Raw genomic sequence first — 143,158 nt, forward strand, 5'->3', positions numbered from 1 at the left:
TTAACCTACGAGGGCTTTAGTTCCTTATCTTCAAACGGGAAGAGCCCGCCCCACCTAATGGATTAGGAAGGCATCTGTTCACAGACAAAAACTGCTTGACATGAACTCAACATATAAAATTTGGTCAAGGAGCAGTTTCAATTGAACTTTTCATAATTTATATTTCCCTACATCAAAAACATGTTCAACCAATAAAAAGAAAGGACACATTCAAAATCGGGTAAAACCGTGCTCTCCTTTTAATTCATGTTTCCTTCTTGGTCACTACTTTGGTAACAAGTAGGTCCCCAACTCTCAAAAATATTGCATCTGAACAGGCCGAGCCAGAGCCAGTGTGAACACAGGCCCCAACCAGGGCTTCTGGAATAACAAGAACAGCAAAACCAGCTTCTTCTTTTTAGAAAGCGTCTGTGAGTCGGAGGGTCCAAAGCTCCACTCTCTAGAAAGAAAACCTGGGGCTCAATATAAAAACGGAAACCAAAATGTATCAGAAATGAAGCATAGTACCTCATATACTCAAGGTCAAGATGGTTTCTGAGAAATAAGTATCTGATTATCTGGCCTCTTGTATTAGGAATGGCCCCATTCCAGCATTTTTAAAGGAAGATGTTTTTATTTCTATTTCATTTCCCAAACGGGTATAAAATCTACTAAAAGGGAGATAATGAATCAGAATAAATCAGTTCACTCACAAGAGACACTCCTAAATAATGATTTTTAGTTGCTGAGAGTATTCAGCACATTATTTCAAAGTGGCAAACTTAAGAGGTAATCTCAGAGGAGAATTCGAAAGCAGTAGCCACAGTCTCTGGTAGAGTTATGTGAGATACACAGACATATAACCCCATGTTTTTCAGTGTATATGTCAAGGGGCCAAAACCCCTGATCATCAAAATAAGTTATTTTGTACATTACAGTGCACAGAACCATAGAGGGAAAGACTTTCCTGGAGAGTGACCGAAAGGCATTTGCAAAAGGTTCATGTCACTCTGAGGGGAAGGCCAGGAGCCAGTGCTGCAGCACGGCCTTCATTAGCTTGACCCCTTCTCTTCTTTGGTTGCAGTGGCCTCAGCGGGAGCTGCCTTTTCTAAACGTTCTGCTGGCTTCTTCTCTTCCTCCACCTCTTCCTCCTCATCTTGGGGATAGAGGTCTGGGTACTTCTGCATGCATTCCTGCATGGCCCGGAACTGGTCTACACAGTCTGATCCCTTGAGATCCTCCGTGCTATAGTGGAAGCAGGAAAAGGCTGACTTGAATTGTTCCCCACAGGGGCCACTAGCCATTCCCCCAAGGCACGGGCAGTTCCAGTTAATGTCTCCATTGGGCAGGATCAATCCTGGAACAGGAAGGTGGGTAAGGAAAATGTGAGAGATGCTCTTGAAGGTTTCAGAACAAGCAAAACCAAGTCCTGTCCTCCCAGGCCACTTGAGAGCTGAACAGTATGAACTGTTGCCTGGCAGGCACTCGCCTGTGGACCTGCCTCTTATATCGGCTTCAAATGCCTGGAGCAAATCCAGCAATCCTGGCTCAGCTGGAGAAAAGCCACCATCGGCTACTTTCTCCACGTGCAACACTAACCTATATCCTAAGCCACGTCCCATACTGTGGCTGTGCTCTAAGAACTACCTACTGGAATCCATTTAGTCCAAAGTAGAAGCCATCACTTGGATGGTTAATGAGAACCTTTGGAAAGCCCAAACACTTTAACAAGCTGAGGCCAAAGCTGACCTCCTCCTTCCAATCTCTGCTCCCTACCGGGTGCTGCTCCTCAAGCCCCTCTGGCTCTGTGGCTGCTCTCAGAAGTCACACACAGTGTGAGGACTGGTAAAAACCAGAAGTTTGATCCTTCTGTGCTGACTGGGAAGATGTCCCAAGACATGTTTTACAAGGAAAAGGCTAGTGGCATACCAAAGTGGTGTGGTTCCATTCTTATAAAAATGAGAAGCTTAGAGGGAGACTAACTACATTAACCAAATTGTTGCATTATATATGTGTTGGGGAGAGTTTGAGGTTTCAGACGGATTTTCACTTAACTTTTTAACTTTACATTTTTTCTTATCTTTGAACTTCGTCCACATCTAAATAGTACTTCCTAGTTTTCCAAAATGCTTTCAAGATGATGGCTTAACTTCAGCTTTGTGACAGTCATGGACAGAAATATGATTCGTATAGAAGTCTCTTACATAAGCTGACTACAGAGACTGAGAGCACTCTTTAAGAAAGACTTGCTCAGCTGGTGTGGCTCAGTGGTTGAGCATCGACCTATGAACCAGGAGGTCACGGTTCGATTCCTGGTCAGGGCACATGCCGGATTGTGCACTCAATCCCCAGTAGGAGGTGTGTGGGAGGCAGCTGATCGACGATTCTCTCTCATCATTGATATATCTATCTGTCTCCCCTTCTCTGAAATCAATAAAGATATATTAAAAAATAAATAAAATAAAAGACTCTTAAGTACCCAGTGAAATCACACAGGATTTTTCACTCCAGGGAAATACCCAGGTCTGGCGCTCTGAGCTAGTGTCCGAAGTCCTAGGCCCAGGCTGAACCCTGTCTCTTAATTCTCCCTTAGAAACGTCAGTGATCAACAAATCTGCTGCTGCGGCTCCTCACTAGTAAACAGGCTAACAGTAGGGATGGCAATGAGACTGGCAGGCAGTTCACCACTGGCACCAATGACAGCTGCGATGCACATTTTTGTGCACTAAGTTATATGTGGTAAATCACATGATCCTTTTGGCAACCTCTGCAGTGGGTGTTTCTAATTCTAGTTTACACATGAGGTTTCTGGGGTTCAGTGGGGTCTAAGTCAGGACTACAGCGAGGGCCCTTAGGGTCCCAGAGCCCATGCATGCTCTTTGCTCCACATCTCACCACTGCTCCCAATTTCGCAGGCCTTGTCAGCGCTGGAAGCATATACAAATGCTGCCCCCTGGATGCTCAACAATGCTAACACACCTGCACAGTTTGCAAAAGAAATATATCATAATGCTAACATTAAAAGTAATAGTTCAGCCCCGCTGGTGTGGCTCAATGGTTGAGCGTCAACCTATGAACCAGAAGGTCAGGGCACTTGCCCAGGTTGTAGGCTCGATCCCGTGTGAGTGTGTAGGAGGCAGCCGACCGATGATTTTCTCTCATCATTGGTGTTTTTATCTCTCTCCCTCTCTGAAATCAATAAAAATATATTAAAAAAAAAAAAAAAGTAATAGTTCAGGCCCTGGCTGGTTAGCTCATTTGGTTAGAGTGTCATCCCGATATGCCATGGCTGTGGGTTTGATCCCTTGTCAGGGCACATACAGGAAACAACCAATGAATGCATAGATAAGTGGTACAACAAATAGATGTTTCTCTCTGTCTCCTTTCCTCTCTTTCTCTCTAGTTAATTTAAAAAAGGACTATTACTATTCTTTAAAAAAAGAAGTAATAATGAGGTCTGAGGAGTCCTTGTATCACTGTTTATCAGAGGAAGGTGAGCTAGAACGCATTAGTTCTTCACAGAGGGCACTATGAAGCCAATTTGCACTTCAGGGAAACACTGTAAAACACATCATTGGTAGCTTCAGCATGTTAAATTAAGCGCAGATGCAGCATGTTTTAAAACTAGTAATTTTGCAACTGAGAGCTCAGAACCTGGGTCCCAGAGTTCTCTGTTTTATATACCTCCTCACACAATCATTCACAAGAAGGGGTTGCAAAGGCAAATACCTATAGGGTCCAAGCAGGTATACTGTACATGACAAGCAGGTAGGAGAAAAAAACAAGTGTATTGGTAAAGAAATATATCATAATGCTAACATTAAAAGTAATAGTTCAGGAAGTAGGGGAATGCACAATCTAAAGACAGACACATTCAGTTTTTATAAAAACACTATGAGGCAGACAAAACCAAACCTGATTTATCCTGCAGGCCCCACAGAGTCTCAATCAATTAAAGAAACGTACTTAACTAATATGGACCTAAAGACAGGCAAAGGACTAGAATTTATGTGTGATTTACTTTTTTTATAAGAGTACTAGTGACCCAGTGCACGAAATTCGTGCACATTAAAAGGGAATTAATTAGAAGAAATATTTTAATATTGCTATTTGGTCCCTTTCTCTATAATACAAGTGTCAGAGATGCAAGAAAATTAGTAAATTGTATATGAAAATCTTCCTCCTGTCAGAGTCTGGGGCGCACCACGGGAACCAGAGTCGACCCTGCCCACCCACATGCACCTCGAAATCATGTGAGACCCAGACCCGGCCGGCCCCACCCCCATTGGGCTAGATCCAGACCCGGCCAGCTCCACCCCCATTAAGCCCCGCCGGGTGGGCGGTGCGGCCTGAGGTCCCCCTGCCTGGGCTGGGGCAGGGGGCATGCCTCGAGGTCCCCCGTCAAGCCCCGCCGGGGGGGGGGGGAGCGCTCCCTCAGGTCCCCCGTCAAACCCTACTGGACGGGGGGGGGGGGGGGGGCACAGCCTGAGGTCCCCTGTCAAGCCCCACCAGGCCAGGGGTGCAGCCTCAGGTCCCTGCTGATTGCTTGTTAAGGCTCGTTATGGAACTCAGCCTCCGCTGTGGGCGCAGCCATCTTGTGTTACGGGATCCCCGCCTCTGCTGTGGGCACAGCCATCTTGTGTTACGGAATCCCTGCCTCTGCTGTGGGTGCAGCCATTTTGTTATGGCATGATGGTCAATTTGCATATCCCCTCTTATTAGATAGGATGATTTAAGATTACTCCTATAGCTGTAATTCTCAGAAATCTAACACTTTGTGCTAGATAATGCCTACTGAGCTTTCCTCTAATCCCTAGGAGCAGCCAGGGTAGTAAACAGTGTCCTGCCTAAGAACATACACTTTATTCTTAGCATCTGAAAAATTCCAACCAGGAGCCCATACTCTACAGGCAGCTCCTTCAAGCTCTTTCAACCATATGTATCACCAATCAACACTAAAGGCTTGTGTGTTATCACCAGGGATGTCAGAAAAGGCTTTAGATTGGTGGAGTGAGTACTGTTTATGAAACTTGGACTATGTATGAATACTGCACAGCTGCCTTACACAGGCTGGGTAAGTGCTAGTGAGTCCAACGGTCCAAAGTCTTTGGAGTGATGCCCAAGTGACCATTAACCGAGTTGTGTGTAACTGGTTAGCTGAATCCTGCTGCTAGAACACTGCCCCTCTATCTCAAGTGAGCTTTTTTGGCAAGGTGCTTGTTGGGGAAGCTACAAGGAGAAAGTACCTCACAGAACAAGGTGTGTGGCTATTACTAGTAGATACCTGCTTGCTAATAGTCTGCAGATGTGGCAGAATTCAGCGTGGTAACTTGTTTAACAGGGGGATCCCTGTCACCTTAACCTACCTGCAACTGCTAAAGTCCACTGACACCCTTCCCCCAAACATAGTCACTGGGCAGCAGCTTAAGCCAATGCAAAAACTAAGAAAAAGAGGCAGAAGACTTCAGTAAGGAGAAAACCTTAGGTTTTAGCCTAATGGCCAGGTAAGTGCATCAGAACAAGGGCCCAAAACAGCCCCTTACAATACTGAGGGAGACGGACCCACTGTCCTGAGAGAAGGTCCATGGCTGAGATGCATACCTGCCTTGGCTAGGGCAAAAGGGGAGAACATTTTTGAACAATGAACTTCTCCCTCAGTACATGTCCGTGGGTCCCTGGGAGGCCCCACGTCACTCACCATGCTCCTCGTATGGATCATTGGGATCGTCAGCCACCAGCTCTGCATTGCTTGGAGTTTCATGGTCTTCTTTGGTCACAAATATAATTCGATCCTTCCCTAGTGTTTGGAGGGCAGAGGAAGAAACTTTCACTCAAGAGCAGTGAGATCAGCCCTACATCCAAAACAGGCAAGCACACCAAGTTTGAAGAATGTCCCAAGTGAAACCCCAAAGTCAGGTGACCATCGAACTGCCCTCCCTGGGCCGAGTCACTGACTCTGCACGATGCCGGTTTAGCAGCTGCTTTTACTGAGTACCGGAGGCTGGAACGAAAACTCCACCAAGGTCTTGGGTGAGGATGATAGCAAACCCTGCCCACCATAGGTATCCTCCACGTGGGAGATGAGATGCTCCAATCCTACCAAATGCAGCTGCTTTTGATCCCCAAATTGGCTGACATTCCAGTGATGCAACAAATCTTTCTTCTTCCCGTCAGGAAAGGAGCAGTCCTTCCATGGTGCTGACTGTCCATGTTACTTCCCATCAACCTGTGAGCCCCTCTTCTACTTCAACTTTGTCCACATCTAAATAGCATTTCCCCCTCCTCCCAGACCTTGCAGGGATCTTCGAGCAGTTGGCTCAGATAATACTTGTGGCATGATGACAGCTTACTAGCCCAGGGATGCTGGGAATGCCTGCTGCTGGGCACCCCCCACCTGATACACAAGCTGCTCTCACTGTGCTGGGGTGTGGGGTATGGGGTGTGAATGGGTGGAGTATGAGGGACAGAAAAAAAGCCAAAGAAAAAGAAGAGGGTTCAAGATGATGATATAGAAAGAGTCTGAACTTTCCTTCCCCCATGGACATATCGAATCTACAGGTTCATGTGGAACAATTTCCTTTTAAAAAAACCTAGGCTGGAAAACAAAAACAAAAACAAACCTAGGCTGGCCTAGCCAGTTTGGCTCAGTAGATAGAGCGTCGGCCTGCGGACTGAAGGCTTGATTCCGGTCAAGGGCACATGCCGGGTTGTGGGCTTGATCCCCAGTAGGGGGCGTGCAGGAGGCAGCCAATCAATGATTCTCTCTCATCACTGATGTTTCTATCTCTCTTTCCCTCTCCCTTCCTCTCTGAAATCAATAAAAAAAAAAATGTATTTTCAATAAAAATATACTAAAAACACACACACACCAAAAAACGTAGGCTGGCTGGTGACAACTGCACATTGGGCAAAGAGAAGAAAAGTACATCTAAGTGAGCAGGAGAGGCAGAGGCCTGGACACAAATCCTGCCCCCATCACAGTGACCCACAACAGGGAGAGAACTCAAAACCCAGAGTTTCTCCTTGAGGAGCGAAGGGATGGAACCCCACACTGAGCATCCCAGCTTTTAAGACACACACTTGAGAGATGAGCCCTCCAACATCTAACTTTGAAAACCAACAGGGCTCACTCATGTCCCAAGATCCATAAGATTATAGTGATCTGAGAAACTCTCTTAAAAAAAAAAAAACTTAGGCCGAAACCGGTTTGGCTCAGTGGCTAGAGCGTCGGCCTGCGGACTCAAGGGTCCCAGGTTCGATTCCGGTCAAGGGCATGTACCTTGGTTGCGGGCACATCCCCAGTAGGGGGTGTGCAGGGGGCAGCTGATCGATGTTTCTCTCTCATTGATGTTTCTAACTCTCTATCCCTCTCTCTTCCTCTCTGTAAAAAATCAATAAAATATATTAAAAAAAAAAAAACTTAGAAAAAAAAACATTTTAAATTGATTTCAGAGGAAGGGAGAGGGAGAGACAGAGAGAAAAAACATCAATGATGACAGAGCATCATTGATCAGCTGGCTCCTGCACGCCCCCTACTAGGGATTGAACCTGCAACCTGGGCATGTGCCCTGACCCAGAATCGAACCGTGACCTCCTGATTCATGGGTCAATGCTCAACCACTGAGCCACATCTGCCAGGCTGAGAAACTATTTTTAAAGGGCCCACCCCAAGGCCCAGCTAAGAGGCAACTGATCACACCCAGACTTACAGTGAAGGAGGTTCACCTGCTTATATTAAACTGTTGGGTTGAGGCATCTAATTTGACACACACATGTGACAATCTGCAGCTTGTTTTTTTTAAGAACAATAACCCAATCCAAACATAACAGGACTGATACGCTCCAAAAACCAAAAACTAGCATCAGGAAGACACCTTAGTCAGGGCCAGAACCCCTAACCCCATGAACCTGGCTGTCAGAGGGCCCTGAGCCTCCAGGAAAGCAAACTGGTAGGAGCCAAATGCATTAAAAACAAAACAAAACAACACACACACAAAAAGACATGTGCCCTGACTGGAATCGAACTGGCAGCCTCTTGTTTCCTGAGTGGATGCTCAATCACTGAGCAACACCGGCCGGGCCAAATGCATTTTATATGAGGTTCTCCTCATGGGAAGTACAGAAAAGGGAATCAGCATTGAATGAACCAGGATGGGTGTATTCCATGGCTCACTTCAACTAACCTTTCAGTGAACCTATAAAGTTTTATGGCCCTGATTTTACAGCATAAAAAGCAAAGCCCAGAGTGGTGACTCAAAATCAACCAGCAAGGCAGGGACCTCACCTACGGGACTCCCTCCTCTACGCCTTGTAGCTGCTGGCACTTGACCTCACTTCCTAAAACCTGTGGCCACCAGCTAACTACACAGCAGCATCTCTCCGATATTCCCAGTGAGTGGGGAGCACCTTCTCCTTAGAGCCACACACGCTGCATGGTCATCAGTTGGCCCTGCAGTCCCTGGAGGGCTGGCCCCTCTGGGTCTTGCATGTCGGCTAGCTCCTGCCATCTTGTCATTACCCTCACAGGAGACGGCAGGAGCCCCATTTTAAAAAAACACAATATACTTTTATTGATTTCAGAGAGGAAGGGAGAGGGGGAAGCATTGACCGGCTGCCTCCTGCACGCCCCCTACTGGGGATCAAGCCCACAACCTGGGCATGTGCCCTTGACCAGAATCGTACCCTGGACCCTTCAGTCTATAGGCTGACGCTCTATCCACTGGGCCATACAGGCTAGGGCAGGAGCCCCATTTTAAGGTGAGAAGTGATTTGCTCACACAGGACTGGAATTTGAATCCAGTTCTGCGACTCCAAAGTCCACACGATGGAGATCCTTTCCACACACCTACACTGTCCCCAAACACACAAACATAAGAATAGTAATGACAGCCTGACACTGAGTACTCAGCATCACTTGGACTCTATCCTGAGAGATCTGTGTGCTTTGGGCAGGAATAAATGTTCTGCACAATAAATACTGACCCAATTCCTGACCAAGAAGCTTAGAATTAAGTCAATGAATGTTTGTTGAGTGCATAAATAAGTTTTTTCCTAAGCTACTGGTGCCCACCTGCTGAAGGGAAAGACAAATTCTATAGCCCTAACTACCCCCCGTGACACAGGAGATCTGAGATAATGGGACCCTCATTGAGGGATGGGAGATGCCTGGCATTTAAGACTTCTCCAGGCACCAACCAAATGTGCCCTTGGACAAGCCTTAGTCAGGGCCTGGAGTGAATTAGCTACTGTGGGAGCAGAGGCCAGGCCTGCAGAAATGTGGCTGAGAGCTGCTGGCATTTTCTCTTACTATTTCATACTTTTATTTGGGGGCGGGGGCATGCTTGGGCTGCCACATTTAAGAAAGAGGCTTTGGGTGACAGCAAGAAGCAGAGCGACACTTCCAGTGAAAAGGACAGTTGAGGGGACAGAGGGAAGGCACCTGAGCGCTTCCCATCCTTTCCACACGGGGTAACAGCACCAACAGGTGACCCCCGGCGTGCACAGGGGCTGGACCTCAGCCTACCTGAAGTTTCCATGCCCAGAGCTGGTCTCTGCCTCCACACCTCACATTTTATCCCAGAGAAGACAGCTTTTCCCCCGTGGCCCGGGAAAGGATCCGGGCCAAGCAGCCGGGGCACATTAACTAACGACCCTGGTGGTCCTGTGGTTTTCACAACACTGGAAAGCAACCTGCAAAAATGCTGAATGCTCAGCAGAATAAGCCGACAGCAAATTTCTCAGCTCAGCTCTGACAGTTTCGTTTACCAAGACCTCAGCTAGACCCAGACCAATAATGAGGTCCAGAGGCCAGGCCTCACCCAACGAAAATTAAATCAAGCTCTCTGGCATGTTCACATGGCTCCCTGGCTTCACAGGGAGCTGTGATACACAGCCAGTGTGGGAGTCCCAGGCCTAGCAGTCCCACCGAGAATGTTCCAGGTCCCTCCCACAGGGATGAGTCCTCACAAGCATCTTCTTGGACATCCCTCTTAGAGAGGCTATGTGGATGGACGGATGTGATACTGTGATTTATAGTAAGAAATATACATATTCCCAGGCCTTTCGCTTCCTGGAATGTTTAAAAGTGAATGCCAGGACAATGCTTACTTACTCCTAACAGTCCTAACTGTGAAAGAGGCAAGCCTAAGCATGCCAACTGAGAACCAGTCCCAAGAATGCCAACCAGTGGGGTAATCAGGCACCTCCTTGGGGGACTCAGAAAAACAGGCCCCTCACTAGCTCAGCCTACCTACCATGGTAAACAAAGAAAGTGAAACAAGTTTCTGCTCTCAACGGAAGTCCCGCTCAAATGACCAGGATCAAATGGCCAGGAAAAGAGGCAATCAGAGGCGAGAGGTGTCAATAGTTTTAGACATGGACAAGCTGAGAGTGCTCTCTGGCGCAATGAATGGAGACGCTAGACCCAGGGCTCACAAGGAGAGGCAGCCAACTAGAAGAAAATCAATCCCCACTCCAGGACCCTGGGAGGGGTGGGAATCCAAGGCCCCAGGGGTCTCTCTGAAAGCAGGACTTCAGAGTGGGGCTGAGAACAAAAGGACTGGTCGAGCAGTTGGATACCAAGACACCCTAACTCTGGAGTTTTACTCTGTACAGCCACCCTCGACTCCTGTCTTCTCTCACACTGCCATCATCAAATGAGGTTGGTTCTGGCTTTAAGTACCAATATGTCTAGAAAGATCTGCATCCCTCACATGACCTCATTTTCCACTACTTGCTCCCACGTTCCAGCACCTTCTTGCATTTACTTGAATATGCAGAGCACACACATCCCTCTGGACCTTTGCACAGGCTGTTCTCTCCTCCACTAGCACCTCCCTCGCATGTCTTCATACCACCTGCTAGGATGCCACCTTCCCTGACAATTCTGCATCTCCGTTATCCTGCTTTATTTTTCTCAAAAGCACTTTTCCTCCCCTAACATGTTATATATTTATTTACCACCCATCTCCCTCAGTGAAATGTCAGCTCCTTAGAACAAGGGTTTGTCTTTTCCATTCATTGCAGTACCCCCCCCCCGAGCCTGGAACAGCGCCCAGAACATAGTGGGTAATCAATATTTGTTGAAAGAGTTAAGTGGAGAAACTGAACTCTGGATTAGGACATGCAGCAGAGGGACAGGAAGACAGAATGATCACCACCATTAAGCACCTAGACAACACTATTGGGTGGGTGGTCTCATCTTTCCCCGGAAGGGGAGCATGGATACGCATTGGACCATTACATCAGAATCTCTGAGCATATCCAATCCAGGAGTGTCCACCAGGCCATGGAGGCAGATTTTGTCACCTGTACTCACTACTAACGTGAAGTAGATGGCATGCCACAGGGGTTCAGTAAATGCTTGCTGACTGAACAGGAGAGGGCAGGCTTAGTGTTAGAAAAGGAGGAAACTGAAGAAAGGAACAGGCAAGTGTGGGTAGCCGGAGGCCAGGGAGCAAGGCTGAGCCATGCTGTGAATGCCTTGAATGCCAGCTAAGGCCTTTAACCAGAGGCTGGGAGGTGAAGTAAAATTGCACAGGCAAGTGATTCAATAAGAAAAGAGTGCAGGTATGTGCATGAGTTTATTCGATAAACATTTGAGCAACCCTTTATAGACCAGGCCATGTGCTAGATCTTGGGAATATGGCGAATATAGCCCATCTAAATTCTCTTAGCTTTTAAGGCCTTACAGGGCAAGGAGTTTGTGATCATTTTTCTAAGTCCCAGGAGAAGCATAAAAAAAAATTGGTGGGTAGAAAAAACCCAAAAAGTTGGGGATTTAGGGACAATGGGTATGGATAAGATAAAAACTAGGTAAGAGTGCTTTTAATTCTCAACTCTAAACTAAGAGAGATCTTTGAACTCAGGAAAGATAAGGATCACTGCTTTGGTGGAAGAAGGAGCCTACCTCTCCTTCCCAGGTAACCTGTGGTTCATAGACATCCTCCAGGGCAGGGAGGGGTTTTAATCTGCACAGCCTCATCACACCCAAAGGCTCAAAATTACTTGAAATGAGAGATTCAGGGAAAGAAAATTAAGAACAAGAAACCCACTGTTTAACGGAGTGGCAAGGGCAGAGGACTTTTATCCACAGCACAATGAAGCACTAGTCTACTTAAATCGTACTCATTAGCAACATCAATGATTACCATGGCTTTATGGCCCAGGAAAGGAGGAGGAATCTAGAAGCAAGGTGGGGCGAGGAAAAAGGCTTAACATTTTAGACTGTTTCCCTAACTTGATTTATGACCTTGGGTAGGTCATCTTCTCTGGGCTCCAGATTCCCCGAATCAAACTGAGGGAGCCTGACTATTTATTCATTCACCAAAGAATTTCTGGGTGAGTTCCAACTCTTTCTGTAGCTTCTCAGGTGTCCACCATCCCCATTACCTGGGATCGAGAAGGTTCTTCATGAATATCTGCTGAATGAATGAAGACCAACTTCTTTTAACCCCTCATTTTACAAGTTTGGAAACAGGCTTGGAGGCTTCTGAACTCTTAACTGTGTGTGTGTGTGTGTGTGTGTATGTGTGGATGGGGTGTGGGGGGTGTCCTCCCAGAAGAGGGCTCCCTGGAATCCACTGGGCACCAGATTGGTTGGTGCAGTTCTGGAACCAGACTGCTAGGGCTTAAACCCCAGCTCCACGACTTACCCATCACGTGGCTTTAGCCAAGTCACTCTCGGTCTTAACTGAGCCTGACTTACAAAGGTCGCTGCGAGATCAATGATAAACCCTATAAAGCTCCTTGAAGAATGCCTGATAAGTAGTTGGGACTCAAAAAAAAAAAAACCAAACAAACCCATATTCTTGTTGTCCTGCCGTATAGTTCAGTGGATTGAGTGTCGGCCTGCGGACGGAAGGGTCCCGGGTTTGATTCCGCTCAAGGGCACACGCCGGGTTGCGGGCTTGGTCCTTGGTAGGGGCGTGCAGGAGGCAGAGGATCAATAATTCTCTCTCATCATTGATGTTTCTATCTCTCGCTCTCTCTCCCCTTCTCCCTTCCTCTTTGAAATTAACAAAAATATATTTTAAAAATGTTCTTGTTGCCGGTACTTCTACCACTCAATCACACCTAACCCGAATGCCTTTCCAGGACAGTTACAAGGCGCGTGCAAATGGGAACACGTGGTGTGTGGTAAGAGCGATAGTAAGAGTGACAATAAATCCCCAATCGCGAGCCAGAGGAAACGTGCTCAGCACTCCCCTTACCCGCTCGGGTCTAGTTTATAAACTCTCCCGCGAGCCGGCACCTCTGAGGTCCGGGTTCGAGCCTCCGTGTGACCTTGGAACAGCCTCGTTCCTCCCAGTCTCGATTTTCTCATCTGCAAAACGGGGGTGGCAACCCCGCCGCCCAGCCAGCTCCAAAGGTCCCGAGGAGGATACCCCGGACAGCCTCGGGTTGCCCGCACCGGCAATGAGGTCGCCGGGTGCCCAGGCGTGCGGAGGCAGCAGACCCCGGCAGGCCCTCGTTAGGCCGGTCTCCTCGGCAGCTCACCCTCCCTACCTTCCTGCCGGCAGTAGGCCATGGCTGCAGCCCAGCGCTCAGACCTCGCGGTGGTAGCGGCGGCAGCGGGAGCGGCGGCTTCACGCCGTGACCTCTTCTCTGGTAGGGCGGGAGGGTCCGAGGCCCACGTGAACCCGCCCCCTCCAGGCCTGCCCGCCGCGCGCCTGCCTCCGCGCCTTTCCAGCCCCAGCCTGGGGACTCCTCAGCAGGAACTACAATATCCAGCAGGCCGCGCGCCGCCGGGCACTCTCCCGGCAGTAGGAACTACACTTCCCAGAAAGCCTTGCGATGCGCAGGCGTATCAGTGACATACAATGCATTTTTGCAACTTTGTGGAGAAAGTACCTGACCCCGGACTACGTTTCCCAAAAGACCTTGCGGCGCGCATGAGCAGAGAGGCTGGAGAGGACGGGGCGGTAACATTGTAGTACATCCCCTCCGGTTCTGGGCTTCACGCGCGTTTTCGCAACTCAGGCAGACAAGAGGCCCTCCGCACTCTGGCCGTAAACCCCTTTCCTACCTGAGCAGAGCGAGCCGGGGCGGCGAGCCGGGCCCCACCATGGCCGCGAATGTGAGTGTCCCCTCGTCTGTCGGGCCACACCCAAGCTTCCCCGTCACGGGGCCTCTTTCCTCCCGTGGGTCCATTTTGCTTGTCCGACTGACCCTCGTCTGTGCGCCCCGCTGGCTCCCTCTGCATGCTGTTTCTATGCCTTCCGGCAGCTAATCCGTCTATTCGTTTCTCTTAGCCTGTCCAGACTCCAGACTCCTTTTGTCCGTATTCTTTGGGCGCTCTTTTGTGGGGAGGGAGACTCAGGAGGTGTTGCCCCGGACATTGGGATCGACTTGTGCGCGGCACCTCCCAGCGGCCCCTCCTTCATCCCAGTTACCGCCGGGGCCCTTGGTCCCAGATTTGCGGAGCTGGACGTGACCTCAGAGAGGGGGCCAGTCCGCGGGAAGGGTGGGGAAGCCGATGCCGCCCAGGCGGAGCTGTCCAGCAGGGACAGACGGGGCTTTCTGCGCTGGCAGTGAGCTCCCGCCCTAGAGGGGTATGTGAACCGAGGCTGTGATGCGGCAGAGGGGCACAGGTCTTGCTGGGAGCCGAGGAGTTAGGATGACCGTAGGAGGGCGCATTTCCCTACTGTCTGGCCCCTCATCCTCCTAGGGTGGGTTTGGTTAGAGAGGTCCTGAATGAAGGTGATTCCTTTTCAAAGGCCGCTGGCCTCTTCTCCCCGCAGCCAGCTTTTCTCAAGAACCAGTCTACTTAAGTCCAACATTCATTCAACAAATCGAGTGGCCCTTTCCACCAGGGTGCTGCATATGGGAGAAGCTAGTGACTCACCACTCCCTTCCTCCGTGAGAGTGCATCTGGAGCCAGCTGGGGAACCCAGCCAGTCCCAGACACTCCCTCCCCCCTCCCGCCCTCCCGCTGTGGTGGAGTGTCCTACCCACTCTCTCCTGGCCTGTCACACCCTCTTTCCAGGCCCCTGCTCTGTCTCCAAGGATCCTCTCTACCTCCCACACCCTCTGAGAGGCAGAGTTTGTGTCACTCACAGCCCTAGCCACTCTGCCCCAGATTAGAGTTGTCTTTGAGGCCTAGAGGCCTTGAATGCTGCACCTAGAGAAGCCTCAGAGGTGGTCCATGAGACCCAGGGTCTGCCAGTGGAGAGGGCAGTCAGGAGACTCACTTGCCCCCAAAGGTGGACTCCTCTCTGCCCCATACCCCCATCACCATATTTTACAGATGGGGACTTTCCCCAGCAGGGGAAGGCACTTGCCCAGGTCTCACAGCCAGCTTGGCAGGTTACATCAGGGGAAGGTGCTGAAAATGGCAGGCTTTGGAGTCAGGCAGACCTGAGGGCAAATCCACTTTCCTCCTCTCTGTAGTGGTGTGGCCATGATCTCTAGGGGATGCGTTACTGGGACGTTTAAGGGAGGCTATGCTTTCAACAGTGCCTGGTGTGAAGTAGGAACTTAATAAATAAAAAAATTCTTCACAGCGTAGGATGGTCCATCCTGGTGGGCAGAGACCATCTTGGGTATGTTGGGACCTGACCCTTGCCAAGGAATGTCGATGAATTTGGGTAACCTCTAGAAGCAACAAAGACTTGGCAACAGAGGATACCCAAATTCATCGACATTCCTTGGCAAGGGTCAGGTCCCAACATATCCAAGATGGTCTCTGCCCACCAGGATGGACCATCCTACGCTGTGAAGAATTTTTTTGTAGCCTGGTGTGTATTTAGGGGAGGAGCCACCAAGCCCTGGTGGGGTGGAGCAGGGAGATGACAAGATTTTTTAATCAGTGTAACCACTGTCCTGTCACAGGTACTGTTTACCATCTCCATTTTATAAACTAGTAAACAGGATCAGAGAGGTAGAGCAACTTATCCAGGGTTTCACAGCGAGTGATTTTCAGGGCCTGTGTGTTGACCTCTGTTCCCACCTCTCATTACTTTTGAGCCCAGAGTGCTGGGACCGGAAGGGTATGTGTCACTGAGGATACACAGAGGTATTCAGCACACATTATGCAGCCAACATCAAGATGGCTTTGAAGGGAAGGAAGAAGGCTCGGGAGGGTGCCCTTAGGTGTAGGGGTGGGTAGGGAGGATGAGCAGAGGATGTCTCCATCATCCTGTTCGTAGGGAATTTGATTCAGAATGTGGACTGGGGGTGTCATATCTCTACCCACCTTACCAACAAATAGTAGTTAACTCTGGGAGGTGGAGAGAGGGGAGTATTGGCCAGAAAGGGGCCCAAAGAAACTTTCTAGGGTGATAGACACGTTCTGTATCTTGTCCAGGATGTTAGTCAAATGGGGTATGTATTTGTCAAAACCCATCAAACTGTACACTTATTTACCATGTATATTAAAATGAAAACTGAGTATAAATAATGAAATTTAATTTATTTTAAAAACTAAATTTTATTCTTTTTTTTTTTTCAGTATTCTAATACGAGTAATAGAAGAGAACATGTCAAGATTACGACTGACGCCCAGCCAGGCTTCCTGGAGCGGCTGAGCGAGACCTCGGGTGGGATGTTTGTGGGGCTCGTGACCTTCCTACTCTCCTTCTACTTAATTTTTACCAATGAGGTAAATTGTTCAGGGTCTGTGCAGAGTGAGGGTCCCCATAGCGTCAGGGGGCAAAGGCTGTGATCCAGAAGCTGGATTTAGTAATAAGGACTTAATTTTACACTAGAGAGAGGGGGATGTTGAACTCACCAGAATTCTTTGTGATTTGACACACACATCCCACCCCAACCGAAGTAAGCGAGAAGGGAGTGGATAGGTTAACACACCTGATATACTGGGAGCAGCACCAGCTTTAGGCATGGTTTCATCCAGGCTTTTATGCTGGGTCACTAGGAATCTCCATTTCTTCATCTGCTGCCTGTGTTTCTCTGTTGTGGATTTTTTTTTGGCAGGCTCTTCCTTTGTGGTGGCAAAGGAATTCCAGGGTAATATCCAGTCAGCTTAGCAGCCCCAGAGAACAAAGGAACCATCTCCTTCTAAATGATTTTAGCAACAGTTGCAGGGAGATCTCTGAATCCTGGCTTGGGTCTCAGTGTTCACTCTGAACCAGTCCCTGTGGCCAATGAACAAATGTTCTGATTGGCTAGGCCTGGGTCACGTCATTTGGACTTACACCCAAGTAAATCACATGGACTAAGGAGCGAAGGGAAGGAGAAAGCAGAGGAAAATGGGGAAAAGGGTACAAGGCAGACAAAACGGCAGCTAGCTCTAGTATGGAGGCCGTGGGGTGGTGGGAAGGGGTCTGCCTGGGAAAGCAGGAACCTGGGTTTCAGTCCCAACACCGCCACTTGGTAGACCTCAGTTTTCCAACTGCAAAATGGGAAGGTCAGTCTCAGTGCTCTCTGAGGCCCATGCTGCCCTGAGATGCTGTGTCAGGCTACGCCTGAGCTGTTGAAATGCTCACTCCCCTTTGCTCACAGGGCCGCGCGTTGAAGACAGCAACTGCCCTGGCTGAGGGGCTCTCACTTGTGGTGTCCCCTGACAGCATCCACAGTGTGGCTCCGGAGAACGAGGGGAGGCTGGTGCACATCATTGGGGCCCTGCGGACATCCAAGGTGCGTTTCACGATGGTTGCTGACCCCCTGGAGGCGTGCGGCACATCACTAGATACTGTTCGGTTGAGGATTTTGAAAGCATGGACACACATGGGTGTGATTACTGACCCCACACTCAGCAGCTGTGTGGACCCATCACTTCTGAGTCTCAACATCTTCATCTGTAAATTGGGGAGAAAAATTGTAACAAATTGGGGGGCCAGTTTTGAAGATTTGGTAGAATTAAGTAGCTAACGTCCTGGCACAGTGCCTGGCATGTGGCATGAGCTTTACAAATAGGTGCTTTAATGATTATGATTAGCATGTGTGTCTAGTGAAGGCTACGAAGGTACTCTGGTTATTGGACCTTTCCAGGCTGTGAGGCACATGTCCCAGGCACTGGGTGTTTAGAACTTGGGGAAGGCAGCTTCACTCCATTCTCCTACATGAAGCAGCCATAGCGTTCTCTGTCCTGTCCCGTCCTGGTCCTCTATCTGTTTCCTTTCTAGTCCAGCTTCCCCTGAGCCAGGCATTCTGGGCCGGTGTGTGTTTTGTTCTTTATGTATTCATTTTCGGTTTGTTTGCTTGTTTTTGAAGCTCTTGTCTGATCCAAACTATGGGGTCCACATTCCGGCTGTGAAGCTGCGGCGGCACGTGGAGATGTACCAGTGGGTAGAAACCGAGGAGTCCAGGTGAGGTACCAGTGAGTGAAAATCAGCTTTTTGACACTTCTGAAATTTAAAGTATGAAATCTATCAGAGAAATGTCAAATTATCCCAAAGTTAATGGTGAATGATCTTCTGTTTGGAGGTGGCAGAAATCCAGTGCAGAGTGGCCTGAGCTTAAGGCATTACTGGTTTCAGGCCACAAACAATTTTTTCCCATGTGTTAATTCCATCTTCTCTTCCATGGGGGAACAGAAGTGGCCTCCTGGCTTACATCCTATAAGTTTTAAAAAAATATTATTATTTTTAATCCTCACCTGAGGATATGTTTTTATTGATTTTTAGAGAGAGGAAGTTGGGGGGGGGGGAGGGTTGAGAGAGAGAAACATCACTTGGTTGCCTCCTATACCCACCCTGACCAGGGATGGAACCCGCAACCTAAGTGTGTTTCCTGACCGGGAATCGAACCCACAACTATTTTAGTGCACAGGACACCACTCTAACCAACTGAACCACCCAGCTGGCAACATTCCATCAGGTTTTTAAAAAATATATATTTTTATTGATTTCAGAGAGGAAGGGAGAGGGGGAGAGAGAGATAGAAACATCATTGATGAGAGACAAATCATTGATTGACTGTCTCCTGTACGCCCCCCTCTGGGGATTGAGCCCACAAACTGGGCATGTGCCCTTGGCCAGAATCGAACCCGGGATCCTTCAGTCCACAGACCGATGCTCTATCCACTGAGCCAAACCGGCTAGGCCAACATCCTATCAGTTTTAACAGACATCTTAGGGGAGATTCTCATTGGCCATGGTGGGGGTCAGCCCCAACTGAGCCAAATGGACCATGAGTTGAGGGGCGGAGAGGTGGCTGGGTGAGCCGGAGCAGCTCAAGCTCAGCCTGGTGCAGGGCACCTGCAGAGGGTCTTAATGGGGCTGTTCTGGAGCAGAGGGTACAGCCAGATCTCTGAGTCCAGAGAGAGGAACTGTGACCCTTGGTGTGAGCCAGGCAGAGGCAGATTTCAGCTCCAGTTAAAAAAGCACTTTTCTCGGGTCAGGCCTCAAGGGCTGGAGCTGGCTGTCTGCCAGGGAGAGAGCAGCCTGTCTGGGCTGGTGCAGACAAGGCCTGCTCCATTTGGGCAGTTTGACTGGGTAGCCCCAAGTTGCTTCAGCTGGAGATGCTTAGAGATGGGAATGTCTCAGGAGTGACGGGCTGACTCTGGAACTGCTGTGCTTTCCCCGCAGAGATTATACTGAGGACGGGCAGGTGAAAACGGAGAGGAAGTACTCCTACAGTGAGTATAGGCCCCCGTTCTCCAGGGCCACATCCCAGGCCTGTGGGCAGATGCTGGGCACATCCCTGCAGTGGGGAAGGGCACGGAACCAGGTGTCGGGATCCCTGGGTGCTGGTGCTCAGAGCCCTGCTCTCCCATCCGTCCAGCGAGGCTCCAGGAGCTGCCCCTTCAGCCCCAGAAAGGGTCACAGGCTTGGATAAGTGGACCTCGGACATGTGACCACGGCTACCATGGTTGCTGAGTTGTTCCCTCTTCCCACAACAGACCCTGAATGGAGGTCGGAAATCGTCAACAGCAGGAACTTCGACCGAGAGATTGGCCACAAAAACCCTAGGTGAGGTCTGGGCCCCCAGGCCTGAGTGCAGCCTTGGCTGCCACTGGCATGTCTGCAGCCTCAGCTTCCTCATCTGAGTAATGGGACCGAGTTACTTCTGCCTCATGAGTTGATTAAAGTATTGGACATGTGGGCCACACTCTGGTCTGGGATGACCACCCACTCCCTGGCACAAGTCTGGGTGCTAGGTGGGACAGCTCCTGGGCACCAGGAACAGAGGCGAGACCCAACTTCCCTGACCCCAAACAAGCTACCCTCAAACAAGTCATGAATTCAAGGCCTGGACTGAGTGCCTGAAGGGATTTGCATGTGTAGTACCAGGGAAGCCTTTGTTAACCATTAACCATGGGGGAGGAGGACAGGAAGGGCTTTCAGGAGCAGGGGCATTTGATCTGGGCCTTTGTAGGATTTTGGCAGGGGGAGGTTAGCTCAGGGACGTGGGGGTGGAGCAGGCCTGATGTGAATGTGCACAGTGGGCTTAGATACTACCTGGGGCTGGGGTCAATGAGGGTGTGAAGTCCATGGAAGGTCCATCTGATGGCTGGGGGTGGGACAGGCTGGTAGGGGTCTAGCGGTCAGGGAAGGGGGACTTGAGATCATCCAGGGGGTGGAGTTGCTGGTAAAGACAAGATGTCTGCAGTGCTTGGCTGGTCTGGACTTGCAGGAGCCCCTTGGGTAGGGACCCTCCCCAGCACAACCCAAAGGGACTCAGATACTCCCACCTGGTGTCCTGCTTCACTGATAGCTCCCTCTGTCCCACAGTGCGATGGCCGTGGAGTCGTTCACGGCAACAGCCCCCTTCGTCCAGATTGGCAGGTTTTTCCTCTCGGCAGGTAAGTCTGTGGCCCCTTCGGGTGAGCCATCGCCAGACCAGAGGTTCGGTGCTTCCATTTGGCCACTGGTGCTCCAGCACTCAGCCCTTTGGTGGGTAAAGTGGCTCTGCTCCCTGGACATGGGATCAACCAGAACCTTTCCAAGGATCATGTTTTGGGCTGGGGTCAGAGAGCAGGCAAATCTCTAGGAGGCAGGGACTCGTGTAGAACATCCCCACCTCGGGCAGGTTCCTCTGACACTGGATTATTCCAGAGAATGACTGCCAGGCACTGCTGTGGTGCTGGTGCCTGTTCTGACCAGACGAAGCCGAGAGCCCTTCCTCAAGGGGCCCTGAGCCAGTAGTAGAGCCAAAGTTCTCCCTGAGGCTCCACCGCTGAGCCCCACATGGCATCTAGTCCTGTGCCAAGGAGTGCGTGGTTCATCCTCCTCCCCACCAAGTTATTCCAAAGAGTGGATTTCAAGGGACAAGGCAGTATCACGGGCCACAGTAACTCCCGGGGCTCTGTCCCCGAGCTTGACCCGGGAAGGTGGGAGAGGAGACACTGAGGACCCAAATAACCAAGGTGAGGGAGGAGAGGCTGGGATCGAGGGCTTGGCCTGCTGCCATCTGCTCTGTTGCTCAGCCAGTGCCCACCAGCCCTGGCCTCCAGTGGTCTCCATGCAGCTTGGGAGCCAGGCTTGGGCATGGGCAACCAGACCCAAGGTGGAATGGGTGCCGAGCCAAGACCATTCCCAGAGCTGTGGTCACTGTGACTGGACGGAGAGGGACAGGAAAGGCTTCCTGGAGGAGCGGGAGACGGCAGTGGGGCTGGCAAGGGGCAGCTGTGGAAGAGCGGGGGCTGGAGAAGGGCACTGCGTGGGGGTCGTGCGCTGAAGGCCCTGAGGAGAATGAGCCAGGAGCGGACAGCTGGGCGGGCATCGGTCTCCTCATGCGGTGGGAAGGATGTCAGGCTGAGGGGTTTGCAGATCAGGGGTGTTTCAAATTGCACACCATCGTCTCTATTTAACACCCTGTTTTCTCTCAGGCCTCATTGACAAAGTTGACAACTTCAAGCCACTGAGCCTGTCCAAGCTGGAGGACCCACACGTGGACATCATTCGCCGGGGAGACTATTTCTACCACAGTGAAAACCCCAAGTACCCAGAGGTGCACAGAGGGACTTGGATAGTTCAGATAGTACAGATCAGGGCCCCTGAAGTACCATCTCCCAGGAATACACAGCAGTCAAGTTCTCGCTTAAGACTGATTCTGTTTGGTGGAATCCACAGCTGCTCTTGGCCAAATGAATTAGAGGGGAGGGAGTTTTAGGTGATGGAACCACCTGGGAAAAGCTATAGAGGTGGGAAAAGAGGGTGTGTGTAGGGGCTCGACAGTGCCATGGACCCCGGCCCAGGCTGACTGCTCCTGGCCTCACTCACCCCACTTTCTTCCACCCCCAGGTCGGAGACGTGCGAGTTTCCTTCTCCTATGCCGGGCTGAGCAGCGACGACCCTCACCTGGGCCCAGCTCATGTGGTAATGTAACTTCTCCAGGGCAGACTAAGGCAGGGCTTCCCAGTCTCCCTGGGCATGGACACAGTGGACAGCGTTGGGAATGTGGCTTTGGACCCTCCCTCTAGGAACTGTGCTCGTATTCACAGTTAGGCATGCCTTTGAGCACTTCCAGAGGTCTGTGTCCCCTGAAGCCATCCATGGATATCTGTAGACCCCAGGTTAAGAACTGGGATGGCATCCGTCTCCTCACTCACTTCCCTGGTAGGCACACAGTGTAGACGGGTGCTGGAGCGGGTGGGCTGGTCACTGTCTCAGCTCTAACACTAAATTCTCTGACCAGGTCACTGTGATTGCCCGGCAGCGGGGTGACCAGCTAGTCCCATTTTCCACCAAGTCTGGGGACACCTTGCTTCTCCTGCACCATGGGGACTTCTCAGCCGAGGTGAGTTGCTGCTGTCTACCTCTGTGATGGAGGGACTGGTGTTTCCCTCCCTGCCACTTTTAATAAGGTTATTAAATAAGCACCTACTTCTAGAGGTCATAGCCAGTAGTACACTGGGCAAAACAGACTCCTTCCCTGGCATGCAGTCTTGTGGGGGAGAGTGACTCATCAGTAAAACAAGTAAGGGCACCTTGCGCCGAGTATCATGAAGGGGAGGCAGATGCTTGGAGATAAACGGGCATAATGGGAAATCTGCTTTGACAGTGTCTAGAAAGGCCTCTCTGAGTAACATTTCTGCTGAGTGCCAAGTGAAGAGAGGGGGTCAGTGCTGAAAGTAGTCTAGGCAGGTCAGAGTTCACCTTGTTGGGAACATCAAGAGTGTCCGTGTGGCCAGCACCCAGAGAGGGGTTAGGGGAAGAAGACTACTGAGCAGGCAGGGCCCCTTGTGAGGGGGTGGATTAGGTGGGCAGTGAAGGGATTTGAGCTGCAGAGTCTCAGGACCAGGTGAGGGCAGGCACCCCCCTTCCCCTCTGTAGAAGGAAGAGGGAGGGTCATGCTTCTCAAGTCCCAAGGAGAAGGGGTACAAAGATGTACCAATTAGTTCAGTTAGCCACTCTTCTCTAAGCAGGAAATCCTTCTCTTTAACAGAAAGATACAGCTTTTCCATTGTTTAACACAGTGTATCACTGTACACATTCTGTGCTTGCTCTGAATAGGATTGCTGGGTTTTGCATCCAGAAGGTCTTGAAAAGGGTAGTGGGCAGGTGTTGGCTTAGGCCCTCAGCTGTCATCCCTCTCACTTTAGCACCCAGCCCTGGGTTGTTGCATGGGCCCAGCCTTCTCTAGCCAGCACTAGGGTGTGGTTGGGCTGCAGCTCAGGAGCCCAGTTACCAACCTCAGGGTGGAGCTGCCACCTCCCAGCCTGACATGGTATGAGTCACCCTTTCCTCCAGCAACTCTCAGGGCCCCCTGGGTAGTTTCTAATATTAGGAAGCCCTGTCCAGGCCTTTCCCTCTCTCCCAGAGTGCCAGCCCTGTCCCCAGGCTTCCATCCTCCTGCAGGCAAAGGCGGGTGTGAGCTGCCCCCAGAGGAGTGGTGGGCTCATGGCTTAGATAACTCCCCAGGAGGGAAGACGGTGACAGTGGAGATGGGCAGGAGCTTCCTGATCACCCTGGGCCTCCAGCACAGGGTCTGGGGTCTGTTAAGCAGGGAAAGAAGGCCCTGAGCCAAGGAGGCATCCTGAGCCCTTAGAAAGAAACCCTGGGAGTCCGGCTGTCCAGCTTTCAGTCCTGGGGACAGGAGAGTGCAGTGTGGACAAGCATGGGCACTGGAGATGGCCCCATCTCAAGCCCTGCTCTGCCTTCCGCTGGCCACGAGACCTTGAGCCAGTTGATTATCCTCTCAGCCTGTTGGCCCTTCTGTAAAATGGAAATTAAAAGAAAAGATTATTGCAATTATTCCTCCCTTATTTGGTTGTTGTGAAGATGATCCATTTTATTAAGGACCAGGGACACAGGGACAAAACAGACATGCCCTCAAGCTCATAGCTTAGTTAACTGCTTGTGTGAGATCCTGGGCATGTCACTTGTCCTCTCAGATCCTCAGTTTCCTCTTCTACAAAATGGAGATAAGTGTGCCTACCTCATCAAGTTATTTTGAGGATTAAGTAATACTTTTATACTTGTAAAGCACTTAGGACAGTGACTGATAAATAGTTAGCAGTAAGTGTTAGCTATCAGTTAGCTATCATAATATTATTATAGATAATGACTAGGTAGGCTCTCTGAAGAAATGGCATTTCAGCCAAGACTAGAAGAATGTGTAGGAGCTGGCCAGGCACAACTGGGCAAACATGCTCTCAGCAGAGCAACCGCATGTGCAAAGGCCGCAAGGCAGGAGGAGGTTTGACCTGTGCCCCAGTGGGGCTGAGGCGCAGCTGGCTGCATGGAGAAGGTGGTGGTGGTGGTGGCAGAAGCAGGGAGGCCCGTGGGGAGGAGGCTACTGAAGGGGCCCTGGTGAGAGGGGTTGACGGTGGTGAGAGAGGATTTGAGGAAATGTGGACCCTGTGTTGACAGGACTTGCTGATGGCCAGGATGAGAGATGGTGAGGGCAGGAACAAGCCAAGTTTTGGCTTATGCAGGTGGGTGGGTGGTACCATTTGCTGAGATGGAGACGACAAAGAACAGGTTGGGGTGGAAACTCCAGTGTCAGTGTCAGATGTGCCAAGACATGCAGTGGATGTCACATAGGCTGTGGGAGCCATGGGGGTGAGGCCCAGAAAGATACACTCCTGGGAGAGAGTGTGGACTGAAGCAGCCAGGGAATTTCAGCATTTAGAGCAGGCGTCCTCAAACTACGGCCCGCGGGCCACATGCGGGTGTTTTTGCCGTTTTGTTTTTTTACTTCAAAATAAGGTATGTGCAGTGCGCATAGGAATTTGTTCCTAGTTTTTTTTAAACTATAGTCCGGCCCTCCAACGGTCTGAGGGACAGTGAACTGGCCCCCTGTTTAAAAAGTTTGAGGACCCCTGATTTAGAGGATGGTAAGAGGGAAGGAATGGCCGGCAGACTGAGGAGGGAAACCAGAGAGGTCCCAGATGCCATGAGCAGTGTCTGAGATTAAGTCGATACCATACATGAAGCATTTCCCATAGCGCCTGCAGGCACACTCAAACGTTCCCACTGTCCTGGTTGTGGATAAACGGCCCCAGAAAGGTACCGCTGTAGTATGAGGGAGGGTCAAGTTTATTCCAGATGAGTTGGTGGGCTGAGGACTCTTGAAGGAGGTGTCCTGTGACCTGAGGGCCCATACCTTCCATACAGATGTGTGTGCACACCTTGCTCTGCTGTGCTAGGTTGGGGAGGCACTTAGACCTGGGAGGGAGATGCGCCCTTGCCTTCCTCTGGTCTGTTCAGAAATGGCCAATATCTCCTGCTTTGTTATGGCCCCCTCAGCCACCTGCCTGCTTTGTCCTACAGGAGGTGTTTCTTAGAGAACAGAAGAGCAACTCCATGAAGACATGGGGCCTGCGGGCAGCTGGCTGGATGGCCATGTTTATGGGCCTTAACCTCATGACACGGATCCTCTATACCCTGGGTAGGTGGGGGAGACTGGGGTGGGAATCTTGCACGCCCTCCTGTAGCCCCCTATGCTTCCTCCATGCTTCTCACACCATCTGTCAGCTTTTCTGGCCTGATGGTATGCAACTTGGGGCAGGAAGTGGGCATTTGGCCGTCTCTGAGTACATACTCCATAGCTTTGGGATGAAGGGCCAGCCTTTGCAGTGAGCTGGACTTCAAGTCAGAGCTCTGGACCTTGGGCCTCTTTCCCGTGTTAGCTGCAGTTATATCTCACACCTCATTTGTAGTTTTATGAAATATTTTGCAAACAGGAAACACTAAAATATTGTTATACTTTTGGGCTAGGTTTGGGATAGCCAGCAATTCTGGGGCACAAGGGAGTTTGCTGGGCAGCTCCCATAGCCTGAGGTTGGCACCAGTGAGCCCAGTAGTTGCCCAAGTGACGCAGCCTGGTTCAGGACTGAGTGCCCGGCTGATTGAGTAAGGGCGGGTCTAGACTGTTGCAATCAGAGGAATGGGAGGATGGGACTTCAGAGGACTTTCCATCTGAGCCTTTACCCCAGTGAGTCCCTGTCCAGTCAGATGATTCAGCCTTCTCTGAGCCCCAGCAGAAACCTTTCCCCCACTTACCCATTCCATTTTGGGAGAGATCTGGCTGCATATACCCCAGACTATCAGAGCAGAGAGGGCCACCTGCCTCATTTTGCGGATGGGAAAACTGAGGTGCAGGGAGGGGAAGGACACTTCTCCAAGGTTTTCTTTGGATAGATGATTTGTGCTCAGAAAGGCACTCAGCCCTGAACCAGGCTGGGTCACTTGGGCAACTACTGAGCTCCATTCAGGAGAGATCTGCATTTGAACAGAACCCTCCACCTTTTCCTCTGCACTAAGCCCATCGTGGGTGGGTGACCTGGACAGGCCTTTTTTTCTCTCAGAGACTGTTGCCCCATCATCAAGATGAGAAGGTTGGAGTCTCTTTCAGAGGGCCCTTTGAATCTACCTGCCTGTGCTCCTCTGATTCTCTCCATATCTGAAATGCTGACATTCCAGATTCAGAACAGACTTCAGAGGATGGAGAGATCCAAAGTGCAGGGCGAGTGATTCAGGAGCCTGCAACACAAAAGCATTCATTCAGTAAGAATTACTGAGCGCCTGGAGTGTGCAAGACATTGCTCTGAGCCCAGGAGACCACACAATGAATAGGACAGACAAGGTCCCTGTCCTTTCAAGGCTCAGAGCCATGGCTTAGAGCTAAGGCTCTGGGCTCAGACAGTCTCGAGTTTTAAGTCCTGGCTCTGGCGCTTTCTAGCTGTAAGACTTACAGCAAGTTAAACTCTCCGGGCCTCGTGACCTTGTGGGTAAAATGAGGTGACGAATAGCACTGACCTTGCATTGGCTGGGTGGCTCAGTTGGTTGGAATTTTGTCCTGCACACCCAAAGGTTGGGGGTTCGATTCCCAGTCAGGGCATATAACCTAGGTTATGGGGTTGATCCCTGGTTGGGGCACATATGGGAGGCACCTGATCCATGTTTCTCTCTCATGTTGATGTTTCTCTCAAATCAATAAAAAACATATCCTTGGATGAGGATTAAAAATAACACAAAAATAATACCAGCCTTACAGGGGTTAGGCCTATGGGTTAGATGAGATGGTACAGGTAGTGCCTGACACATGGTCAACAGTATAAAACGTGAACTCTACTTCTTATGAGGGCCAAATAGGGGTGCTACCTGAGAGTAGACAACGATGAGCCGTGAGGTGGCCTGCAGGATCCTGTAGTCAAGGCAGGGCACCAGGGCTTCCTCTGCAAACCAGTGGCACCAGAGCACTGGGGCCTCCTGGGAACTCAGTGGAGATTCCCCCGTGGGATGCTGGACAGGCCAGGAACAGGGTAGTTCCAGATGGATTTAGCCGGATCCTAGACTTCATACTGGGCCTGTGAGATCCTTGAGGCAGGGGCCAGCTGAGGCTAATTTGTTTCCCTCAGTCCATGCAGAGCTGGCATGTAGATAATTGGTAACAACCTGCTGCCTGAATGAACAAACACCTCCAGGAGTGGCTGAGGGGCCCAAATAGGCACCACAGAAAAGTCTGCCGTCTCCTTTGTGTGAGTGTACAGCAAATGGTGTTTGCCACTGTTACAGTCGAATGTCTTTTTGTTGTTGTTAATCTCACCCAGATATTTTTTCCATTGATTTTTAGAGAGTGGAGGGGGGCGGGGGGGGAGAGAGAGAAACATTGATGTGAAAGAGATACATTGACTGTTTGCCTCCCGCATGTGACCACTGGGGCCGAGAATTGAACCTGCAACCCAGGTACATCCCTTGACCAGGAATCAAACTTGTGACCCTTTGGTGTGTGTGTGTGTGTGTGTGTGGGTGTGTGTGTGTGTGTAGGGGGCGGCAGATACTGTAACCACTGAGCACACCACCCAGGGCCTTATGTCTTTATATTGGCTTTAGATTGATTTCAACATGCAGTTTGAAGTTCACAAAGCACTTGTACATGCCTTCTCCCTGGAGCACTGTGCAGCGGGTGGCTCAGTCTGTGCCCAGCCATGCAGCTCAGGAGGGAGGGCTCCTCTTTTGGATCTTTCAGCCCTCACTAGGAGGTTACTTGCCTTCCACCAATGACCCTCTCCTCCCCTTACTCACCTGGCATTAAGGGCTCATCCTTGTCTAGAGACAGGAACCATTTGCTGACTTTTGAGACGTAGAACATGGCGTCCTCGGAAGCCTCACTGCCTTTCTTTTCCCCACAGTGGACTGGTTTCCTGTCTTCCGAGACCTGGTCGACATTGGCCTGAAGGCCTTTGCCTTCTGTGTGGCCACCTCACTGACCCTGCTGACCGTGGCTGCTGGCTGGCTCTTCTACCGGCCCCTGTGGGCCCTCTTCATCGCCTGCCTGGCCCTGGTGCCCATCATCATTGCTCGGACACGGGTGCCAGCCAAAAAGCTGGAGTGAAACGGGCCCTGGCACCCATTTGAGTTTCAGGATCCAGGTCTCCCCCTGCCCCCTCCTCTGACCCTGCTCCATACCAGAGCACGAGTCCACACTGGTTTTAGATTCTGCACCTGCTCCACTCTTCAAGGGGCCAGACTCGGCAGCATGCACTTCCATCGGGTTTGGTGTTCATCTGTTAACGGCTCTCCACCCCTTTCTTGTCAGTGAGCAGCTTTGATGGGCAGAAGGCAGCTCCTATTGGGCAGCATGACAAGCGTTCTCCCGCTTGTTTCCTCCTTCTCTTGGGACTGTGTGGCAGGTTCGCATGCTTCATCTAGCCGGTGTCTTCAGATATCAAGGTGCCACTCAGAGACCTGCTGCCTTACCCCCTACTGCCTCTGCTCCTTGGAGATGAGTGCCAGGTTCTGCCACACCACTAGCCGCTCCCTTGATACTAAAGGGCCACCTTTATCAGCTGTCTCATCGGTGCTGTATTGCCAAGACAGACGAAGCCCATACATACCCTGCAAGCAGGGTCACTATAAACCCAGTTTGTGGCTAGAACTTGATTTGATACTTCAAAAAAGCAAATCCACTGGCTATGTCCTGAGGGAAATTGGACATTGGTTGGGCTTTACACTTTTTATGGTTTGGCAGAATCTTCTTAGTGTATAGTATCCCAAAGGCTCTGAGTTTTTATTGCTTCACTTCATGTGTACTCTCCTACCCCGAGGGAGTTGTTAAAAATGAGATTTGAAAAGCAAAACAGAAAACCACCTGAATGACTAACATTTCAGACTGTTACAGAGAAAGACACCCTTTAACCTGTTAGTTGAGGTTAATTCAGAGCACAGAAAGGTGTTAAATGGGGCTGTGACTTACCTGGTTAAAAAAAAAAAGTTACCGTTGTCAGTATTCTGGGTCACTGGGAAGCTTTAAGATGCTTTTGAAATAAGTGTTACAAAATGATTGTCTCCCCTCTGGGAGGAGTTGGGGAATATCTACAAGGCAAAGCGTTTCCTTTTATCCTATGGCATCAGACACTACCTGTGTACTTGAAGAGTTCTGAGTTTTTAGTCAACTATTAAAGGAAAAGGTTGGAAGCTTTATATCCTGCGCTCCTTCACATGACCCCATCAAAATCAAGCTTGGAGGCCTCAGGCTTGCTGTAGATGTGAGTGCTCTTGCCGGCCTCATTCCTTTCTTCATGGAGGACTTCTGATACAGCGGCTGGCCTCCATGGCTGCTTCTGCTGTTCCTTTTATCTGTTAAGTGTCTGCCACTTTGCTCCTCCAAAATAAAATCTACCCACACTTAATCAACATATTTCCCAACTTCTCTTTCACACCCTTTGAAAGATAAAGAATGTAACCTTGATGTCCTAAAAAATTCTGTGTGTAGCTTTTACTTGATCTTTTACTACTTGGAAATTGTTCTACCTTGCTGGGGTGGTTGCTTTAGGAAATAACTATCTGGTAGTTGAAAAGGGGTCAGAACTTCTGAAAATAGTGATCTAATAATCTCTCCTATAGTCCTGGTATATCTGTTACAGATTCTTCATGGTAAAGACAGCTGGCCCCACAGATGATTTATCTGGGTTTAAGGACTGAAATAGTTCACTGCAGTTTCACTCAATCTCTAAATTGGGTGGAGAATGTCTGGCCCACAGGCCATATAAGGCCTGAGAAATCATTTGATCTGGCTCTGCCAAGGCATTAGGGGTGAGTTAATTAAATGTTTGACCAAATATAGCGGGATAATGTTTAAGTTGATAATTTTGTGTGGCCTGCAAATGATGTTATAAATATTCAAATGGCCCTTGGCAGAAAAAGTTTCCCCACCCCTGCTCTAAATCCTCAAAGGATGCTTTTGGAAAATACAGTACAGTAAACCCTCGATTTAACCGACTTAAAGTATTTAATGGACAAAATTTCCAGTCTGTATGTCATGTGAAAATTAACACCCTCTCAATTAAAAAATGCTTTTAACCAAGAGTTGCTTACAAATAACAGGATATTTTTTTGTTATTCACTGTTATTTTTAATAAATTTTAGTGAATAGGCCATATGCTAGAAAAAACACAAGTAATTTTGATGACAAATAAATATCACATATCTACAACTATAATCTACATATTTAAATCCAAGAATCACTGCTTGTAAACAATGTTTGGTGAATGATGTACACGTGATCACACCGCATGGAACAGTAATTAATTTTGTTGTCACATGGTGTCACTTTCTGCAGCAGTTTTAATGCTGAAGTTCCGACATACACTAAACCACATCCCATCTGTGTGCATCTGTTTACTCGTGGAGACTGGTGAATGTACACATTTACTAGATCTATTCAGTATAAATTTAAAATTACAGTAATACATGTAGAAAACCTCTGAAATTAAATTTTTCATATATACTTAATAAACTTGTCTACGTAAGAGAAAACAGGTAAACTAATTTGTCAACTTTTTAATATATGCATTCGGGAAACCTATTTTATATAATGGGCTTTCAGCTTTAATGGACACACTCTTGCCCAAATTAGTCCTTTATATCGAGGTTTTACTGTATATACAAAATTTTTGGGATTTGGTCTGTGTAATTTTTCCTAGCATAAGATTTTAAAATTACTGCCAATTTCAAGTGTTCTTTAGGAGCAAAATAATGTTAAGTAATATTTGATGCCTTGGGAAAAATCATGAAATTTTTATTCTTTGTATTTTTTATAGGAAAATCAAAATAAATTTCTAAGTATCTTTTATAGGACATTGCCATTGTTCCTTTTGTTGTTTCTGTATTCTTTCTGAAACTTCTATCTTAAAGAATTCAGCCGTAAAATTCAGTACAAACCATATGATTTTTAGACTCAGTTCTAAGTTGTTTTTAGTGGTTAATATATATATATTTAAAGGGCAGCTCAATATTTCTAGCACTTAGAAGTCTTAAATATCAAAGCCTACTTTGTTTTGGATGCATTTAAAGTGAAGGATTCACACTTCACCCATCTTCAGAATTGTGCTAGAAGACAGGATGGAGTCACAGTCCAAAAGGCATCATTGGCTTTGGGTTGGCACAGACCTGAATTCCAGTCTCAAGTCTGCCACTGATTGGCTATGTGATGTTGGGAAAATCAATACTTTGAGCCTCAGTTCCCTCATCTGTAAAAATGGGAACAATGCTATTGTACCCCCACAAGTTTGCTGTGAGGACTGACAGAAAGCACATGAAATGCCAAACACATGACATTAACTTTTCATTCTTTTTGCCTTGTCCTCCGAGCCACACAGCTCCAGGCAGCCTGTTGCTAGGAGCTTTAGTGCCTTGTGAGGGTTTCCTCGTATCTATCTGGTCACTGACCCATGGCCTACGTTCCCCTGCACTGCTAATTATCCACTCTTAAGTTAGCAATTTGAATAGTTCTTTTTACATATTACAAGATTTGAAGCAGGTGAGTGATAACTTTCCAAAACGTATTCTTGTATTTCAAAACTGAAAGTTGTATTTGACTTCCATAGTGCCTCCTAGGAGCTGACCTCTGCCTGAAAAACAGGTTGGTTTGGGGAGACAGGATGATGCTCGACTGAATTCCCAGAAAGCAAGTCGCTTACCTCTAGGAGAGGAAGGGCTCTGGTGCAGGAATAGTGAGGTTCTGCAGTTTCCATGGCAACCCATTTGTTTCTCAGCAAGAGTCTCCCTGCCAGGCTTTTTTTGCATATGAGTCATACCTCAAGTGTTTTGTTTGTTTCCCTTGGATAAAACTGATTCAAATTTTTATTGGCTCCTGTCAAAGATTAAATAATACCTCCTTGCTTAAACATAGAAAAAAAAAAAATCCATGTATGTAAGCCCCCAGCCTACAAGAAAACAGAACTTATCTTTAATGTAGTAGTCTTGACATGTGTACAAATCACAGCATGTTTTCTGAGCTGATGCAAAATCTGAAAGAAAATGTAGAGCTGAGTCTTTTTAGATAAATGCTTTATTTTTTTTCTCAAAATGTTATTCTAAATACCTACAGTGCCATAGAGCTTTATACAATTTATCCAGTAATGATTCTAGTCTTCTGCCATCATGAAATGTAACTTCGAAAAGTGGATCCCAACAATACCAGAATCCGAGTTGACCTGTGCTCCCCATGCTATAAAGAGGCAGCATTAGACAGTATTAGTAAACCTGATTGAGGGAAAATGAGTGGCCTGCAGAGAGAGGGTCTGAAGTCTGTAAGAGAGGTGAGAGCACCAGTGTCTGACAGATGAAGAATCTGGAAGAAAGGACTGGTGCATTCCTAATGTACCATTATCCGAAAATTTCCCAGGGGTCTCTATAAAAAAAACTGACTCATGTTTCAAAAGATGGGAAGAAGCAGGTCTAAGTGCACAAGGGTCTCCAGGGAAGGGTTCCATAGCTCAAAACATGGGGTGTGGGAGCAAGAAACTTTGAAGGCCCTATGTTGAGTGAATCTGACAAGGACTGGGGCCACACTAGACCTGCACCACCACCTCAATTTGACCCTGCTGTCCCCGGATCCTTGTCTGCAACCCACGCTGCTTGTTTGCCTTCTCCGTGGAGATACCATGGCCTCAAGGCCTGGGGAGGTGTCGGGCTCAAGGGCCAGATCCTGTCATGAGAAGGCTCCTCACATCATAACCTCTCAAATGGGAACAGGTGGGAAGCCTCCGCCTTTTTTTCCCTTTTGGTTTTCTTAGGGCAATTTGGCTTCTGCTCTTCTTTAGCTTCTCGGTTCTGGGGCCAGGAAGCAGCCAGGATCTTGGCCGCTTCTGCTTGCGAGCTGGTTCCTTCCTCTTCATCAGAAGAGAGCCCACCTCCTGCTGGGTGGGGAGTTTCTGCTCCACTCTGGAGAGGGGGCAGTGCAGGGAAACATAGGCCACGGGTCAGTGACCAGATAGATACGAGCAAACACCCTCACGAGGCAGTAAAGCTATCAACAGGCTGCCTGGAGCCGTGTGGCTTGGAGGACAAGGGTACTGCATGGGGCTGGGGGAGAACTAAGGCCTGTCTTCCTGTGTCTTCCTCAGACTGGGGACTCATCCAAGCAGGTACTGGTAACTTACAAGCTGAGGGAACACCAAGATGTCTAGGCAGGAAACTACCCTCAGGGAGTGTACAATCAAATCTAGGAGATCGTTACTGACTGGTGCTTTGCACGTATTACTTCACTTCTGAACAAAAGTGCCCAGTGCTCTGAGGGGGTACTCCTTGAGCCTGGGCCGGCTGGGGCGGGGAGCTGGATGCAGAGGGTGAGAGCACAGTGCTGGAAAGGAACCAGTCAGGCATGAAGCCCGGTGAAGAGGTCATTGATGGGATTTGAGGGAGAAGCATGACAAGAGTATTTTTTAAAGGCAAATAAGCAGCATGTGGGGTAGGAGATGTGTGGTCACAGCTGCTCCCAGAGCATTTTTCTGCTGTCTCTGACCCAGTACTGATCACACCATGTGACTGTGTCGGGCCTGCACGTCAAATCCGCACCTGTGTCCACAGACTGGCCTCCACATGGCAGGTGCTGCGAGAGTATTCCTGTCCTGAGGGAGGATCGCAGGCACTGAGAGCACACCGGGCTGAATGGTGGGTCACACACAGAAGTACAGACCTCGTCTCTTTTTGAATGGGCTCAGCACCAGAGCACGCACCTCCTCACTTGTGCAGATAGGAGCAGAAAAGGGGATATTCGGGCAGGGCTGGGGGCCAGAAGAGGCAGCTAAGGCCAACTCCAAGGACACCTTTCCCAACAAGGTAAGGGGACAGGTCTGTGGCATCAAAACATAAAGCTGATTGATCTATGACTTAACGTCTAGGCAGAATGCGGGCCAGTGATTTCTGAGTACCCCTTTCCACCCCAGGACTGTCTTCTTTACGAAGGCCCCACACTGACCTTGGCCCCATAGCGAAGCTTCAACCTCTCCCTGATGAGCAGTCCCTTAGCCAGCAGCTTCCAGTTCTCGAGTGCCCGCTTCTCCCTTTTCTGCAGCAAAAAAACGACACAGGTAAGCATAAAATGTTGAGTACTGCTATTTTCAGGAAAAATAAGATGGAACCTGTGAAAACACACACACTTCAGGTTAAAAAAAAGTTTCTTAACTATATCAAGTCTCAGTTTTAAGATTGGAATGATTTATAAAAGGCATGACAGGAATAAAAAAAGCCCTTTTTAAAATTATTTTCGACTCCAAAATTTTTAGGGGAGGTTCTCCAGACCTGGACCATAGACAATTCCTTTTAACAGAGGCAGGTGTCAGCAGCAGGGAAGTTGTCCCTGGAGCTGGGATCTAGGCAGATAGCGGATTCTGAGGTGTAGGAAGGATGGTTTTTTTCCAGTGCTGGCTCCCTAGGGGGCCTTCCATGGAGCTGGAGCCAGAAAGAGCTTCAGAGTGCACAGGCTCTCCTTTATAGCTGCTGTGAGTGAGGCACTGCCCGTCCAGTGTGCTTGCTTTCCCCTGCCATTGTGCTTTCCCACCCCAAGCCCCACCCAGGCCAGCCCTTGCCAGAATGCTCACCTCCTTCTCCTTCTTTTCAATGAGTGCCTGCTCGTTTTCCCAGGCAGCCAGGAGCACGTCTTTGTATTCCTCGCAGACTATGTACCCGTCAGTTCTGTGGGGATGCAACAGGGGTGGACTTTCCCGAGCCTGATTCCTGCTCTTGCCTTTCCTCCTCCCATTGTGGAGGACAGCAGGCCGCTCCTAAGCTCTGAAGGGTTTCCTGACTCAGCTCGTCCACAGTCCTGGCCATAGCTGCTAACAGATGCCACTCACGCAGAAGGAAAGCCTGTGGACCTGGCACTGCTTCCGGGCCCTGCCTAAGAGCTGGGATAAGAGCCCCTGCCCACCCCCACTACATGCAGGACAGAGGTCACCAACCAGGAAGGACGCTGACCCCATTAGGTCACCTGTGACCACCCCCAGAAAAAAGTGTTGTAATCTAACATTGTTAGGGGCTGGTTTCACTGGTTTTGCTGCCTCTCAGAAGCCAGAGTAAGAGTCAAAGCGTAAAAGTAAAAGGTAAAGTGTTAAGGCTGAATTTGCAAATTCAGAGTAAACCCTGGAAAATCAGCCACTGGACCTCTCCCTCCCCCAGTCCCACACCAATTTCCCACCCACTTCACCATGACCTCCCGCCCTCCTTCCAGTTTCTATGGAAGGCCCCTCACGCACATGGGATGGGAGTATCCTTTATGGAAATCAAAGCCGGTGACGGCCGGGACACAGTCGATGCCTAGCTTACGAGCCACGCGGTTCAGGTTGGGCAGATTCAGTTGAACACAGCCAACAGGCATCATGCGGGGCAGGAAGAGGTACACGTTCCCAAATTCATTCCGGGGGACCTGCAGAGGTTGGCATGCCAGGTCTGGCCAGCTGCAGAATGAAGCGGCCTGGTCCTGACCCACTGAGCGCTGCGCTTACCTTGCCGTCCACAGCCACGGGTGGCTGGTATTCCTCTGTCTGCCACTTGCCAAACAGGCCCAGGTCATTTTGGTCCTGCAGCTGGGGCTCAGCAAGGCGGGCTCTCCGGGCCCGGTTAGAATAGCCTTTCACCATCTACACCAGAGGGAACAGCCAGTTTACAACAAAGGCTACTACTTCCTGAGTGCTTACTGTATAGCAGGCCCTGTGTTCAGTGCTTTGCACCTGTTACAAAACAAACCAACAAATCTGGGATGGGTGTGCTTTTTATCCCCTTGAGTACTATTAGCACAAGTACCACCAGCTAACTTCTACAGAGTGCTCACTGTATCAGGCACTGTTCTCAGTGCTCTGTGTGCATTTAATATTTTCAGACTGTGATTGATTGGGGATAACAAACAGCAGACAGCAAAACCACAGATAAGGGGAGGATTACTATACTTTGTTCAATACTTTCATCACTGAAATGGAAACTGGAACTCAGAAATGATGTCACTTAAGATCCCATGGCCGGGTGAGTGACAGGGCCAGGATTTAACCCTAGAAACCTAACTGTGCCATGTACCCTGGAAGGCACGGATAGTTTGGGACCCTGAGCACACTACATTACAGATGTCTAATGGTCAATACCAAAATTTTCACTGGGAAGTGAAGGGGAGAACTGGCGAGGAGGAAAAGGTTGTGTAACTTCGATGAGGAGGAGTGGCACAGGCGTGGGCTAAGGATGGGCTATTGGGCCTGGGCTGCTTTTAGTGCAGGGGTTGGCAAACCTTTTCTGTAAAGGGTCCCATACAGCCTTTGTTGCAAATTCTTTATTTCTCCCTTTTTACAATCCATAACAAAATGTAAATGCCATTCTGAGACAGGACCTAGGTTGGATGTGATCTGCGAGCTGTGGACTGCTTACTGCTGTTCTAGTGACCATTGCTGCCAGGGAAACTGGGCACACCACCTCTGTCACCCTGTGGGAACGACAGTCCCTTTCTCAGGAAGCCATTCATCCAATGCTGTTAATTAAGTAAAGATCCAATGAGCATCTATTACAGACACGCGGCGACACCAGTCGTTAGGGCAGAGAAAGGGCAGTCTTTGTTCTTAAGGAGCACAGGCTCCTGTGGGGAGACAGGAAGACGACAATTCAGTGTAAAGAATATAAGGCAGGATGGCGCCCACAGGCAGGACCCCCTGCCCAGCCCTGAGGAGGGAGAGCGTAAGACAAGCTGTTCAGAACAGGCCCCACCTCACTGAGTCTGAAAGGGCAAAAGAGGGACTGGTTAAGTGAAAAGGACTGAGAAAAGGTGTTTGGAACCACGAGTATTTGGGACTGCCCAAGTAGTCTGGCATGCAGGAGGAAATGTGGCCGGAGAAGAGGCGAGTCTCAGAGTAGCACAGGTTTTGTGCTTCATGAAAGACATGCTCTGAGTAGGGTGAGGGTGGGCTACCCAGGAGGTGTCACATGCAACTCTGTTTCAGAAAGATCCCATGACGGCAAAATTGACAGTGAACTGAAGAGCTGAAGGTGGCTGTGATCCAAGCAAGAGAAGATAGGGAGCTGGACAGTAGGTTTCAGAACAAAAGGAGGACTTGAGATTTGGGATTATGCTAGAACTGTGCTATTGTAATAGCCATGAACATTTGAAATGTAGTAGTCACAGTTGAGATGTATTGAAAGTAAAATATTACATTTCAAAGCCTTACTAAGAAAAATAATGTAAAATATCTCGTTAACATTCCAAAACATTACATTTTGAAATGACAAGATTTCAAATATATTTGAAAATATTTAAGTACTAGAAGCCCAGTGCACAAAATTCTTGCATGGGGGTGGGAGTGTGGGTGGGAGGGTCCCTCAGCTCGGCCTGCACCCTCTCGCAATCCAGAACTGCTGGCTCCTAACCACTGGCCTGCCTGCCTGATAGCCCCTAACCCCTCTGCCTGATCACCCCTAACCACAAGCCTGCCTGCCTGATCACTCCTAACCACTTACCTGCCTGCCTGATCACCCCTAACTGCTCCCTTGCTGGCCTGATCACCCCTAACCGCCTCTGGCTTGGCACCCCCCACCTCCCCCAAGACCCAGGCTTCCCTCCTCCAGCCGACTGCAGGCACCCGGGACCCAGGCTTCCCTCCCTCTGGCTGGCCGCAGGCACCTGGGACCCAGGCTGGCTTTGCCCTGGCTGACTGGAGGCGCCCAGGACTGGGGGCGGCTTCGCCTGGGCCTGGCTTTGTCAGGGAGGATGTCCAGAAGACGTCCGGTCTAATTAGCATATTACGCTTTTATTAGTATTGATGTTAAAATATTAAAATATTTAAGTATAGCTACTAAAAATTTTAAATTTGTGGCTCCCCTTATATTGCAATCAGACAGTGCCACTTTAGAATGAAGAGACTGGTTATTTGATATGGAAACCCTAGCGGTCCACGCAGGCAGCATAATGCACTCAAGCCTGCTTTTGGCAGTGACCCGCTCCCAAGGCCTGCAGCTCCTTCCCACCAAATTGAGGTGTCTCCACTCCCTGCCAAGCTCCCTAGTCTCACAACCCAAAGGGCTCCTTTTGGATTCTGACAAAAAAGAACAAATGTGTCTCTGTGACCGGCTATGTGTCCTGTGACAAGCCTTTGTGGTACTGTACTGAATCCCTATTTCTCGCAGGCAGCTGGCCTGAGAGCAGGAGCACAGAGGGAGAGAAATGATACTGGAGTAGAGGCAGGGCCTGGGATTGTTGTCTGGGCACCCATTTTCCTAACTGTAAGGCCTTGGACAAGTAATTTCTCCCATTTCCATTTTCTCATACGTAAAATGGGCATCATAATGCTAACTCCCATGGCTGTTGAGACTCAGTAGAGAGCATATATATACAAAATACATGGTAAGTTGCCAAGCGGAAGGACACTGATGACTGGCGAATGTGTCTACATAAAGCAGGGCTTTGGCCTCTTAGAGCAGCTCAGTAACAGTTCCAATCTACACGGCCTTTGAGCACACACACACCAGGAGTCTGAGGGCTGCCTTTTGGTGTCGATTTCTTGCACGCTCTGGACAATCCATCTCTTACAAATTCCTCATTAAAGTTAGACATCATTTAAATACTTTTCTCTTCTCAAGCTAGGAAAGCAGACCTGGGTTCCTATCCTGGGCATGCACTCAGCAGCCCTCAGTCTTCACTCCTCTGCACTCAGCTGTTCCACTCAGTCTTGGTCCTGAGCCTCCTGATGCCCTCGTCTGGAGGGTGCCCACCCAGATCCGGTTACCTTGTAGGGCACTTCTCCAAGCCTCACCACTCTTCCTTGTTTCAGCCATGTGTCCCTGGAGTGCAGGGTTTGCACGCAATCCCTGCCGGAGCCAACAGAGGGAGACAAAGGAGAAACTCAGTTCACACCCTGATGGAGCACAGTATGGAGAGGAAGCCTGAGGACCTGGGTGCTCATAGGACCTCCCAGGAGGAAGAGCACAGCCTGTGTGCTCTTCTCAGGCTCTGCTCCTGAGGAAGCCAGGGGACCTGCCTCAGGCAAACAGTAAACTTGGACTTCCCATCTTAGTGGGTGTGTGAGTTCACTTACAAACCCTAAACAGAAACACACTTCTGTCTTAGGCTTCATGTGGTACCCTCACCTCTCCTCCCATAATGAGAGTCCCTTTGCAGCCTATAGAGGGAGACCTGAAGGCACATTTCCTCACCACTGAGCACATGCCTGCCCAGGATCTGGTCTGCTGCCAATACCAGAGGGACAAGTGTCCAGGGAAGGGGTAGTGAACCCAAAAGACTACATGGAAATTATAATTGCGTTAATAAATTACCATGGAATTAAGACTCATGCACATGGAACGGTCAAATAATTCCTGGCGGCCTGTGGTTATGGGGAGAGATCATCTGGCTTCACTCTCCTTCCAGAGCTAAGAGCTATCCCCCAGCCTTGCAATTCTACTTTCCAATACAGACCCTGAACTGAGGGTCCAGGGTGACTCCCTGCAGGACTGGCATGCAGGAAGTGGTCCCCAGTCAGAGGACTCAAACCATCTACTCATGAAGTTTCCCTGTATCTCCTTTTCTCTCTCTCTTCACATTTCTTAACAACATCTATTTTTTGGTCTTGTATTTTAATAATTTAAAAAATATTTTTGTGTTCTTTCTACTGCTATTTCTTAAAAGCTCTGCTTCTACTTTTATTTTTTCTTCACCTTTTATTTATATTAAATATTTTTCTGTTTTAATTTTGTATATATTTTACATTCATTTCCTACTCTTTCTCCCTTCACTTCTTCAGTATTTCTACTATGGTAAAACATACATAACATAAAAATTTACTATTTTGCCATTTTTAAGTGTATGGTTCAGTAGCATTAAGTACATTCACACTGTTGTCAACCATCACCACTATCCATCTTCAGAACTCTTCATCTTCCAAAACAGAAGCTTTGTACATATTAAAATATCCAAACACTTTAACTTTCATTACCAAATTTTTTATTTCCTTTTGTATATTTTTAATTTATATTTGAGGGGTGTGTTTATATTGCCCTATATAAACCTTACTTGTCCTATTTTTATTTTCCCCCTATAACTTTTTCCTTCCTGTTTATCTTTTATTCCATGTTGTTTTAATTTCCAATCTTTAATCTCTTCTACCCATCCCCACACACAATAGCACATGCACACACTGTAAAACTCATCCTGATAAATGATATTATCAGCCCTTGCCCCAGGAGGCTGATAATCGCGGGCCATCAGGAAGCCCACCAGACGTACCTGGAGTAGACAGCTTCTCCACGACAATACCCAATGATGGCGGCTGTCTCAGGATAGATGGCCTCGTATTTCAGGAGATGCCTCTTCAGGGCGTACAGAGGGTGGTTCTTATATGTGCCAATGACAGTGGGCAAAGGCTGGTCCAGGTGCTTTGCCTGAAACTGCAAAGGCCAGAGAGAGAATGTTGAGCATGTGGTTTAGAAGAGGAAGTGAGGTTTGATATGGGTAATCCTCAGACCAACTTGTTCACAGACTATGAAGCAGAGGTTTCATGAGCACCAATGATTGTAAAATTGCCTTTGTAGCTCTGTTGTTAAGGTTTCAGATAAATCAAAAGCTATGAAGAATCAAATAATTCTGTGGCTTATAGCAACTTTGTAAAGTCATCTAACTATTCCTCAGCGAGCCCTAGCAGATGAGTGTCCACTCTACTAAGGAGTTCCAAGGAACAAAAACAGTTCTCTTCAGGAAAGAGGTCTTATCTCCAAGTGGCATCACTATTCTGCAGCGTGGGTTTCCTTAACTGCTCACAGGAAATCAAAATGAGTTGTTCACATCTTGTGACTTTTTTTAGTCTATTATAATACATGTTCTTTTGGCACTTCTATAAGGAATCTAATTTTTCTTTGTTTTTAATATATTTTTATTGATTCAGAGAGGAAGGAAGAGGGGGATAGAGAGAGAAAAACATCAATGATGAGAGAGAATCATTGATCGGCTACCTCCTGCAAGACCCCCACACTGGGGATTGAGCCCGCAACTCAGGCATGTGCCCTTGACCAGAATCGAACCTGGGACCCTTCAGTCCGCAGGCTGACGCTCTATCCACTGAGCCAAACCAGCTAGGGCAGGAATTTGATTTTTCAGTGGACAATTCCACTGCTGTAATTCTGATTCACCAAGGTTTCGTAGGCAGTTCCTTAGCAGTTCTTGAAAACCCCCAAATATATTAGTGAGGATGGGCAATATGGAGTAGCCAGGAGCAGGATAACCTCCACATGGTTAGCTTCCAGTACAGACTTTATTAGGTTAGTCACAATGCCATCTGCACAATTCCCATCTACTCCGACATTTTTCAGTAAAAAGAACCAGAACACCCCCAGAGGAAACTCTCAATGCAGGATGCTGTACGATACAGAGAATGCTAAATAAGCCCATGGTTTGCCCATCTGAGGAACTGGGAACAATTTGCCAGCAAATCTGGGCATGTTCCCATGTGGAAATGCTGAGCTCCACTCAATGCCACCACTGCTGTGCATAGCAGCTCAGGCCTCCTCCTAAAACCAAGCGACACACCAGGTCCTTTCAGTCTAGAAGTCAGCTTCCCAGTGTGCCTTCTCAACAGACTGAAGGTATTCCTCATCCGAGTCCCTTCCTTCCCAGGAGATGAGTGTTCTAGATCCATGGGGGGTTGTGTATGTGTTTTGTGAATGGGTACAGCCTGAAAAGGAGGGTGGTAATCATATTAATGAGTTTTTTCTTCTTTCCCTCAGCATGAGTTGCATAAATTATTTTAAAGCTCCAAATTTATAACTGGGCAATAACTACAAGTATACAGGCTTCAAAGCCAGATAGACCTGGGTTCAAATGCCAAGTCAGTCAGTCAATCGCTTCAATCCTAAATTCTTAACTGATAAAAAAAAAAAAAAAAAAGGCAGTAATAGCTCCAGCTTTATAGAGTTGTGATAACTAATGAGATAAACACTAAAAATACCCAACACAGGGCTGGGCATACAAAAGTGCTCAAATATGGGAATAATTTTAATAACTTGACTGAGTCTTTGAGCCCGTGGCAGCCGAGGCCTTACCTCCAAGTCTTCTTTCTTTTCCCTTTCCACCAATGGGCTCTGGTAGGGTCTCAGGGTTTCAGCCCACCACTTGGCATCAACCCGGCACTTGCGGGTCGCTGTCATCCAGGCTGGGTCATACCTCTGGGTGACATCCCGGACCCAACCATCATTGTCAAAGCCCACAACGTAGGCCATGGGCTTGGTGGCGTATCTGTAACATGTCACAGCCTGGCCCACCACACCATGCACACAGTCCACACACACCCATTTTTCCTCCCGCTCACAGAACACCTCTAGCCACTGGTCCACACCAGCTGTTTTCCCTTTTTCTGTCCCCTCACCATCACTGGACATTTTCTTGCCTCTCTTATTCTTACTGCTTGAAGAGCTTGTGGATGCTGCTGGAGAGTCAGGATGCTTAGGGTGGCTCCCATGTCGGGTCCTGGAGTCACTTTTGGACCCTGCCTTTGTCCTCTGAGGGGCCGGGGCCCTCCTCTGCCTCGAAGGACCAGGCTCAGAATCCTCATCGGATGGATGATGGGCTTCCCCACTGGAGAGCTCGAAGTCAGAGCCACTGTTGGTCTCATCACTCCCACTCTCCTCTTTGTAAGACACCCTGGAGGCCACCCGTTGCTCCCGGCCAAGCAATTGTCTCTGGGTTTTCTCCTGCTCTTCCGCCTTGCCCTCTTCTCCCCCACTGGAGGAGGGCTCTCTCCGTTTCTTCCCCACGGCAGCTGCCTTACTCCTCTTCCCTTTGGCACTTGCACTGTTGGTGCCTTTAGAAGAAGTGCCCTCTTTTCTGGTTCCTCTGCTGGTCTTTGGTTTGGTTTGATTTTCTGAGACTTGGCTGGAAGTTTCTGAGGAGCCTTCAGGACCCTCTGTGGATCTCTCTTTAGGCTTCTTTCCCTTAAACAAAAGAGAAATTTTCTTTTTTTGCTAATGATAAGACAGAGACCCTGTAATCTGACCATTAAAAACAGACTAATGACCAATTTTGATAATTTCTCCCTTCTCCCTGGCCAACTACCCTTTTCTCTGGAAGCCCCGAGAACCTCACCTTGGCTACTGACAACTTCAGAGGAACTGGCTGTAGAGACAATACCAGTCGGGTTGGGAGCTGCAGGGCCCGGAGCATCAGTAAAAATATCTGTAATGAACAAGGATAACACATTTATCCTCAGAAAGGATTAAGGGTTTAATTAATTAAATGTGGTGGTGGTGGTGCTCATTTATAATAGGGAAAAGTTAGAAATAACCAAGCTGTCTAACACTAGGAGTCTGGAACCCTCGACACTATTAAAAACGATGTAGCAGAGATCTATCTTTGTAGAAAAACAGAAAAATGTTCACTATATAGTAAAGAAAACGAGATGTTTGTGTTTAAATATATAATGCTAATTTCTCTAAGAATAAATTATACACAAATATAAACATATATGCATATTTGGAAAAGGACCTACCCCTGTATATATTGGGTTATGGCTGTTTATATGTGGTGGGTTTTTATTCAGCTTATCTTTTATATGAAATACCCAGAATATATAAATTATTAGACAGAATGCACATTGGTGGTTGCCAGGTGTATGAGGAGGTGGGAGGAGGGAGAAGAAGGAGTAACTGTTTAAAGGGAACAGGATTTCCTTTTGGGGTAACAAAAATGTTTTGGAAACCAAGGTGGTTGTCAAACAAAACTCTAAATACACTAAACATCACTAAATTGTTCATCTTTAAAAAAAACCCACTATATTTTTTTGCTTTAAAAACACCGTCACAAACAAAACCAGTATACTAGTATCTGTCCACAAATACACAGGAACAAAGCTTGGGAGGACAACACTAAAATATTAATGTTTTCCTCAGGATGGAGGTAATACAGCATCATTACTGGCCATGCCAGGCATCTTAGACTTTATCAAGCCAAGTCAGAAGAGAGGTCAAGATGACAGGCACTTAGTCTGTAAGATTCAAAAGGTCTGGTCGATTTCCCTAAACAAACAGGGAATTTGAGGCTCAGGCACAAGTGTTACGTATTCACAGGCATCTTCCAGGGATTAAACCAAATACCTACCTCTGTTTTTGTTTTACTCAGACAGAGCCTCACCTGAGGGCATTTTCCAGCATGCTGCAAAGCCTGTCCACACATAAGACCTCTTCACCAGGACTCCTTTTGGTAGATACAACGCTCCTCACTGCATGGCTGCCGGCCAATGCCATCACCCAAATTGGAAGGTATGGAAACTCTTTCTTAAGGATTTCAGCAACCAATTTGAAACATTTCCTTGGAACTTCTGAACACAACTTCTAAATAGTTAAAGGAAACAATTCTAGGGCACCTGACCAAAAATTCACACACGAGGACACCAAGTAATAGAAAGAGTGTAGGCTTCAACTCACACGCTGGTCCCAACCCTGATTCCAATGCTTGTCAACTGAGTGACCCTAAGAAAGTTACTTAGCCTCTTTGAGCTGCAGCACTAGTTTTACTTTATATCTCGCACATGACTGCCATCGTCATTTGCTACAGTAATAAAAATAGTGCTGCCAGGAAGCATCACTCACATGGACCAATTCTTCATCATCTCGTGCAGAGTAAATCGCAAATCTCCTTTCCAACGTAGTTTGCAGGCCGTCTTGTTCGCTGATTGAAAGGTCAGAGTTAACTGTAAATGTTCCAATGAACCTGGAGAGAAGCCGGGCATTCCCTTGTGTGAGAAGTCAGAGCAAAGAGGAACTCTGTTCTTTATAGACAAGAAAATCAGAAGGGGCAGTCTGCGAAGGAAATTGGGAGCCCTGCCTGCTTTTGTTCTACTTTTCCCACCCAGTTTGGGTAACTCCTACTCATCACTAAAGACTCAATCCAGACTTTACCTCGCTCTGGAGCCTTCCCAGGCCCCCCAGCTGAGATAAGTGCCCTGGCTCTGTGTGCCCGCAGTGCCCAGCACACTGCTTCCGGAGCAATGGTCACACTAATTACATGGGGGTATATTTATCACCCAGACTCACCTGGGAGCTCTTCCAGGACAGAGATCATGACTGACAATTCTCTGTCTTCAATGCTGTGCCCACTGCCTGGCTTACAGGATCACCTCAGGGGATATCTGTGTTAAGTGACTGGCCCCAACCTCTGAGACACACACAAATCCTACACTAAGGCTGTGCAGCACAGGCCAGAGGGCCATACCATTTCACCAGGTTTGTCAGGTAGCAGATGTCCACGTCTTGCGGAGGCACTTTGGTAAAGCGAATTGGGATGATGGAGAGGCTAATAGCCTGAAGATCGAGCTGGTTGCAGATGCGATTTCGATAGAAGCCATTTGCTAACAGACACAGAAGGTGAACCTGGAGAGAAAGAGAAAAAGGAAGACATGAAAGAAAAGCTGAACATTAGAGGGATTTTTGCTGCTGAATTAAAAGACATTTTGTAGGTAGGATGTATTTGTTGATATTTCTGTTTTGAAAATATGCTTTTATTGATTTCAGAGACGAGGGAGGGGGGAAAAACATCCCATTTCCCAAGATTTTGCTTTATTTAATAATAAAAAAAAGCTTTTATTGGGAGAAAACGAGTTTTGTTTTTTAGCAATGGCGTCATTGTGGATAAGAACAACAGGGGCATGGGAATAAAATTCCTTTGGGGGAGGCTCAAGCTGCCAGAATCCCTTGTCCCTCCCCACTTTGGGCACTTGGGGGGTCGGGAAGGGAAGGGCAGGGCATGATTGATAAAGCTGAAGAGTAACAAAAGGCACTGGTGGGTTACACTGGGGCCGGGGGAGGGAGGAGGTGGGCCAGGGGCTCTTTGGCATTCAGGCCTGGCCTCTAGTCCTTTCCCTTCCCTTTCTTGGCTTTGGCCTTGGCTTTGGTCTTGGGGGTACAGGGCTTGGTTATGCGGATGGTCTCCTGGCACTGGGCATTGTACTGCACCTTCTTCAGGGGGCCTTGGCGGGCTTTGGTGCCCGAGCTCCCATCACACGACCCCCAGCTCTCAAACTTGTACTTGCAGTCGGCTCCAAACTCCTTCTTCCAGTTGCATGGCACCCTGCACCAGATGCGCTGAGTCTGGGCCCTGCAGTCCTTGCTGCTAGGGGTGCAGGGCCCTCGGGTCCACTCAGCGCATTCGCTCCCCGGGCCACCCTTCTTCACTTTGTCTTTCTTTTTGGCCACCACGGAGATGAGCGCCAGCAGGGTGAGGAAGGCGAGGAGGAGGAAGCCTCGGTGCTGCATCTCGCTTGCTGCCCGTGATGCTTCGCTCCCTCCAGCGCTGACCTGTCCCGCTCCCTAAGATTTTGCTTTTCAACCCCTCTTCTTCTAACTACTCAAAAGAATCTCAAATCTCAAAGCTCCAAAATACAAACTTTTTTCTTCTTCTAAGAGGCCTTGTCTTTTATTATTTATTTTTTAAATATACTTTTATTGATTTCAGAGAGGGAGAGGGAGACAGACAGAAACATCAATGATGAGAGAGAATCATTGATTGGCTGCCTCCTGCATGCCTTCTACTGGGGATTGAGCCAGCAACCCAGGCATGTGCCCTTGACCAGAATCGAACCCAGGACCCTTCAGTCCCTAGGCCGACACTCCATCCACTGAGCCAAACCAGCTAGGGCAGAGGCCTTGTCTTTTAGATATATACTGAAGGAACTATGGAGGAGATGCTACAATGTTTGGAGTTTGCTCAGGAGGAAAAATGGATGGAGGGAAAGAATAGCAAGACTGCTCACGGGCTTGTAACTGTCAAAGCTGGTGGATAGCATGGGCTCACTGTACTGTTGTCTGCATTTCCATGTGTGCTTGAACCCAACCTCCTCCGCTTTAGACCCCACACCTGTCCCATATCTGACCTCCAACCCCACCCTTCCTCAACCTACTGAAGTGATCATGTGACTGTCTTGCCCTTCTCTCACAGCTTTGTATCATTTTCACTTCAAAATCGGTCTTCCTTCCTTCCCACTTACAGCCTCCCTATTTCAATTAATGGCACTGCCCTCTTCCCTCACATCAGCTTCAAATCTCCAACACCACGAGGCAAAAGAAACAGAGCTATCTTATTTATTTCCCAAGGCCGCTGTGAGGTGGGCCTCACTCCAGTTCCTGTATATTCAATAATGTGGGCAAACTGGTTGTCCTACCATTCCCTCCATAACTCAGAGAGAGCAATCTTTCCAGACTGTCCACTCTCATCTCAACATACTGTCTTTTCTCTTAGACCCAGCTCTAGTCCTTTCTCCTAAATAGCCTTCCTCAGCTACTCAAACCCACACTGATCTTTCTTTCAAGTCTTGAGTTTCTTTGTTTTGAGGTCTTTCATCAGAAATCCTTTAATTGTAGAAAATAAGCTTTATACAAGTCTCTCTCCTACAATGCCAAGAACCTTGCTAGGTCCAGAACATGTGTTCAATAACTACCAGCTGAATTAAAAAACCAGCAATTTTAGCTGAGATCAGAATTAATGTTATTAACTGTGGAAAGAAGAGACTGAGAGTCTATTTTTTAGCCCCTGCTCCATGCCAGGCATTGTACTCTGTACTTCACATGTGATATACGTTTAATCCTCACAACCACCCTCCGAGGAAGACACTGTTATTAACCCCTACTTCAAAGATGAGGAAACTAAGCCTCAGAGAGAGTAAGAAACTTGCCAAGGTCACATAGTGAGTGCGAGAGCTTGGAACAAGACATAGGTTTCCCTGACTGCGAACCCCAGCTCTTTCCGCCACCCCACTCTGCCTCAACAGAGAGGAGCACAGTCCCCTCCCTTCACTTCCTGCCCTTACCTTGTGTGTGTCCTCATGGACTTCTTTACTGAAACGCTTCATCAGTCTCCGGAGAGCGGTCTCAAACTCCATTTGTATTTTTTCACTGTAATGCATATTGAAAAATCCAAGAATGAACTGGGAAATTGAAACCTGACTTCATTCCCCCAAAATTTCTTTTACTTTTTAACTGCATGTGATTTACTCTCTTTGTTTTCCTGCACAAGACTGTGCTACTCAAGTAAATTTTTAAAAAGCTACCTATTTCCTGCTTCTTCTCACCTTTCTCACTTACAAATCGTAGCTTAGGACAGTCTCTACCCAGACTGACCTCTCAACCTACACCATATCATGCCACATGAACATGAGTCAAAGTTCTCCTCCTCCAGGAAGTCTTCTCTGACTGCCTGACCTTCCAACTACTGATTCCAGCCTTAGCAACCACCACTGCCTTTATATTCAATTAATGTACACTCATTTGTATTTTACTGTTCTGATGTAAAATCTCTTTCATGTCTGTGTCCCATGCATTTTTAAGGTGCTTCTTAAGCCCTGACCGGTTTGGCTCAGTGGTTAAGTGTTAGTCCAGGGACCAAAGGATACTGGGTTCGATTCCCTGGCAGGGGCATGTACCTCGATTGCAAGTCTGCTCCCCACCCTTGGTGGGGGTGGGTGTGAGAGGCAGCCAATCAATGTGTCTCTCTCAGTGTTTCTCTTTCTCTCTTTCTCCTTCCTTCCTTCCTTCCTTCCTTCCTTCCTTCCTTCCTTCCTTCCTTCCTTCCTTCCTTCCACTCTTTGTCTGAAAACGAATGGAAAAAATATCCTCAGGTGAGAATTAAAAACACACACACAAAACAATGCTTCTTGAATTACTTTTATTATCTTCTTTAGGCATGGCAAATAATGTGCTCATCATACAGAGGAACTCATGAACCAGTAAACTACCAGGTGCTGTGCTCCGTATTTCCAAGCCACCAGAAACTACAGAGGTACTGGGTATATTGGGATGAAATGGGGGCTCCCTACCAGGTGGGGCACTGCTTTAAGACCTGCAGAGTTATGTGGTGGGTGAAAGCATAACTTGCAAGTCAGCCTGACAGGATTTAGATCTTGGCTCATCCACTTACTGGCTGAGTGACTCCTGAAATGATATTTAACCTCTCTGAGCCTCTGACTCCTCATTCACATACTGTTCTAGACATTAAGTAAGATAATGGACAACCTTGGCATATAGAAGTTGGTCAATATATAGGAGTATTCTCTCCCCATTTCCTGCCCCAGCCAGGACACAAAAGTTTCTCACTCAAGTCTTAAAGTTGAGCCCAGAGTTCTCTCACCCAAGGCTCCTGACCACTTTGATACTCAGCCCTGGTCTCCTATGTATTTCTCAGAAGTTTTCATTAGTTGCCAATGGCATGTGATAGGAATGTAGAAGCAAATGCCTAATCTTACCTTCTTTCTCTTGCTTTCGCCTGCTCCGGTGTTTCAATCTCTATCTCCACTGGCTTCATAGGCAGAACAGATTGAGAGAAGGTTGCATTTTCTGCCGCATCACCTGGCACGAGCTCACTAAGTTCTATCAACAGTAATTTTTAAAAACCAATTAACAGCAATTATAATAATAGCCACTCTACTGAACAAAATCAAGGTTCTGCTGGGAAGGAGGAAGTGAGGAATGGATGTGAGGTGGAGAACTCACAGAGATAACTACTCCTTCCATGCTTTGAATACCTAAAAAGCCAACAACAACAAACAAAACAAAACAATAAAACGCCAGCACTGCGCTGTTTTACATTTATTTGTCTCATTTAACCCACACAGAAACCCACAGAAGTAGTCCTGGTAGAAGAAGAAAAGGAAACTAAGGCTAAAAGACATTGACTTGAATTAGATACACACCCTTGCTATCAAGGAGCTGATGCTCATGTGTGTTTTAGTAGATACTTATTCTTTTTTTTTTTTTTTTAAAAAGCCAAATTAGAACAATTTTCTATCTTTTTATTACTACATAATACACAGCGCAATTTGCTTTGTATGTAGTGATGATTTCAGTGTTTTTCAGTCTTAGTTGTAAACTTGTAATGATAAGAAATGCATCTTTTTCATCTCTTTATCCCCTACACGGCTAGTGAACACTAGCTGAAATAAACTGAATTTGTTGAACTGGATCTAACTGTGAATTTCGTTGGCAAAGGGCTCTTTTAAGGGAACTTTAGGCCTAGAAGCAATAACACCTGCTCAGCAATGAAAACATCTAATACCAAGATTTTGGTTTCTATTTACCAGTCCCCACTAAAATGAACCAGGGCTTCTTGGAGAAAAAAGAAGTTGATTCCAGGTCAGGAAAGTATAAAGTGAGCTTGGAACAATTTGTACCAGAAAGCATAAATGTTCTAAGAAACTAATGGGGTCATGCCAAAAAGACATGGGAGGGTAGCTAGCTTAAAGGGGCTTCCACCAGCCAAATTTGGGACAATCTGAAGCTCAAGTATAATGATGATAACTGGTAATATATGTAATTAAAAACAAAATCTCTATGTTCATAGTGATATTCAGAGTAAATTACTAAATAATTACAATTCCTGAAAGGGAGGTAAGATTAGGCACTTGCTAAATAAATACAATTCCTTTACAGATCAGTCAGCTAATAAATGTACATAAAATGATAGAATCAGATTATTACCATTGTATAATCCTCAATATAATAATTTTTGATCCAGTCAAGATCATTAATACATGCTAAAACCATTAAGTAAAAAATTACTGGGGAACAAGATATTCACGCAGAATCAGAGTACAGCCCCAGAAAGTTAATTACAAAGGGAAAATGCACCTTTACATTGGCACAATCGGGCAGTACCAACTTACACGATCAACCCTGGCATCACTAGAAGGACAACCTGACAGTAGGTGTCTCCTAATACACTAAAAAGCATCACCTATGAAGTATTCTTAGGAAAAAAATAGTTTAATCTAAATTCAATCAAGTCTTTAAACTTAATTTACAATTTATAAGAAATACCTAGGAGCCCTAGCTGGTTTGGTTCAATGGATAGAGCATAGGCCCATGGACTGAAGGGTCCCGGGTTCAAGTCCGTCAAGGGCACATATCTCAGTTACAGGCCCCATGCCCGGCCCTGGTCCAGGTGCAACCAATCGATGTGTCTTTTACTTTGATGTTTCTCTCTCTGTGTCTCTCCCTCTCCCTTCTACTCTCTCTAAAAAAATCAATGATGAGGATTAACAAAAAAAAAAAAAAAGAAAAAAGGAAAGAAGTACATGGGATACTGAAACAACTGTAACAACATCATGAGATGTTTGATTACTTATCAGACAGAACCAGAACCTGAAACATTCTATAAAACAAGAGGCCAGGGCACTAAAAAAAAAGCTGTGCTATGAAAAACAAAACAATAAAAAATGGTGGGTGGGGGGTACTGTTATAGAATAAAAGAGACTAAATAGACAACCAATAGAAGGCTTACACCTTGCATAGATCCTGGATTAGAAAAAAAGGGGGGGAAAACAGCTATAAAGGGTATTTTTTTTAATAAATAAAACAATCCACTAGAGGATATTCTTCCCATTGATCTTGAGAGAATGGAAGGAGGCAGGGAGAGTGAAACTCCACTGACAGCAAAGGAAGAGAATACAGGGTGTCCCCCAAAATGTATATATGCTCTAACAGCTGATAATTATTACATTTTGAAAATGAAATATATTGTAATAAACACTGCCTTCATAATTATTCAAAGTGTGTATACATTTTTTGGGACACCCTGTATATAACCTGCTCTAGTAATCTGGTATTGAATTTTTCATATCAAAAGCAAGTTCCTATTGCAACCTTATCTTTAGTCTTATTAGGTTCAAAAGAAAACAACAGGATTGCAAATAAGTGACATGACTCTAAACAGAATCAAACAGAAAAACAGGATCAGACTGTTCAGAAAACAAAGAAAGATGCTTTACCTTCTACTTCTTCCCAATCATCTTCACTTTCCTCCTCATCATCGTCTCCTTCATGGCTGTCTTTGTCCACAGCAGACTCTCTCTTTGGATGGTGTGCCTTCTTGCAGGCACTTGTAAAGTCTCTGTGTAAAGGCCACAGGAAGGAAGATGAAGAAGGCGCAAACATCCCAGTATTACATTTAAACTAAACGGAATTTTAAGGACACCTTCTATTTTTTGAAAATTGGTTGCAATTATTTAAAGTTCATTTGTGAGCTCTGAGCCTCATTTTCTCCATCAGCATGAGTCTCAAGTTCTCATCAAGATGTGCTCTGATCATTAGTCTAATACTAGATTGTGCTGTCAAACAGAAAGAATACTATAAACCTACAGCCTAGAGCTGTGTGAAGGAAAACAGCAAAGTCAGAAAATGGCATAGAAAAAACTAGAAGAAACCACAATAATAATGTGAGTGCTAGAAGTAAAAGCTGTGACATCTGTGTACATACAGTTGGGCACCAGAAAGAAAAGGGAATTCACATTTGTTGATCCTACCATGGCCCAACTCGTAAGATTCACAACTCCTGCCCGCCCCTCCCGCCCCCCTTTAAGAAATATGATGTGCCCTGGCTAGTATGGCTCAATGTTTAGAGCGTCGGCCTGCACACCAAAGGGTCGGGGGTTTGATTTCCGGTCAAGGGCACATACCTGGGTTGCAGGTTCAAACCCAGCCCTAGTCGGGGTGCGTGAGGGAGGCAACCAATTGATGTGTCTCTCTCACATCGATGTTTCTCTTTCTCCCCCTCCCTCCCTTTCACTCTCTCTAAAAATCAATGGAAAAATATATCCTTGGGTGAGGATTAACAACAAAAACAAAACAAAAAAAGAAATAGGATGTAAGGAGATTAAAATTGAAGTCTAACTGCAAGATAAGTGGGAATGTGACTATACACAGGTATGTCATAAATACCAACATAAACCTGGATACCTAGCTAAGTTAAATAGATAGCTACATAGGTAAGTAGCTTGCTACCTATCAATTCAAGACTAAATGGTTGCTAATGTATAATATAGAACTTCCTCAACTTATGATGGGGTTATTTCCCAATAAACCCACCCTAAGTTGAAAAGATCTTAATTCTGTAGATGGCTTCTGATCTGTATCTTCACGGTGGAAGAAAGCATTTTAGGTAGAAGGAGAATATGAGCACAACTCAGAGACAGCAAAGTATGAGCATGTGCCATGTGCAGTCCAGCTGGGCAGGAGTCGAGTGTGCTTGAGGAGAGTAGTACGAGAGAAAGCTGGAATGGCAGGTAAATACTTTTTATGTGCAGTATCTTTGTATAGTACAAAGAACACAGGATCAGGAGTCAAAAGACCTAAGTCTTATCCTGGTTTTTGCCATTATCTAGCTGTGTAACCATGAATAAATCACTTTCTGCAAGCTATCATTGTTCTCACCTGAAAAGTTTGGGAGGTAAGTATATAATCGCTAAGGTTCTTTCTAGCTCTTACTAGTAGTTTGAGCTCTATCTAGAAGAGTTTAAAGATCCCGGCTTTTCCATGGATCCTAGTGACAAGCAAAAAGAACAGGTTTTATTAATCACATTTCTCTGACAGGGGCAATCAAGACCTCTCACCTGAAATCTTCCCCATCACTGAAGACTTCATCCTTTTTAACCTTGAGGTTTTCAGATTTAACAGTCACCTTGGCCACCTTCTTTTTTGCTGGACCATCTGGTGAGCCCCCAGGGTCATGGCAACCCCTCTTCCTCTTTCCTTGTGAGACTTTTGAGAGCAGACTCTTCTTTGGGGGTTTCTCATCTTCAAAGACATCTAGATGCCCACATGCAACAGGTAAGGGACAATAGAAAGGTGGATGCAGAGTGGTTTCAGGGTCATGAAAACTCTTCTGTAACCTCCTTCCAAACCACATCTCCATCACCAGCCCATCCTGCCACATTTAGTCAACAACCAGCTTTCAGCCTCTGCCCACCTTCAGTCCAGTCTACACTCTGTGCTCACAGTAAAAACCACTTCCTTTATTAGCATTTTATTCAACTCTTCCTAAGACTACAGAGAGGCCATCATATCTAACTTTCAAATCTCAAATTTCTGCTTATATCCAGTAAGAAAAATCCATTGATCCACTGATTAACCCCTTGCTTATTTACCACCTGCCAAGACCATTTTTAGGGATAATCCACTTCTACTATGTGAAATATTTTGAGTTCATAAACATAATCAAGTTTTGCCACAACCTTATTTCTATTAATAGGTATTTCCGCCATCTTTCAAAATCAAACTCTGCTCAAAACACATACTTAATGAAATCTTTCCAATCTAACCCAAATGGCACTTGGTAAACTAACCATCTCAGCAAGCTTAGGGTTAGAATAAGATAGTAATAATTATCTTTACTTTCTTAAGATAATTATATTTTTGGTAAAGGGAAATATAAAAATGCATAAGCTGTTGGTTTTAGTTAAATTAGGGTATCTAAAACTATGGTTTATTAATATATCAATATATTAATTTTTAATAATAAATAATTTATGAATAACTTGGCAGAAGAGGATTTTCTTAATTTTGCAAATCTATTCATGAAAATAATCTTGTCTCTAAAATAAATCATTTTTCTGCCTTTGCATGACTCTGCTTGAATTAATTTTGGGAAACAAAAATACTCTAGCCTGTACTGAGGTTCCAAAGGAGCTGCAATATTAACCTAAAATATCAAATGAATTCATTCCTTTCATTTATGGTTTGTCCTGATGACTCTCTTGGGGTATTTATATCCCTCAGGAATATACTTTGGCATGGGAAGAAGACTCCCTTTTGATCTAAATAAAGTCATAACTTACTTTTAATAAATTTCATATTATAGGGGCATTTAAAAAGTATATATTTTTATTGATTTCAGAGAGGAAGGAAGAGGGAGAGAGAGATAGAAACATCCATGATGAGAGAGAATCATAGATTGGCTGCCTCCTGCAAGTCCCCCACTGGGAATCGAGCCCACAACCTGGGCACGTGCCCTTGACCAGAATTGAACCTGGGACCTTTCAGTTCGCCGGCTGACGCTATATCCACTGAGTCAAACCAGCTAGGGCTAGGGGCATTTGTTTTAATGCTTGATAAAATCAATCGTTTAGTTCGGTTTCTTTCAAATGTTTTATAGAAGGAATTTATGTATTCCCTTGGTTTAAACATTTCAATGGAAACAAAATATTTCAAAATTAGTTATTTAGAATATAGAAACAGATTTCTTATTCCAAGACCAGAGGCTGATTAAAGGTTTATAACTTGACAGTTTTGAGTAGGGTGCCCTTAAAATCAGGATTTCCATTATCTCACAAGGGTCTTTAGCCCTCTATCAATAAGCAAAGATGCAAAATAGTTCATTTTTACTGCTCTAAAAATGCAGTGGGAGGATACTTCAGAGGTACCATTTCTTTCTCACCAAATTTATTTGGTTGGTTAAAAGGCACAGCTGTATACTTTTGTGCTTTGAAGAGAGAAGTAGGAGAGTTAAAAAAGGTGAAAAGGAAACAAAAAATTGAATTTTAAAAATGTTCATGGTATTATTATAAAAAACTTTAAAAATCCAAATGTCCAACCATGAGATGATCATTAATTCCAGTATAACACAATAAAATATAATTCAGTTATCTTTTAAGACAAAGGAAAATGATCTAGGATAAAATGTTAAGCATGAAAAGTTGTTTTTACAGTATGGCTTCTACTGTACAAAACAACACAGACTAAAAGGAAATATACCATTATTTAGTGGTGGTTATTTCTTTCTTTTTTATTTATTTTTTATTTAATTAAGGTATTATATGTGTACATATCTTACCATTGCCTCCCCACCCCACTCCCATATATGCCCTCACCCCCCAGAGTTTTGCGTCCATTGGTTATGTTTATATGCATGCATACAAGTCCTTTGGTTGATCTCTTATCTTAGTGGTGGTTATTTCTGCATGGTAGAAATATAGGTGATTTTTTCTTTATTCTTTGCTGTGTTTTTTTGGTCCTAGAGAATCTAGAGGCTATTTTCCAGGACTTTCCATGATCTAGGGCTATCTAATATGGATAACCAGCCTCCTTGAGTTCAATATCGAATGAATTCAAAAAAGTTGTTTAGAAAGAAATCTTGATTGCTCATGTACACCACACAGTTGGTACAAAGTGGTTATTTCAGCAGGGCAGGAATTACCACTGTGGTTTGCTTGGCCATCTATTGAGATTTAACAAGAACACCTGCTTAATCCACCAGCGGCATCTCAGAGCACTTAGAATAAAATACAAACTCCCTAGCTTGGTCTCTAAACGAAGGGCTCTGCCCACCTCTCTCACCTCAATTCCCCTCACTCACTGTTCCAGCTAACTGGCCAAGCTCATTCCCCCTGAGTCTTTAAACGTTCCCTCTGCCTGGATCTTTCCTCCCAGAACTTCCTATGAATGGCTCCTTCAGGACATTCAGTAACTGGCTCAAAATGTCCCCTCCTGCCCTAACCGGTTTGGCTCAGCGGATAGAGCGTCGGCTTGCGGACTCAAGGGTCCCAGGTTCGATCCCAGTCAAGGGCATGTACCTTGGTTGCGGGCACATACCCAGTGGGGGGTGTGCAGGAGGCAGATGATCGATGTTTCTCTCTCATCGATGTTTCTAGCTCTCTATCCCTCTCCCTTCCTCTCTGTAAAAAATCAATACAATATATTTAATAATAGCCGAAACCGGTTTGGCTCAGTGGATAGAGCATCGGCCTGTGGACTGAAGGGTCCCGGGTTCGATTCCGGTCAAGGGCATGTACCTTGGTTGCGGACACATCCCCAGTGGGGGTTGTGCAAAAGGCAGCTGATCGATGTTTCTAACTCTCTGTCCCTCTCTCTTCCTCTCTGTAAAAAATATCAATAAAAAATATTAAAAAAATATATTTAATAATAATAATAAAAAAATAATGTCCCCTCCTCACAGAAACCTCCCCTGACCAGTGATTCTGACTTAGCTGCTCTTCCCCAGCCTCATGTCAGTTTTATGACAGTAAGCTGTTTTACTTTCTTCATAGATCTTATCACCATGTGAACTTATTTAATATATATTTTTAAATTTATTTTTCGAGAGGGAGAAACATCGAAGTGAGAGCATCAATCAGCTGCCTCCTGCACACCCCCTACCTGGGATTGAGGGATTGAGCCCCCAACCCAGGCATGTGCCCTAACAGGAAATTGAACCAGCAACCTATGGTGCACGGGAAGATGCCCAACCAACTGAGCCACACTGGCCAGGGCTTATTTTTAACTTTTTATTGTCTGTCCTATCTACCCCTACCCAGAGATTATAAGCATCATGAGAGCAAGAACTTTGCCTGTCTTGTTCATTACTGTAATTTCATTGCATGCACCGAGGTGCTGTTAAAACCCACACTATAGTACTATTAGAAACACCAGTCACCACATTAGCGTCACCTGCAGCCCAAACCACACTTGCTCCTCTACCCAACCACAGAAAAGATTCTAGCTCTTCAGATCCTGAAAGCTGCTTTGGAAACTTACTGCTAGCTCCTCTGGCTAACAGAGTCTGAGTTAAGCTCGAGTGCATCCTAACCTACATTTAGACTGAACTGACATGAGCTAGCCCAACTGACCACCTAACATGGACCATGCCAGGAACTTCATATGCTATCTCACTGAAAAATCACAACCACCCTGCCAGGCAGTATTATGTTTCACAGACCAGGTTCAAAAAGGCGAAGTTATTTGTCCAAAATAATTTACCCAAGTGCATATAACAACTGAGTGTTGGAGCTATACCAAGCTGGTGCCAGGGGAAGTGTTAGCTGGAAGAAACGCTTGCCACATATTCAGAATACATTCCCTCTGGCTAGAATACCAACCTCCGCTCAAGCCTTTTGCTAAAATATTACCCATCCTTAAAAGCACAGATCAGACAACTCCTTCAGAGCATTTTCCAATATCTTCGCTCAGACTTGATTATTCCTTCGGAAGCCACAGATCCCTACATCTACTCCCATGATATCACACTTTGCCTTGGATATTTTTTGTAAATGTCAACACTACTATACTCTAAGCTCCTCCAAGAAATCTTGATCTCCCATGTCACTTAGCTCGTGTACACCACGCAGTTGGTACTCAGAAAATATTCAAATGTTATTTGAATAAGTAGTAAATGAATGAAATGGAACTCACAGCAAATCACCTTTTAAGTTTAGAAACTGTTAGCATTTGTCTACTTCCCAATAGATGGAGAACTTGACAATATATAAAGAATCACAGAATTGTTGAATCTTGTGTCATAGGAGCCCCTGCTGGTTACCTAGTCTACTCTATTACCCAGTTTTTTCAGGAGTCTTTCTACAGAAGGGGTGGGGAATATCCAGCCTTCGAAGCCATTTGGTCTGGCCCTGCCAAGGCATTAGGGGTGAGTTAATTAAATGTCTGACCAAATATAGCAAGCTAATTTTTAAGTTGATAATTCTGTATGGCCCTCGAATGATGTTATAAACATCCAATGGCCCTTGGCAGAAAAAAGGTTCTCTACCCCTGCTCTACAGCATGCATTTTGCGATTATTAAAAATATTTATTGAATGCCCTGGCCGGGTAGCTGAGTTGGTTGGAGCATCATCCTGATAAGCCATGGTTGCAGGTTCGATTCCCCAGTCAGGGCATATACAAGAATAAACCAATGAATGCATAAATAAGTGGGACAACTAATCAATGCTTTTCAAATCGATGTTTCTCTCTCTCTCTCTCCCCCTTCCTCTCTCTAAAATCAATTAAAAAATTAAAAATATATATTTATTGAGCACTTAGTATATGCAGGGAGAGGCAAAAGAGGATACCTCAAAAAATAAAATGCTTTCATGAAGCTGAAATGTTAGGAAGATGGGCAATCAAAAAGGAAGCAAATAAATTAACAAGATCATTACAGATTGTGACCGAGGCTGTGAGGGCCTCTGTGACAGGGAGTACCTGGTAAAGGCCGCTTTAGGGCATTCAAGAGCATCTGAGTTGAGACCGGAAGGAGTAGAAGAATCAGTCATGGCAAGAGCCATGGAACAACATTCTAGGCAGAAGGAACCTCAAAGACAAAGGGTCAGGGTAAGAAATAACATGGCATGTTTGAAACACAAAGGAGGCCCGTAAGGAGAGTATCTGTCCAAGAAAAGAGGGGCAGGAGACAACAGGTAGGTTAACAACAGCCAAATCATGTAAGGTCTTGTAAGCCACGATGAGGAATTTTGAATTTTACGCCAAGAGCAATGGAAAGACACAGGGAGTTTGAAGTACATCATGTTATGATCTGATTTTTTTTTTTTTTTTTTAAAGATCACTTGGGCTCCTGGGTGAACTATTGCAGGGGGAGGGGAAGGGAAGTAGGGAGACCAGTAAAGCGGCAACTGCAGTCGTTCAACTGAGAAGTGATGGCTTGGGCAGGGTCTGTGGCCGTGAGAATAAAGAGAAGTGGAGAGGACCGAGATAAAGCTCTGAGATTGAACTGACAGGACTTGCTGACGGATGGGATGTTTGCGCTTAAGGAAAAGGAGATGTTTGCTGTAACTAGTGGGTGAAGGTATCATTTGTTGCGGTGGGAAAAAGTGGAGAAGAGACAAGCTGAAAGAAGAAAACCAAGAGTTCTGCTTTGCCCACGACAAACATTTGATACCATCGTGAAGTCAGGTTGGATCCGAATCTTGTACTCTGGGGTGAGATTCAGCTCACGCTATTATTCTGGGAGTCAGCACACTACAGCGCTCTATGACCTGGGCCGCCGTCTTCTGGGGACACAAAGTAACTGCAATGCCTTTTCCCTATTTAGCCCTTTGCCTCTACCAGGAGGATGGACTTTATCCTGTAGACAAACAGGGAGCAAAAAAGAGGCTGCGCGCGGGAGCTCGCGGGGAGGCCGAGTTTCAGGGGAACCGCTCAGGGCGCATCACTCCTCGCGTGAGGACAAAGGCAGAGCGACGTCGGGGAGGACCCAGGCAGCAGCACAACCACTGGCCCCGGGAACGTCGCTCCGCGGCGCAGATGGGCGCGGAGCAGCCTCCGCCCCCCCACCTCCAAGGGGCCGGCCTCCCGCTCCCGCACCCGGGGCCTGCTTCCGGATCTTCTTCAGCATCTCCCGCTAAGTCCAGCTTGGCCTCGCTCTCACCTGCCTCCTTCTCCTCGCCCTTGGCTTTCTGGACGCGTCGTTCGCGTCCCCGAGGGTCCTTGCCAGCCGCCCGCTTCCGAGCCATCTTGCTCGGGCAAGACTCGCTCCGCGAGTGACGCACCACGCCGCGGAAAGCAGCACGAGCCCGGGCCACGCCCCCAGGCGGGAAGAGGCATGGCCACGCCCCTGCCTTTTACGGACCGTGCCGCTCGCTTCAAGATGCAACTCCGCCCCGAAGACCAGTGAGCACTGCGGGAAGCAAGAAAGGGCAAAACAGATTTCTTTTTACTTCCGGTGCCTTGCGTCCTCGCGTTTCCGGAGCCTGGACGGGCTGGAGAGATATCGCGAGAGGCGGGAAAGGGCGCAGGGTTTGAAACATGGCGGACGACGTGGACCAGGTGAGTGTCTGCTGAGGAGCTCGCTCCACAGCAGCTTCCCTGTTTGGCTTTGTGGACCAGGGCTGCTTTCTCCGAGGTAACCGACCCTGCCGACTCCCTCCGGGTCTCACGGGCTCAGGCCCTGAAGGCTTTTCTCTTAGAAGTCCGCCGGAAAACTTGCTACTGCGCTCGCTCGCTCGCCATTTCCTTTCTCCGAGTCTCACTTTTATCTATAGAATGGGGATAATTAACCTTGCCTGCCTCACGGAGCTGTCCGGATTCTGATAGAAAGCGTGACAGTAAAGTTAAAGGAATTTTATCATTACTGAGCGCACCAGTTATTACTCATTCAACAAATGCTTAGGGAACATCAACTCTGTATGGTTAGACACCGTTCAAAACACCAGGGACACCAGCATGGACATACGTGATCACTGGTCCCACTTGGAGTTTGTATTGTCCCACTTGGGGAGGACAGATAAAAAGTAAACGTAGACATGTGGGATATATAGGAACTGTGATGTGGTAAGAAGGAAACAAGCCAGGAGCGGTATGCAGAACTGATAGTCCTACAGGCTTGGTCACCTGCTCTTCCTTTTTCCCAAAATACTTTTGCTCAGGTATCAATGTGGATCAGGCCACAACTTCTACCGACATCTCACTTCTCATCAAAGAGGACTTTTGGCCCACCTACATAAAAGAACACTCTTCCAGTCTTCTTATCTACTTCATAGCATGTTATTTGTTCATATTAGTATAAGCTTTGTTTAATGTATCTCCTGCCCCTCCCCCCAAAAATGGATTTCTTAAGAGCAGTTTTGTTTTGTTCACTATTCTGTCTTCCCGGTTTAGAACAGCACTAGAAACATTTAACACATTGATTGAATGAATTGGGAGGCCTCTTTGAAAGGAAATATTTAAAGCTACAGAATGAAAAGGGTAGACTGCAGGCATCCCAGACTGAGGCTAAAGTAGGCTTCTGTCATGTGTATATTCTTATCTATATATCTATAAAAGCCTAATATGCTAAGTGTCCATCCGATCTGTCGGTGTTTTGAACTGGTTGGTCAACTGCTTGACCAGTTGCTGTGACACACACTGACCACCAGAGGGTGGATGCTCCGACCGGTAGGTTAGCTTGCTGCTGGGGTCCGGCCGATGGAGACTGGGCAAGATGGGGCTGGACATGCCCTGGAGCCCTTCCACAGTCCCTTCCCAGGTGGCCAGCCCCCATTGACCCCAATCGGGACTGGGTGAGACAGCCCCGATCACCGGCCAGGCTGAGGGACCCCACCTGTGCATGAATTCATGCACCAGGCCTCTAGTAGTATTATAATCTAATCTAATAATAGACAAATATGCAAATTGACCACACCTTCGCTACACCTAAGCCACGCCCACCAGCCAAGCCATGCCCACCAACCAATCAGGACGAGTATGCAAATTACCCCAACAAAGATGGCAGCTAATTTGCATATCAAGACAGCGTCGAAAGGGGGGGAGGGGAGGAGAAGGGAGGAGCGAAGTCAGGGCCGGGGGCCAACGGAAAAGCAGGCGGGCTGGAGGAGAAGGTGGGGCGGGTGACAAGGGCGGGGCGGAGGCGGGGCCGGGGGTGAACGGAAATGCAGGTGGGCTGGAGGAGAAGGCGGGGCAGGTGACAAGGGAGGAGCGGAGGCGGGGCCGGGGGCGAACAGAAATGCGGGCGGGCTGGAGGAGAAGGCGGGGCAGGTGACAAGGGAGGAACGGAGGCGGGGTAGAGTGCAGCAGGAAATTCTATTGCAGGATATTTCCTGCAACGGGAAAGCTAGTTATTTATATGCCTCTCTTGACTAGAATGAGCTTCTACAGGGCAGGGACTGACTTCTGTATCATTATAATCTAGTTGGTTAGCTCCGTGGTCGGCAAACTGTGGCTCGAGAGCCACATGCGGCCCTTTGGCCCCTTGAGTGTGGCTCTTCCACAAAATACCACGGCCTGGGCGAGTCTATTTTTGAAGAAGTGGTGTTAGAAGAAGTTAAAGTTTAAAAAATTTGGCTCTCAAAAGAAATTTCAGTCGTTGTACTGTTGATATTTGGCTCTGTTGACTAATGAGTTTGCTGACCACTGAGTTAGCTGGTTCTAAACAAACACCTGTTGAACTAGGGATGGGGACCAGTTGAGCTCAGGATATTTTTTCTCCCCTCATCTAGCCTTTTCAGACTGTAGAGCCAGTAATGTTCAGTCACCTTCTTCCAGTAGCCTCATGTACTCACTGAAGAAGCTCTCCTTGAATAATTTTATCAACTCTTCTTCAGCCATCCCTTTCACATGGATGATCCCAAGTCATCATGGCCCTGATCTCTGAGACCTTTTCCAATGGTTCTTTAATAGAAACAATGACAATGACAACCATTTATAAGTACTTTCTGTTTGCCAGCTTCAATGTTAAATACATTAGCTAAATTAAAAAAAAAAGTATTTTTATTGATTTCAGAGAGGAAAGGAGAGGAGAAAGAGAAACATCAATGAGAGAGAATCATTGGTTGACTGCCTCCTGCACATACCCCACTGGGGATCGAGCCCACAACCCGGGCATGTGCCCTGACCTAGAATCGAACTGTGACCTCCTGGTTCATAGGTCGATGCTCAGCAAGGGAGCCACGCTGGCTGGGCCATTAGCTCAATTTTTTAAAATGTGTTTTTATTGATTTTAGAGATTGAGGGAGGGAGGGGGGAGAGAAAGAGAGAGAGAAACATCAATGTGAGAAACATCGATCAGCTGCACACACCAGGAATCGAACCTGCAACCTGGGCATGTACCCTGATGGAATCAAACTGGTGACCTTTCGGTGCATGGGATGATGCTCAACCAATTGTGCTATACCAGCTAGGGCTGTACATTAGTTAATTTAATCCTCATAAGAGTCATAATGGGAAGATTGTGGCTTCCTTATTTTATAGACCAGGAAATAGAGTTAGAGATGGTATAACCCCCCCCCCCCCCCCAATTTTTATTTATTGACTTGAGAGAGGGAGAGAGACAGAGACAGACATTTCACTTACTTTCATATTCATTGGTTGATTCTTGTAGTGCCCAGACCCAAGGTCGAACCTGCAACCTTGGTGTATTGGGATAACACTCTAACCAACTGAGCACCTGGCCAGGGCTGAGATGGCATAATTTTTAATCTCAATTCATAAGTATCAGAGTCAGGAGTTGAACCCACACTGTCTGATTCCAAAGCCAGTGCTTTCAGCCAGTATTCTATACTATTTGCTGAATGTATTACTCTTACTGGCCATTTGGCACCCAAAAGTCAGCCTGCCCTATAAGAACTTAGTCTTCTCTCAAACCTTCATCTCCGCATAGCATTCTGACTAGTGTGTAGTAGTCATTAAGTGAATGTTTTTCAAATTACTGTACTAAATGATATTTGAGATAAGGCTAATGTCCCTGATAGTGACTCCTTAAACCCTGAAATTGGGTCAGACAATTTGTACTGTGAAGGAACAGAGTACAGTCGTGATTATATTGCTAACTCCTTCCTGTGTATGTATGTTTCAGACTTCATTTGTATAGCACTTACTTTGTGTCAGGTATTGTTCTAAGCCTTCATTTATGTCATGTAATCCTTGGTATTAGGTAGGCACTATTGTTATCCACATTTTACAAATTATGAGACTGAAACATAGAGGAGTTATGTTATTTGCCCACATCACACAGCATGGCATTGATTTGAGTGCTGCATTCTCTCTAGTAATTGTTATTACTAAGCCTGCTTCTTTTATCAGCAACAAACTACCAACACTGTAGAAGAGCCCCTGGATCTTATCAGGCTCAGCCTGGATGAGCGAATTTATGTGAAAATGAGAAATGACAGAGAGCTTCGAGGTAGATTACATGTAAGTAATCATATTATTTCCTTGTCATCCCTCGCTACCCTAACCCCTTGAAATGTAAAAACTGTCCACTGTAGAGGAGCCTTTTGAATGTAAAGGAGAATGAGGTGGAAGGCCTCATAAATCAAATACAACTGTGTTTTATTCATATTTTTAACATTTTTTTCTCTTAACAGAAGTGATTTGTTTATTAAAGAACATGTTCATTTCTTTCATTTTGTCCCTTCTGTATACTTGCAAATAACATTTTTTCCATTCTTACTTAAATGTTCTTTAAATTACTGACATATACATAAATTTGTGTTTTCTTGTGAAAAAAATTAAAACAACACAAATACATAGAGTAAAAGGTGAAATCCCATTTCTTCTATTGGTAACCACTATTAAAAATTAAAAGTTGAAAAAAAAAATTAAAAGTTGAGTCTATAGATCTTTTCATGTATATCCTATATAGTAAAAGGCTAATATGCAAATCAGCTGAATGGCTGAACAACCAGTCACTATGATGCGCACTGACCACCAGGGGGCAGATGCTCAACACAGGAGCTGTCCCCTGGTGGTCAGTGCGCTCCCACAGGGAGCGGGCCTCAGCCGGCAGTTGGATATCCCCTGAGGACTCCCGGACTGCGAGAGGGCTCAGGCCGGGCTGAGGGACCCTCCTCCCCCGAGTGCACAGATTTCATGCACTGGGCCTCTAGTATTTATATATACCTGTCCATATGCATATATTTGCACTACACACACACACACACACACACACACACACACACACACCATTCCTAAAAAAATAAATGAGATCTTGCTACATAAATTTTTGAGTGCCTTTCTATTTCACTTAATCTTTTTGGAAATCATTGATCATGAGTACATATAAATCCTTTATTTTTTGTTTTTTTGTTTCTGTCAAACCCTCAACCAAGGATATTTTTTCCATTGATTTTTTTTTTTTATTATAGAGAGTGGAAGGGAAGGAGGGAGGGATGGGGGAGAGAGAAACATGGATGTGAGAGAGACACATGGATTGGTTGCCTCCTGAACACACCCTGACCAGGCTGGGAATGAATCTGCAACCCAGGTACGTGCCCTTGACCAGGAATCAAACCCTCTACCCTTTGGTGCACCAGCCGACATGCTAACCGTTGAGCAACACCAACCAAGGCTAGCAAGATTATTTTTTATTTGCATACTAGAGGCCTGGTGCACAAATTCGTGCACAGCCTATCGGACTGGGCCGGCCCTGTGCCTGGTCAAACTCCGGTTGAACTCTGGTCAAGGGGATAATTTGCATATTACCCTTTTATTATATAGGAGGATAGAAGTTTGTGGTATAAGTATTATGTGTTACTTGTATTGAGCCATTTGCATATTGTAAGCCCTGTTCATTGTTTCTTAATTTATTAAATTTCTTTGTCCCTCACCCTCCCACTTCAGGCTTATGATCAACATTTAAATATGATATTGGGAGATGTGGAAGAAACTGTGACTACTATAGAAATTGATGAAGAAACATACGAAGAGATATATAAAGTAAGTCACGCAGTTCTATTCATTGTTTTTAAAATGCCAATTATTCTTAACATTCAACAGCTTAACCCTTGTTTATAGCAAGTCTATCATGTTTTGACTCCTACTCGGGCTCAGTAGAGTATAGCAATTAAAAGCAAAGTCTTTGGGGTCAAACAGACCTGGTTTTCAATACTGGTTTGGCCACTTCATACTGGGGTGCGTTGGGCAAGGGAATTAACTTTGCAGGCTTAATTTCCTCATTGGTAAGCAGGAATACTATGATTCAATGCAATATGACAATGTAAGAAGCCTGTGTGCACTATTATGTGACAGTAATACTGGATAATGCTTTTTTTGTTTGATATGGACTTGATCTAGCAATACTTAATAGAGACTTAAACTTGTAAATTTAAAAAACATTTATTAACTCATTAAAAATAATAAGCTTATTATGTTAATATAAGTAACATTTTTATGACTATTTTCTAAAATACTACTTAGTGAGAAGTATCTTTGTTTCACATTTTTGCAAATGTCTTTATTGCGTGGCTTAATGACATCTAGCTTCTCACAACTGTTTTCTGCATTTAATGTGTTGTGATATATTATAATTGAAAAAAATCTGACCTCACAGATAGATAGTTGGAAAAGGGAGGGGGTATTTTTTGTGGTTATTTGCCTTTGATGCTATACCCAAACTCAAGAATGCTGGTTTCTTAAATGTTAGTTGCAGTGTGGAATCTGAAACCATGTTCATGAACTTTTCATAATCTTGTTATATGTAACTTAATTGGTCTACCTTGCACTTGGAGTGAATCTTTTACAATGCATGATTTTATAACATCAAGCACTGGTAATTTGGAAAATATTAGTTCACTGAGTTATGCAGATCTTCCAAATGTTGGCACATTTCATTCTTCAAATATAAAAAAAGAAAATCCCATTTGTTGTTACGTATTTTAAGTATTCGGAAGCCAGTCTTTAGCCCTCTTAGAGCATAGCGGTTTAAATCTGGATCCAAACCTTGACTCCCTTGCTTACCAGCTATATAGTTGTACCAAATTATCCATCTGTCTGTGTCTAAGTTTCTTTGTAAAGTGGGGATAGTAATAGGACCCAGTTAATACAGCTGTTGAGGATTCACTGAGAGGTTACTTGAAGAGCCTTCAGATTAGCAATAGGTACATAGTAAGTGTTCAAATGTTAGCCTTTGTTGATAGTTTTGCTTTATCATGGCTTTGTTCTTCTCTTCAATCACTCCAACTCTGGTGCTAGTTTTCTTTCTTTCTCTGAAAATGGGCTTTATTTTTTTAAATCTGCATTATTTTCCCTCAGACATGCCATTAGTAACTATTGTATGTTATCAGCCATCTACACTAATGAAAGAGAAACATGCAAATTGACCATCACTCTGCTATGCCCACCAGCCAATCAGGAGTGAGTTTGCAAATTAACCCAACAAAGATGGCGGTGGCCACGGAGCTGGAGCGAGCAGGAGGCTTGAGTTGCCCCTGGCAACGGAGGAAGCCAAGCTTCCTGCCGCCCTGGCCACGGCTGAAGGAGGGGCTGGGAGCCTGGGTCGCAGGGGTGTGTGGCCAGCCTGAAAACAGCCCTCAGCTCCTTACCCAGGCTGGCCGCACCCCCATCAGCCTCTCACCCAGGCTGGCCACGCCCCCTCAAGCGGGACCCTCACCCCGTGGGGGTGTGGCTGGCCTGCAAACCACCACAGGCCCCTCGCCCAGGCTGCCCCAAGCCCCAAGGGAACCCCCACCCTGATTCGGGACACCCTTCAGGGCAAACCAGCCGGCCCCCACCTGTGCACCAGGCCTCTATCTACTAATAAAAGGATAATATGCTAATTAGACTGGGAGACCTTCCAGACGTTCTTTTGGACAAAGCCATGGTGGCAGGGCCAAGGTAGAGGCGGTTAGAGGCCAAGAGGGGAGGGCAGTTGGGGGTGAGCAGACCAGCAGGGGGGCCAGTTGGGGGCAAGCAAGCCGGTGGGGGGGGCAGTTGGGGTGAGCAGACCAGCAGGGGGGGCAGTTGGGGGTGAGCAGGCTGGTGGGGGGGGCAGTTGGGGGTGAGCAGAATAGCCAGGGGGGCAGTTTGGGGTGAGCAGGCCAGCAGGGGGGCAGTTGGGGGCGAGCAGGCCAGTGGGGAGGGAAGGTGGGAGTGAGCAGGCCAGCAGGAGGGGCATTTGGGGGCGAGCAGGCTAGCAGGGGAGGCAGTTGGGGGCGAGCAGGCCAGCACCGGGGGGCAGTTGGGGGTGATCAGGCTGGCAGGCAGAGTGGTTAGGGGCAATCAGGCAGGCAGGCAGGTGAGCGGTTAGGAGCCAGCAGTCCCGGATTGCGAGAAGGATGTCCGAGTGCCGGTTTAGGCCCGATCCCTGTAAACCGGCAGTAGGACATCCTTCGAGGGGTCCCAGATTGGAGAGGGTGCAGGCCTGGCTGAGGGACACTCCCCCCCCTCCCCACCCCCGTGCACGAATTTCGTGCACCGGGCCACTAGTGAGTATAACAGTAATCAGTACAGCATAAAAGCTTGGGGTCTTATTAGATCTGGGTTGAAATCCTGGCTGCTGCTGCTGCTGCTGATTGACTTTGGGAAAATTATAGAAACTTTCTAGGCCTCTGGGACCCCCTCAGTTTTTGTTTTCTTTTAAACAATAGTTTATTGATTTGATAGATTAGGATGGAAGGTGAGAAACATCCATCTACTGCCTCCTGCACACCCCCTACTGGGGATTGAGTCTGCAACTTGCAACCTGGACATTGTGCCCTATTTGGGAATCAAACCAGCAACCTTTGGTGCATGGGACAAGCCCAACCAGCTGAGCCACCCGGCCAGGTGGGAACCCCTCTGTATAATGCCAGTACCTGTGTTTGCCTCTCAGGATTATAATAGGATACACTGAATTTGGTGCATGGAAAGCTGGTGGCATGTTGTAATAGGATTATACATAATCATAATTACACATAATTATGATTATATATAAATCCATCTTCAGTTTCCTTCCTTTTCTGAGTTTCACTCTTATTTCCAACATTCTTATTTAAAAATTTTCCACTTTGGATGTTCTCTTAAATCTAGTACATCTAAAACTAAACTCTTGGTGTTTTTCACCTTCAAAAATTCCCTATTTCTGTTTATGATTTTTCTGTTATTTAGACCAAAAATCTGGTTACTTCCAGTCAGTTTTGTGGTCCAGTATCCCCAGTCAGTGTTTTTTCCTAGACATAACTTGTAGATGCCTTTATTTACTTCCTCACCTCTATTCCTGTCCCTCAAATTAATGTTCACTACCTTGAGGCCACTTGCTAAAGTGAGTTTGGGTGGGAAGCAATACCCTTAATCTGATCTTTGCCTAGGGCTGAGTTTTTTGGTTGTTTTCCTTTAATATATGTTTATTGATCTCAGAGAGGAAGGGAAAGGGAGAGAGATATAGAAACATCAATGATGAGAGAGAATCATTGATTGGCTGCCTCCTTTACGCTCCACACTGGGGATCAAGCCTACAACCAGGGCATGAGCCCTGACTGGGAATCAAATCACGACCTCCTGGTTCATAGGTTGACACTCAACCACTGAGCCACATCAGCCGGGCAGGGCTGAGTTTGTTTAACTGAGAAGTTTTACTGGGCTTTGTTCCTCAAAGCTTTTCTTCCTACTTATGTCTACAGTTTGGGGTCTAAAAACAATTGGCTTTTCTAACCCTTTGATCCTGTTTCTTATAATCTCTGCTTGAAAACCAGTTACTTCTTTCCTGAGCTCATCTCTTTTTTATACTCCTTGCTGAGTGCATCAGGTTATCAGCAACACCTGCCAACATTTGACTTTTCCAATCTCTTCCCCTAGAACCTATAGGTTTGGGAGGTCCTTGGGCCACTTTCCAAGTCATTGCAGGCAGTCTTACCATGTGTTTCCCAAGGCATTCCATATGTGTTTCATTACTGCCTAAGGCTTGACACGTAGGCAAACAAACACCCCAAGGTATCCATTTCCTATGTTTGAGTGTGGTAACAACATGTAATGCACAGTAGAATTTTATTTCTCCCCTCATAACCATCCTGAGTGAAGTGTTAGGTCAGTACAATAGCTTTCTTCCAGATGCTCAGTCAGGGGCCCAGGCTTCCTTTATCTTAGGGTTCTGCCATCCCATGGATTCTCCAGCAGTGGGAGGAAGACCATAGAAGGAAATTTATGGAAGGTTTATGGATCACTCAATCACTTCTGTTTACTTCTCATTGGTTAAAACTCAATCTCATGGCTATATCTGGTTGCAAGGGAGTATGAGAAATGTAGCTGTGTGCCAGCTGTGTGCCTGAATGTAGCTGTGTGCCAGAAGAGGGGAATGGATATTGGTGGATAGTGCCATCTCTGCCCCAGTTATTGATATTCAGGAAAAGTAAACAGTAAACAGATAGTTTTTCTTTTGTACTACAAAGGTAAGTAATCAGGTTTTTTAATCAATTTGTTTGTGTTATAATGAATCTATGTTTGTTTTTTGTTTTCAAATTTCTCTCGTGAAAAACAACAACAAATAAACAATACTACTACATATTTGTGTAAATGTGTTCTGTTTTGTTTTGTTTCTTTTCTTCTTCTTCCAGTCAACAAAACGGAATATCCCAATGCTTTTTGTCCGGGGAGATGGTGTTGTCCTAGTTGCCCCTCCATTGAGAGTTGGTTGAAACAAAGAATATATCCTGTGTGGAAATTAGGAGACTTTATATGATTGCGTCTTTAAAGGTAGAAGATATTCAAAAGAGAAACCTGCGTAAATTTTGATATTAATAAATGACCAAGGATTCTTCTGCTCCTGAAATGAGTTTATTTGCACATAACTCACAAATTCTTAAGCTAAATGGCATTTTTATTTTTCTCCAACCCTTCCAATAAATGTGTTCACTAAAATGCAGCCCTCTTTTTTAGGCGTTAATTTGCTCCATTGTTTTTTCCAGACAATTTCTGATTTTTTTAATTTAAATTAAATTTGATGTTTTCTTTTTTTTTTAATGCAGTCTCCTGTCTTTTGAATTCTTTAAAGTAAGCACATGTCTTATTTTCACTGTATTGGTACACATCTATGTTTGAGGTGCCAGGCTGAATACTATCAATATGCTTCTTTCCCTCCAGTCTCTGAGAAGGCAGTTGTTTAAATCAATAATTGCAGAACAGTGAGATTAGTGCTGATAGAATAATGCATATATAGGATCCATAAGACACAGAGAAGAACTCCCAAATCAGAAGGGGGTGGGTGTGGGGGAGGTGATGTGTCACTAAATGTTAACATTGCAGTGAAGGATGAGCATGTTATTTCTGTCTGGCCTGATTTATTTCTAAGGTTAAGTGTCAGTGGTTATATGCCTTTGTGGTTCAGCTTGATCATATCTACCAATGCTACACATATTTTATGACTCAAGCCATTTCCATTCTTGGATCACAGGCGATTGATGAGAGGGCTAAAACAACCTCAGTGGCACAATAAAACAAAGAGGCTAAAAAAGCAAACCTATTATTTCTAGCTCCAGTCAGTTAGCACTTATGGTCTAAAGATAGAGGAAAGTTAATGTATGTGTAACAATTTCGAAAACTTTATTAAGACAGGGCTTAAAACCTGACATCTTTAAGTAGGTTGTACCGTTTTGAAATAAAAGAAAATTTCATATGTGGATGTTCTGTCTATAAATATGCTGAATATGTGTTAATCCAGTATCAGGCACGATGTGCCAATATGCACAATATTTTTAAGCCATGTGCAAGAAAGATGCTTTCGGTAGACATAAGTAGGAAGTTTTCGTGTTCATTATTTATTGTACCTGTCCCTGCAAGTTAATGGAGAAGGGAAAAAAGAACAAGTGTGGGCAAGCTGATGGGGTTTTATCTAATGCAAGTAGACAGGAGAGAACCTCCTCTCACTTCTGCTACTTCCATACTTTGTCCTTAGGCTTATTAGTCCCAGAAGAGGAATGTTCTATTGTGTGAGCATTTGCCAGCTATGAGCATTTGCCAGCTATGAGCAATGCTCACCTGCTTTGGACCAGGAAAGTAACTGAAAATCCAGGAGTCATCCTGGCAGGATCAAGAGGCTCGATTGATGTTTCTGTAACTCAGCTGTGCTGAACTATGTGGGTCTCATTCTTGCCCAAGCACTACCTGGTAGTAGATTTTACAACCTAACTGCCTGCAAACTGCAGTGGTCTCTCATTGTCCTCGATTGGTTCATGTGCCAGTTCATGTCTAGTCATTATGGCCATGTGAATGTAGGGCTCTTATTGGCCAGGACTGAGCCACATGCCCACCTGGAGCTAAGAGTAAGATTATTTCCATTGAGCCATATGGTCTGAGTTTGGAGAGGGGCAGTTTTCCAGAGGGAACCAGGGGAAATCATGGATGCGAGCTGGAGACAAAGAATGCCTACTATGAAAGGCTAACTTGTAGTCTCCTCTAATTCATAGAAAATAAACCCCTTTGGGATTTGATTATTAGTAACGAGTTTCTTGGAACATGCCTCATAGTGGAAGTTATGATTTAAAGCCATTGCTCTGGAATCTAGTAGGAGGCCCTGGAGCACCGTGAGGAGGGGATCAGTGTGGATGGAGCTTAGATTTGTTTGATGACTGAGTCTGATGGTAGCTGGGTCCTCAAGGGTAGGGGCGGGGGACCTGTAACATAGGAGGGTGATAGGCTTAGAGTAGGTATTGGGGTCTTTAGAGCTCTTGGGGAAGGTAGGATACTTGCATGATGTGAATAACACAACTCCACCAGGTACAATATTCACAGGCCTGGCCAAGAGTTTGTCCTCAGTAAATGCTGGATGACTGAGTAATTAAGCCTTGAGAAAACCAGCAACAATACTGTGGATGTAAGGGGCAAATGGTACTTTTTTCTTTAGCTTTATTGAAGTATAATTGACAACATTGTAAGATACTTAAAGTATACTTTGTAGTGATTTGATACACATTGTGAAAGGATTTTCACCATCTAGTTGATGCATCCAACTCACATATTTATCTTTTTGTGTTGTGTGAGAACATTGATGTTCTCGGCAAATGGCAACTATATAAAATAGTGTCAACTAAAGTCACCATGTTTTTTACATTAGATCATCAGGTCTTATAAATATTATACTTGAAGGTTTGTACCCTTTTACTATCCTCTTCCTATCCCCCCTTTTCTACTCTGTTTCTAAGTTTGACTTTCTTTTTAAAAAATCAGATTCCACCCTGACCGGTTTGTCTCAGTGGATAGAGTGTCTGCCTGCAGACTGAAGGGTCCCAGGTTCGATTATGGTCAAGGGCATGTACCATGGTTGCAGGCACATCCCCAGTAGTGGGTGTGCAGGAGCAATGTTTCTCTCTCATCGATGTTTCTAACTCTATCCCTTTCCTTTCCTCTCTGTAAAAAATCAATAAAGTATATTTAAAAAAATCAGATTCCACATATAAGTGATACCATACAATATTTATCTCTGTCTGACTTATTTTACTTAGCATAATGCCCTTAGGGTCCATCTATGTTGTTGCAAATGGCAGGATTTCCTTCTTTCTCATGGCTGAATAATACTCTATTGTGTATATTAGTAACTTCTTTATCCATTCAAGGTAAATGGTACAGTCAAAGGTGAACTTTGCACATTGTTTTCCAGGTACTTGTAATGTTCTCCTACAACTGGACAATGCTTCCCATATTTTTTGCCTTTCTAACTTTTGTCCTCATTACCGTATATACTTGAGAATAGCAGTATATGCCAAATGTAACACCAAGAAATGAGGAAGCCAACGTCAAGTGTTTTAAATTCCTTTTAGCTCCATTGCTCAATTTTAATACCTGGAGCATGTAGATCCTTATTTTCTTGGCTGCTTCTAGAGGCTTCCTGGATGTGGAAGCAACATGCCCCTCTGCAGTTTCTGATACTGATTACTCTAGAGCCGTGGTCGGCAAACTGCGGCTCACGAGCCACATGCAGCTCTTTGGCCCCTTGAGTGTGGCTCTTCCACAAAATACCACAGCCTGGGCGAGTCTATTTTGAAGAAGTGGCGTTAGAAGAAGTTTAAGTTTAAAAAATTAGGCTCTCAAATTTCAATCGTTGTACTGTTGATATTTGGCTCTGTTGACTATGAGTTTGCCGACCACTGCTCTGGAGGAATTTTTTTCTTGACGCTCATCCCACACACCTATGGTGCTGTGGGGATCTGAGCTCTGGGTGTTGCCTTGGGTTGGAAACTGACCATTATATTTTGGAAATGTGGTCAGAAAACCCTGGCTTCAAATCCCAGCTGAACCATGTATCAGCGGGCAAATTACTTATGCCCTAAGATCAGCTGTAAGGGAAGCCTAGGACAGTGCCTAGAATGTTACTAACACATCATGAACACTAGGTTCAGAAGTCACAGAAGTGGAGGCAGTATTGGGAGGCCAGTTAAGTTTGCTAAGGTCATTCATTCATCTTATTCCAACTATCTGCATTCATTCTCTCCCCAGATAGTTTTCTTGAGGCTCATGAAATAAGCTAATTCAGTCAATTAAAAGTTATTATCAAATGTCTACTAAGTGTAGGCTCCATCAACAGAGGACTGAACAAACAACAAAGCTAAGTGCTATGAAGGACATGGAGGGTATGACAGCAGCTGGGGACAGGGCACATCAGAGGAGCTCAGTGTAAGTTTGTCTGAAGAGCAGGCATCTAAACAGCAGGAGGGAGCCAGCCCTGTGGGGATTTGGCAAAATGGCATTCATTCATGCAGAGACTGAGGCAAGAACAGATTGACCTGGTTAAGGGTTAGCAGGGAGGTCAGTGGGCTGGAGGACAGTGAGCCAAAGGAGGTCAGTATTAAATGAAATCAGAGAGGCCAGGTCAGGGATTTCAGAGGTTCAGGTGTAATTCAGCACCTTCCTGGCATAGATGGGGAGGAAAAGGCCAAGAGAGTGAAAGAGGCTTGCAAGTTCAAGTTAATCTAGTCCAAAATCTAAATTGAAGCCATTGTGTCACTCAACTCCAGCTCTCTGCTCACACCGTAGTCCCCAGAGCTATGCAATGTGTATTTGTGCTGTTGCACAGTCCCTTCCAATTGCACGTTAACATTCCCTTCCATTTTCATAGGAAGGGGTCTTCCTTGTGAATACGGGCAGCCATTTGGATCATATATAAACTGGTACTCCATGTGCATAGGATAATGACTGTCCTCTCCTCTCCTCTCCTCTCCTCAGTTGGTTCTCATTAAAAGAGCACAGAATTGGAAACAAACACTGAAGATTCAGCTCTCTCCCCCCTGGTTCATGAGTTTTGTCAAACCTCTCACCCTTTCTGGGCCTCAATTCTTCACTTGAAGGGAAATGTAGGGAGGAATTTTACCCCTAAGGGGCTTGTGCTATAGATCCGTGCTTCAGAGAGAGCACACCTAAACTTGTATGTGCTAATTGTCAACACCAGGTGGTGCTATGCTCTTTGCTTTTTAACTTCAACTTTTGGTTTGCAGTCAACACTGTATATTTATGTTGGCTGGCAAACTCTGTGTCATTTATTTCATTAAATCCAAACAGTTTGTGAACTCCAACCCAACTATCTACTGCTGTCAGGAGGAAAGAAGGAAAGAAAAAATAATGTGTTGTTTAGGGAGCAAGTTGTAAGGTAAAATGCCCATCTAATTATGCCCATATCCTGTTGAACTAAAATGAGATTGTCAGCAAGGCCCCATTCCTGATAAGATGGCTTTGTCAGCACTCTGTCCTGTGCATGTAGTTGACTTTGGTTGGATAGAACTTTTGTCAGGATTTGAGGCCAGATTCCACCATTCCATTGAGCAGATCCTTTTACCTGCTCGTGACCTCAGTGTCTTCATCTGTACAACGTCCTTCCAGTGTAAACATTGTGTGATGTGGGGAGAAGGCCTGGAATCATTCTATTACTGATTATAAGAGTCTAAATTTGGAGTTCTTGAAAAACTCTTGGTTATAATATATGAAAGCCTATGATTGTATGTGCTGGGTAAAGAATACAGACATGGAGTCAAAAAGCCTCACATTCATATCTCAGCACCAGGGCTTACTCACTGAATAACAGTAAATATATCCATGAAATGAGAATAGCGGCAGTGCCCATCTCATGGAGAAGGGCTCAGGAGTAAATGACGTCCTAAAGGATCTAGCTCAGGGCCTGGAGTGCAGGAGGAGCTCAGTGTATCTTTGTTTCCCTTAATTAAACCAGCAGCTCCACATACCGTAACAGCCTCTGTATTTTGTCCTTAGTATGAGAGGCCACTCGTAAATATTCATCTGTCTTTATGACAAGGATCAAAGCTGTTCTTTATGAGTTCATAGTTTCTGCCTTGCTGAAACTACGGCAACGCTTAGAGAAATAATCTCATTGATCTCTTCTTGCACTGCTTTTCCGTTAGTATGACTTTTCCAGTCTGAGGACTCCTAGAAACTGGTCAGATAAAAGCTTACCATGAAAAGTGTTTGGAAATCAGATGAGGGGGCCCTGGAGGAGCTCCCTTTTGCAGAGTCTCAACCCTTGCTCTCCCTGATTCTTGGCAATGTTTTTCTCAGTTCAACTTTAGGGTACAATAGTTATGAGTGGAAGCAGCTCAGTGAACAAGGTCACCCAGCAGCATCACAAGATTATGACATCACTGTCAGCTCCTGCCCAGGAAAAACCCAGGGCTCAAATAACAGAGAAAGGGCAGGTCATCTTTATGGCAGGTTGACAGATGGTTGCAGGCCACCATCAAATATCATGCCTGGCAGTGTTGCTAAAAATTACTCAGGTGCCACACCTGCCTCTGCTCAATTTGCCCCAGGCAGCCTTGCAGTCCTCACATGCTCAGAGCAATAGAATATCACCAATGAGGCTTTTCCTCCCCATTTCCTAGAAGAAAAGTTACCAACTGCCAGAATCAAAATAGTATGTGAATCGTGTCACAAGAATCCTGTCCAATCCAAGCACACTCATATTGTGCAATGGCCTTGAGGGGATAGAGCAGATAGCAAAATCTCAGTTACTCACTTTGTTGGATTTGACATTGCAGAAGGTCTCTAGTTGGCCTCCCTCTCCAGGCTAGTTGTTTCTGCAGTGTTACATGTCAAGTGAATCATGTTTTTAGTGTCCTATAGGGATACTGTCACTTAGGCGAACCTGATGCAAAAACCCTCACGTAAAGTATCCTTTTGTTAAAGTGAGTGGTTGTCCCCAACTTTATTCATTTCCCAAGTTCATGGTTTTGTACATTTTTTAATACTTTGCATAAATCCTTTATTATTCTTTTTACTTTCAAATTACAAGAGAAAGTTTATTTAGAAAGTTACAGAGGTAGTAGAAGTGAGCCAGCTGCGCTGAGGAGGCTCAGGAAACAAGTTACTGAAAGCAAAAGAAGGGCCCTTGGAGGTTAGGAGAGAGAAGGGCAAAGGTAACACACCTGAGGAAAGGCATGGGTGTGCTCCCGAGAGGGAGAGCGTGCCCTTTATTTTTCTTAATTAGAGGCCCAGTGCACGAAATTCATGCACTCGGGGGGGGGGGGGCCTTCAGCTCGGCCTGTGCCCTCTCGCTGTCCAATAGACCTTGGGGGAGGTCCAACTGACGGCTTAGGCCTGAGCGGGCCTAAGTCAGTCGGACATCCTTAGCTCTGCCACGGAGGTGGGAGAGGCTTCCGCCACTGTGGCTGTGCTCACCAGCCGTGAGCTGGGCTTCTGGCTGAGTGGCGCTCCCCCTGTGTTGAGCGTCTTCCCCCTGGTGGTCAGTGTGTGTCATAGCGACTGGTCATTCTGCCATTAGGTCAATTTGCATATTAGCCTTTTATTATATAGAATCATAAAATTTTCCATATGGTAGTAAAATACCCATAGTAACATTCCTGAGGAACAAGTCAAATTTAACAAATTAAAGAATTTAGTGTTTTGCAGATTTGTCATTCATATATATGAATATTATATTTTTTAAAAATTGTGGTAAAAAACATAACATAAAATTTACCATCTTAACCACCTTTAAGTGTACAGTTCAATAGTGTTGCGTATATTCAGTTGTTGTGCAATATACACTGAGTGGCCAGATTATTATGATCTCTGGATGCATAATAATCTGGCCACTCTTTATATATATATATATATATATATATATATATATATATATATATATATATATATATATAAATTAGTTACTTAGAGGCCCGGTACATGAATTCATGCATGGGTGGGATCTGGCCAGCCTGGCCAGGGGGAAGGGACATGGGCAGTTGGCCGGTCTGCCTGCTGGCCGAACTCCTGGTTGAGGGGACAATTTGCATATTAGGCTTTTATTATATAGGATATACACTGAGTGGCCAGATTATTATGCATTCAGAGATCATAATAATCTGGCCACTCAGTGTATGGTAAGTGTTCTTAAAGCAAAGCACTCCTGGATGTCTTTATCAATAACTAGAGTCCCCTACCCACCAAGTCCTTCCCCCATGACATAATTCTTTATTACTACGACAAACTTGCTTTTCAAGGATTCCAAGCTTGGAAAGTAATTCTAAACAAAATCCATACTTAAAACATGGGGAGCACTTGGAGAAGGCTGTGAAGTTATTTCATCCTTTATCACAATTCAAACTCATTTGGGTAGAAAACACCTGTATAAGGGGAGAAGAGCTGGTCTTGAGACTCTTGGATGAGGGTCATGGTTAAGGCATTCAGGTCACTTCATCCTTGCTTAAAGCCTCCAGTGGTTTCCCATCTCACCAGAATAACCTCTACACACCTGACCCATCTCATTCCCTCCTGATCCCATCCCTGCCCACCTCTCTGACCTCACTTCCTTCTGCTCAGCCACACTGGCCTCCTAGCTGGCCCTGGAAAATATCAAGCTCACTACCTCTCTTTTTTTAAAAAAAATTTCTAATTGATTTTAGAGAGGGAGTGAGAAAGAAAAACAACGATATGAGAACAGAACATTGATCGGCTGCCTCCTGCACACCCACTACTGGGGATCGAGCCCACAACCTGGGCATGTGCCCTGACCAGCAACCTTTTGGTGCATGGGACGATTCCCAACCAACTGAGCCATTCCAGCCAGGGCAAGCTCATTCCCTGTTAAAGGACTTTGTATTTTATACCTATCTTTTCCTAGAACAATCTTCTCAACTTGTGCTGAGCAATAGAACCACTTATGGAGCTCATAACATTCTCAATGTTCAGGCCACATTTTATAACAATTAAATCATAGATACACATCAGCTAGTATCTAAGACAAAAATCCAAAAAGCTCCTCAAGAGTTCCAATGTGTGGCCATGTTTGAGAAGCCATGTTCTAGCTCAGTGGTTCTCAAAGTGTGGTTCCAGATCAGCAATAGCACCATCACTTGGGAACTCGTTAGAAATGCACATTCTTAATCCCTACTTCTTGAATCAGAAACCTTGAGAGAAAACCCTGGAATATGTATCTTATACCTTCCAGGTGATTCCAATGCATGCCTAAGTTTGAGAACCATTGAGAATGATGCCTAAGTTTTTTTTAAAAAAATATATTTTATTGATTTTTTACAGAGAGGAAGAGAGAGGGATATAGAGCTAGAAACATCAATGAGAGAGAAACACCGATCAGCTGCCTCTTGCACACCCCCTACTGGGGATGTGCCCACAACCAAGGTACATGCCCTTGACCGGAATCGAACCTGGGACCCTTGAGTCCGCAGGCTGACGCTCTATCCACTGAGCCAAACCGGTTTCGGCCAATGATGCCTAAGTTTGAGTCCTAGATCCTTGGTGCTTAAGATGTGGTTTGCAAAGACCAGTGTCAGCATGGAAGCTTGTTAGAAAAGCAGAGTCTATGACACCATCCTAGCAGGTAAATCTGGCCAAAGGAACCAGAATCTGCACTTTAATAGTATCCCTAGTGACTCATGAACACATTAAAGTTTGAGAAACTTTGTAGCTCTGTCCCCTGAAAGAGCCTAGAAGCAATAATACATTGGTAGCAGGACCCCACATGGCACCTAGATCTTGAATTCTAATTATATTATTATTATTATTATTATTATTATTATTATTAAATATATATCTTTTATTGATTTCCAAGAGGAAGGGAGAGGGAGAGAAAGATAGAAACATCAATGATGAGAGAGAATCATTGATCAGCTGCCTCCTGCACTCCCCCTACTGGGGATCAAGCCCACAACCTGGGCATATGCTCTGACAGGAATCAAACCGTGACCTCCTGGTTCAAAAGTTGATGCTCAACCACTAAGTCACACTAGCCAGGCTAAAATTCTTATTCTTTATATATCTGTCTACTTTATGATCTCCTCCCACTAGAATGTAGACTTCATTAGCATGGAGATCTTTTTCTGTCTTGATATATCTCCTACTATAGTGCCTAATATCTAGAAGGCACCTTTGGTGTATATGTTAAATGAACGAACAAACAAACAGATCTACATATCTGAGTCTCAGTTTTCTCATCTGCAGGACAAGGGACTCTACAATGTAATACCCAGACTTCTTCCCAGCCCTGACACTGAAGGAAAAGTCTGGCAATATAAGAACTACTGTTTAATGAGCATCTAGAATGTATTTGTAATCTCTCATTTAATATTCACAATGATCCTGCAATACTAGTGATGGTACCATTATTTCATTTATTCACTTAGCAGATATGTACGGAGTGCCTGTTCTAGGCATTAAAGAAAACACTAATTAACACAACAGACATAGTCCTTACCCCCATGGAGCTTGCCTGTTAGCAACTGGCTGAGAAAACCAAGACTCAGAAGGGTTGCTCAGTCTGGCTGGTGTGACTCAGTGGTTGAGCATGGACCCATGAACCAGGAGGTCACAGTTCAATTCCCGGTTAGGGAACATGCCCAGGTTGTGGGCTCAATCCCCAGTAGGGGGCATGCTGGAGACAGCCAATCGATGGTTCTCATCATTGATGTTTCTATCTCCCTCTTCCTTCCTCTCTGAAATCAATAATTACATTAAAAAAAAAAGAAAAAGAAAGTTTGCTGAAATTGCACAGCAAGTACATGGCAGAACTGGGAAGCTAACAATCTCAGTCCAAAGGCCACACTCTCCCACTGCTGGTGACAAGCTGGCTCAAAGGAGGAAAGCTTCTGTGAGTTGGTCCACTCCTCAGGTAGCTCCCTCAGAGCCAGCACACCACCTATGCCCTTGATACTAATCCTCACTGTGCTCCTTTCCTCAGCAGAGAAACATAATGTTCTATATTCAGCCATTTCTGATTATGTTTTGATTATTCCATGGCCTTTTGGTCCCATTTACTTCTGATAAGCAAGAGGCTGTTCTGTTTCATTGGGCAAAGGTCAAGTTCAATTTAGCCTGAGAAATAATCTAAGTTGGAGATGTGATAAATAACCTTGCTAGAAAAATAACTAAAAAGCAAAAACTAAGAAACAAAATAAAAACCCACATTAAAAATGTTTAATGAAGAGACTGAGCATGAAGAATTAAAACAATGTAAGGGAGTGGGAAAACTTCCTAAAAAGATGTTTAATTTTGCTTCAGCCCATTGATCCTTTCCCTCCTTGAAAGCTTTCTCTGCCAATTAATCACTCAACTTATTACCAAGCCCTGTTTCCCTGTTTATAATTTTGAGCCTCAAGAATCCCTCTGTAAGGACCACAGTTAATCCCTAGTTAGCAAGACAAACATTTATCTTAGAGGATCAATTACTATGCTGGGAGGTCTTAGATTCCTGGGATTTAGTGCATGTCTTTGCTCTTAATTTGTTGGGTGACCTTCGCTTTTCTGTGTCTCGGATTCTGAAGCTACACAAGGAAAACAATGTTACCCCTGGAGTCGTGTCCTGAAATAGCTCTGGGATCCCTGTTGGAAAGTAGAAGAGAATATTTGGCCAAAGATATGATTTATCTATGCCCATAAAATGCTTCTCTTCCTTCTGGAAGCTAGCTAATTATGTTTAGAATTGTAAATACATTCTCGTGGGCATCTAAAGTGGATTCCTTACGGGAATGTCTAGTGGGTGGATGAATGAAAGAGACACATGAACAGTTTTGTTATTCTAGAGAAAAATGTCAAATCTCCATTTTTTTTTTTTTTTTTTTGTGGGCACAAAGTTCAGAGTTGGGGAGCGGGTGGACAAGAAAACAGTATTGTTTTTTGGAATCAATGATTCACAGATGGCTTGCCCATTAGAGAAGCTTTTTGTTGCTGTTAAATGATATTTTTTTTTCAAGCAAGCCAGGCAGCTAACTGGCAACTGGATGGATGATGAAATGATCCACCTTTGCATTTAATGAGTTCCTCATCATTGGAGGTAAGTAAGAACAGGCTGAATGAACCCTCAGTAGAGGGTGGGGTAGAGAAAGTTCAGGCAATAGAAGAGGACTTCAACTAAGTACTACTCATTCCCCTCCAAGGGAAAATAGGGTACTGTGTATTTGAGGACACATCATATGTATTTGAGGACATACCTTTCAACAGGAAGAGTTGCATGGACAATGGACTCTGTAACCTAAAAGGAATTTGGGCAGCTACTGAGAGCCCTCTGGGTGTGGCTTTCAGCCACAGAAGCCCTATTAGAGAGGCAGGAGGAACCCCAGTGCCAAAGACCCAGAGAGGTGAGCACAGCTCAATCAGGCACTTATTTTAGAGTAAATAACAACCACAATAATAAAAGCTGCCAATTATTGATCGTCTACTATGTGCAGGTGTGATGCATGGTTTGCCTCACCTCCACAGTTCTTTAAGATAAATGCTATCTGCCTATTTCATAGGTGAAGAGAGATTTTTCTAGTGATTTTTCTTACAAAATGGCAGAGCCAGTATTTAAACTCAAATCTGTCAGACTAGAGATCCATTGTTCTTTCCATTGTGTCAGTAGTCTTATTTAAAGGTAGGGATCATTAACCCCATTTTTACAGATAGAAAAACTACGCTCAGAAAGTGGAAGTAATATTGGGCAAACTGGGGTTTAGCCGACTCCAAATCTCTTCTAGGTATCCTGTGAGAGGAATAGTTGTACTTTGAACAGTGCTAAAGCTTGGGGACTGCCCTTAGGGTTGTCTGATCAAATCCTAACAGTCGACAGAGGAGAACCTGGCTCAGAGATGGGAAATGAGCAGCTTGAGGACATGAGGCATGACAGTGGCAGGCTGGGCAAAGAGCTGCTGTCTCTAGAGTTCCCCGTGTGCTGAGTGAACCGATTTTGGGTAGAGTGGGACTAGATCTGTGTTGACCTAGGCACCTTCTAGATGCCTTTGGGCCTGGCAGGGATCCCCTGCCCCGAGGCTGGGATAGAGGCATGTCTGGGATTTTGTAGGAAATCCAAAAGACCAGGGCAGTGGGAGCTGAACTGACAGGGAAGCTGGCTCCCTGTGTGAGAACATGGACTAACAGGCAGGGCTCTGGGGTCAAGGAGTCAGCAACCCAGCAGATGCCCATGCTTTTGGACCTGGGAAAGGTGGGGGATCAAGTGAGAGGCAGAGAACAAAAACGGCTTCATTTGGGGAGGTAAGCCATTGTTCTCTGATGCCCCAGCTCATCCTGCACCTTCTTTAAAGGCTCTGTCTGTAGTGCAAAACCTCCCTGAATCTATTTGAACACCCTTTCCCCCTCGGGCTGCAAGATCCATAATCCTGCCTGCTGTTTCTAGACGCCACTTAGGCACCAGGCCCTGGGCTTGACACGCTACATGCAAAATCCGATATTTAGCTTTTCCAACAATCCTGTGAACCTGAGCTAATAAGGCTCAGAGGTTAAGTGACTTGCCCACGCTCATACAGCTGATAAGTAACAAAGCCAGGATGGCAGCTCTGTTAGGACAGGGATTTCTGACTCTTTCATTCCCAACTCTTGGCACACAGAGGCCACCCAATACATATTCATCAAGTAAATGTCTGATTCCAGTGCTATGCCCATTGTCCTACTCCACTTTGCCTCTTAAAAACTCCCATGACGGGAAAATTCAATTTTGAGTCAACATAGAGGACTTCAGTCAAGAATGAATCCATGAAGTTCTTTTCTATGGGTACTTTTTAGACTCACCAAAATATGACAATAAACCTCCCTGAACAGAATGTCAGTTGCACTGTGCACGTTTTTACAATAGTAATGAGGACTGCTGTGGAATTTCTTCCTGGGCAGGTTCAATGAGATGCTTGTTAGTTCATTTTGCTTGTTTGCTTTCCTGCAGACAATGTGCACACCCACAGGTCTCTGTTTTTGCTCTCTCCAAAAGTTCAAAACCATTTTGATTTTATAAATCAGAGTCTCTAAGTCACTTTCCTCAAGCCATGAGTTTCTGACTTTATATTCAACCCAGACTCTGGTGGTACAGAAAGAGTAATCTATGTGTCCTTGAATCTCCAAAGAGGAAACACATGGCAAGATCAGCTTACAGTATAGCTCCCTCTGTTGTCCAGCATGGTTCAAGTTCATTGATTGTTCTGTTTATTGGATCATTCTCATTCATTCCCACTCATGAACTCGTTTTCAGCAACTGGAATTCTATAAATTATAACTGAACTCTATCTAAACTTTACTGACCATAATTATTTTTTTCTTTCATGATTCATTAGGTTAGCATCTCACAGAGCCCTAAGTAAAAATAATGAACTTTTAAAAAATATTTTTTATTGATTTGAGAGAGGAAGAGAATGGGAGGGAGAGATAGAAACATCAATGATGAGAGAGAATCATTGATCGACTGCCTCCTGTATGATCGAATCAAGCCAGCAACCCAGGCATGTGCCCTGACCGGGAATTGAACTATGACCTCCTGGTTCATAGGTCAACATTCAACCACTGAGCAACACCAGCCAGGCCAAAATAATGAATTTTTAATTTAAACTCCTCAGAGCTAAAAGGGCTCCTACAGAGCTCCTAATCTAACTTTTCCCAAATTCTGTTTCACAGAGCCACTTCCCCAAAATAGTGCACCCAGAAAGGTTTTCTTTGTCAAGTAAGTTTGGAAACTGCTGTGTGCTGTCTCCCTGTTCAGGAGTTACAATGCACAAGAGCTGACTGAAGTTTCCAAGAAGTCCTGAAATTAAATATACTTTTAACTTTAACTCCTAAAAAGATGCTTACTGGAAAGCTTTGGGAAATATCACTCTAGTCAGACACCCTCTCCCACACCTACCAATTTTACAGATGTGGAAAGTGAGGTTCAGAGAAGGGGAAAAAGTGGTCTGACATTGTGTATAGTTAATGGCAGAGCTTGGCCTGGAATCCTTGCATTTCTTAACTCCTGGGTTCACTATTCTTATCAACTACAATGCCCAGGTAAGATTGGCAAAGGTCTGGAATAGAGATAGCCAGGTAGTAAGGTGGGGACTGACCCAGCTTTTATTGTACGAAATCAGCTGGTCCCGAAGCTTACTGTATTGAACAAGATAACTTAGAGTCCATCCCAGGCGACTTTTCTCCATTAGGGACTACAGGATCCTAACATGGCTACTCTACTTCTTATCCAGCTGTAGATGACTTCTTATAAAGTACATTTGGAATCGTTGGAAGATGGAGAAGAGCCAGTGACCAGGGATAAGAAGGCCACCACGTCATCCACTTTGTTGGAGTGACTGATTATTATTGTTAGTAACAGCAATCAGCCACTTACTGCACAGGGACAAGATACTTCAGTGGTGACAGTGAGCCCAGGAGCCACACACCCTGGGTTTGAATCCTGGCCCCATCACAGATTAATTGTGTGATCTTGGACAAGAAACTTTTATCTCTCAGGGCCTCTGTTTCTCATTGTGAAAAGGGGATAAAAATAGCACCTACATTTTCCTGGCACTGCGCTCCAAAAGGGTTTTATGCCATGATTTCTCCATAGTGAGCAATGGTAACAAACACACTAGTTCCTGTCCTAGAAGGAGGAGGTTTTCCAAAGGACGCACAGAGGCTTGCCTGGCAGCTATCCCCTGAGCCCTGGGGAGTTGGAGCAGATGTCCCCGGAGGTGCCTGTGCGTTGGTATACAGTAGTAAGTGGGGAAGGGGATAGTAATTTGTGCAAAGGTAAGTGAAGAGACACTCAATTCACACAGAAGATAAAGGGCATATTTTAAAATGATAATTGAGGCAAAGGGCAGTTATGAAAGACAAATAGATTATATTAGTGGGTAATATTTTATTGACAATTGACCCCTTTAATAAAAAAAACCCCCAAATTCCAACTGGCTTAGGGGGAAAATTGAGTAGGGAAAGCTGACTGTAGATATGACTGTAGATATGACTGCATCCAAGAGCTCAAGTGATAATCACCAGGAATCTGTCTTGCTCCATCCCTTGCTTCTACTTTACTTAATGTTGACACTGTTCTCAGCCAAGTGCTTCCTTTATGTGGCAAGATGGCCTCAGCAGCACCAAGTGGACATTCTGCAGCTTAGGCATCCTGCCTCCTTCCTGAAATTTCAACTGAAGTCCCAGGATTCTTTATGACAGGCATGTGCCCTTTCAATTGGCCAGGCCTAGGTCACTTGCTTCCTCCTGAGATGAAACAGATGCTGGGGCCCTCCCTCCTTGCCTGTTTCTTTCCATTCACTGACCCTTGCTTTGTCTTCAGTTGACCCACTGCTGCCCAGGCTTCCCAACCCCACCTCGTTCTGGCCCCAGGTAAGAAATGGCCACATCATCTGGGCCAGGGCAGGGGTAAGGTGTCTTCTGGATTGACTTGGGCCTTTCTGTTGCTGTTGGCTAAAAAGTAGATTCAGGAGATGCCAGTTCAGGTAGAGGGAGGCTGTGATGCTAGGAACACATTCATCTAGATTATATTAATGGGAAATATTTTATGGTAATTAACAATAAATGTGTGCACAGTGAATACATTCATTCTAAAGAGCTTCTAAAAGATTCAGTGGAGACAGTGTACATAGGTGCTAACCACATTATACCATAAATGGAGGCTTTGGTTTTTAGCGCAGGTAGAAAGTCATTTCATTTTTCCAGGGTTAAAAGTGTTAACATTGCCTAGGACATCTTAGGACGATTTTCATGGTTTTTAACGTTTTTTGAAAGATGCACTGTTAGTTTCTCACCCTTATTCCATCAGGCCTTAACAGTTCATTGTATCTAGGCCCAATTTCCAGCAGCCAGAATCTGCTTCTTGTTGCCTTTCCTGCCAACAGTGCCTCAGCCAGCACCACCATCTGAGAATTTACAAAGGGTCTGACTTATCCTCTTGAGATTCCATATACCATTTATTTAACCAAGAGACCCACTTAATGGCAAAGGATGTATGACAATGGGGACATGATCACCATATGGTTGATCATGGGATGCATCACCAGAAGCTACTGTTGGCCTGCTAGAATGTTGAAAAGGCCTCTTAGAAACAAATACACCGACATAGGGGTGATATCTTTCAAGATTGGGGTGCTATAATGCAGTAAAAGTCACATACATAAAATTCACCACTTTGGCCTTTTAAAAGTTACAGGTCTGTGGCTTTTTATACATTCATAATATTGTACAAATATCATTACTATCTAATACCAGAACATTTTCATAGCCACAGAAAGAAACTCATACCCATTCAGCACTCAATCCTCATTCCTCCCTCATCCAGCGCCTGACAATATGGATTTTTATAACTTTTCTGTCTCTATGGATTCTCCTATTCTGAATATTTGATATCATTGGAATAATATGATATGTGCCTGGCTTCTTTCACTTAGCACAGTGTTTTCAAGATTCACAATGCTGAAGTATGGATCAGTTTTTCATCCCTTTTTGTTTCCAAACTAGAGGCCCGGTGCACAAAATTCATGAATAGGTAGGGTCCCTAGGCCTGGCTGGCAATCAGGGCTGATCTTTGGGGTGACCGGCAGGTGATCTATAGGCTCCCGCTGGCACCCACCTTGGCTGGCCTGGGGCCTGCAGGCTGGGGGCAGCTCCTGCATTGAGTGTCTGCCCCCTGGTGGTCAGTAGCGACCGGTTGTTCCGCCGGTCATTCTGCTGTTCGGTCGATTTGCATATTAGGCTTTTATTATATAGGATAGTATGACATTGTATGGATGTATGGCATTTTGTTTATGCATCCATTTATGAATATTAGGTTGTTTCTACCCTTTGGCTATTGTGAATAGTGCTGCTATAAAATTCTTACGGAATTTTTTGTTTGAACATCTGTTTTCAGGTTTTTTTTTAGAATATACCTAAGAGTGGAATTGTTGGATCATACAGTAACACTATGCTTAGCTTAAAAAATATATATTGATTTGAGAGAGAGATTAAGTGAAAGGGGGAAAGAGAGAGAGAGAGGGGAGAGAGAAACATCGATTTGTTGTTCCACTTATTTATGCATTCTTTGGTTGATTCCTGTATGTGCCCTGACTGGAGATCAAACCCACAACTTTGGCATATTGGGACAGTGCTCTAACCAACTGAGCAACCTGGCCAGTACTCTGTTTAACTTTTAGAGGAACAGCCAAACTCTCTTTCCCAGCAGCTGTACCATTTTACATTCCCACCAGTAATGTATAATGAGTTCCAATTTCTTGATGTTTCACCAAAACTTGTTATTATTTAATTTTTAAAAATCATAACCATCCTTATGGGTATGAAGTAATATCTTATTACTAGAGGCCTGGTGCATGAATTCGTGCACAGGTGGGGTCCCTCAGCCTGGCTGGTGATCAAGGCCTATTGAGGGGCCCTGGGAGGTTGGCCGGCTATGGGGAGGAGGGGCTGGGGGATGTTGGCTGGCCGGGGGGAGGGGCTTTGGGAGGTTGGCCAGCGAGGGGGGGAGGGGCCGTGGGAGGTTGGCTGTCTGGGAGTAGGTGGGGAGGGGCCATGGGTGGTTGGCCGGCTGGCCAAGTGGGGAGGGGCCACGGGAGGTTGGCTGTGGGAGTGCATTGACCACCAGGGGGCAGCTCCTGCGTTGAGCATCTGTCCCCCTGATGGTCAGTGTGCATCATAGCGACTGGTCGACTGGTCATTCCGGTTGTTCTGGTCGTTTGATCATAACGGTCACTTAGGCTTTTATATATATAGATGGTTTTGATTAGCATTTATTTAACTAATGATGATGAGCATATTGTCATGTGTATTGACCATTTCTATATATCCTTTGGAGAGATGTCTAATCAAGTTCTTTGCCTTATTTTTTTTTAATCCTCACCTGAGGATATTTTTTTTTCATTGATCTTTACAGAGAGAGTGGAAGGGAAGGAGGAGGGGGAGTGAAACATTGGGAGAGAGAAACATTGATGTGAGAGAGAACATGTTTAACCTCCAGATATTTGTGAGTTTTTCAGTTTTCCTTCTGTTATTAATTTATAACTTCATTCAATTGTGATCAGAGGATATACATTGTATGATCTTGATGTTTTTAAATTTATTGATATTGAATATCAATGGTAATTCAAAATTTAAAAAAATTTAAATAACATTTATTGAGACTTGTTTTGTGGCCTAACCTATGTTCTTTCCTTTATTTGTCTTTTCTAGTTGTTCTATCCATTATTGAAAGTGAAGTGTTGAAATTTCCAAGAATTATTATAAAACAGTTTATTACTCCCTTTATTTCTGCTTCATATATTTTGGTTTTCTGTTATTAGGTACATATGGGTTTATATTTGTTATATTTTCTTGACAGATTGACTCTTTTATCATTGTATAATATCCTTATTTGTCTCTTATTACAATTTATGTCTTAAAGTCTATTTTGTCTGAAAGCAGTATAGTCACTCCAATTCTCTTTAGGTTACAGTTTACATGTAATATTTTTCCATCTTTTCACTTTCAACCTAGTATTTGTATTTTTGAATCTAAAATGGGTCTTTTGTAGACAGCATGTAGTTTGATCATTTTATTTATTTATCCTCATCCAAGGATATTTTTCCAGTGATTTTTTTTTTAGAGAGAGTAGAAGGGAGGGGGAGAGATACAGAGAGAGAAACATCAAAGTTAGAGAGACACATCAATTGGTTGCATCCTGCATGCTCCCTGAGCAGAGCCCAGGATTGAGCCTGCAACTGAGGTACATGCCCTTGACTGGAATTGAACCCAAGACCCTTCAGTCTGCGGGCCAACACTCTATCCACTGAGCCAAACCGGCTAGAGCTATTTTGATCATTTAAAAAATTCATGCTGCCTATGTCTGTCTTTTAATTGTAGAGTTTAAATCATTTACATTTAATGTAATAATTGATGAGGAAGGCCTTATTTCTACCTTAATACTATTTTTCATATATGTCTTATATCTTTTTTAGTCCTCAATTTATCCATTACATTACTGCTTTCATTTGTGTTAGATATTTTCTAGTATATAATTTTGATTCCTTTCCTTTTTAAAAAATATATTTTTATTGATTTCAGAAAAGAAGGGAGAGGGAGAGAGAGATAGAAACATCAATGATGAGAAAGAATCATAGATTGGCTGCCTCCTGCAGGCCACACACTGGGAATTGAGCCTGCAACCAGGCATGTGCCCTGACCGGGAATCGAAGCATGACCTTCTGGTTCATAGGTCGATGCTCAATCACTGAACCACGCCAGCTGGGCTGATTCCTTTCTTTATTTAACTATATGTTTTTTATTTATTGTCTTAGTGGTTGCCTGAGAATTACATTAACATCCTATTTTTTAAAAATCTTGTTCAAATTAATACCAACTAATTGCAATAGTATACTAAACATTGCTCCTATATTGCTCTGCCCTCCATAATAACTTATATTGCTATTGTCACAAATTACATCTTTATACATTTTGTGCCCATCAATATATTGATAATTATTGTTTTATGTAGTTGTCCTTCAAATTACATAGGAAAAAAAGAGGAGTTATAAAACAAATGCCTTAATACTGACTCTGGGGGGGGTTAATGGAGGGATGAGGACATATATGTAATACCTTAATCAATAAAGAAATTTAAAAAAATACTGACTCTGTAATTACCTTTACTAGTGTTCCTTATTTCTTCATGTGAATTCAAGTTACTATTTTTTTAAAAATATATTTTATTGATTTTTTACAGAGAGGAAAGGAGAGGAATAGAGAGCCAGAAACATTGATGAGAGAGAAACATCGATTCAGCTGCCTCTTGCACACTCCCTATTGGGGATGTGCCCGCAACCAAGGTACATGCCCTTGACCGGAATCGAACCTGGGACCCTTCAGTCCGCAGGCCGACACTCTATCCACTGAGCCAAACCGGCTAGGGCTCAAGTTACTATTTAGTATTCTTTCATTTCAGCTAGAAACAGCTCCTTTAGCATTTTTCGTATGATTGGTCTACTAGCAATGAACTGTTTTTGTTTATCTGAGAAAGTTTTAATTTCTTTTTCATTTTTGAAGGATAATATTCCTGGATATAGAGTTCTTGGTTGACTGTTTTATTCTTTCAGTACTTTGAATATGTCATCACACTGCCTTCTGAGCTCATTATTTCTGAAGAGAAATTAGCTGTTAATCTTATCCAGGATTCCTTGTTACGTGATGAATCATCTCTCTCTTGCTGCTTTTAGGATTCTGCCTTTAACTTTCAGCAGTTTGACTTTAATGTCTCAGTGAAGATCATGAGATTCATTGAGATTCTTGGATATATGTGTTTTATCAAATTTTCAGAAATTTTGGCCATTATTACTTTAAATATTCTTTTTGATCCTTTCTCCACTCTACTTCTGTGACTCCCATTATACATATGTTGGTATGTTTGACACTGTGCCACAGCTCTGCACCAGGTCTTTCCATTTTAGTGCAAGCTGCCCTGACTTCTATCTGTCAGCACCTGCATTTTTACCTGAGGGCTTTCTCCAGCTGCTGGAGCCTGCTCTAACCACAAACATGGCAGTCTAGAACTACCAATGTATTAATACCTTATCCCCAAAAGCAGCCTTCAACCACTACTCTCCTTGGGTAGGATATCTCTGAAGATATCAGGGTATCACTGTATTCTCTGCTGGCTCCCAGTGTTCCCAGTGGAATTAAGCTCCAATTGCCCACAGTGGTAACTTGTGTGACAGCACCTGGTTTATTGGCTCCTCCCCTCTGTATCTTAGTTCCCACTCTCCTGCAAGTGCTTCCTGGCATGAAATAAACTATTTGCATTCCAATCCTTGGCTTGTGATCTGCTTCTTGGGAACCCAGGGTAATTTACACCGTGTCTGTCCTCAAGGCAGTGTAGTGTCTTGCATCTGTTTTCTTGCCCTTTGAAGCATAAAAAATACTGGGCACTTACATGGACATATGGTTTACTCATTAACTGGCTGACCATTGTACTTGGAATGAAAAACAAAAATCCAAAGCCTTTTTTTTTCATGCCCTTGACTAGAATCAAACCTAGGACCCTTTAGTCCATAGGTTGACACTCTATCCATTGAGCCAAACCAGCTAGGGCCCAAAGCCTTTGTAACACAGTCTACAGGACCCTGCAAAATCTGACCCTATCCTCCCTCCATTCTCCTCTTAGGCCCCTGTGCCCCTCATGCACTACACCCTGCCCCACAGCCTTCTTCTAGTTTTACAATGTGCTATGCTTTATCGCATCTCAGAAAATTTGCATGTCCTTTTCCATCTGAAAAACTCTTCCCATTAGTCATCATTTGGTGAATTATTACTCAACCTTCAGATTTTTTTTCATCTTTCAGATTTTAGCTTTAAAGCCTTTTCTTCAGAAAGGCCTTTACCAAGTCCCTTTTTATTTAGTAAGTACAGTGTATTATCATGATGCTGTGCCCCAATAAAATTTTATGCATATTATTATCTCTAAAATAAGTGATTTTTTAAATTTAGAGTTGAACTTCAAATTTACAATAGCCTTTACAATAATGTCATGTCAGACATACTAGTATATTTGGTGGAATGAATTTCAATGAATTGAATTAAAACATCAGCCCAGCCAGTGTGGCTCAATGGTTGAGCGTTGACCTATGAACCAGGAGGTCAGGGCACATGCCTGGGTTGTGGGCTCAATCCCCAGTAGGAGGCATGCAGGAGGCAGCCGATCAGTGATGCTCTCTCATCATTGATGTTTCTATCTCTCCCTTCCTCTCTGAAATCAAGAAAAATATATTTAAAAAAAAATCAACATAATTGTAACTAACCAATTTTCTATTTGAATCATGTAATACCATTGATGTAAAACTATCATCATTTAATAGTTAGCAACTTTCTTCTCCTAATGGAACCAATACTTACCATTGTCATTTTATTTTTCATATGTACATAAGAAAACCAAAAACTGAAAAAGAGTGAAATTATTTTATAAAATATGGACATTTGCCCAACCAGCGTGGTGCTGGTGAGAGTGTTGACCTATGAACCAGGAGGTCACTGTTTGATTCCTGGTCAGGGCATATGGCCAGGTTGCAGGCTCAATCCTCAGTGTGGGATGTGCAGGAGGCAGCTGATCATTGATTCTCTTTCATCATTGATGTTTCTTCTTTTTTTTTTTTAATATATTTTATTGATTTTTTACAGAGAGGAAGGGAGAGGGACAGAGAGCTAGAAACATCGATGAGAGAGAAACATCGACCAGCTGCCTCCTGCACACCCCCTACCGGGGACGTGCCCGCAACCAATGTACATGCCCTTGACCGGAATCGAACCTGGGACCCTTCAGTCTGCAGGCCGACGCTCTATCCACTGAGCCAAACCGGTTTCGGCTCATCATTGATGTTTCTATTTCTGTCTCCCTTTTCCTTCCTCTCTGAAATAAATACAAATATATTTTTAAAAAGTATGGACATTTGATATAAATGAAAAGCCATGCTTTAACTGGGATTCTAAAGAAATAGCTCATCTCTGACTTCCTACTGACCTCTTTATATGTTTTAAAGGCAGAAAAGCAAAACATTCACAACCTCAGCAATCCTGCTCCTCCTCTTCAAAGCCCAATTCTACTTACAGAGGGCAAAGGGGCCCTTTTTCTTTTCTTGTATACTTGACTCTCAACACTGTTTCCCTGTTGGACTTGGGCAAGTCCTGTCCTTTTACAGAGTCCCATTTTCTTCCTCTGAAAAGCCTCTGAGGTCTTCCAGCTCTGGCATTCTATGGTTTGTTTCCACCTGGGCAGATGGCCGTGGTACTGATGTTTGACCTCACTGGGAAAACGTGTCAGATAAGCAGGCCCTGCTATCTCAGCAGCCTTCATCTTCACCTCCATTCCTTCACGCAAAACCCCATGCCAGAGTTTCTGGGACAGCCTCCCTCATTGATAAAGTGTCCCCTAACATCTCAATGAGCCCACACACTGTAACTGCATTGATAATGAGCTATATCTGGCTGTCCCGGAACCCTGCCCATGCTCTACACAGTGCTATGGCTATCACTTATCTACTGAGCATGAATGACCAGAGGCAGAAAAAGCACAAGGAGCGGGTGCTGGTGAGAAGTGGAAGTGATTAATTCATGCCGCATGCTGCAGTGCTGGGGTCAGCAAGTGATAGGCAGAATGTATGTTGACAGCTGCTTTGGAGGTCACACCACACCGTCAGCACTCTGCAGGAAACAGATGACTTCAGGGCAGCTCTGAAGCTTGTTGACAGCTCGAGCTTTCTGATAAGGTTGTCAGAAATGAAAAGGACAGTCCTAGGAAGTCAAGAGTTTCTTGGCCCTGGAGGTGTTCTGGTAGAGGACGGTAGCCGATGGATGGGATGTTGGAGAAGAGGTTGCAAATGTGTTGAGTGGGGAGACTGTCTGTCCTGTTCTCCATGACGTATCATCGTAATCTAGCACAGTACCTCTCCTCCCTGCTCCGGGGCTCTGGGCCAAGGCTTATTTACTGGGCACCAGTCAGGGCCATGGGTGACAGTAGAACCAAAGGGAGGTGGGTGAGCAAGGTAGGCTAGGACCCAAGTGTTAGGAAGGGGCCAAATCCAGAGATAATCAGAAAGAGGGAGGAGTTCAGGACAGGGAGATAAGAATTCACAATGGGGGAGATGAGATAAAGTGAAAACAAATCAAGATCAAATAGCATTGGAGGCCAGAGATGCTAAGTGGCCAGGTTCATAAGCCTGACAGCCTGGTGCATTGGCCTGGCTTAACAAATGCCTAAAAGTAGGGTGCTTGTTGTGTCTTGCTGATAACACTGCACTGTAGAGCATCAGTGAGCACCTGTTCAGGAAAGCCAGTTCAGAAAAGGAGAAATGCTTAAGGGTCACCACTGCCTCCCCTCCCCCTCTCTCCCCCCACCCTCCCTGCCTAAAATGAAAATACCTTTAACTCCCATGAAAAAAATAGATATTCTTCTAACTTCGATTATCTACTTTACACACCAGTTAGATAACCAGTACCACTTGATGTTATTTTCTAGGCTTATTTGAGAAGAAGCCATAAAGTGGCAGCTTTCTAATCTTTCATCTCAATATAGCCCAAGCAATAATCTACATGAGACCTGTGTGGGCTGTCCATGGGATCTTATGTTTGCCGAAGAATTTAATCTAGTTGACTTGCAGCAGAGGAAAAAGCAGTATAAACTATATGGTTGCATGAGGAGTCCACAGCTCTAATACTACCCACTCTGCTTACTTATTTTCTTGGCAGCTCCACCCCTAATCGTTTTCACTTTGCTTTGCTTGCAGTTATTTTGTTGTTGTTGAGTTTATTGGGGTGGCATTGGTTCGCAAACCATACAGGTTTTGCAACTCAAACCATACAAATGTGCAACTCAATAAAACATTATCTGCATACTCTGTCGTGCTCCCATCATCCCAAGCGAAGTCTCTTTCCATCCCCATGTTCCCCTGCTTTGCCCACCTCCACCTATCCCCACCCCCTTCCCTCCAGCTATCACCACACTGTTGTCTGTGTCTGTGTTATATATATGTTTTATTTTGCTTAATCCCTTCACCTTCTTTCATCCAGTCCCCATCTCCCCCCGCCCCTCTGTCCACTGTTAGTTGTCCCATGTATCCATGCTTCTGTATCTCTTTTGTTCATCAGTTTATTTTGTTCATTAGATTTCACATATAAGTGAGATCATATGGTATTTACCTTTCTCTGACTAACTTATTTCACGGATTTGCATGTAGTTTTCAGTCAGGCCAGAAAGAGCATGGAAAGCTCTATGTTCTACGCCGCCCCCCCCCTCCCCCCAAAAGCTCAAGCCCCTTAGACTTTGGCATCAGTCTATAAAGGTTGTGTTCTCTCTTTCTACCCAGAGTGTGTCACAGGAGAGAGCCTGACCTGGGTGGGGTGATTTGAGGAAACTGGATGACTTCCCAGCCTCTCATGAGTCAGGTGTTCATGGCCTCATTCTTTTGTTCAAAGTGAATTCCTGGAACATAACACGTTTTCTGATATCAATGCAAAAACACCTTCAGTGCCAAGTGGTGTCCTTCGGGGTCACATCCATGGACCCTCCAGGCCGCCTGCTCTTTAGAATGGGAGATGGGCTGGGAGAGGCAGGCAGGTGTTTGTTTTTGCAGGGCCTTTGGGGCAATGGTGAGGAGTTTGGATTTGGAGCAATAAGAAGTTATTAGAGAATTTAAAGCAGTTGAAGGCTATGATCCGATATTCATTTTTCAAAGATACACTGTCAACTGAGTGGCTCATGGGATGGAGGGAACGAGAGGATGAGGAAACTGGTTAGGAGGAGGCTACTGAAGTAGCCATTCACTCATTTATTCATTTATTCTCCAAATATATGCTGCACTCCAACTCTATGGGCAAAGGCACAGGAGATGAGCTTCCCTACCCTCCTGGAGCTTAAGGGGGAGAAGCACAATGAAACAGTAAACAGAGAAAAGAGATCAGTTCAAACTCTGATAGGTGCTATGCAGAAAATAAGACAGGATGCTATGATAACGAGTGACTAGCGGGGAGGCGATGGTCACTGCAGAGGGTTGAAGGAGTGGCCTTTCTGAGGAAGTGACATTTGTGCTGAGACCTAAAAATGGGAATGAGTGAGTCATGTGAAAATGTGAAGTGGGCATGGGGGAGTGTTCTTGGCTGAGGACACAGCAGTAAGTGCAAAGGCCTTGAGGCAGGAATGAACTTGACAGTGACTATGGGGTGGTGAGTGAGGACTGGAGTCCCAAACAAGGGTGAAGAGGTCAGCAGGGCAGGCCTGGAGACCCATGGGTTTTACTTGGGGGGATGAGGATCATTGCAAGGTTTTGAACAGAGGGACCAATGAGAGACGAATAATAGCCGATGGGCCAAATCCAGCCTGCCGCCTGTTGTTTGAAAATAGAGTTTTATTGGAACCCAATCTTGTCCATCATTTTACACATTGTGTACGGCTACTTTTCTGCTATATCAACAGAGCTGAGTAGTTGTGACAGAGAACACCTGGCCCACAAAACCTAAAATACTCTGGCCCTTTACGAGGTAGTTTGCTGACCCCTGATCTAATTGACATTTTCAGAAGGTTATTCAGGCTACCATGTGGTGTAGTGTCATGGAGTAGAGCTAGGAAGCTATTGCAGGACACAGAGGAAGGTGAGGCCTTTTCTTAGCATCAGTCCCTGTTGGCTGATGTCTTCTCCAACATCAGAGAGAGAGAGGCCGCCATCTGGCCCGTGGGCTCATCTCTCTGGGTGCTCACTGCTGTAAAGACAGAGACAGAGTCTGGGCACGGGAAGTTGCCTGCTGCACTGTGGCCAGCCCAGCACACTCTGCTTCGCCTGGTGAACTTGGCAAGATGAGTTAATCGCTGCTCGTGGGGCCTCCACCCAAACCATGACTGCCTGTCTTTTGTCTGCGGCACCTCGTCACCAATTTAGAGCTTAGAGACAGTGCAGGCCAAGCAGCTGTTTCCCATTACCTGCTTGTCCCATGTCAGCAGCCCATTGTGACTGCCAAGCATGCCCACATCACTCCCAACAGACAGCAAGAGACACTGTGAGAAAGGAATCTCATTTCCAAATTTTAGGGCATATTGGTTTTGTTTTGTTTTTTGAGAAAAACATTAAATAAGTAAAATAGTTGAGTATTGTGTTAAAAAAAAAAAACTAACCCCAACCATCTGGGTTCTTTGTACCATGGGAGCTTATTTTCATTCCTTTGGTTGTAACTGATAAATATTCACAGAATAATTGAGTTAGTACATTTTTTTAGAAGGAAAACCATTTGTGTTATGCAAAGAAATGGTGAAGATGAGAGCAGGGACAGGAAGAGAAGATTTGGGTAACAGAGCAGCTATCCCCACATAGCTCCCTATAGTTCAGAGGTCAAAATATCCTTCAAATTTATTTCGACAAGCATCAATTGTGCACCTACTCCATGCCAACCACTGCAGGGTGCTGGGGAACCTAAGTTGAATGAAATGAAGACCCTACTGTCCAGGCCTCACAGTTTGTTACCAAATATAACAGTGATGATACGACATGGTAACAGAAGCAAAGCACTGCACAAGCTCTTTAATCCCCACAACATCACTCCAGCATAGGTATTATTATTTTTTCTTTTTTTTTTAAAAATAAATCTTTATTGTTCAGATTATTACAATTGTTTCTCCTTTTTCTCCCCCATATCTCCCCACCACCCGGTTCCCACCTCCCCCCTGCCCTTACCTCCCCCTCGTTGTCCTTATCCATAGGTGTATGAGTTTTGTCCAGTCTCTTCCCGTACCCCCCACACAGACACCCCTTTCCCCCTGAGAATTATCAATCCACTCCCATTCTATGCCTCTGATTCTATTATGTTCACCAGTTTATTCTGTTCCTCAGATTTTTAATTCACTTGATTTTTAGGATCACTTGTTGATAGATATGTATTTGTTGTTCATAATTTTTATCTTTACTTTTTTCTTCTTTTTCCTCTTTTTAAAGAATACCTTTCAGCATTTCATATAATACTGGTTTGGTGGTGACAGCATAGGTATTATTATTTCAAGTTTAAATTGATTTGAAGAGCAAATGCCAGAATTGGGATTTGAAACCATATCCATTTGCCGTTAGAACTTTTTGCTGCCCCTCAGATTGGCAGAACTAGACCAATCTGTGTAAATTCCAGGAGGTAGGTTTCAGCTCAGAAACAAAAGGGGCTACTTTGGATGGTGATGAGCTGTGTGTGTCAAAGGCAGTGTGTAGGTAGAAACAACTGGCTGATTCCAGAGCCTCAAAGAATATTGTCAGAAATTCGTCCCTCTCCATGTCTTGTCTCTACTTTCCCCTAATTTGGCTTTTGTATCAAGTAGGTCCTTCCCATGGAGTAGCCAGAGTGCCCCCAGCAGCTTCAGGCTAACATTCTGCTAGTAACCTCAACACAAAGAGGGCATCTTTTCCCAGTAGTTCCAGCAAAAGTCCCAGGATTGACTCTGACTGGCCTGGCTTGAGTCACATGCCCATCTCTGAGCTAATCCCTGCAGCCATCAGTGTGGGACTCTCATTGAATAAACCACCCAACTACATAGACGGAGAGCAGTCCTGAGGTTCCTCAGTGCTGCTCCTCCCAATGACACAAAGGCACTGGCCCTTTGGGGTCTTCGGATGGGAGGTCATGGTAGCCAGCATAATGGAAGGAGGGTGGATTTGGAGTTCAACAGGCTTGCTGGTCACTTACTGTGTGACCTTGAGTAAATACCCTCCTCTCTCCAAGACTCTTTCATAAATTGGGTATTCATAGCACCTTTGTTGCTGGTCACAGCCCTGATTAAACTCGTGCTCACCACTGTGCCTGGCCCCAGAAATGATGCCCAACACCCCCAGGGACGAATTTATGTGAGAGGAGATACGGGAGAGCCTGGACTAATCTCCGGGCCAGGGTGCAGGGGTGGGTAAGGTGTGGGTGAGTGGCCAGTGATTTGGCCACATTGATAGCAATGAGACCAGGTCTGGCTGCATGACAGAAGCTGAGTCTCCCTATTGAGCTCCTAGGATAGGGCCACTCGGACAAGAGCTGTTTGTAAAGGCCCAGCCAAGCCTGTTTCCCTCTCCAGCTTCTCAAGCTCCAGCCAGATCACCAGAAAGCAACATTCCCAGAATGAATTGGCTTAGCTCCTTGCAGAAATGCTGCCAGAAAAGGACAATTAGCTGTGGGCCCTTGGCTTTTGTGGGGATCAGCATTAAACACAGCTGAGTGGGAGGAGATGCAAATTCAGGGCCTTCATTGTGGCACCATTAGGGCAGAAGTGGGGTGTTGTGATGGGAAGCATGAGGCTGTGTGGTGAAGCTGCCTGCATTGAGTCCTGGCTCTGCCAGTCACCAGCCACGTGACCCTGGGCAGGGCCTCACTTCTCTCATCTGTAGAACAGAATTGATGATGATAAAAATAGTATGTGCCGCAAAGGTTTGTTGTAAGGAGTACATAAGTCATATATTAGCTCAAGCCATTGTTATACTAGTAGGTAAAAATGGTTGCTATCAGCAATTTCTAAAGTTCCTGACCCCAAGTAAGTGTTAACTTTGACATATGCTATCTGTGGCTCTCAAAACAATCTTAGGGGAAGCATGCAATTATACCTGTGCTACAGGCAAGAAAGGAGAAGAGCAGAGCAGCCACCATCACGAAGCACATGCCCTGTGCCAACCAGCAGGAAGACAACGCCAGTGAGGCAGTTCCCGCCTGGGGGTCACCCAGACAGAACTGGGCCTGAGACCCAGGTCTGACAAAATTTCCTCACTTACACATTTCTGGCTAGCAACAGGGTTTTTCTAGAAGATATGATCCTTTTTTCTAATCAGAATCCCTTCTCTGAGAATCCAGGTGATAAATTGCTCTCAGAAGTCAGTGCCAGGAAAAAGTAACTGTCCCTCCTTAATGAATTGGTGCATTTCCTTTTATCAGAGAAACCTACGAGGGCAGAGCAAATATGTGGGCTGGGTGTTCTGACAGAGGTGAATTTTTGTTATCAACCCTAACCCTAACCCTAACCCTAACCCTAACCCTAACCCTAACCCTAACCCTAGCCTACCATCGTGTAGTACTTACTATGTATAAAACATCATGCTGAGTGTATCACTTGAACAATCTCATTGTTACTCAGTGCAGTCCATGGACCAGCAGAAATGGTATCACCTGAGAAATTGTCAGAAATGCAGGGTCCCTAGCTCCTCCTGAGATGTGCTGAATCCAAATCTGCATTCTAACAATATGGTCAGGTGACTTATAGGCACGTTCAATGATCGAGATCCCCTGCACGCTGGCATTTAATTCCCACTACATCCAGTGAGGTCCAGACTATTATCCTTGTCCTACAGATAAACAGTTGGTTTAATGAGGCGAGGCCACCTGACTCAGGCCACACAGCCTGGATTCTGACTGATTTCGGAGCCGGCACTCTTACCACTACCCAGCCCTTGGAAAGTAGGAGGAAACGTTGTGAGCAAAGGCCTAGAGGTAGACAAGACTCAGAACCTCGGGGCAGCCAGATTACCAATGATGTTTCCTGGCCAACTTAAAGCTCTGGGCACCTTCCCTAGAGATTCAAGAAACTTAGACCTGGTAAAACTCCTGAGTGCCCAAGTTCGGGTGACAGTCTACCGCCCTGGAATGAAACCCTAGTGTAGAGGTAAAGAGGGCAGGCTTTGGGGTCAAATAAAAACCTACAGGCCTATTGATACAACCTCGCTGATGTTAGTTTCCTCACTTGTAAACGGGGTCAAGGGATCCACTGTGTCAAATTACTGGGAAGATAAAACAATATCATGGCATAAAATTCCTTTATCCAGTGCATAGACAAGCTTAGTATGATAAATGTTAACTAAAATGAATGAATGAGTGAATAAATGAATATACACATGGAGCCCTGTTATTCATAGCATGGAGTTCCCAAACTAGACACAGGTAATTTGAAATTAATGTAATATGCTAACTTTCCCCCCTGTAATGGGAACTGGGCAGCCAAATGTCCAGGTGAAAACTATGACCCTGCTCTTGAGACTGCTGGGTGGATGGAGTCCAGCTCCAGGGAGTTTCTGCTCTTCCCAGGACGTTTTTGTATTGTCTTTGTCTGGTTTGGTATCAGGGTAACATCAGTTTTAAAAAATGAATTGGGAATATTTCCTCCTTGTGATGATCAGTTTTAAGTGTCAACTAGCTAGGCTGCAATCCCAGTTATTCAGTCAAACACTAGGTATGGTTTTGAAGGTGCTTTGTATGTGTGATTAACATTCATAATCAGATGACTTTAAGGAGATTATCCCAGATAAATGTATGACAGCCTGCTTCAGTCAGTCGAAACGCCTTAAGAGTGCCTGTGCTCTCTCCCTCGACCCTTTCCTTCCTTCTCTCTCCTCCCCGTCCCCCGAGGTGGTCACCTTTACCTTTCTCACTTTATAGCTCCAAGGGCCCTTCCTTTGCCTCTATAACTTGTTTCCTAAACCCATTTCTTCTACGAACTGCTTCTTCTACCTCTGATTTTCTAAAGGAATGTTCTCTTATGAAAAAAGAAAAGTGCCCAAGAGTCCTGACACTCTGCCTGTCCTGCAGATTTCAGACTTGCCTGGACAGCCCTCTCACTTGTGTAATCCAAAGTCTTGCAATAAATCCATATGAGTATATCCCACTGGTTCTGTTTCTTTGCTTGGACCCTGACTGGTACAGACTCTGATACCAGAAGTGGCTCTGGAGGAACAGAGCCTTAAGGAAGAGTTTTCTGAATTGGTTCTGTGTGTTCTGGAATTGATTCTTTGATGTGACCAGATTTAAAGACACAAAAGACTCTATTTTCAGTTATAAAGAGAATGCTGGTAGTCCATGGTCTGATGTGGCAATAGAAATATGCAAAATATGGCCATTGGATAAGATAAGGAAAAGTATGTCTGGAATACAAGAAATGCCTTAAGCTGTCTCTTAGTACTACCATTTCCTGTGATTAAGGTAATGGAAATTCAGACAGAACTACTAATGGTCCAGACCCTTCAGGAATGAAGGTTTGGGTGACCCCACCAGATAAAGAACCAGGACAGCTTGGGGCAAAGAAAATATAGTAGTAAAAGTAGGTAGTTGTAACAACCACATGACCAGTTGCAGAAATTAAGACTGTGATAGTTGAGTCTTTCTTCTTTTTTTATTATGAATATGTTTGTGAATATGTGTTAAGCAAGTATTTTTTTCCTTTCATCTCTTATCCCCTTTACCATCAACATAAGATGTATTAATAATAGGTAATTTTATATCACAGTATTTAAATTACAGGGTATCAAGGACTTTGCATGCTCTTCTGGGGAAAGGGTTAGTGTGTTTTCAGTTGTGTACAGAATAGTTATATCACGTTAGATGGACATCTGATCTAGCTATTTTGTTTTTGGAGATTGCGTATGGTTTAAAGAGATATGTATGGGACCAAGTTGACAAGGGGTAGCCTGTGATGGTCAGTTTTATCTGTCAGCTTGGTTAGGCTTTAGTCCTCAATTATTCAATTAAATGCTAAGTGTTGCTGTGAAGGTATTTTGTAGGTGGATTAACATTCATAACCAGTTGACTTTAAGTAAAAGAGATTATCCTAGATTATCCGGGTAGCCCTAATTCAATCATTTGAAAGGTCTTACAAACAGAACTAAGTTTTCCCTGAAATTTTCCTGAAATTCCGCCTTTGGACTGCAGCTTCATGTTGGCCAAGAAGTTCAACCTGCCCTTACTGACAGCCTACTCTATGGGTTTCAGAGTGCCTAGCCAGCCAGCACAATAGGCCCATTCCGTGCAATAAATTATTTTGTGCATTTAATATACTGTATATCTTACTGATTCTGTTTCATTGATTAAATCCTGAAATACTCTCCTCTTCTATTTTCTGGAAGAGATTGTGTAGAATTGGTGTTTATTCTTCTTTGAATGTTTGGTAGATTCTCCAGTGAAACATCTGGGCCTGGAGATTTCTTTTTTTGAGAGCTTTTTAAATTATAAATTTAATGTTCTTAATAGTTCTAGTGCTACTAAGATTATCTAATATTGAGTGAGTTGTAGTAGTTTATGTTTTTTGAGAAATCAGTCCATTGTCTAATATATGTATGTAGATTGTACTATTCCCTTATTATTCATTTTTTAAAATAAGAGGACATTTATTTATAAAATCACAGAGGTGGAAGAAGTAATTTGTAGAAGAACTGGTCTTAGAAAATAAGTTTGTAAAGGCAAAGGAAAGACCCTTGGAGCTTAGGAGAGAGGAAGGTAATGGTAACATCCTGGAGAGATGAGGAGGGGGCTGGGGAGGGGGAGGGAAAGGCACTGGGGTGCTCCCAGAGGGTTCTCAATCCTAAAGATTTAAGAGTGGAGGGGAGGTCTCAGGGGAGGATCTCAATAGCATATTCAGCAGCTTTCCAGGTGTGTCCTTTGAGGGTCGGGTCTCCACTGATTGATTGGTCAGCATCAGGGGAGGGGGTCATTATTCAATGCAGCTAGTCCTGAGGTCAGCTGTGGGGTCACTTGTCTGGTTTTGCTGCTTTTCTAGGCCTGGAGCTGAAATACAACTGAGACCTAGATGTTATCTCTAGGGAGGAAAGGGCAGGGTGTCCAAACTGCATGACCATTGATATGCTAGGGGAGGAAAGATCACCCTGGGAGGAGGTCTCACTCTACAATTGTCCTTTGCTAGGCACTCAGGGCTTTCCTCCCTGGTGACCTGCACCTAGCCATCGTCCTTGCTCTGCTCATGTCCATATTCTTTTAAAAAAAATATATTTTTATTTATTTCAGAGAGGAAGCGAGAGGGAGAGAGAAATAGAAACATCAATGATGAGAGAGAATCATTGATCGGCTGCCTCCTGCATGCCCTACTGGGGATCTAGCCTGCAACTTGGGCATGTGTCCTGACTGGGAATTGAATCCTGTCCTCCTGGTTCATAGGTTGACACTCAACCACTGAGCCATGCTAGCTGGGCTGGCCGTTTTATTCTTTGATGTGTTCGGGGGTATGTAGGGATATCTTTTGCTTCATTCCTATGTGCTAATTTGTGTCTTCTCCCCTCCAACCCCTCCGTCAGTCTTGCTAGAGGTTCAAATTTTTTGTTTTCTTTCTCCTGCCTTCCACTTTTTAGAATTCTATTTTGGTTTATCAATAATGTTTCTGAATATATCTCTTTGTATAGGTACTTTTAATGATTGTTCTAAGTATTAAATTGTACATATATAACATCAGTCTATTGATGTCATCATTTTACCAGTTGAAGTACAAAAGCCTTAGCACCCTTTATGTTCCTTTACCCTCACCTATTTATAATCTCTTGGTCAAAGTGGTGTCTTCCAGGTTTCTATGCTGTAAAGTTACTGTTATATCCTTCACAATCAGTAGATAATTTATGGAGTGATACTTTGAGACTATGTCAATATCTTCTACCTCATCAAATTTTCACCCACAAGTTTCAGCATCCATTGATGGTTCTTGCTTGACCCAATTGTGATTGTGATGATTTCAAAAAATTAGTTTCTAATTTCAACCATCCATTATACATTATTAGTTGACATTTTGTTACAAGGATGTGGTTTCTTTTGTGTACTTTTTTACTTAGAAATTCTAATGCCTCTTGTAATATTGCAACATAATTCTGGCGCTAACCACCTAGAATTATTGCAGACTACACAGTTTAATGGTACAGCCCTCAACAAGACTTTCTTCACTTCTGATGGCAGCCACATTTCAGGGTACCCCAGGTCACCCACTGTTATAACTAAACTGCAGGTTTGGGGGTTCTGATACCCCCCCTTAGGTTTGACAATTTGCTAGAATGACTCATAGAACTCAGGAAAATGCTATACTTGTGATTATAGTTGTCTTATAAAGGATATAGATCAGGACCAGCAAAATGAAGAGAGCATTTCCTCCCTATAAGTTCTCAGTGGCATCTGTTTGGTGCCAGGTCCTACCCTGAGCTGGGCAATGGAGGCACAAGTTAGACCTGGGGAGCAGACCCACCGCTTCTCACTGATGAGAGGGAGGGAAGACCACCCAGGCAGAGGGAATGGCCTTGCAAAGACACAGAGGCCTAAACAACATTGTGCATGATAGGAACGTTGGCTGGAAGCAAGTGACAACATCATGGAGAATGAGGCTATAGCGTTGTGCTGTGTGCCTGTTTGCACTTTGTTCTGTGGGCCATGAGGGAGCAGAGCCTGTGAAAGTAGGTGAGCCGAGGAGTGACAGGATCATCGTGATGTCCCATAATTAGATTTTTGTGCATAGAGGAGGATGGACTTCAGGGAGAGGAGGCTCATAGACTGCTGATTTATGTTTGTTTGTTTAAAAGAAAAAGCAAGAGGCGATAAAGATACAAACAAAGGCAGAAGTCATGGTCATGGGGAGCAGGGGTGGTTCAGGGTGAGGAGGGATGTTCCAAGAAAGACATCAAGGAGACCACACTGAGATGGCTGAACTCCCTTTCCTGGCTCTGGTTCCCACCCATTAGAAGCCCTGTCATTGGCATCAGTCTTAGAGATCAATGTGCCTCCTCTTCACATCTTATCTGGTTGCTAATTGCCCACAACAGGAAAACCCAAAGAAATCCACACAAAACAACATTGTAATTAAACTTCTGAAAACCAAGGGCAAAGGAAAATCTTGAAACTAGGTCAGATGCAGTGTAGCTGACTTACAGAGTTAATAATAACTCCGCAAGTGTGTGTAGAGCATCAGACTCTTCATTAATGTGCTATTTTTGCCAGGTTTCAGGTATCAAAGTTATACTGGTTTCATAAAAGGAATTTGGAAGTGTTCCTCTTTTCACTGAAATGTTTTAAATAGCATTGGAGTTATTGTTTCTCTAAGGATTTGGTTGAGTTCACTTGTGGGCATGGTGATTTCTTTTTTTTCTTCCTTTTATTTTTTACATCTTTATTCAGGTGTTTCCATGAAACTATTCATTACCACAACCAATATGGCAGACATTCCCTTCCCTCCCCAAAGTTTCCTCATGCCCCTAGGCAACCCATTTCTCTTCCACCCCATCCCTAAGTAAATCTGACCTGGTTTCTGCTATTATAAATTAGTTTGCAAGTTCTAGGATGTATGTAAATAGAATAAAATAGTATGTACTATTTCTTTGTGGGGCTTTGTTCACTTCATAATTATTTTGAAATTTACCACGTTAAGTATATCAATAGTTCATTCATTTTTATTGCTGAGTAGAAATCCATGGTATGAATATACCACCATTTGTCTATGCATTCACCAGTTGAGTAACATTTGAGTTTGGGGATATCATGAATAAAACTACAATAAACATTCTTGTTCAAATCTTTGTGTGGACATATGTTTTTATTTTCTCTTGGATAAATACTTCAGAGTGGAAGGATCAGGACATACGGTAGATATTTAACTTTTCCAGAAACTACCAAATTGTTTTCCAAAATGACTGTTGCATTTTACATTCCACAGCAGTGTATGAGAGTTCCAGTTGCTCCATTTCCTCACCAACACTAGGGATACGCCAGTCCTCTTATGAGTTTTTGAGTGGCTGCAATTTGACAACGTTCTCAGTTTCTTCTCTTTTTCTTAGGCCATGTTGACTAGATGACAGAGTTGGATGATGTGTCATTGCAGGGTGGGGGTTCGGGAATGCAGTCTGAGGGAAGTGGGAAGTGAGGCCAGGAAGGAGAGAAAGCAAACACAAGGTGGTACATTGCTGAGCTGGTCACAGCTGCACAAGAAAGCACAGTTGGTCATTCAGCCATGCCATGTCTCTCCAGAGAAGCCATGTGAAACTGGAACACCTTGAAAGAGTGTGTGGGAGAAGGGAAATATCTATTGACTGTTTTTCATTTCCTATCTTTAATTGGTCCAAATTTTCTCCGTGGAGCTTTAACTCCCCTGAATGTGTTGTGTGGCCCCTTTGGACAGCCGCTGGGGAAGCCATATCCGACACCCCAGGGCACAGCGTGGACACCCTAGGGCACAGTGCTTCATCTGATTCTAGAAACTAGAGCCTCTGTGTGTCTAGTAGGGTTTGACAAAGACACTGGGGCAGGGTGGTTCCTGCAGTGAAGAGTAAAGGGAGGCCATGCTAAAACCCAGACAGGACTCTGTGGGAAGCTGAGCCCATAGTAGTTAGGAGATGAGCTGGCTGTGGGGCCAGGGTTCCCTTAAACAAGCAAAATTGAATAAACCTGGAGAGGTCTGTAGATTGAGTTGGGTACAACCTACTGATTTGTAATGGTTTACATCCATTAGCTCCTCTGATCTTTAACATGAAGCTGGAATGTAGACAGGGATTTATATCCCTGTGTTTCAGATGAAGAAAGTTAGGTCTTACCCAAGTGACTTGCCCAGGACCATACATCACATTTGGGTCTTTGGACTTTGGGCTCTGTGCTCTCTCCACGTACTATGTGAAATCCAAATATTTTCTGATGTATGTTTTGGGGGCTATGTCTGGTTTTAGGGCACCTTCTGGAAGATAGAGCAGAACATCTCAAATATTGTGTTTGTTCTTTTTTCACCCACTTTGGGGAAGTGATGCAGCAGGAGGTCCAGATAATGAGGCTACCATGGGAAGGAGGTCAGAGATCTGGGCGTCTAGTCCTTTTGTGTGACCTTGGGCTAATGGGCTAATAATCATTTTCCCGGGCTTCTATTTACTCACTCAGCAACTATTTGATAAAAGTATATGCACTGTGTGCCAGACATTGTACTCATTGGTGGATGCCAGAGGTGGGTAGTAGTTGGTGGGAGAAATGGGTGAAATAGGGGGAAAAAAAAAAAGGTTGAGATTTTAAAGTCACTAATTTTGGGCTATTTTATTACACAGCAACAGCTAACCAATACATCATATAAAATGCTTAGCACAGTAATCACAGCTTAATTAATGGAAGCCATGATGATGAAGATAATGACAATGACTGTGTCTATGCTCAGGCCACTGTTGGGAATATAAGAAAAGGTGGTTTCATGAGGTCTGTCCTAAAGGAGCGTGTAGCATGACATTATTCACAAGAAAAGAAAGGCAACAAACAATTACTTCCAATGAACTCACAGTCACTTATTTATTTTTCAAAATCTTGACCAATCATGAAGACCTTAAACCTCTACTAAGATTTGATATCCTGTCCACTGTGAAGAGCCATGGATAGTGTCTACGCTGGGAGTGGTGGGATAAGAGCTATTTTAGAAAAATCCTGTAGTTAGCAGGAAGGATCAGAGAGAGGTGGCCTGGGGGAAGAGAATTATGATGTCCGTCTCCTTCTTACATCTTCCATAGCTTCCCATGAATAAAACTCCAGACTCTTCAGACTGCACGGCCTAGTGTGACTTGCCCTTCACCCTCTTAAATCACTCTCCCCTAGTCTTACTCTGCCTCTCTTAGGTCCTTAGATATGCCCTGGTTTGTCTCCCCTCAGTGCCTTTGCACATACTATTGTATTGCCATCCCTCCCTTCCTGTGTCACCTGTGCTCATTCTTCAGATCTCTGTAACTCAAATGTTACTAAATCTTTAATCTAAACCAGATCCCCCTGGGATACCCACCTGAAAACTCTGCGATTTTCTTTTGTGGCTGTTAGCATGATTTAGACGTACATATATAATACATGAGTGATGATTTGACGGGCCTATGTCTCCCCCACCGGACTATAAGCTCTGCTGGTCTGTTTTGTTCATGAGCTGGGCCCAATGTGTACCAGGCGTGAACAACATAGTTGTAAAATGAAGGGATACCCTTGAGTGACAACCCTTTTGGGCAGACTATCAATGCTCAACCTGGAATCTCTCCATCCTGAAATGATATAGTGGAGGAGAGAGCCCAATCCATAGAACTCTTCCTTGGGTAGACAAATTGGTCTTGCCCTGGAAGTGTTGCCCAGGACGTTGGCACCAGTTTTATAGCTGGAGGATATATTTCATCTGGCCAATAAATAATCCATCCCACAAGCCCCCGTGGCTGAACAGAAGGTCCTTAAGGAGAGATCAGCACTGAGGTGGAACATCGAGTTCCCCAACCTCAAGGACACGGAATTCTCCTGGAGGGTTTTAATCATCTATTTGAACAAGGAATGCTTTCCCCAAGCCTTGATTCATAAAGGAGTCTGTGATCAGAGGCAAACAAACAAACCCTGTGTGGACATCTGACATCTGGAAGATTTCATCTGGGCAGCAGCAGGGAAACTTCACAGAGAAACACAGAGCTGAAGGCAGTGAAAACCTTTGTGGCCTTATCCTATTGCCCCCAAATAGGACAGTCACCAACATCTCTCCCTTTCCTCTTCCAGAATCCCTCTCCTCACTTAGAGCTCCTGGCTTATATAGAGCTACTAGAGGCCCAGTGCACAAAATTTGTGCAGGGGGGGACCCCTCAGCCCAACTTGCACCCTCTCCAATCCAGGACCCCTCCGGGGATGTCCAACAGCCAGTTTAGGCCCGATCCTGGGGATTGGGCCTAAACCAGCTATCGGACATCCCTCTCATAATCCTGGACCGCTGGCTCCTAATCGCTCACCTGCCTGCCTGGTCGCCCCTAACTGCACCCCCCCCCCCCCCCCGCTGCTGGCCTGATCGCCCCTCACTGCCTCTGCATGTCAGCCTGATTGCCCCTAACTGCCCCCCTGCCAGCCTGGTTGCCCCTAATTGCCTCCCACTGTTGGCCAGGTTGCCACCAACTGCCCCCTCCCTGCCAGCCTGGTTGCTCCTAACTGCCCCCCCCCCCGGCCTGGTCACCCTTTACTGCCCCCCCTGCCAGCCTGGTCACCCCTAACTGGCCCCCCCCCGGCCTGGTCACCCTTTACTGCCCCCCCCCCCTGGCCTGGTCACCCCTAACTGCCCCCCCCCTCAGCCTGGTTGCCCCCAACTGCCCTCCTCTGCCTGCCTGGTTGCCCCTAACTGTCCCCCTCTGCCAGCCTGGTCGCCCCCAACTGCCCCCCCTGATGGCCTGGTTGCCCCACGCAGCCTGCTTGTTCAGTCATTTGGTTGTTCCTCACTAACCCCCCTGCCGGCCTGGTCATAGGCAGCTATCTTGTGAGGGTGTGACAGTCAGTTTGCATATTACCTCTTTATTATATAGGATTTGTGGGATTATGTATCCATCTTTCCATCTCCCACTAGATTGCAAGTTGCGTGAAGGCAGACAGATCTTGCTTCCCCATTGCTTCCCCATCTTGCTGAGAGAGAGAGAGAGAGAGAGAGAGAGAGGAGGAAAAGAAGACATAGAAAGACACATTACTGCATGTGGCCCCACCGAGGTAGCGATTTTGTCTTTTGCTGGATTTTGAGCACTCACTTTTATATCCCTGTAAGGACCACCTAGACCAGTGGTTCTCAACCTTCCTAATGCCGTGATCCTTTAATACAGTTCCTCATGTTGTGGTGACCCCCAACCATAAAATTATTTTCGTTGCTACTTCATAACTGTAATTTTGCTACTGTTTTGAATCGTTATGTAAATATCTGTGTTTTCTGAGGGTCTTAGGCGACCCCTGTGAAAGGGTTGTTCGACCCCCAAAGGGGTCGCGACCCACAGGTTGAGAACTACTGACCTAGACGCTGCACTTGTCCTTGAATCTCCCTGACCTTTGGCTGTACTTGCTTCCAGTGAAGACCTTGTGCTGACTTCCTTGTGCAACCCTAAAAGTGTCCCCAAAGCTGTGTGGTTATTCCTTCTTTGCGAGATACCCAGGATTGGAAAGCAGGAACCAGCTGTCATCAGGCTGGTCCTCCAATCTTCCACACCTGTCCCCAGCAGGCATGGGTCACTTGGGCAAGTTGATTTATTAGTTCATTTTTCCTAAGAAGTATACAAGGGCATTGCAAGGTACTCACACACTTCGGTTGTGTTTGGGACAATGGCGCCAGCCTTTGGGCTTCCCATTATTCTCTTTGTGAGTCAAGTGAGAAATTGGTGGGGACACTGTCAACCCCTGACAGGGAGCTGTGTTATGTAGCACAGAAGGGGTGGTGAGATCAGGAAGCCCAAGTCAGGAAGCCAGGGTGGGTACCCTGTGGGTCCTAAATGGGAAGATGGATCACCCAGTGGGCTCAGAGGCATTTGGAAAGTGAAGCTCACTTGGACAAGAGGTGCAGGGCTAAGACTGTGAATGAAGCAAATGTGTGGGAGGACCTCTTGGGGCTGTGCCGACGAGACCTGTGGGCGGGCATGGTGTGTGTCTGTTGTACAATTTCCCAGTAGTCGTTGAACTTAAGCCGAGTGACCAAAACCAAGATTCTCCTTCCTCCACCTTCCTTCCAAGTAGCCTGAAGGCCCAGGGTCTAGCTGAGTTGATTAACTACTAAATCATCACATAAGAAGCTCAATTTAAGACTTAAGGGACGGCACCAAGTCTGGATTGTGCTAAACGTTCTCTTATCCATTGCCAAGACAGTTTCTTTTGAGGACTGTCCTCACCACATGTCAGCCATGCCTCAGCGTGGTTGTCCAGGATGACTGGGCCCACAGCCCCTTCTAAGGGACTGATGTTTGCCTGACAGCTCCATCCTGAGATCCAGGACTTTTTCATCTTTTTGTTCCCAAATGGTCTCATCTGAAGCCCTAGACCTTTAGGAATGTGTTTTGCCTGGGTGCTGGGATGACACTAATGAGGTCTGAGCTCTCTTCCGTTCCCTTTGGCTGGAATGTGGTTCTGAGTGTGGGTGGAGGAAGTCTTGAGCTTGGTTCTTGTTTGCATCCTTGGGGACCCTCCAGCAAGAAAGGCGGCCGGGACTCCATGTCCATTCTAATAGAAGCTGCACTCCATGTCCTTCTAATAGAAGGGTTCTAGGGACAGGGAGGTGGGTCTTTGAAGAAGTGGGGGGAAACAGAGCTGAGTTTCAATCATCTCATCCCTACCTTTGTTCCATGTCATTGTATTAACAGCCTGTCTGGTGTAGTTAAAACCTACTTTTGAGCCGGTTCTGCTCCCAGCGTTCACTCACTGTATGACCTGGGGCCACCCATTTGTCATCTCTATGCCTCGGATTCCTCACCTGGCTGTGCCTCTCCCAACTTAGTGATTCAAGGCTTCTCTGAGCATCAAACCAGCCAGCCACATGAAACACATCCCACATTTCATTGCTTTTCAAAAACAAAGGACAAGAACCAATATGCAATCTCCCCTTCCTGACAATGTGAGCCATGGTTTCTCTATAGATGGAATTAGCATGATGGTCCCTTCCAAGATGTAGAGTGGAAGAAATGCAGTAACAAGCATAAAAGGGATTTGCAAACTGAATGGGAGATGCAGATATTTACACCATCTGTCCCAATCCTTTCCCAGGTACCACGGGCTATATTGTGTCATCTGTCTGCCTGTTTCCCCCACAACACTCTGTCCTTTTCAGATGTGTCCTCCCTCAACAGGGCTGGCTGTACTGACAATCCCTATATTCAGAGAACTTTGGGTACATCTGGCTAACTGGTATGTGTGTGTGATCACATCTCTGTGATCACTCCCACTTCAAAGATGGGAAGACTGAAGCACAGAGAGTTTAACCAACATCTCTGCCTGTGGTTCTTATTCCTCCCCACAGCTCAGCTCTCAGCTGTGCCTTGTAGCTGGTATGTGCATGTATGTGTATGTGTGTTGGGTTGACTGTGTTGTGTATGTGTGTGTTTGGTGTATGTGGGTGTGTTGGTGTTTGGGTGTATGTTGGAGATTGTGTGTTTGGTGTGTGTTTTGGTGTGTCTGTATATTTGGGTACATTGGTGTATGTGTATTGGTGTGTTTGGTGTGTGGGTGTATGTTGGTGTGTCTATGTGTGCATATGCATATGTGTGTATTTGGGCATGTTAGTGTTTGTTTGGTATGTGGGTATCTATTGGTATGTCTGTGTGTACATGTGTACGTGTTGGAGTGTATATGTGTTGGTGTGTGTTGATATGTGTGTGTCTATTTGTGTCTGTGTGTATGGAGTCAATGAACTACTGCGTGTAAAGCCTTGGGCCTGGAACATAGTAAGTTCTCCATAAATGTGGGTCATTGTGAAGGCTTGGAACTTCTTTTTTTTTTTTTTTACCTTATTTTCATTATCAAGATGTAACATTCAGTAAAGTGCACAGGTATTATTTGTAGAGCTTGACCAATTTTTGCATGAGAATACATACATGCAACCACCACTCAGATCAAGATATTGGGCACTTCCACCTCCCCAGCAGGTCCCCTCTAGCCTTGAATTCTCCACTCTTCTGACTTCTATCATCATATATTGGTTGTACCTCGTTTCAGACTTCACATAAATGGAACCATACAGTACATACTCTTCTGTGTCTGGCTTCTTCAGTTCAACATATTGCCTGTGAGGTTGATCCAGGTTGTTGTGTTTATCAGCAGTTTTTTTCCTTTAACTCTCTGTACATCGCATGATCTTACCACCATGCATTTATCCATTTTACTGTTCATGGCCATTTCTTGGGTCACCAGTTCTGCTATCATGAATAAAGCTTCTGTGAACAAGGCAAAATTTTGTAGCCATAAGCACCAATATCAGTTGGTTCTCTACCCAGAAGAGAATTTGCTGGGTCATAGGGTGTATGCATCTTTGGCATTAGTAGATGTTGTCAACCAGTTCTCTGAAGTAGTTTTAAGTTATGATCCAAACAGCAATAATGAAAAGTTCCAGTTGCTCCATATCTATATCCTTGCAGCCACAGATTGGTTTCTTCAGAAGCAGATGCTGTGATGGAGTTTGGGTTGCAAGATGTCTATTAGGGATCAGCACCTATGAAGAGAAAGGGAGGAGCAGGATTGGGCAGAAATAGAAGTTGGTCTGTGATGCAGGCTACTGAAGGCCCAGACAACCCAGCAGGGAGCCCTGGGATGAGTGCTGCCCATCGTCAGTGGGTACCAACATACCTCCAAACCCTGCCTCCTTCAGTCCCCAGATGTGGACTGCACTGGAAGGGCCATGGCCTCTGGCAGGGCAGTTTTTAATAGCAGAGGCAGATGTTTAAGGAGCTGATGGCACTCCCTGCAGCTGCCCAGAAGCCTTCCCTCCAAGGGAGATCTCTCAGAGCCCACCAGCCATTGAGTGTTGGGCAGGGTGGTGGTGATAGTATCCTATTGCGATTTATATCAGCATTGCTGTAATGACTCAAGATGCTTCTGTGCTTATTGGCCATTTGGATGTCCTCTTTTGTGCAAATGCCTCTGCAAGTCTTTTGCCCATCTTTAAAATTGGGATATTTATCTTTTTCCTATTAATTTATAAAAGTTCTTTATATATTCTGGATATGAGTTATGTTTCATTGATGTACTGCAAAATCTTCTCTCAACCTGTTTTTTAAAAATATATTTTTTAAACAGATTTTTTAAAAAATATATTTTATTGAATTTTTACAGAGAGGAAGAGGAGAGGGATAGAGAGTTAGAAACATCGATCAGCTGCCTCCTGCACACCCCCCACTGGGGATGTGCCCGCAACCAAGGCACATGCCCCTGACCGGAATTGAACCCGGGACCCTTGAGTCCGCAGGCTGACGCTCTATCCAGTGAGCCAAACCGGTTTCGGCAAAAAATATATTTTATTGAATTTTTACAGAGAGGAAAGGAGAGGGACAGAGAGCCAGAAACATCGATGAGAGAGAAACATCGACCAGCTGCCTCTTGCACACCCCCTACCGGGAATGTGCCCGCAACCAACGTACATGCCCTTGACCGGAATCGAACCCAGGACCCTTCAGTCCGCAGACCGACGTTCTATCCACTGAGCCAAACCAGTCTCGGCTCAACCTGTTTTATTTAGGAAAATTTTGCCGACCCCTGGGTATTTTTCTAGAAGATTTATCTTTTTTACTTTAGTCTATGATTCATCTCAAATTAATATTTGTGTATGGTATGAGGTTGGTTCATTCCCCCCGCCCCCATATAGGCATTCTATTCAGCTAATGCCATTTACTAAAAATACCAACTTTCCCCACTGAATTGCATCATTATTGTAAATCAGGCGATTGAATATGTGTTGGTCTCCTTCTGGACTCCTTATTCTGGTTTATTTGACCATTATTATGCTTTACTACACTGTCTTACTGCAGATTTATCAAAATACTCTTGATATCTGGTAGTGTAAGTCCTCCAGCTTTGTTCTTTCTTAAAGATTGCCTTGCCTACAGGGTGGGTCAAAAGTAGGTTTACAGTTGTTCATATGAAAAATAAAACAAGAATTAATACATAATCATAAAAGAATAAACTCTGTGTTCCACATACTCACAACTATAAACCTATTTTTGACCCACTCTGTATTTTAAGTCTTTTGAATGTTCATATAAATTTTAAAATCAGCATGTCAATTTCCTCAAAAATACTTGCTGGGAAATTAATTGGGTCTGCATTGAGTATACAAATTATGATCTCAATATTATTGAGTTGGTCAATCAATCAATATGCATTTGTTCTCAATTTATTTAGGTCTTTAATTTTTCTGCAGTGTTTTGTAGTTTTTAGCATATAGATCTTGCATCTCTTTCATCAGATTTATTCATAAGTACATAATGATTTTTGATAAAATTTAAATGAAATTAAAAAATTTCAGAGCAATCCAACAAGAGGATATAAACCTTGTAAACATTTATGCACCCAACATAGGAGCACCTAAATATATAAAGCAAATCTCGGTGGACATAAAGGGAGAGATTGACAGTAACATATGTAGACATATGTAATACCCCATTGACATAAATGGATAGATTTTCCAGACGTAAAGTCAACAAGGAAATATCAGAACAAATGATACACTAGATCAGATAGATTTAATTGATGTATTCAGAGCATTTCACCCCAAAGCAGTAGAATATACATTATTTTCAAGTGCACATGGAACATTTTCTAGGATATACAACATGTTAGGACACAAAACAAGTCTCAATAAGTTTAAGAAGATTGAAATCATATCTTCTCTGACCATAATGATATGAAGCTAGAAATCAATCACAAGAAAAAAATTGAAAAATACACAAAGACATGGAGGCTAAATAACATCTTACTAAACAATGAATGGGTTAACAATGAGATCAAGGAAGAAATCAAAAGATACTTGGAAACAAATGAAAATGAGAACACAACAACCCAAAATCTATGGGACACAGTGAAAGCAGTCCCAAAAGGGGAATTCATATCATTACAGGCCTACCTCAAGAAACAAGAAAAATCTCAAATAAATAATTTAACTTTATACTTAAAGGTACTAGAAAAAGAACAACAAACAAAACTCAACTGTGTGTGTGGAGGGGAATGGATATAGGGTGGAGGGGGTCAATGGGGATAAAAAAAGGGGACATCTGTAATACTTTCAACACTAAAGATAAACTAATTATTTACTTATTTTTGTTAATTGTCACTAGAGGATATTTTTCCATTGATTTTTAGAGCGAGTGGAAGAGAGGGGGAGAGACACACAGAGAGAAACATTGATGTGGGAGAGACACATCAATTGGTTGCCTCCTGCATGGGCCCTGAAGAGGCCAGGGAATGGTATGTGCCCTTGACCAGAATCGAACCCAGGACCCTTCAGTCTGCAGGCTGATGTTCTATCTACTGAGCCAAACTGGCTAGGGCTAAAGATAATTTTTTAAAAACAAAAGTTAGCCTTAACCGGTTTGGCTCAGTGGATAGAGCGTCGGCCTGCAGAGTGAAGGGTCCCACGTTCGATTCCGGTCAAGGGCATGTGCCTTGGTTGCGGGCGCATCCCCAGTGGGGGTGTGCAGGAGGCAGCTGATCGATGTTTCTCTCTCATCGATGTTTCTAACTCTCTATCCCTCACCCTTCCTCTCTGTAAAAAATCAATAAAAACAAACAAACAAACAAATAAAACAAAACAAAAAAACACACAAAAGTTAGAAAAATAAAACAAAAATTGCAAGGAAGGTTTTACTCACTGGGAAAACACCAATCTTTTATACATCTTATAAAAAGAACTGTCCAGATTATTCCGACACATTATTAGTTGTGTTTAGATGGGAACATTTTAGTAGAAGAGTAGCTTGACAATCTTAAGAAAAGCAGCATTTAATGAATAAAAATACATGTTAGCATTAGCATCTCAGTGTTCTACTTCTGTTTCTGCTACTGATGATCTGTTTGATGTCTTGGAAATCATGTAACTCTCTAAGTGTCATTTGCAATATAAGGAGGTTGCAAAGCATGATTTTTAAAGTTCCTTTTTATGCTCTAAACCTGAGCTGCCTTGTAGGGTAGCCACTAGCCATGTGTGACCATTGAGCACTCACAAAAATGATTGGGAATTGAGTTTAAGAAATAAATAAATAAATAAATAAATTAAAAAATAAATTTAAAAAATACAAAAGATCAATGAAACCAAGAGCTGGTTCTTTGAAAAGATAAACAAGATTGACAGACCTCTAACCAGACTCATCAAACAAAAAGAGGGAGGACCAAAATAAATCAGAAATGAAAGAGGAGAAGTAACATTTGACACCACAGAAATACAAAGGATTGTAAGAAAATATTAGGAAAACTATATGCCAACAAATTGGATAATCTGGATTAAATGAATAAATTCCTAGAAATATACTATCTTTCAAAACTGAATCAGGAAGAATCAGAAAATCTGAATAGACTAATTACAACTAATGAAATTGAAGCAGTGATAATAATAAAAGAAAAACCTCCCAACAAACAGAAGTCCTGGACCAGATGGTTTCACAGGTGAATTTTACCAAACATTCAATGAAGAACTAACACCTATCTTCTCAAACTGTTTCAAAAAATTCAAGAGGATGGAAGACTCCCAAGTTCATTTTATGAGGCCAGCATTATTGTAATTCCAAACCAAGTAAACACACTACAAAGAAAGAAAATTATAGGCCAATATCCCTGATGAACATAGATGCTAAAATCCTCAACAAAATACTAGGCAACAGGATCCAGCAATACATTAAAAAGATTATTCACCATGATGAAGTGGGCTTTATTCTGGGGATGCAAGGTTGCTACAATTATCTGCAAATCAATAAATATGACCCACCACATAAAATGAAGGATAAAAAAAATCACATGATCATATCAATAGATGCAGAAAAAGCATTTGATAAAACCCAGCACCCATATATGATAAAAACTCTCAGCAAAGTGGGAATAGAGGAAACATACCTCAACATAATAAAGGCCATATATGACAAATCCATAGCCAGTATCATACTCAACCGACAAAAACTAAAAGGGTTTCTCTTAAGATCAGAAACAAGACAGGGATGCCCGCTTTCATGACTCTTATTAAACATAGTTCCAAAAGTACTAGCCACAGAAATCAAACAAGAAGAAAAAATAAAAGGCATCTAAATTGGAAAGGAAGAAATAAAACTCTCATTATTTGCAGATGACATGATACTGTATATAGAGAACCCTAAAGATTCCACCAGAAAACTGCTAGAACTGATAAATGAATTCAGTAAAGTAGCAGAATACAAAATAAACATCCAGAAATCAGTTGAATTTTAATACACTAATAATTAACTAAAAGAATAGGAAACTAAGAAAACAACCTCATTTATAACTGCGTCAAAAAATTATATACCTAGGAATAAATGTAACCAAGGATGTAAAAGACCTCTACTTGGAAGATTATAAGACACTGAAGAAAGAAAACTAGACCACCTTTACACCATACACAAGAATAAACTCAAAATGGATTAGAGACTTTAATGTAAGTCTCAAAACCATAAAAATCCCAGGAGGGAACACAGGCATTAAAATCTTAGACATTTCTCATTGCAATATTTTTTTCTGATATGTCTCCTTGGGTAAAGGAACCAAATTAAAAATAAATAAATGGGACTACATCAAACTAAAAAGGGGTTGCATAGCAAAGGAAATCAAAAACAAAATGAAAAGACAACCCACTGAATGGGAGTACATATCCACCAATGATACATCTGATAAGGGGTTAATATCTCAAATTTATAAAGACTTTATACAACTCATCACACACACACACACACACACACACACACACACACACACACACACAAAATCCAATTAAAGAATGGGAAAAGAATCTGAATAGACACTTCTCCAAAGAGGACATACAGATGGCCAATAGACATATGAAAATGTGCTGAATGTCACTAATCACCAAATAAATGCTAATTGAAACCATGAGATCACCTCACACCTGTCAGAATGACTATCATCAATACATCAATGAACAACAAGTATTGATGAGGATGTGGAGAAAAGAAAACCTTTGTGCACTGTTGGTGGAAATGCAGGTTGGTGCATCTCCTGTGGAAAACAGTATGGAGTTTCCTCAAAAAATTAAAAATGGGACTGCCTATGACCCAGCAATTCCACTTCTGGGAATATATCCTAAGAAACCCGAAATTGGAAAGAATATATGCACCCCTATGTTCATTGCAGTGTTATTTACAATAGTTAAGATCTGGAAGCAGCCCAAGTGCCCATCAGTAGATGAGTGGATAAAAAAAGCAGTGGTACATTTACTCAATGGAATACTGCTTGGCTGTAAAAAAGAAGAAAATCTTACCTTTTGCAACTGCATGGATGAACCTGGAGAATATTATGCTAAGTGAAATAAGCCAGTCAGAGAAAGACAAATACCATATGATTTCACTTATATGTGGAATCTAATGAACAAAATAAGTTAACAAGCAAAACAGAAACAGACATTGATACAGAGAACAGACCGACAGCTGTCAGAGGGGAGGGAGGTAGCCAGGGCAATCTTGAGAAAGAGCAAAGGTGAAAAAGGTGAAGGGATTAAGCAACAATCCAACCAAACAAAAAACAGCAACTCATAGACAAACAGCAGTATGGTGATTACCAGTGGGAAAGGGGAGTGGGGGAAGCTAGAAGAGGGTAAAGCGGGGATAAATGGTGAGAGAAGGAGACCTAACTTTGGATGGTGAACTCACAATACAGTATACAGATGATATATTACAGAATTGTACACCTGAAACCTATATAATTTTATTAACTAATGTTACCCAATAAATGCAATAAAAATATAAAAATAAAATAAGACTTTCATTTTCATTTTAAATTCAATTTTTGTATGTTGATTATACCCAGCAAACTTTCTAAATTCATTTATTCATTCTAATAGTTTGTAGATTATTTTGAGTTTTTCCATGTACAGTATTATCATCTGAAATAATGACAGTTTGTATGTTTTCTTTCCAATCTTTATTTTTAAAATTTTTATTTCTTGCCTTATTGAAATGAGCAGGTCCAATGTTGAATAGATACCATAGTGGTGGACATTCCTTTCTTATTCCTATCATTAGGAGAAAAGTATTTAATACTTCATCAGTAATGATGATGTTAGCGCTCTCTCTCTCTCTCTCTCGCTCTCTCTCTCTCTCTCTCTCTCTCTCGCTCTCTCGCTCTCTCTCTCTTTCTCTCTGTGTGTTTGGCAGATACCCTTTATCAAATTAAGGTTCTCTTTGATATTCTTTTTTTCCTCAGAGTTTTTGTCAGAAATGTGTATTGAATTTTAACAAATATCTTTCTGTATCTATTGATTTTAGCTCACATCTACAGATGCAGCTCTCAAAAGCTGGGAAGTAAGTGGTTTGTGGCTGGTCTCAGGCCAGAGGTTTCGGAGGAAGTTGTGCCCTAGTGGGGGCCAGTTGACGTGCTGCAGGAGGACAGGAGTGTTAAGTCCCCTGAAGAGACAAGGCACTGACACTTATGTGATCACCCATCTTAGGAGTCCTTGTCTGCTCATTCCCATAAGAACTTGGAATCTATTTTCTGAATGGAAACCAGTCCCTTTTATATATAATCCTCTGCCAGGCACTGGGGATCATGGGGGAGGACTCTTGACACAAGCACTGACTCTTCATGTCATCATACAGTTCTTAGGAGGAACCGGATTTGGGCCGGAACCAGTGGGCCTGTGTCTCTCTCCTCCACCCCCACAGTGTCTCCCTGCCAGGGATCAAGGGCCCTTAGGAGTAGTTGGACCATGCATAAACAGGGAAAGAACAGTGGAAAATGCACCAAATGATTCCCACTCTCACCCATTTCATCCTCTGCCCAGTTGTCTTGTGGATTCTTGGCCTTCCCGATGCGGTCTGGGAAGACTTAGAACAGTTTTCGCCAGAGCCCCAGGAAGCCAAGAACAGGAGCTGCCTCGGGCCATTTTTGTCCTTGGGTCTCCTTTCAGAGGATTTCTGGGTAGATGAGAGAGATTGTGGCTTGGGGACAGTCAGGGGAGAGGGCCTATTGTTTCAGATTTCTGACTTGTCTAAAAAATTCGAATTCTCCAGTTCCTACACTAGATGCCTTAGTCCACTTTGGGAATAAAGGCTTTGTCTCCAAAGAGTGGCCAGAACATGTGTTGCTTCTGCTATTTCTGCTTGGCCTCCCTCACTGTTTCTCAAAGCAAGTCTCTGAACCAGCCAGACTAGTGTGGACATTAGGAATCTTTGGGTTACAAGTAACGGAAATGGATGGCAAACTATCCCAATCCTCAAAAGATGGGGGATTTACTGGTTCACAGATCTGAAAAGTATAGGGAGATGTGGCTTCAGGTGTGGCTGAATCCAGGTGCTCAAAAATGTCAATCAGGAATGTGACTTCATCTTTGGTCCTGGTTTCATCTGTATGGGCTTTATTCTAAGGCAAGATCTTCCCTTCAGCTTGGTAACCTCAGTGGAAAGACAACACCCCTTTTCAATAGATGAGGCAAAAATCCCAGGAAAGTTGTCCTTGGTCAGGCTCAATCCACACAGTCATACTGAGAACCAGCCCCACTGAGAGGGGAAAAAGGGTGTTGCAACCAGAATTAAGGGTGCCAGGCAGTTAAATAACCAGGTGCCACCTCCTCCAGCTGCCTCTGTGCACCTTCATACCTTCAAATGCTTCCCTTTCCAAATGTTTTCTTCCCAGGCTTCATTCTTCCCTTCCTTCAATCCTCACCCTCCCTGGGAGCCTTCTCTGGCTTTCCAGCTTACACAGACCTCCTCCTTCTTTGAACTCACCATGTACAATGGTCTATACATTGGATTTTATTTTAAATTAATATAACTAGATTGCTCTCTTCCGATCACATCAACATAATACGTGTGCTTTTGATAAATTAGAAAAAACAAAAAACAAAGATGAAATCCCATTACCCACAGGCTTCTCTGGGGAAGTGACGGTGTGCCCAGGCATGAAGTTTGAGTAGAAATCAGGCAGGAGAGGAACAGGACAGGAGTGTTTCAGCAAAGACTCAGAGGGGTTGAGGAAGTGACAGAGGCTCATTGATCAGGCATGGAGTGAGAGATGGTCAGAGTATGAGAGGAGGTGGCCAGACACTCGAAGGCCACGGTGAGGAGATTGGCTTTTATTCTATGTAGGCCAGGAAGCCATTGGAGGATTTAAAAAAAAATTCTCACATGAGGATATGTTTTTATTTTTTAGAGAGGGAAGAAGAAGAAGAAAAAGAGAGAGAGAGAGAGAGAGAGAGAGAGAGAGAGAGAGAGACATTGATATGATAGAGAAACCAGCAACCTAGGTATGTGCCCTGACTGGGAATCCAACCCACAACCTTTGGTGTATGGGATGATGTTCCAACTAACTGAGCCACCTGGCCAGGGCGCCATTGGAGGATTTTAATTAGGGAGGCAGCATGATCTGGCTGGTATTTGGGAAAGCTCTCTTGGCTGTGGAGTGGGGAAGGCAGAGGGGAAGGTTGGAACTTGGGAGGTGACTGCAGTCACCCAGGCTAGAAATGGTGCTGGTTTTGCCCAAGGTGGTGGCCATGGAGAGGGAGAGAAGCAGAGGGGTGGTGGGGGGGTAGTGGTGGGGGAGAGGTAGCTTGTGGGTGGGGTATATATACTGCCATGGGGAAGACAGAGGGTAGCAGACATTCTCTTTAGGTGGACAGCCAAAGTGAGTTTAAACTCACATTTTACACAAGTTGCATGTTACTGCTTAGTGCTCATTTTCCCCGCTCAACTGAGCATTTTTCTGTATCAAAAATATATCTTCATAGCATCCTTAGCAATGCCTGCATACTATTTCATTTGATGTACTATAATGTTTTAATCAGTATCCCTCAGGTGGACACTTAAGTTGTTTCTATGCTGCCCATTTAGCATTTGATTAGCTGCCAGATTGCTTTGTATCTCAGTTATGTGTCCCATTATCTTGTCTACACTACCTTTGGTAGTCCAGGAACTGCATCCTCTTTATGCCCCTTCTCTTGGTTTCTTGCATTTTGGCCACTAGATGGCAGTATTGCATAGTATCCCCCCACGGTTCCAGGCCACTCCAGTCTCCATGCTGGGCACACATGAGAAGGGCACCCTGCTCCCAACTGTGACTTCTACCTGGAACAGGACAGGGCAGCCTTCCTCAGAGACCCATGGTGAGTGGACCTCACATTTTCAGTGCCCAGAGAACTCCTACCCTTGCAAATGATGTTTCCATGCTTCCCTGCAGGAATGAGGGGGCTGGTCCCATGGGCAATGGCTTCTCAAATGTATTCAAATTGCTGATGGTGCCTGAGATGGTTGAGGGGGTGCCAGGACCTGTATTACCAAAACTTATTTGGTATGTTTTTAGAAAAATAGTGTTTATCCTTCAAATCCACAATTTCACAAGTACTATTATTATTTAGAATGATGTTAAGTGAAAAGAACAAGTTTTAAAATTTAATTTAAAATTATAATTTAAAGAAAAACCATAGTAGAGGTAGCCCATAGATAATAAATCATTGGCTTCATTGCAAATTATGGTCTTCCAATAATGGCTCTAGATGAGAAAGTATGACGGATCCATAAAACTTTAGAATGGCTGAATATGAACACTTAGACCCTGGAGAACATCAAAGCTTAGACTCTTGGAGCCCCAGAAGTAGCCTTTGAACCATAATATCTTTGGTTGCATTTTCAAAAATATCATAGAAAGACAGTATTTAATAAAATAATCTTAAAAAATTTTTTTTATTGATTTCAGAGAGAAAGGGAGAGGGAGAGAGAGAGATAGAAACATCAACGATGAGAGAGAATCATTAATTGACTGCCTCCTGCATGCCCCACACTGGGGTTGGAGCCCGCAGCCCAGGCATGTAACTTGACCCAAATCAAACCCAGGACCCTTCTATCCACTGAGCCAAACCAGTCAGGGCTAATAAAGTAATCTTAAAACTCTAAGAATCTATGAGAACATGGGATTGTGGCATCTTGGAAGATTAGACTGAGGGGATATGAGACTCTTAGGGCTCTAGTGTGACAGGTTTGCTTTAGGTCCCTTCTTTGGCAGAGGAAGAGATTAAGAGTCCCAAATGAGAGACTGAGGGATTTGCAGCAAGCCCAGCTGCATGGCGACCCTCGAGGCTTTACCTTCTTACACCCACCTCTGTCTCCTCTTCCCCTGGTAATCTTAGATCTCCCTCTACTGCATGAAGCTCAGGGCTTCCAGCTGTGCCCCCTCCCTCCCAAGCAGCCTCCTATGAGCTCTCTTTTCTCTTCACCAACACTTACTCATCCCGTCTCCTTCCCAGGAGCTCCTTCTCTGAGCTGGCAAATCTGAGGGGTTAATTCATACTCATATTAATGGGCAGATGAGCAATGTCTGTAAACATGTCCTCCTTCGCAAGTAACATGTGCCTCCTATAGAATGTTGCAATGTACAGGGTGGTGCTGATGCTAGCATTTGAGGCAGTATGGTCAGCCAATGAGGACAGTGTCTGGAGGGTTTGGCACCTAGGGTGTCCTTCATTTAAGTCACCACCTACATAGAGCCTGAATTTTTGCTCTTCATTCCCATGTAGGAATGAGGAGATTGGATTTGGGATTGTAGAGGTTGGATACCCAGGGAAAACTCCTTGCTGTTGTGTCCTTCCTAATCTCAATGTCCAGATGTCCAATTGGAAATCAAACGCACTAGCTTCTAGAATCCTGAACATTTACAGATCCTTCCCGTCTTCCATGACTCAGGTGCTACCTCATCTGGGGAGCCTTCTAGGGTTACTTCCCCCACCCTTAGAGCTATGTCACATCTCTTATTTGTGTTCACTAATAATTGTGTTCACTAATAATCCCTGTGGAATGATTATCCCAATGCCCTTCTAATGTCTTAGAATTAGTGACCCAGACTTTGCCAACTCAAGGGTCCACAGGAGCCAGTTCCAAACACTGGGGACTACAGAAAACCAGAGGATTTACCAGAGTGGTCACTGCTCCGCTGACTCAGAGAGGCCATCTGGGAATGAGAGCCCCATGTTGCCAAATCTCCCGTGTGTGTTTTTTTCTGGAAATCTGGATTTTTGAAGTAAAATCTACCAATTTAAAATATGGATAATTATTTTTACATAAAAACTTCTCCTTTCAGGCCAAGTAAAGCACATGGACAGATTTGGCCTTTGAGCCAATACTTTGGGGCCTCTACTTCAGGTCCTTGTTGAGCGCGCTGTGGCTGGTGTAGTCACCGATGAAATGTAGTTTTTGGCAGCCATGATAGCAGCGTTGCCGTTCATTTATTTATCTGTTGCCTGTTAGAGCGTCTTGACCTCTACATTATTGAAGGCTTGCTTGCTGCAGAAGTCAAGTGTGTTTAAAACATGACTTGCAAACTTTTTGACACTCCTTCCATCAAAATGCAGTACATAACATAGACCCTCCTTCCACTTGAATTTGGACCCTGTGGTTGCTTTGCCAATATACAGCAGAAGTGACACTGCCAGTTTCTGGGACACAGGCTATTGGGACCAAGCCAGTCTGCCCTGAGGAAACCCAAGCAGCTCATGAAGAGGCCCTGCAGAGAAGAACCAAGACCCCTCCCTCAGCCCCAGCCTAGCACCTCCCAACAGCCAGCACCAACTTGGCATCTGTACATCATCTTGGAAATGGATCTTCCAGGCGCCCCCGTCAAGCGACACCAGCTGACACTACATGGAACAGAGACCAGCCTTGCCTTCTAAGTCTTGTCTGAACTGCAGATTAATGAGCAAAATAAATAACTGCTTTTAAAAAGTGACTAAGTATTGGGGTTGTTTGTTTCATAGCAATAAACAACTGAAACATGGAGTCCTGGCTCCTTCAGTCACTGACTCTAGGATCCTGGGTCCTTTTCCTCCCTGGACCTCAGTTTCCTTACTGAAGAAGGAAGGTTTGGTGCACCACCGAGCGATAGTGTGAATGTGGATGGTGCAGTACCTGATGTGCAACTGTGGGACCGAGAAGTGGTATCCCCACCTTGGAAAGCAGTCAGGTACCATCTGGGGAAGCCATGATGCTCAAACCCTGCACCCCAGTCATTCCACCCCTCGGTCAATGTTTGCGCCCAGGACAGCTGAATTGTGAGGGCAAGCAGGTAGAAAGAAACAGCCTAGCGGTCCATCAATGGGAAAGGGGTTTAATGAATCGAGGTTTCTTTGTAGACCAGTGGTTCTCAACCTTTCTAAATGCCGCGACCCTTTAATACAGTTCCTCATGTTGTGGTGACCCCCAACCATAAAATTATTTTCATTGCTACTTCATAACTGTAATTTTGCTACTGTTATGAATCGTAATGTAAATATCTGTGTTTTCCGATGGTCTTAGGTGACCCTGCTAGTGGTTCTCAACCTGTGGGTCGCGACCCACAGGTTGAGAACCGCTGTTGTAGACTGTCTGTGAATGGATTAGAGCTCTGTGGAGCCGTGTGGAGCAACCTCACTAATTGATGTTGCATCAAAAAAAAAAAAAAAAAAAGTTGCAAGTGACTCACACGGTAAAGTCCCATTTATATAAAGTTTGAAAACAAGCAAAAACCAGTCATGTTTACGGATGCAGATGTATGTGTGAAAACAAATATGGGAAGGACACATTCCAGATCCAGGGAGCGATTTCCCTGGGAGAGAAATGCAACCAGGGAGGGTTCCTGGGGCTCCTGCTGTATCTCTACTGTGAGCCTTGAGGAGGGGAGAGGGGAGCAGCAGCCTGTTAGAGCTGAACAGCGCTGGGCGAGGAATCCACGGGCACTTGTTGCATTATTTTCTGTACTTTTCTATATGTTGGAAATATTCCATAATAAAATGAGCAGAGTTTGTAAATGAGGGATTGAGGTCAATGCCGAAGGCTCTTCCAGTTCTCTGAGTCACCTTTGGATGGTGCATTTGTGTCCCCGTTCTGTTTCGCACGTGTTGGCTCCGCATTACTTCTCCCAATCCTAGAACTGAATAGCTAATACAGTTCCCCACTGTGACTACTGAGAGAGAGAGACGTACAGGGGGCGGCGGGGGGGGGGGGGGGGGAGGGAGAGGTAGGGGGGGTTTATGTTCATGTGCACCCCAGGGAGTCTCCCTTCCTTCTACCTACATCCAAGTCATGGGGCCCCTCTTTCCTCTGCACATTCCCTCCCAGGGCCGTGTAAGAAGTCACCTCTGACAATGTTGGCTCCGTGGTCTGAGGAGCCTGAATCCCTGTGTGGTCCCCCTGGCTCCCTCGCCTAATTGCTGTGAGACCTTGGGTTTTGGATTTCTCATTTGCAAAGTGTGTGCAGGGGGACATCCACAATTCTTGTTTCTTTCTGGGCTCTGGCATGCTTTTAATCTCTATGCCCTAGACAGCCACCCCCACCAATGAGATAATAATAAAAATAACAATTGCAGCCATTATGTATTGAGCAACTGATAGATGGTTATGTCATTGAATCCCCACAACAGACCTCTGACAGATGAGGAGCCTGAGGTCAGAGAGGCCCTGTAGCTTGCCCCAGGAAACGCGGGGGAGATGTAGTGGAGCTGGGGCTTTCCGAGTGGAGAGAAGAGGGCTGCCTTTGCATTGACCTCTGCCCACCCAGCCTTCCAACCACCCGACCACATTTCCTCCTACTCAGCCCAGGCTCTGGATCCCCACCAATGCCTGAATCCTTCCCTGGGAAGGCTTGGCCAGGCAGGGCTTGGGTCAGATGGACTTTGGCTGCCTGGGAGTTCTGGGAGCCAGGCCTGAGGAAGCTGGGGACAGCCAGTGAAGGCCCTGAAGTCTCACACATGCCAGACCCCTTGGCACCAGGGCTGCCCACAGTCCCTGGCCTCGGAAGTAGGGGGAGTGGGTAGAAGAGAATTCACAACCCAAAGTGCTGCAAACATCCGAATATAAGCTCTGGCTTGGGCCGTGAGCCTTCTCAATCCCCTCCCTTGCTTCAAAACAATAACAGCTCACATCTGCTGAGACCTTTCCACCACCCAGCGCCCCCGTAAGAGTCTTATGCATGTTAATTCACTTTATCCTCTCAACAATTCTACCAGCTCCGTGCTATATTTGCCCCAGTGTACATATGAGCAAGCGGAGATACAGAGAGGTTAGTTAAACTACTCCAGACTACGGAGCCATGGAATTTTTCAATTTCAAAAATTCCGGCCCAGAGCTTACCCTCTAAATAAAGCTCACGACACATGCCTGTCCTCACAACGGCTGAGGGGCTGGGCTCTGACCATCCTCATTATGCAGATGAAGAGGCCGAGGCTGGAGAGTTAGGGTTCAAGGCTCACCGTTGTCATTAGTGGCATCTGGACCTGCAGCTAGGCCACTAAGAGGGTGCAGGGGAGGAGTAGGAGGAACTAGAGGACTGTCCTGTCCTCCTGAAGAGCCTCCTTCACTTCAGTGCTCCTCACCCCCTCCCACCTGCCATCCCTAATGAGCACCTACTAGTATGTGGAGGCAGCTGCCCCAGAGAGGGCTGGGTGCTAGGTGACGAGAGCACTGCCTGGGGTCATCTTTCTGCCCCTCTGTGCACTCCCCACCCAGCGGGAACCAGGACTGGCCTGTGGGACTCACCATTCCTCCTCGGCTGGGTGGTGGTGCAGGTCTCAATTTGGCTACAAAATCTAAACGTTGATTTAATTTGTACCAGGCTAGACTTCTTTATATCTACAACAAGACCTCTGATGACCCCCAGAAGTGACCAGAAAGACTACAAGGGCTGCTGGGTGTTTGAGAGGTGGGGCAGCACCTTCGACAGACCTCGTCTGAAAGCTGTGAGGTCAGAGGAGAATTGCTTCAGCTCGTTGCCACACTCCAAGGCCCCTTCAGCTCCTTGCCAGGCATTAGGTGGGGCCACAGGGAACAGCAGGCTTCCCCTGGCCTGGGGGTTGTGGCTCTCAGGTGGGCTCCCCACTGATGATCTTCCCAGAGGGAGCTATGCCTGAGAAATTCACCGTCCACGTGTCCCCACAATGGCCTCTCATGAAGTCCTGAGAATATCTGCATCTTCATATCTGTTAGGTGGCCTGCCTGTCACCACACCCTCAGCAGACACGGCCCTGGTTGCATCCACTTGCTGGGTGAGGTCTGGTCTCAGGTTCCACTGCCCATCCAGTTGGAGGCCAGACCACATTCTTTGCTTTTGTTTGTTGGTTGTTAACTGTTACTGATTTTTCCTCCCATTCTGTAGGTTGCCTTCCTTTCATTTTTTTAAACACACATAACAAAATTTACCACCTTAACCATTTTTAAGTGTACAGTTCAGTGGCATTAAGTACATTCACATTGTGCAACTACCACTACCATCCACCCATCCACCCACAGAGCTTTTTCATCATCCCAGAGTGAAACTGTACCCATCAAACACAACTCCCCAAACCCCCTCCTCTCCTGCCCCCAGCAACCACCATTCTATTTTCTCTCTCTATGAATCGGACTGCTCTAAGTACCTTCTATAAGTGGAATCATACAGTATGTGTCCTTTTATAATTGGCTTATTTCACTGAGCATAATGTCCTCCAGGTTCATGCATGTGGTAGCATGTATCAGAATTTCCTTTCTTTTTTAGGCTGAATAATATTCCACTGTATGCATAGACCACATTTTGTTTACCTCTTCATCACTAGGAAAAAAATGTGGACGGACACTTGGGTTGCTTCCACCTCTTGGCTATTGTGAATAGTGCTGCTCTGAACGTGGGTGTACAAATAGCCCTTCGAGACCCTGCTGTCAAGTCTTTTGAGTATATACCCACAAGTGGAATTGCTGGATCACATGGTGATTCTATTTTTAATTTTTTGAGAAACATTCACCCTGTTTTCCACAGCAGCTGCACCATTTTACATTCCTACCAACAGGGCTCAAGGGTTCCAATTTCTCCACTGACACTTGTTATTGATTAAAAAAAAAAAATTAACCATCCTAATGGGTATGAGATGGTATCTCATTGTGGTTTTGGCATGCATTTCTCTAATGATTAGTGATGTTGAGCATCTTTTCATATACTTCTTGGCCATTTGTATATCTCCTTTGGAGAACTGTCTATTCAAGTCCTTTGCCCAGTTTTTAATCTAGTTGTTTGGTTTTTCATTGTTGTTGAATTGTAGGAGTTCTTTATATATTTTGGTTATTAAAACCTTGTCATATATGTGACTTGTAAATGATTTCTCTTGTTCTGTAGGTTGCCTTCCTTTAGTTATTTTATTTTTATTTATTTTTATTAAAGTAGAACCTACATACAGAAAAATGCATGGAACACAAGGATACAGCTTGTGGGTTGTCACAAAGTGAGCATACCTGTGTGACTGAAGGTCCCTCCCCTTCTTTCCTCCTGCCTGTCCCTTCCTCTTCCCTCTTCCCCAGAAGTCACAACAATCCTGACTTCTAACTACATAGATTAGTTTTACCAATTTTTAAATTCTATATAAATGGAATATCACAGCATGTGCTCCTTTTTATTCTTGGCTTCTTTTGCTCATCACTCTTGGAGATTATTACATGTAACTGTAATTTGGTTTTATTTATCCTATCTAATAAAAGAGTAATATGCAAATTGACCATCACACCAAGACACAAGATGGCCACCACAAGATGGCCACCACAAGATGGCCTGCAGGGAGGGCAGTTGTGGGAAGTTAGGGGTGACCAGGCCAGCAGAGGAGGGAAGTTGGGGGTGACCAGGCCAGCAGAGGAGGGCAGTTGGGGGTGACCAGGCCAGCAGAGGAGGGAAGTTGGGGGAGACCAGGCCAGCAAGGGAGGGCAGTTGCGGGGGACCCAGGCCTGCAGGGGAGGGCAGTTGGGGGGGAACAGGTGTGCAGTGTAGGGCAGTTGGGGGGGACCAGGCCTGCAGTGGAGGGCAGTTGGGAGGGAAACCAGGCCAGCAGGGGAGGGCAGTTGTGGGGGACAAGGCCTGCAGGGGAGGACAGTTGAAGGGGGACAAGGCCTGCAGGGGAGGACAGTTGGGGGAACCCAGGCCTGCAGGGAGGGCAGTTGGGAGCCAGCAGTCCTGGATTGTGAGAGGGATGTTCAACCGCCCGTTTAGGCCCGATCTCAATGGGATCGGGCCTAAACGGGCGGTCGGACATTCCTCAAGGGGTCCCAGATTGGAGAGGGTGCAGGCTGGGCTGAGGGACTCCCCCCCTCCCCCGCCATGCACAAATTTCGTGCACCGAGCCTCTAGTTGCTATATAATATTCCATGAATGGGTCTGCTACAAATTACTTTTTCACCTGTTGAAGGACATCTGGGCTATTCCCCAGTGTTGAGGATGCTGGCTCTCTGGAGCTACTGTTGATGAGGCATCCCCTGCCTGTGCCTGGTGGGCCTCACAGTGGACTCTGGGAGAAGGGCACTATTATGCCCCATCTGAGAGAAGGGAAGGGAGGATGTGAGGAGAGAATCACCTACCAGGGCCAGAGCTGGGACTCTGCCCGTGACTATCTGACCAGCACCCTGGAGGCCTCCCCTGCTCCAGGTCAGGCTGCTCCCAACCTCTTTCACAATTTCCCCACCTTGTGTGGCATGTTTGTTGTCTGCCTGCCCTTCCCCAGCAAGATCCATGAGACAGTCCAGTGTCTAAGTGTGCTGCTTGCCTGACTCCATCCCCTCCATTCTCTCCACCAGCCTGGGTGGGAGTGGCACTGGTGTTCCAGGCTGGGAGCCTTCTTCCTCCACACCCCAGCATCTGCTGTGTGGGATCCTGGCCAGGGGATCCGAGGTGGAGACCAGTGTAGTTCCCGCAGCAGGTCCCTGGTGTTCCACGACTGCAAACTCTGTGTGGGACCTTGGGCAAGTTACTACACTTCCATGCCACGGTTTTCTTTTGTATGCAATGATGTTGTTTAGAGAGTTATGTGAGATGGTCCCTGAGAAGTGATTAGTTGAGTGGCTAGGTAAGTGTCCCCTGTGGTGGTGACTGTGATTATTATTCCTGCTCGTTATTGTTGTCATGGAGACAAAGGAGGCATTGTTTCCTGGTCCCTACCAACTGGAGCTTGATGCCCTCCCTGTCACATCAATTATTCTTTTGTGTTTCTAGCCTCCCTTGAGCTTAGCAAAATTTTGTCTTCCCAATAAAATCTCCGTGCCTAGGACACTGTCCCTCTCCCTTCTGGCCCGTTGAGGATCTCTGAGCCAAACAGATCGCTCTTCTGTTCTCCCACAGCCAGTTAAATTAAAAGTTTTAAAAGGTGATACATGTCCACAGTATAAAATTTAAAAGTCTCAAGAGGAAAACAGAAAAATCAGTTTTTTTTCCTCTTTTGTTTCACCCCTGTGCCCCTGCCGTCTAGTCTCCTCCCATGGCTCCAGTATTTCCAGTCCCTTGTGTATGTTTCCAGAAATATTCTGTCATATACGGGAATTACTCCTGCATTTTCATTTCACACAAATGGGACTCTCTTCACACACATTCTTCCCCTTGCATTATTATTATTTACAACAACAATCAAATTAAGCAAAGCAGCCCCAAATCATTGCTACTTTAAATTTTTTTATTTTGAAATAGCACAAGACTCACAGAAGTTGCAAAAATAGTACAGAGTTCCCGTGGACCTTTCACCCAGCTTCCCCCAGGTCCCCCCAGTGATAACATCTTACATAATCCACAGCGCATTGTCAAAACCAGGAAATTGACATGGGTATAATATTATTAACCCGAAATCAAACCTTATTTGGATTTCACCAGTTTTTCCATGCAATCATTGTTTTGTTTTCTGGTGCATAGTTCTATGAAATTTTATCACATGGATGGATTTTGTAACCACCAGGATATAGAACTGTTCCAATCACCACAAAGCAACACCCTCATGTGAACACTTTATTAGTATAGTCACTCCCTTCCCCAATCCTATTCCCTAACAACTGATGAATTGTTCTCCATCACTATAATTATGTCACTTTGACAGTGTTATATAAATGGAATCATACAGCATGTAACCTTTTGAGATTGGCATTTTTTTTTTTTTTTTGCTCAGCATAGTGCCCTTGAGATAAATTCAATGTCTTGTGTTTATCGGCAATTCATTCCTTTTTATTGCTTTGTAGTGTTCCATTTAATGGACACACCACAGTTCATCCATTCACCTGTTAAGGACAGTTGGGTTGGTTCCAGTTTTGGGCAATTACAATTCAAGCTGCTATGAATGTCTATATACAGATTTTTATATGAACCTAAGTCTTCATTTTTTCTAGGCTAAATACTCAGAAGTACAATTGCTGAGTTGTATGCTTCACTGGATAAGAAACTGCCAAACCATTTGCCAGAATGGCTATACTATTTTACATTCCCACCAGTTCTGGTTGCTCGGGGTCCTTATCAGCCCTTGATTGTGTTAGTATTTTTTATTTTAGCCTTTTAAAAAAATTTAGAGAGAGAGGAAGGGAGAGAAGCATTGATTTGTTTTTCCACTTATTTATGCATTCATTGGTTGATTCTTGTATGTACCCTGACCAGGGATTGAACACGCAATCTTGGTGTATTAGGATGATGCTGTAACCAATTGATCTACTGGGCCAGGGCTGTTTTAGCCATTTTAATAGCTTTGTAATGCTATTTCTCCAGAGCTTTATTTTGCATTTGCCATTTACATATCATTTTTGGTAAACTATCTGTTCAAATTTTTTGCCCATTTTCAAATTATTTTTTTGTTTCCTTACTATTGAGTTTAGAGTGTTTTTTATATATTCTTTTTTTTTTTAAATCCTCACCCCAAGGATATGTTTATTGATTTTAGAGAGAGAGGAAGGTGGGGGTGGGGGGGAGAATCATCGATGTGAGAGAGAAACATCAATTTGTTGCCTCCCGTACATACCCTAACTGGGAATTGAACCCTTAACCTTTTGGTGTATGGGAAGATGCTCCAACCCACTGAGCCAGCCAGGGCACACAGCAAACATTTTTAATTTTGATGAGGTCCAATTTACCCATTTTTTTCTTTTTATGGATCCTGCCTTTGGTGTCATGTCTAGACACCTTGCCTTTTACTTTAATATAAATCTTGTAGATAGTTCCATATCAGCATGTAAAGAACTTCCTTATTATGTTTTTGTGGCTACAAGTATGCCAGCATATAAATAAAGCATAATTGACTTAACCAGTTCTCTGTTTGGGACCTAACTGTTTAAACTTGTGCTACTAACAACAGTGCTGTAATAAATAACCTTGAGCATACATTGTACTCAATCTGTGGCTTCAACACGCCTGTGGGATAAATTCCCAGAAGTGCGGTTGCTAGCCAAAGGGTTCAAGCATTTGTAATATCGATAGTTATCTTCCCCAGGACCTCCCACTATGATGTCTGAGCGATTACCATGCCTTCCACCGCTTAACACAGGATTTTATTGGATTGTTTTGGTCTTTACCAATTTGACAAGTGAAGAATGATTTCTCCGTGTGGTATTAGTTTAGCTCTCTCTGAAAGCGCTTCCTGTGTTTTCCTTCCTGTGCATGTTCGGCTCCTCTCCTGGGCCTACTTTCCTCCTAGGCTCCTGGCCTGATTCATTAGGGGGAGCCCACCCTTTGCTTTCTGAATGGGGTGGGCGTGGGACCAGGGACTCAATCAAGCTTGCTTATTCTTGCGTCTCTGTCATTGCCGTGATGGTATGTCCAGGCTAGTGGGTGTGACAAATGGCACCAAGCTCAGCCACTCCAGTTGTCTTAGCTGAGGCCATTCTACAGGAGCCTCTAGCTAGCCAGCCCTGTATGTCTGATCAAGCCCAGCCATGATCAGCAGAGCAGCCTAGACCTTGACCTAGAGTAGCTGCTCCCAGGCTGGTGAGCAGTCAATGCTTATTACTGTATGCCACTGGCAGTTTTAGGGTTGCTTGTTACACAGCATCGTTGTGGCAATAGATAACTGATACAGCAACCTCACTCTACTCCCTCAGGTATCTTTTTGGTTATTGGTTTTTGCACATGTGAAAGCATAACTTCTATACTATCATAGCTACAGATCAGTCTTCCACTTGGTACCCACTCAGCCTTCCCCTCCTTGGCACACATAGGTCCCTTTTATTCCTTTTAGCACCTGCATAATCTACGGGGCCATACCAGCTTATGCTCAGTCCTTTATTGATGGGCATTTGGGTCTTTACTGTATTTTCAGTATAACAATTGAGATCCTTGTGCCTTCATCATTGAGCACGTATATAAAGACCTCTGGGATCCTCACCATGAACCTAAGGATCAAATATCTACAATTCAAGGTTTGATAGATACCACTTAATTCAAAAGGTCAGACGTTCAAAACTCCCCAGCTACCTTCCAATATTAAATCAAAGAAAAAGGGCATAAAAAGCCTTGTGGTTTAGGGAAGTACCATGCAAAGGATGAGGGTTTCTGAATGTTTTATAGCATCTATCCATCCACCCACTCACTCATTCATTTAATAAATATTTAGTGAGTATCTGCTATGTGTCAGGTGTTATTCTGGGCCCTGGGGACAGAGCAATGAATACAACAGACAAAAATCCTTCCTTTATTAATTTTATATTCTATGAGAGTTAATAGATCACATACACACAAAGGAAAACTTTTAGGACATTAGAAGGTGATAATGATGCAGAGAAAAATAGGCAGGGAAAAGGGACACCCTATAAATTAGCTTGTTATGGTTGCTGTAACAAAGTACCACAGATTGGGTGGCTTAAACAACAGAAATTTATTTTCTCACAGTTCTGGAGGCTAGAAGTCCAAGATCAAAGTGCTGTCAAGGTTGGTTTCTTTTGAGGTCTCTCTCCTTGGCTTGCAGATGGCTGTCTTCTCTTTGTGTCCTCACTTTTGTCTTCCCTTTAAGTATGTCTGTGTCCTAACCTCTTTTTATAAGGACATCAGTCATATTGGATTAGGGTCACCCTAGTGACCTCATCTTAACTTAATCACTTCTGTAAAAATTCTATCTTCAATTATGGTCACATTCTGAGGTCCCAAGGGTTAGGACTTCAATATGAATTTTTATTTTTTTGGTGAGGGGACACAATTCAGCCCATACAGGGATGCTTCAGTGAGCTTGGATGCAAGGCCCATGGATGCCTTTAGGAGCATTCCAGACATCAGCAAAGATTATGAAGTAAAAGCATAGCATGCCTGGTAGGTTTGAGAAACAGCAAGGAGATCGGAGCAGAATGAAGCAAGTAAGGTGGAGAGAGTTGAAGGTTATAAGGTCCAGGAGGTCCCAGCAGCAGGTTGTGCTTGACCTTGTAGATCATGGTGGGGACTTTGGTATTTACCCTGAGGGAGGCGGGAGCCACAGAAGGGTTCTGAGCAGAGGAGGTATGGGACCTGCCTTATGCTTTAACAGAACCCCTGTGGCTGCTGTGTGAGGAGAAATCGAAGGGGGTGCTGTTATCATGAGCTCACCATGTGCTTTCAGTTCTGCAGCAGAGCATTGCTCTTCCCCGACCCTTTTAGAGCCAGGAGTGGCATAGGACTTACTTTGAGCAGAATACTGTCATGGCTTCTGGGGAACACATGTGAGCATACTCTAGGCCATGTTCCCTCTCTCCCCTTCCGTGGTGACTGCCAGTATTGTAGAGATGAGTTCTAGACTGGCTGCCCACCAACCTGGGTCCCAGACCATAGTCAGAAGAGCATATAGCAGGAACAAGAAACAGACCAATGTGTTTATGCCACTGGCATGTGAGGATTGCTTGTTATCACAGCATATCCCAGCCTGTCCTGACTAACAGAGAAAGGAGACAGAAATGGGGCCTCAGTGAGGGAGACTGATTTATCCATGTGGGAGATGATGGGGCTTGGGACATGGTGGCAACAGTGGGAATGGTAAAGACGTGTTTGATCTCTGGACATATTTTGAAAGGGGAGCCAATAGGATTTGCTGACAGATTGAATGTGGATTATGAAAAAGATGAGCAACGATGACTCCAAGATTTCTGTCCTGAGCAGTAGAAAAACATGGAGGAGCCATCAACTAAAGTAGCATGACCAAGGAAGACTAGGCCTGGAGAGCACAGCAGGCCATGCAGAGTTGGAAAGGCCCATTTAACTCAGTCCCAGGGGAGGCATTGAGAGGGCAGAGGGTTATATGCTGAAACTATGAGCTGCCAAAGTGAGCACAGCAGCTCTTTTTGTCTGTAGGGGTCCGGGATCCCCTCCTACCTCTAAACAGCAGCTTTCTGCAGAGCTGGAGTAGGTGAGAATCTCAGGTTTAAGTGATAGTGCTTCTTAGATCAACTTGCCTAAGTCTTCCCCAGCTTTGGGTATTCTCCCCCTACTTCACTGAACTCAAACTGATTTCAGCAGTAAAAAAAAAAAAAACAAAACAATTTATTGAGTCCTGTAACTGGAAAAAAAAAAAAATCCAGGGACAGTTTGGATTTCAAATACAACTGGTTTCAGATGGTTAAAAGTCACCAGGCCTGCCCTGGCCAGTTTTGCTCAGTAGATAGAGCGTCCACTCGAAGACCGAAGGGTCCCAGGTTCGATTCTGGTCAAGGGCACATACCTCAGTTGCAGGATCAATCCCCGGCCCTGGTCAGGACACATGCGGGAGGCAATCAATTGATGTGTCTTTTTCACATCCACCCAGCCTTGGCCACATTTAGGTGGTTGAGCTAGAAGAAAAGTGGACAGAGGGAGGGCCTGTCTCCTCAGCCTTAGGAGCAGTGCTGGCTCGGGGCACTCGGAATAGCGCCCCGGGGCGAGCAGGTGATGGGGAAGAGCAGGTCCAGAGGAGGGCCTTCCTCCTGTTAGGGCTGTCCCCAATGGGCACACTGCCTGCGGGTGGAGGATGGGGTGAGGGGGGATGGGAAGTGGGGAGGGTGCTGTAGAAGTGGTTTTGGAAAAGTCAGAACTCAATCACTCTGCTGCACTTCACCTGGGGCTCATTAGGTCTCTGGGAGGCTTGGGGATCTTCAATTTAACCAGTGCCCTGGCGAATTCCCATGAGAACCACTGGCCCCAGAGCATCTGGGAGATTTCCCAACTCTGAAGTTCCTGGGAAAGGAAACTGACTGTGCCCCAGGCCAGGATCAGTCAAAGTTACCCAAGAGCTCTTGGCCCTCCCCTTAAGGTGGGGCTCCCCGAGTTACAGGGGTGGAACACTGTGGGAGGAAGGCCAGAGGGCTGCCCACCTGCCCCGAGTCCCTGGGCCCGCCATGCTGATGTCTGCTGTCTAGACGTTGGGCTTTGTGCCCAGGCAGCTGTTGGCAGCCAGATGTGACCACTGGGGCTCAGAGGGCTGAGGTCACTTGCCCAGTGCCTCACAGCTACTCAATGGTGGAGCCAGGATTTGAACCCACGTCTGCCAATCCCAAGGCCTCTGTGGCTGTAACCGAAAGGAGCATGTGGCATTCGTTAGGCTCACATCTGGCCCACAGTGGCTTGTTTTTGTGTCCTTTTATAACAAATAATAATATAAAAAAAACCCCAATCACTGACATTTATGGAGTGTCAGTTTGTGAGAGCCAGGCCCTTACACGGTGACATCATTTAATCCCCTCAATTGCCCTCGAAGGGCCAGATTGTTTTCATCCCTGTTTGCAGAGAAAACTGAGGCAAAGTGTCATAGTAGACATTTGTTTTCATTGCCTGCTTAGCATTCTTCACCCCTTTTAATGGGAGGGACACCCCGATTTCCCTTTGGGGAAACTCCCTCTCCTCAGTGTTGGCAGTCTGGTCAGAACTCTCCTCTGACTGTGGGGTAGGCTCAGGTCCCAGGCGGGGATGCGCTCTCCTGGAACTTTGACTCTTAAATCCTGAGAAACATCTTCACCTTGAAGACTGCCCACTGACCTTGCTCCAGGCCCCGCATCTGAGGGCTGCTGATTCTGAGACTCTGATTCCAAGAGCGGCCTCCCATCCTTCCAACAAGGCCCCGCACCTTTGGCTGCAGTTAGCTGAGCCGGCTGCTGTTCCTACCAGCCATCCGAGGGAGCTCCCAAAGTTCACACAGGTGATGCAGGGCTCAAACCCAGATGGCCTGGCCCCAGAGTCCACTGCCAAGGGTGGCACCTCTCAGGTGAAATAGGGAACAAACAATTGCTGGGGCCCGGGGACATTGCCCGAAGTGGCTGTGCAATTTGCATTCTCTCCCACACACAGCGCACTGTTTCTGTAAGAGGGTAATGGCATAAACTATGCAGATGATTTTCATTGTCCTCGATATTCGGGACTTCACAGACTCCACAGGACCCGATCCTGGTACCAAGGAGGTGTATGTATATACCCTAGTGTGAGATACTCACCTGAAAGGTATTTGGCTCCTTGTTACCACCCCAGGCCTTTGCTCAAAAACCCCTCCCACACCCACCCTCACTCCCACTGCTCTGGGGTCGTTGGCAGAGCCTGGGCCCATGGGACCTGCTCCAGTGGTCAGGGTGGATAGGGGTCCAGCATGACAGTGCTTCTTAGATCAACTTGCCTAAGTCTTCCCCAGCTTTGAGTATTCTCCTCCTACTTCACTTTTTGTCATAGCCACCTCCCTCCTGTACTACCATTTTTTAACCATTTTGTATTAAATTGCCACATATCCATTCTTTACTTTAAAAGACTTCATTCATATCAGTGCTGGAAAGGGCACTGTGCATAAATAGAATACAGCAATGCCCAGAAAACCACATACATCACAGTCCAACTAGACACTGCAGGTTGCCCTGAGTCCAGGTCAGCCAGGCCTTTGCCAGGGAGTTCCACAGGGGTTAACTAGGTGTTGAAGATGCTCAGGCCCATGTTGAGCCTCCCTGCTGGATGTGATCAGAAAGAAAGGGCCAAAGGGAAGTCGAAAACAATTACTTGCTCTGTGCGTGAACTGATGCTATTTAAGGCCATGTTGTGTGCACATGCTTCACATTTTGGGAAACACTGGTCCTCACTGTACAGGTGAAAACAGAGAGGGAAAGGTTCTTGTCCATGGCCACACAGCACTACAGGGGAAGAGAGATTGGAATGGGAGCTATCCCACCCACGTTCCAGCTCTTTCTGTAGCACCTTGCTTTTTCTCCTTAAAGCATTTCAGATGCTCCAGGCAACTCCTGATCATCCGGGACCACATTTTAATCTCCGGCAGCCACTCCCCTTCCATCTGTTGGGCTTGGGCCCTCCTCCTCACCCCCACTGCACCCACAGCACCAGTTGGTGTGGGCTCTGCAAATGCAAACTCATTTAAATGTCAGCTGGAGCAACACCCAGCTAGAAAGGCAAACAGGTGACAAAAATAGATGTGACAATCACAGTATCCTAGACTGTCAGCAGGGGCTTCCAGGCCCTCTTAACCATTCCTGGGGTAAGTAGCCCTTGAAGAATCCAGATAACGACAGACTCCTGCCCAGGGAAGACTCACGCACACACAGAATTTTCCAGGCAGTTTTGAGGGGCCACGGGGCCATTCCACCTCAACATCTCATTTTTTTTTTTTTTTTTTTATCCGTCTCCTGGATTGGGGTTCCAAGAAAGCGTTTGTTGTAAATAGCAACTTGATCCCAAGAATTTGGAAACAACTGGTCTTGGTGACTTTTTGAGCAGCTCCTGGTTAATGAGCTATGAAGAAAGGATCAAGTCCACTCCAGAAGCAGTGGGTCAGGGTCCACCTTTTGCAACCAGAAACCTCACCCCCTGACTTATCTGTTTGGGAGGTTTATCTTAAAGGCGGGGGCACTTCTGTAGCGTCAGTAAACCTCTTTACCCACTTTGAAGAGGATCCAAGGTGCAATGTCGGCCAGGGAGGCGACGCCGCGTCTCCGGTCTCTGGGTCTCCATGTCCAGCCTCCACAGCCATGGCCCCCACCCCCTGCCTGCACAGTCCCGGGACACCATCTGCACAGAACACAAAGGCGGCCGCGCCCTCTGGCTTATGCAACTCTGAGGTCCTGGCCGAGGTCCTGAGCGGCCTCGATGTGTGTGCCTTGCCTTTGTCATCTCAGTTCCCCCTTCTTCACTGAAGGAGAGTGGGTCACTGGGGCCAGGATCAGCCCCACACATGCTCCTCTTCTTGTTCTATGACTTTCTATGCATAAGGTCTTGCACGGCCGCATTTGAAATCTCTCTGTTCTTGTGGTGGCTTTGTTTCTTAGCAAGGATTTGGGTAAAAGTTGTCCCACCCTGAAAGGAAGTGGTAGGGACAGAAGCTGAACAATAGGGCTGGAGAGAGAGGCCTGGGGACAGGAAGAATGGATGATTGATGAGAGGGGAATGAGAATTTGTTGAAAAGTGGTCGAAGGGAGAGGAGCAGAAGTACTGAGGGTGCCTGGCCTGATTCAAGCAATTTGAAGGCGCCAACAGGGGGTGTCATGTGGTTGGGAAGGGCCAATTTCCACCTGCCATGAAAGACTAACAGGAAGGTCATGGCTTCGTGCTAAGGCCTCAGAGCGCTGACTCCATGCAGGTGGGACTGAGAAGCCAGCTCCTGTGTTAAGCTGGGCCAAGCGGCAGGCATGTCATGAGTACTGAGCAACCCTCCCCTGCCTCCCCGCCATAATCCCTCCCATCCCCTCCCAGGTTCTCTGCGCTGTCTATGCTGTAGAATGTGCTCTCTGGCCAGGACTGTTGGGCTCTGGTGTTCCACCAAGCACAGGATCTGAGGAGGACAGATGGTCCATACTCATTGCCTCAGTTTCCTCATCCATGCAGTGGGGATAATCATCTCCAGTATTGCTGGGAGTCTGAGATGGGTGGTGGGTGTGGAGGATCTGTCCGGGGGAGGGGGCATCCTGCAGACCCAGTAGATAACCTCCTTGAGCCTACAACTCAGAGGTGACAAACTCAGATGCCAGTGGCATTTGAAAATGAGGATATACTGTTGGCTGGTGGTTGCATATTCAGCCCCAGGGCCATTCGTTTCATCTTTGAGAGGCAGAAGAGTATAGTGGCCATGAGCACACACTTTGGAGCCATACCTGAATCCAAATCTTGGTTCCTCCACTTACCAACTGTGAACCTCTGAATCTTAGTTTCCTCACTTGCAAAGGGATTAATAAATGACAAGATACATCATTGGCAAATAGCATACCTGTTTTTTCTTATCCCACTTCAATGGCAGACATTGCTAATCAATCAAGATATCTGTCTTCTTCTTTTGTACCATGGGAAACATTGTGAATTGATAAAGATATTC

General features: G+C 45.2%; 5 protein-coding genes across 7 annotated transcripts; 2 read left to right on the top strand and 3 right to left on the bottom strand.

Annotated features, from left to right (window-relative positions):
* Nucleotides 1-215: 215 nt before the first annotated feature.
* CHCHD4 (coiled-coil-helix-coiled-coil-helix domain containing 4) lies at nt 216-13,677 on the bottom strand. 2 transcript variants are annotated; one of them, XM_008152475.3, is made up of 3 exons: nt 13,486-13,677; nt 5,678-5,776; nt 216-1,336 (listed from the first exon to the last, which is right to left on the bottom strand). In XM_008152475.3, exons 1-3 carry the CDS (start codon nt 13,505-13,507, stop codon nt 1,032-1,034), a joined length of 426 nt encoding a protein of 141 aa, XP_008150697.1. In that variant the 5' UTR covers nt 13,508-13,677; the 3' UTR covers nt 216-1,031. The 2 variants fall into 2 exon arrangements, with proteins under 2 accessions (XP_008150697.1, XP_054585384.1); XM_054729409.1 differs by lacking the exon at nt 13,486-13,677 and adding an exon at nt 12,781-12,988.
* A 223-nt stretch (nt 13,678-13,900) lies between these two features.
* Nucleotides 13,901-31,404, top strand: TMEM43 (transmembrane protein 43). Its single transcript, XM_008152462.3, has 12 exons — nt 13,901-14,056; nt 16,430-16,579; nt 17,440-17,574; nt 18,151-18,245; nt 19,467-19,516; nt 19,781-19,850; nt 20,613-20,683; nt 21,710-21,831; nt 22,125-22,199; nt 22,519-22,620; nt 25,599-25,716; nt 28,463-31,404. Exons 1-12 carry the CDS (start codon nt 14,045-14,047, stop codon nt 28,663-28,665), a joined length of 1,203 nt encoding a protein of 400 aa, XP_008150684.1. The 5' UTR covers nt 13,901-14,044; the 3' UTR covers nt 28,666-31,404.
* Nucleotides 31,405-32,613: 1,209 nt separating this feature from the next.
* On the bottom strand, nt 32,614-60,622 carry XPC (XPC complex subunit, DNA damage recognition and repair factor). 2 transcript variants are annotated; one of them, XM_054729941.1, is made up of 18 exons: nt 60,415-60,622; nt 58,864-58,870; nt 56,172-56,175; nt 53,939-54,134; nt 52,319-52,440; nt 49,799-49,922; nt 48,368-48,452; nt 45,778-45,935; nt 45,156-45,276; nt 43,654-43,743; nt 42,615-43,502; nt 40,807-40,967; nt 39,311-39,392; nt 36,059-36,193; nt 35,810-35,979; nt 35,156-35,249; nt 34,534-34,623; nt 32,614-33,497 (listed from the first exon to the last, which is right to left on the bottom strand). In XM_054729941.1, exons 1-18 carry the CDS (start codon nt 60,561-60,563, stop codon nt 33,285-33,287), a joined length of 2,889 nt encoding a protein of 962 aa, XP_054585916.1. In that variant the 5' UTR covers nt 60,564-60,622; the 3' UTR covers nt 32,614-33,284. The 2 variants fall into 2 exon arrangements, with proteins under 2 accessions (XP_054585916.1, XP_054585915.1); XM_054729940.1 differs by lacking the exons at nt 56,172-56,175; nt 58,864-58,870 and having other exon boundaries at nt 60,479-60,622.
* LOC114226962 (midkine-like) lies at nt 46,338-46,826 on the bottom strand. Its single transcript, XM_054729942.1, has one exon. The coding sequence runs from the start codon at nt 46,815-46,817 to the stop codon at nt 46,413-46,415; it is 405 nt and encodes a 134-aa protein (XP_054585917.1). The 5' UTR covers nt 46,818-46,826; the 3' UTR covers nt 46,338-46,412.
* Nucleotides 60,623-60,722: 100 nt separating the features above from the next.
* On the top strand, nt 60,723-71,256 carry LSM3 (LSM3 homolog, U6 small nuclear RNA and mRNA degradation associated). Its single transcript, XM_008152432.3, has 4 exons — nt 60,723-60,876; nt 64,627-64,737; nt 66,166-66,261; nt 70,851-71,256. Exons 1-4 carry the CDS (start codon nt 60,856-60,858, stop codon nt 70,929-70,931), a joined length of 309 nt encoding a protein of 102 aa, XP_008150654.1. The 5' UTR covers nt 60,723-60,855; the 3' UTR covers nt 70,932-71,256.
* Nucleotides 71,257-143,158: the final 71,902 nt, after the last annotated feature.

Source organism: Eptesicus fuscus, chromosome 18 (assembly GCF_027574615.1).
Source record: "Eptesicus fuscus isolate TK198812 chromosome 18, DD_ASM_mEF_20220401, whole genome shotgun sequence".
NCBI classification, from domain to species: domain Eukaryota; kingdom Metazoa; phylum Chordata; class Mammalia; order Chiroptera; family Vespertilionidae; genus Eptesicus; species Eptesicus fuscus.

Bases quoted from the DNA above. Each gene is read 5' to 3' on its own strand.
- CHCHD4 (XM_008152475.3), bottom strand. From the start codon at position 13,507: ATGGCCTACTGCCGGCAGGAAG. The intron at 5,777-13,485 runs GTAGGGAGGGTG...TCCAAACACTAG, and splicing joins GGCCTACTGCCGGCAGGAAG to GGAAGGATCGAATTATATTT. The intron at 1,337-5,677 runs GTGAGTGACGTG...TTCCTGTTCCAG, and splicing joins TGATCCATACGAGGAGCATG to GATTGATCCTGCCCAATGGA.
- TMEM43 (XM_008152462.3), top strand. The intron at 17,575-18,150 runs GTGCGTTTCACG...TTGTTTTTGAAG, and splicing joins GGGCCCTGCGGACATCCAAG to CTCTTGTCTGATCCAAACTA. The intron at 25,717-28,462 runs GTAGGTGGGGGA...TTTTCCCCACAG, and splicing joins ACGGATCCTCTATACCCTGG to TGGACTGGTTTCCTGTCTTC.
- LOC114226962 (XM_054729942.1), bottom strand. From the start codon at position 46,817: ATGCAGCACCGAGGCTTCCTCCTCCTCGCCTTCCTCACCCTGCTGGCG.
- XPC (XM_054729941.1), bottom strand. From the start codon at position 60,563: ATGGCTCGGAAGCGGGCGGCTGGCAAGGACCCTCGGGGACGCGAACGA. The intron at 40,968-42,614 runs GTAAGGCCTCGG...TGGCCTTTGCAG, and splicing joins AAAAGAAAGAAGACTTGGAG to TTTCAGGCAAAGCACCTGGA. The intron at 36,194-39,310 runs GTAACCGGATCT...CCTCTGGTGTAG, and splicing joins TTGGAGAAGTGCCCTACAAG to ATGGTGAAAGGCTATTCTAA.
- LSM3 (XM_008152432.3), top strand. From the start codon at position 60,856: ATGGCGGACGACGTGGACCAG. The intron at 60,877-64,626 runs GTGAGTGTCTGC...TTCTTTTATCAG, and splicing joins TGGCGGACGACGTGGACCAG to CAACAAACTACCAACACTGT. The intron at 66,262-70,850 runs GTAAGTCACGCA...TTCTTCTTCCAG, and splicing joins CATACGAAGAGATATATAAA to TCAACAAAACGGAATATCCC.